The 144,179-nt window shown below is 39.9% G+C and overlaps 7 protein-coding genes and 1 long non-coding RNA gene across 9 annotated transcripts in view; 4 read left to right on the top strand and 4 right to left on the bottom strand.

The window, feature by feature from the left end:
• Positions 1-16,922, top strand: part of LOC140225415 (uncharacterized) — an 18,616-nt gene extending 1,694 nt beyond the window's left edge. Inside the window, exons 1-2 of the long non-coding RNA XR_011900524.1 lie at positions 1-13,054; positions 15,715-16,922. The exon at positions 1-13,054 is cut by the window's left edge and continues 1,694 nt beyond it. This is a non-coding gene — a long non-coding RNA (uncharacterized lncRNA). The remainder of the gene's footprint in view (positions 13,055-15,714) is intronic.
• Positions 1-23,194, bottom strand: part of LOC109040337 (uncharacterized) — a 183,794-nt gene extending 160,600 nt beyond the window's left edge. Inside the window, exon 1 of one of the 2 annotated variants that reach the window (XM_072304271.1) lies at positions 21,561-23,194. In XM_072304271.1, coding sequence (XP_072160372.1) covers positions 21,561-21,749 — 189 coding nt within the window. In that variant the 5' untranslated portion in view covers positions 21,750-23,194. The remainder of the gene's footprint in view (positions 1-21,560) is intronic. The other variant, XM_072304270.1, reaches the window with a different exon arrangement.
• Positions 23,195-53,749: 30,555 nt separating this feature from the next.
• On the bottom strand, positions 53,750-57,424 carry LOC109041032 (probable RNA-directed DNA polymerase from transposon BS). Its single transcript, XM_019057189.2, has one exon. It carries the CDS (start codon positions 57,422-57,424, stop codon positions 53,750-53,752), a length of 3,675 nt encoding a protein of 1,224 aa, XP_018912734.2.
• LOC140225386 (uncharacterized) lies at positions 57,336-61,326 on the bottom strand. The gene has a single exon (XM_072304111.1). It carries the CDS (start codon positions 58,998-59,000, stop codon positions 57,465-57,467), a length of 1,536 nt encoding a protein of 511 aa, XP_072160212.1. The 5' UTR covers positions 59,001-61,326; the 3' UTR covers positions 57,336-57,464.
• A 6,460-nt stretch (positions 61,327-67,786) lies between these two features.
• LOC109038207 (uncharacterized) lies at positions 67,787-95,075 on the bottom strand. Its single transcript, XM_019053194.2, has 8 exons — positions 95,009-95,075; positions 79,460-79,625; positions 78,190-78,238; positions 77,175-77,389; positions 75,099-75,298; positions 71,510-71,734; positions 70,023-70,138; positions 67,787-68,326 (listed from the first exon to the last, which is right to left on the bottom strand). The coding sequence occupies exons 1-8, from the start codon at positions 95,073-95,075 to the stop codon at positions 68,048-68,050; spliced, it is 1,317 nt and encodes a 438-aa protein (XP_018908739.2). The 3' UTR covers positions 67,787-68,047.
• LOC109038192 (uncharacterized) lies at positions 87,575-103,599 on the top strand. Its single transcript, XM_072304325.1, is given in 2 exon segments — positions 87,575-87,849; positions 96,680-103,599. A coding segment is annotated over 1 exon segment (3,291 nt). The 5' UTR covers positions 87,575-87,849; positions 96,680-96,835; the 3' UTR covers positions 100,127-103,599.
• A 1,180-nt stretch (positions 103,600-104,779) lies between these two features.
• On the top strand, positions 104,780-131,115 carry LOC109038167 (uncharacterized). The gene is made up of 2 exons (XM_072304321.1): positions 104,780-104,907; positions 122,153-131,115. The coding sequence occupies exon 2, from the start codon at positions 122,309-122,311 to the stop codon at positions 124,466-124,468; it is 2,160 nt and encodes a 719-aa protein (XP_072160422.1). The 5' UTR covers positions 104,780-104,907; positions 122,153-122,308; the 3' UTR covers positions 124,469-131,115.
• On the top strand, positions 124,283-140,155 carry LOC140225422 (uncharacterized). The gene is made up of 2 exons (XM_072304320.1): positions 124,283-124,418; positions 133,651-140,155. Exon 2 carries the CDS (start codon positions 133,659-133,661, stop codon positions 136,038-136,040), a length of 2,382 nt encoding a protein of 793 aa, XP_072160421.1. The 5' UTR covers positions 124,283-124,418; positions 133,651-133,658; the 3' UTR covers positions 136,041-140,155.
• The last annotated feature ends 4,024 nt before the right edge of the window (positions 140,156-144,179 follow it).

The raw sequence follows: 144,179 nt of genomic DNA, 5'->3' as shown, positions 1-144,179 counted from the left end.
TCTGGCTGTCAGAGCGTATCTGCACAATGAGTTTCCTGGCAGGTGGATCGGCAGAAGAGGTCCCATCGAATGGCCACCAAGATCTCCTGACCTCTCACCTCTGGACTTTTTCTTATGGGGACACCTTATAAGCGTCATCTACCAGACCACACCGGCTAATCTTGCAGAACTTAGGCAGAGGAAACTAGACGAGTGTGGATAAGTAACGCCAGAAATGTCACAAAATGTAAGGCAAGCCTTTGAAATGCGGCTCTAACACTGTCGGACAGCGATGGGCTATCAGTTTGAACACTTGATCAACAATTACAAAGGTAAGATTACTCATTAATATCCGTTGCTGACAATTTTCAGGTGGAGGAAACCCTTATTCGATTTTTTATTTGTTCTCTTTTTAGGTTTTTGTTTTTTTTAATTAGGTCTCGAACGTAGACTCTGGAAGATGGGCGTTCGGGGTGAAGCAAATTGAACAAACGAACAGCCTCGTGTAAATTTGTGTTCGCTTGGGCGTAACAGTATACCATGTCCACTTTTTCTTCGTTGGGTCGAGGAGCCATGGTAAGCGCTGTTATCGAGAGAGGAGGAAAGCACAAGTCGTAGAAACAGTCACTTAAAACCACGTAATTACGTGATACGTAAAGAAATTAACGAAAACTCTCGAATATCGCACACGTGAGAAAAAACAATCGCCAAAAATTGATTTTAAAACACTGAATTTTCAATAATGAACTGCTCTAATAAGCTATTTGGTAACTCGCGGATGTCACAACGAAACTAATGAAATCAGGAGGAAAAACTTTGTCTGATCGGTAACTTACCTTTTCGGCAGACAAACTCATTCAATGTAATCTGATCAGGAATCATGGTGGATAGTTGATAAGATGTCCCCTAATCGGGACACACTGTGATAAGGATCTTCTTCGCACAATAATCCATCTGATTCACATCCCTGCAGTCGATGACATCGATAAATCTGTTTTTTTTTTTGCATTAAAAAGGAAAAAAGTTGAAATAGTTGAGCTTTTTCAAAATTTTCAGAAAACAATATTCGAATGCTTAATGCTTGGCTAGAAAATTTGGAGGAAAGTTAATGTCCGCCTCCTCCTTAAAAGGCTGCCCGTCAACTTAACTAAACTTGAAAAATGTTTGTTCGTTTGTCTAAAAACTGTTACGGATTTGTTGTAACTTTGTCATTAAAAACCGGGTAGGTACCAGGGGGGTTAAAATGTTTCAGTCGTCCAGAGATCAAGCATTTGAGGTATCTGCAATTTTGTTAATTCAGGCATGTTATGATTTTAAAAGGTCCCTTTTATTGGTATTTGTGGATGTTCCTGATCCAAAAATGAAGGGGAATTTTGCTAATAAAGAGCGATCTTTTCAAGACGTCGATTATTTTATCGCGAGCACTGGTATTGAAAAAGTGTCCCTGTCAGATTTCAAGTCTCAGCTTCAGAATTCTCCATCTTAACGGGAGCGATAAAAATGTGTCTTCTAACTTTAAAAAGGGTGTTATTTTAATCCGCCATTTTGGAAAAACGTGGTTGTTTTTTAAAAAACAAAAAAATGAAAGTCGAATTCGTTTTTTTCCTGCCACGGTACTCCCAGATACCGAGTTTCTGGCGAATCCGTCGGCAAAAAATCGATTTTGTCCATTTTCGGCCATTTTGAACCTTAACCGGCCGCCGTTTTGAAAATTTGAATTTTTTTTTAAAAAATCGAACGTCGAATTCGTTTTTCTCGTGCCAAAATACCCCCAAATACCGAGTTTCAAGCACATCCATGAGCAAATAGCCGGGGTGCCAATTTTAGGCCATTTTTAACTTTTACCGGCCGCCATGTTGAAACGGTTTGAGATATTGACTTCGAGTTTGCGCGAAAATTTTTCTTTTTTTATGCTCTTTCGAACGAGGTATCACACAGGGGGTCTTTCCATTTGAAAAAAAAGTTGTGGTCCGCTACCCCCCAAAGGAGGGAGCTCCCCAAAATGTTTTGTTTTGGGGGGGGGGGTCAAAAAGTAGCTCCCTTTGACCTAGGAACGTCCACCAATTTTCAAATCTCTATCTCAATTTGGGGAAAAGTTAGAGGGGGAGGGGATTTTTCTAACACCCTGTACAGAATGTGTCAATAGTACAAAGTTAAGGAGCACGGTCCAACTTCGGGTTGCACGACGGCAGGGTCCTGCTAGTTGCCTTGGCCGATTTGTGCGCTGCAATAAGTATTTCATGCAAATATACAAGCAAGAACATTAAGATCTTGTGGCAGTACTTGAAAAGGGTGTTACGATACCTATAAGGCTCAAGGAATTTGAAATTGACCTATACAAAGAAACTAATATTTACTGATATCTTGAGTGGTCACTGTGATTCTGATTGGGCAACAGATGAAAACGATAGAAAGAGCACGACAGGCTTCTTATTTCAATTATTTGAAAACTGTACCATTTGTTGGAATACCAAAAGCAAAACTCTGTGGCTACCTCATCCACTGAATCAGAGTATATGGCGCTTTTTGAAGCTGTCAGGGAAGCTCTTTGGTTGAAATCGTTTCTGAGTAGTATTAATATGACTGCAATAACTCCCATTTTCATTTATGAAGACAACACCGGTTACATAAGTATTGCAAAGAATCCAAGTAGTCACGAAAGATCAAAACACATGCATGTAAAGTATCATTTTTCTAGAGAACAGGTAGAAAAAGGGCTAAAAAATGTGAAATATGTTCCAACAGGTGATCAGCTAGCCGATTTACTGACCAAACCGTTATCCACAATAAAATTCAAGAAATTAAGACCAGGGCTGGATCTTCAAAATTAGCAAAATTAGAAATTAGCAAGTCAAAATGCAAGTGTTGTCGTCAAAAAATCCAAGTGGACTCGTCAAAATAAGTCTCCTTTGAATATATCCTTCAGCGCTCTCTAAGTGTTTTCTTTGCTCTCCTCTATCGAGTTGAAATGTAAGCTAAGGAAACAGACAAAAGTTGCAGGGAAGATCAAAACACATAGATGTAAAGTATCATTTTCTAGAGAACAGGTAAAAAAAGTGCTAATAAATGTGAAATATGTTCTAACAAGTGATCAGCTAGCCGATTTACTGACCAAACCGTTTTCACCACAAAATTCAAGAAATTAAGACCAGAGCTGGGTCTTCAAAATTAGCAAAATTAGAAATTAACAAGTCAAAATTCAAGTGGACTCGTCAAAATAACTCTCCTTTGAATATATCCTTCAGCGCTCTCTAAGTGTATACTTTGATCTCCTCTATCGAGTTGAAACGTAAGCTAAGGAAACAGACAAAAGTCGCAGGGAGCTAAATCTGGACTTTAGGAGGATGCGGTATGTAGGATGCTGTGCTTCCCGAAAACTGTGGCCGGCGAGCATTATCATGATGGAACATCCAGTCACCGCTTGCCCGCAATTATTCAGGACGTATTCACCTGATAGAGCGTTATAAAGTTTCCCTGGTCAGTTTCTTCTATAATCGTTGTACCTCGAGGAATATATTCATGATATCCAGGGTGCAATCCATTTGAGGACTGTGCTTTTGTCTCAGGATCGTAGCCGTAGACTCATTTGAAGTAAAATTTAATGAATCTTCACCCTCGGTTATTTTACGAAGAAATAAAAGGAAACGCGAGCATGACACTTGGCACGCATATTTTGATCAGTTATCTTTCTAATATCCGATTGAAAGCTATCGAAGTTCTGTTAAAGAATCCAAGTAGCCACAAAAGATCAAAACATATAGATGTAAAGTATCATTTTTTCTAGAGAACAGGTAGAAAATGGGCTAATAAATGTGAAATATGTTCCAACCGGTGATCAGCTAGCCGATTAAGTAACCAAACCGTTAGCCACCGCAAAATTCAAGAATTTAAGACCATGGTTGGGTCTTCAAAATTAGCAAAATTAGAAATTATCAAGTCAAAATTCAAGGAGCTGAGTTTGAGATGGAGTAACAACGTGTCTGGAAAAGGAAGCGGACAAACCTATTCACCAACTCTGTTCGCATTCCTGGAATCTTAGTGGACGTTTTTACAATGCGTTTTCGAAACGCGTTTGCGTTTTCGAAACGTGTTTGCGTTTTCGAAACGTGTTTGCGTTTTCGAAACGTGTTTGCGTTTTCGAAACGTGTTTGCGTTTAACGGAACTATGTGCATAATTTATGAGCCTTGGGTATGTATCCAGAACCTTGTGGACAGGGTTCATGAGTTAAGCGCGTTCCGTTAAACGCAAACACGTTTCGAAAACGCAAACACGTTTCGAAAACGCAAACACGTTTCGAAAACGCAAACACGTTTCGAAAACGCAAACACGTTTCGAAAACGCAAACACGTTTCGAAAACGCAAACGCGTTTCGAAAACGCATTGTAAAAACGTCCACTAAGATTCCAGGAATGCGAACAGAGTTGGTGAATAGGTTTGTCCGCTTCCTTTTCCAGACACGTTGTTACTCCATCTCAAACTCAGCTCCTTGAATTTTGACTTGATAATTTCTAATTTTGCTAATTTTGAAGACCCAACCATGGTCTTAAATTCTTGAATTTTGCGGTGGCTAACGGTTTGGTTACTTAATCGGCTAGCTGATCACCGGTTGGAACATATTTCACATTTATTAGCCCATTTTCTACCTGTTCTCTAGAAAAATGATACTTTACATCTATATGTTTTGATCTTTTGTGGCTACTTGGATTCTTTAACAGAACTTCGATAGCTTTCAATCGGATATTAGAAAGATAACTGATCAAAATATGCGTGTCAAGTGTCATGCTCGCGTTTCCTTTTATTTTTTCGTAAAATGACCGAGGGTGAAGAGTCATTAAATTTTACTTCAAATGAGTCTACGGCTACGACCCTGAGACAAAAGCACAGTCCTCAAATGGATTGCACCCTGGATATCATGAATATATTCCTCGCGGTACAACGATTATAGAAGAAACTGACCAGGGAAACTTTACAACGCTCTATCAGGTGAATACGTCCTGAATAATTGCGGGTAAGCGGTGACTGGATGTTCCATCATGATAATGCTCGCCGGCCACAGTTTTAGCGAAGCACAGCATCCTACATACCGCATCCTCCTAAAGTCCAGATTTAGCTCCCTGCGACTTTTGTCTGTTTCCTTAGCTTACGTTTCAACTCGATAGAGGAGATCAAAGTAAACACTTAGAGAGCGCTGAAGGATATATTCAAAGGAGAGTTATTTTGATGAGTCCACTTGAATTTTGACTTGTTAATTTCTAATTTTGCTAATTTTGAAGACCCAGCTCTGGTCTTAATTTCTTGAATTTTGTGGTGAAAACGGTTTGGTCAGTAAATCGGCTAGCTGATCACCTGTTCGAACATGTTTCACATTTATTAGCACTTTTTCTACCTGTTCTCTAGAAAATGATACTTTACATCTATGTGTTTTGATCTGCCCTGCGACTTTTGTCTGTTTCCTTAGCTTACGTTTCAACTCGATAGAGGAGAGCAAAGAAAACACTTAGAGAGCGATGAAGGATATATTCAAAGGAGACTTATTTTGACGAGTCCACTTGGATTTTTTGACGAGTCCACTTGCATTTTGACTTGCTAATTTCTAATTTTGCTAATTTTGAAGATCCGGCCCTGGTCTTAATTTCTTGAATTTTATGGTGGATAACGGTTTGGTCAGTAAATCGGCTAGCTGATCACCTGTTGGAACATATTTCACATTTTTTAGCCCTTTTTCTACCTGTTCTCTAGAAAAATGATACTTTACATGCATGTGTTTTGATCTTTCGTGACTACTTGGATTCTTTGCAATACTTATGTAACCGGTGTTGTCTTCATAAATTAAAATGGGAGTTATTGCAGTCATATTAATACTACTCAGAAACGATTTCAACCAAAGAGCTTCCCTGACAGCTTCAAAAAGCGCCATATACTCTGATTCGGTGGATGAGGTAGCCACAGAGTTTTGCTTTTGGTATTCCAACAAATGGTACAGTTTTCGAATAATTGAAATAAGACGCCTGTCGTGCTCTTTCTATCGTTTTCATCTGTTGCCCAATCAGAATCACAGTGACCACTCAAGATATCAGTAAATATTAGTTTCTTTGTATAGGTCAATTTCAAATTCCTTGAGCCTTATAGGTATCGTAACACCCTTTTCAAGTACTGCCACAAGATCTTAATGTTCTTGCTTGGATATTTACATAAAATACTTATTGCAGCGCACAAATCAGCTGTCTTGTGCATATCATTATGTACACCATGCTGTGCAAGTAGTCAGGACCTTTTATGACTCTTTTTTGAACTCACCAAGCTACCACATAACTTAATTTTCATATGAGGAACCATGAGGTTGCTTCCATCAGGTGACAGTACTATGAGAATTCAAAAAAAAAGTTAATTTTCGACTCCAGCCTACGTGAACAACCGATATTTTCCGGACAGACCTCGTACAGTTCCCAATTCTCATATAAATCTCCTCTCTCTCAAATTTCCATTTAGAAAAGCTGTTTTACATCCATTTGGTGAATTAGCAAATCAAATTGGTTGGTAAAAGCCACCAGAATTCTATTCGAGCGAGAGGAGCAAAAGTTTCATCATAGTCTTCAGCATATTTTTGACTGAAGCCACGAGCAACTAACCGCGCTTTATGTTTTTTTAGGTTTCCCAAATTCATCCTTCTTAATTGTAAAAATCCATTTACAATCAACAATATTTTTATCCTCAGGCTTTGGTATAAGACTCCAAGTATTGCTGAATGTGAGAAAGTCAAGCTCCTCTTTAATGACCTGCTGCCATTGAATTTTATCAGCTCTATTCTCAACTTCATTAAAAGTTTTGGGTACATCACAGTCAATGAATTGTACATTTAAAATAAACTCATCAAGTTCATTTACATCACTCCTTGACCCCCAAAAAAAATCATTCTCACGATTTTGGGGCTTCAAAACATGGTTTTTTACCCATCTCTATATGGATCTTCGCATCACCCTTTTTGTCTTTACTAGAGTTATGATCCTCTTCTGCGGTCACCTTTATCTCAAGTTCTTTATGAAGTTCTGATTTTGACTCACAATCAAATGCATCAGTTCCCTCTTGAGTTCTCAGTTCTGATTTTGACGGGGACCGTAAAGCAATGTACCTACTGGAGCTTTTTCAATACCGTTCTTCGCAGCTGGGGGGTTCCCGCAATGAAATTCAACATCTTTTAGGTTTGATAAATTTTTTGGAGGCTTCCGGTGGTCTCATTGCATTCATATTTGAAAAGTAGCGGATGTGTTGCCGTTAAAATTCGTCTAAGACGCACCATCTCCGAGATACCGAGCAAAAACCATCGATTATTGATATTTTACCTTTATTTCTATCGAAATCATCGACCATTAACATTCTCATGTGAAGTTGTGGTAAGTAATCGAAATCATCGAGTATTGTTACATTCCCATTTAAAATGAACCACCAGACAAGGTGCGAATTTAACCCTTTGTTGTATGGGCTAATCGTTGATTTTGGACAGAAAATCTACTTTGTACAGTATTTTTTCGACAATAGAGTCAGTTGGAATCGATCTTTGTAGTTTCTTTTAAAGTTAGGAGATCAGACTGATAATGCTCCCAAAAAATCATTTCTTGCTTTAATTCAATTTAATACTCCAGCATAGAAATAAAGCTGAAAACCATTTGTTGCTTTCATGCAACGCTATGCAATAAAGGGTTAAGCATTCTGATACGTGTTTCTTAACCAGAACTTCATGGAGAACACGATTCACGCAACTAAATTACTGAAACCAACTCCTAACAAAGATATTAACGTTTTCATTTCACATTGGTTACGGGGAATTCGAACTAATCGATTGAGAAGCTCTACGACAGTCAAATCTAGCAATACAACGCTTTCAGCAAGCTTCTCAATCGAGCAATAAGTATTCATTTCCCATCATGTGTTGTTCAAACTGTAAACAATTTGCTTTAGCTGATCCAAAGTGTCAAGATTTTTATATCGCAGAAACTATATCGTGATAACGTTTAGCGTGTGATGTGAATCACGCGGAGCATTGCGAGCTTACATGAGCGGGTAGTTTGAATTTACATCTCAAGAATCATATTTCGGTAATTTTCGGTGTGCGCATCATGGTTTACGTGAAATTTTGGTTAAGAAACTCGTCTAGTGGTCCATTATGGTAAATATTCGCAATCATCAACTGACTAGATTTTTCCATTTGATGTTACGGTGAAAAATCGAAATAATTGCCCATCGATGTATTCCTATTAAAAAAAAAAACTATGGTAATGAATCAAAATAATTGAATATTGTATTCCTATTTAAAACTAGAGTACCTTTATAGCGAGAGTATGGACAGATCGCTTCATGGAGGGTTTTGGACCCAAAAGTGCAGCCGCACCCTTCTAACCAACTTCTAACGCCCAAAATTTCACTGCCAGTCTGTAGATTCCAATTCTAACCAATATGGCTCCGAATGTACATAAATGAGCGTTCTTCCGCAGTAAATTAGTAAATTTATGCAAAAACTAAGTCAAGTACGTGCTTGATAAACGATGATTCGTAACAAATGTATTAGTAAATTGTTCTGTGTAATTGAAATTCATAGGTTGGTTGCATTTTTGGGCCCTAACTTCATTCGCGGAGGCATTGGTGAAGGCCTGATGGATTTTCGGAGTTCCACATTTATCTATACTCTCACTAAATAGGTACTATATTTAAAACGATGGTAAATTATGGAGTGTGAAGTAATTTGGACCTGAATATCGATCTTTTACCCTACCTTAAATGTTAGATCGCGGGTTACGAGACGTCCCTGAAAGCAATACGGTGGATTCCAATAAGATATAATTATTGATTGATTGATTTTGGGCTTCCTAACTGTTTTAGAGGCTTCCTAGTGCTCTCACTGAATTTATAATCGAAATGTAGCGGATTGATCTCGTCAAAAATCGTCTAGGACGTACCGTTTTCGACATATTAAGCAAATACCATCGATTATTGATATGTTACGTTTCTATCTGTGGTATAGTATCGAAATCATCAACCATGGACATTCTCATATAAAGTTGTGGTAAATAATCGAAGTCATCGAGTATACCGCTTACTCCATACAACTGAATAAGATTCAAAAGATTATCCTGCGATCCACGAACCAACAGATATTTCACGTTGAATATTGATCATCTCGTGACGCATCCATCGAGGACCGCAGCAGGGAAACGGAGTTAAAGCACTTCGTTGCTCACTCACGACCGCTGGGTGAGAACCCGCAATGAAATTTTAAGTTTTTCTGACACCCTTGATCCATACAAGTGAATTAGAGTCCTCAGATGATTCTGCGACCCATGAACCAACGGATATTTCACGTTGAACATTGATTTCGGGATGTATAGAGTGAGGACCCGTAGGCTTGTGCTGAAGTTTCCTAAACAATCCGGTTCGCGAGGGGGGCTGCCCGCAATTTTTAAGTTTTTCTGATACCCTTGATCCGTAGAAACTAAGAGCCAGTCGTCACATCGTTGTGCGATCCATGAACACACAACTATTTCACGATGATTTTTGAACTCTGGACGGAGCGAGGACCGCAGTCTACGAAGGCCACGAAGAAAACCGCGTATACACATAAGATAGGTATGTGTCATAGACGTGTTTATGACATCAGACATACAAACGGTGAATAGTAAAACTCAAGAATCCATTTATTCAAACAAGCATAAAAAACTCGTATATACATATAAGATACGCATGCGACTTAGGTGAAAGTTGGATTTTCTTGAAAACTGAAAGTCGTATCAAAATTCGGTCTGTACAGTTTTCCGATCTTCCATAGTGTAAAAGAATCGCATCGGAGGAGGGTAATTTTCCGAAAATTTTTTAATTTCCCGAATCAGACCCTACTCTCCAGTATCCGATACCAGACCCATACTGTAGGATATGGTGTATTGATCCCGAAAATTTTACAAGTCCGAAAATCCGAATATTTTACACAATCTGAAAACAATGCAAGGAACAGAACCGCGCATACACATAAGATAGGTATATATCATAGATGTGTTTTTACAATCGGACATACAACCTGTCAAGAGTGAACTACCAACCCATTTATTCGAGCAAGCGTAAAAACTCGTACATACATATAAGATACGCATGCGACTTAGGTGAAAGTTGGATTTTCTCAATAACTAAAAGTCGTCTCAAAATTCGGGTCGTACGGTTTTCCGATCTTCGATAGTGTAAAAGAATCGTGTCGGGTTGGGATGGATCGGAGGAGGGTAATTTTCCAAAAATATTTTCCAGCGTAGGACTTAGATAATGTTTTAATATCCCGAATCAGACCCTTCTCTCCAGTCACCTATACCAGTCCCATACTGTAGGATATGGTCTTTCGAAATCGAAAATTTTTACAAGTCCGAAAATCCAATTTCCGGAATCAGACCCTACTCTCCAGTATCCGATACCAGGTCCATACTGTAGGATATGGTCTTTCGAAATCGAAAATTTTTACAAGTCCGAAAATCCAATTTCCGGAATCAGACCCTACTCTCCAGTTTCCGATACCAGGTCCATACTGTAAGATACGGTCTATCGTGGATGCCGTCAAAATTTTACAAGTCCGAAATCTCGGAAACTAAAAGTCGTATCAAAATTCGGTCAGTACAGTTTTCCGATCTTCGATAGTGTAAAAGAATCGCATCGGTCCGCTACGGATCGGAGGAGGGTAATTTTCCGAAAATTTTTTAATGGCCCGAATCAGACCCTAATCTCCAGTATCCGATACCAGACCCATACTGTAAGATACGGTCTTTCGAAATCGAAAATTTTTACAAGTCCGAAAATCCAATTCCCGAATCAGACCCTAATCTACAGTATCCGATACCAGGCCCATACTGTAAGATACGGTCTTTCGAAGCCGAAAATTTTACAAGTCCGAAATCTCGAAAACCAAAACTCGTATCGAAATTCGGTCCGTACAGTTTTCCGATCTTCGATAGCGTAAAAGAATCGCATCGGTCCGCGCCGGATCGGACGAGGGTGATTTTCCGAAAATTTTCCAATTTCCCGAATCAGACCCTAATCTACAGTATCTGATACCGACCCATACTGCAAGATACGGTCTCTCGAAATCGAAAATTTTTACAAGTCCGAAAATCCGAATTTTTTGCACAATCTGGCAACACTGTACGGAAAAATCAACTAATTTCTCACCCCATCTGGCAACACTGTAAAAATGCAATGTTGCAAAATTTCACCAATAAATAAATCATTTATTTACATGCACCACGCGGCAACGCTGCTGCGCCATCTTGAAAAATACACCATTGCATAACCCGCAATATGAAGGGGCATTATTACACGATTGCATAACCCGCATATTGAAGGGGCAACATGCAATACTTTTAATTTACAGCGTTGCCGTATTAAACAATAATCCCTATACAACGCTGTAATTTAATTCATATTTTTCTGCACCATCATGCAACACTGTTGGATAATTTACTGTTCTCAAGTCGGCATTTTCACCCTACTCCTAGCTCTGAGCTTTCTAAGCTCAGCTCCCAGCATGTAATTACTCCAGTGAAACAGTAAACGTAAAATATCAGGTGTTCGGAGTTCAGTATGTACCTATCTAGTTTCTGCACCGCTAATCGTCCAAAGCCGAATGTTATTAGATCAATTGGTATTATTTATAAGAAGAAATGGAAAGCTCGCACATCATTATCAACTTCCATGTATTAACTAAATGCTCTTATCAAGAGATTGCCGTTTCGGTTTATGTCTGTCGGTGGACCTTAAAAACGAGGAAATTACGAGGTAAATTTTGCAATATTTTATCCTAAAAACGCCTGTATTACGACCAAATACTTACTCCGTGGCTATTGCATTTTTTAAAATAACCTAAGGCACTGTGTGGGCAAGTATATGATTTGACAAATTTTAAGGTGAAGCGATATTATTCGAAATTAATCCAAGAGAAAGGCAAGCTATTTCATTGCATACGCAGATATTTTTTTGCAATCGCCGATACTTAATAAGGTCAGTGAGAAATTCTCTTAATAGGTATTGATTGTCAGAACCTGCAGCCTGATTGTCGAAATTGTGTGTTTCTCGGGTAGACATAGGTAGATGACATAGGTCAAAAGCCAGGACGGGATTGGTCGGCGCTATGTCTTGTCGCTGTTTTATTGTGCCTCTGTTGGGTGGAACCCTAGACAAGCTAAAGGCATCTCTTAAGTTTCTGACAGTATGTTGTCCATTCCACCAGACAAAGGAACGATAAGGCATCGATAAGACATAGTTGATCAATCAGGCTGCTGGCACCCTCAAGTTAGGAAGATTATCTCATGCGATAAGTAAGCCTGTTGCCCAATTATCAATGAGAAATTAAGTATTCAGGGGAGATGAAAATATTTCTCATTTAATTGCAATCATCGACAATTTTTCTTTCACAAGGCTCTTTAGAGTATGGTGTAGGGTCTGTAGGAAAAAAGTTTGGATGTTTGGATGCTCTAATGAATAATAATCCCAAAAGTCATGAAAGTAGCTAGTTTAAAGTCATGCCACACCAAATTGACTAATTTTGGTAAAATTTGTGCTCCACTACTTCATTCACTGGTTGTTCCGTGAATAATGCATCATTCCATACAGAGTAGCTATGACTTATAAGGCAACGCTCTCATGAATTTCCATTATCATATGATAGGTTGCTGAGTGATGAAATTCAGTATCGAAAAACTTGCCGCTAGCATTAAGGTGCGTTTAAGAGGGATGATGTATGTAGTTGAAACAAATGAGCAAATTTATTTTATCACTTGGAATAAATTTACAGTGTAATGCCTATGGCAATAAGTTAAACTCTTTTTCAATTAATTTTCTCACACAGGTAAATGTACTTAAAGGTTGAAGTTTAGTTGAATTTTAGGTACCTGAATCACTCAAGTTTTACGTAGGACTTACTATTATCATAGATATTCCAAGATTTATAAAAAATCTTGGAATTTGAATAGTACATAAATGTGCCAGGGTAACACTCGGTAACCTTGATTCACTCCCCTTTACCCTTGTAAATATTCAGCCCCTTGGGAGTAGGTGGGTGAGTTCAAATAAGCGTCTAATATGGTGTCCCCAGCTGTTTTAATCGTCATAATCTGAGAAACATGGGCAGATAAAATTTTTTCCTCATTTTCCACACTATTGTTGACTATTACATGCTATTTTCCACTTTATTTGGACTGAAATAAAAATTTAGGAGAACTTTGAATGTGCAAATTGCCTACATTTGTCCCAAATTTGCGTGTCCCCCGTGCCTGGTTCTTGACTTTAAATCGATGTTGCAGCATAACTAGAGTGATTATTTAAGAAAACTTTATCGGAGATGATAAGTAATGCTTTTGAATTTGAGAAAAAAATATGTCAATTTATTTTTTGCTCCATCAATAACTCTTTCACGCGCTAGAATCATTGTCCCGAGCAACAGTCAGCAACAGTCAGGAGAGACATGGCAACGATGTAATAAGCTCTAAATGATTGCCGTAACGTTGAGGTTTTTCCAAAAACGACTTTTTTTGGTTTGATTGAATAGTTCACACGTCGTAGATGGCAAAAATTCTGAAATTCGCAAATTTTTATGCAAGATTAACGCCATTAATGATGCCAAACAGAATGCTATACACGATAACTAACAGGGCGTCAAGCATACACACACACACTAATATCAGCTCGTAAAATACTTTCGAAGTGTGCGTTAGGGAAAATTTTCTCTTATTCCGATCCTCTAGGACGTGACACTAAATATTCCGTGAAAAAAAACACCAAAAGTATCTTTACTGTTAGAGATAAGCTTAAAAAACAGCTTATTCCATCCTGTCCCGTTCCATCTTGTCACGTTCCATCCTGTCCCATATGTTTCCATCCTGTCCCATGTCCCAGTTTAGTGGGACAGAGTGGAAAACTGTTACAACTGAGACTTGCTTATTTAAGCCCTGTAGGCGCTCTTTCCTACCGATTTAAGTGAAACTCAGTCACCGGAGGTATTTTTCAATGGGGAACTCGAATTTTTAGTCGAATTTTGAAAATTCGAAAATCCAAGATGGCGGACATTGCCTAAAATGCTATCGCAGCGCCTAATCAACTGAGGCTTGTTTGTTTAAGCCCTGTAGGCGCTCTTTTCGACCGATTTAAGTGAAACTTGGTAACCGGGGGTATTTTTCAATGGGAAACTTGAATTTTTAGTCGAATTTTCGAAATTCAAAAATCCAAGATGGCGGACATGACCTAAAATGCTATCTCAGCGCCTAATCAATCGATTTAAGTGAAACTTGGTAACCGAAGTATTTTTCAATGGGAAACTTGAATTTTTAGTCGAATTTTCGAAATTCGAAAATCCAAGATGGCGAACATGACCTATAATGCTATCTCAGCGCCTAATCAATCGATTTATGCGAAACTTGGTACTCTGAGGTATTTTTGAATGGGAAACTCGAATTTTTAGTCAAATTTTCAAAATTCGAAAATCCAAGATGGCGGACGTTGACTAAAATGCTATCTCAGCACCTAATCAGCCGATTAAAGTGAATCTTGCTACCCGGGGGTGTCTTTCAATGGGAAACTTGAAATTTTAGTCGAATTTTCGAAATTCAAAAATCCAAGATGGCGGACATGACCTAAATGCTATCTCAGCGCCTAATTAATCGATTTACGCGAAACTTGGTACTCGGGGGTATTTTTGAATGGGAAACTCGAATTTTTAGTCAAATTTTCAAAATTCGAAAATCCAAGACAACGGACGTTGACTAAAATGCTATCTCAGTAACTAATTAATTGATTTTAATGAAACTGGACCGGAAAACCTTGGCATTAGGAAAAGAAAGGAAACTTTAATAGGGGTGTAATACATGGTTTCTTATGTATCTTAGGCTACGAAATCGAAAAATTCCTAGGTTTTTTCCATCGTGCACAGATTCTCCCGGAAGATTGACTCTGCTGGAAAAGCTAGATTTTAAAGGAAAATTCCAATTTCTCCGGAAAAATTCCGAACTTTCCCGGGATAAGTCGCACTGATACATGTAAATGGAGGTATTCTTCGGAATCAGCGCCAAAAATCTACTCCGAAACCGTTGGCAAATCTTCGGAAAATCAAAAAAAAAAAAAAAAACACGTTGACCAAAGTGATTGATATATTAATGCAATCCCTCAAATATTCCTGGCTTAGGTACTTCAGCGGGTACACGCCCACTTGAAGTTTTAAAATTCGATGTTTTTGATCAATTTTGTATTGCAATATTCCTAAATAAAAGCTTCTTCTCTTGTTGAAGGAAAACAGCAGGCATTTTGATAAACAGACGGAACTGTCTAAAAGATAAGCAGAATAAGCTCCAGATATCTTTCATGACGGATGAATTTTTTTGGTTCTGTAAGATATGAAAGGGTTTTATGTTTTCAATTATGCTTTAATTTAGTGCTCGACGATGCTTTTATGACAATTGCGTTCAATTTTCAATTAAAAGTATTATATGTCACCTCTGAGATGAAAATTTGGGAAATCAGGCAAAATTAGAGCAAATTTTGGGAAGTGATACACGTAACGGTGGAAATTCGGGTTTAAGCATAACTATTAAGCTCGACGAGCTATATTTCCTAAGTCTACACCTAATGAGAGTCAAAATAAAGTTTGGTTTGCCCAAAAATTCACAAAAAAATTTTGGGAGGAAATTGAACCTGGAATTAGACCCTTATTTGAATTCACTCAGGTATCCTACAGTTAGTTCATCCTTCAATATCAGTAAGTATCTAACGTTCACTTACATAACCCTTAAGGAAACCACAAAAAATCTGAGAAACTGAAGGTCGCCCTAATGTACCTTCTTTTGTTGGAAAATTGGAAATTCATGTTACCTAATTTGTGCAATGTGACAACTCGATAACTTTTCAACTTCTCCCCCTCCCCTGTCGCCCTTATCCTGTGAGCCTTTCCAATGGGTAAAGATGCATTTGACTACCTTAGGTAGCTCCGCCACTTTCAACTACCTACTCGCAGACTGATCACTAGTCAGTGGGTGCTGTTAAAATTTCCGCTGAATGTGTATGTGCAGATGTTGTTTACTTTCCATTCATTCAGGATTTTCAAATAGCTAATAGTACCTACTTAATATTTTATGGCCACACCTTTTTCCATTCAAAAACGAGCGGATATAAACTACCAAAAACCCTCAAAAACATTTTCGGGCAAAAAATCCGGTCGAGGAAATTGACGTGTTACATCTTATTAGCCAAAAACATTCCCTTTCACCCCTCCAAGAAGGTCGATAAAACTAAGTAACTATGAGATGGCAAAAACCTCTCTTACATTCTCAGGGTCCACCAAGGCCACATATGTCCAAAAACTAACTCTATATGGTTTAAATAAAAGAAACAAAAATAATCCCTTAACAATAAGAAAATTAAAAAAAAAAAACCAATAACCGATTTTGTGGCTCACAGGTATGTACGTAAATCCCTCGAACGAACTTGAAAATTGAAATCACAAAATCGGTCGAGAATATCTAAATGAATTCTCCCCTTCAATTATGAGTTCCGCAACAAGCACGACTCGCTTGAAGCTTTCCATACACGAGTGCAAGAATCTGATTTCTTCTTTCTTACCTACTGATCGTGAGGAGAGCGGGAGCATTTACTTTTTCCTTCATTTATACAGGATGCAACAGGCATGACTCTTGCGTTTGCAGAAACCCTTTCATTAAGGAGATCGCTAGAGCCTTTACCGCGTTCATTTCAAGAAGGGATTACTCCAGAGTTTCACGCATTCTAATAATTTAAACGATTCATCTGTTCTTCTCTTCTCTCCTTCCGTCCATTGCCAGAGATACAAAATTTTTCGGACTCACTGACGCGACCGGCTTGATGCGTGAACAAGAGTGGATTACCTGTAAGTTAAAAAAAAAAAAAAAAAAATAGAGAATAACACCTACATCACAGCATGGGTGTGAGTTTTTTTATAACGAAACTTTGTTCAAATTGTTTAAATAACCCCTCGTGCCAAATGGGACCCATTCCGTGAAAATGAAAAATAAACGAAAACTTTTAGACTACTCACCATCCAAATCATATGGTAAGCTTACAGTAAAAGCAACCATGATTTAGATTCAGCGAAGTTAATCGAAAGAGTCTGACATGTACCTATGTGGTAAAATGGGTTCACTGGTAAAACTGAAGCTGCCGTCAGGGATAAAAAGGCACCGTTTCATTGAGAGCATCGAGCCGGTCGCGTCAGTGAGTCCGAAAAATTTTGTATCTCTGGCAATGGACGGAAGGAGAGAAGAGAAGAACAGATGAATCGTTTAAATTATTAGAATGCGTGAAACTCTGGAGTAATCCCTTCTGGAAATGAACGCGGTAAAGGCTCTAGCGATCTCCTTAATGAAAGGGTTTCTGCAAACGCAAGAGTCATGCCTGTTGCATCCTGTATAAATGAAGGAAAAAGTAAATGCTCCCGCTCTCCTCACGATCAGTAGGTAAGAAAGAAGAAATCAGATTCTTGCGCTCGTGTATGGAAAGCTTCAAGTGAGTCGTGCTTGTTGCGGAACTCATAATTGAAGGGGAGAATTCATTTAGATATTCTCGACCGATTTTGTGATTTCAATTTTCAAGTTCATTCGAGGGATTTACGTACATACCTGTGAGCCACAAAATCGGTTATTGGTTTTTTTTTTTAATTTTCTTATTGTTAAGGGATTATTTTTGTTTCTTTTATTTAAACCATATAGAGTTAGTTTTTGGACATATGTGGCCTTGGTGGACCCTGAGAATGTAAGAGAGGTTTTTGCCATCTCATAGTTACTTAGTTTTATCGACCTTCTTGGAGGGGTGAAAGGGAATGTTTTTGGCTAATAAGATGTAACACGTCAATTTCCTCGACCGGATTTTTTGCCCGAAAATGTTTTTGAGGGTTTTATAGATGACACCGATTGTACAGTTAAACTATTATTTGATTTGAGTTAAAAAAAACTGAAGCGTATCTCGCTCAGAGGTTGATTCCCGAACCTCTCGTCGTGTAAATAATTTTAAACGTTAAATTTTAAAGAGAATACAAGTGACGTTTATTTCTAATTGAGACCATGTATGTTCAGTGGTCCCTTACTGTCTAGAGTGAAACAACCAGATTTTCTAGTGCACATGAAATATAAATGATCTGACCCCGATTAATTTTAGCTCAATAATGTGCGCTTCTCTCAAAACCGTTAGAACAAAAATTGGGGAGGAAAATCTAACCTAACGTAACCCAATCCTAAGCAGCGTAGGAACACAATATATCTCTTGCCCATCGAAACGGTCGGAGAGGTTGAAGGGCTGCGGCAACATGGTACGCAGGCGAGAAAGATCCAGGCGAGAGATCCGGTGATCTTTGCGCGGGATATTTGAACGGCACAATTGCCCCTGACAAAGACATAAAGACGGAGGGCTAAAAGCAAAAAATGAAGCTTCTTTTCAACCACCTCTACTATTGGCTAGAGGATTGGCGGCGAAATCGGGACAAGTTTGAATTCAAATATAGGGCGGGAACTGAATAAAATAATTGCGGAAACAAAGTATTCTAGGTTGATTTTTGCCCAAATTCACTTACCCACTCATATTTCTTTAACTTTAGGTTAGCTTTGGTCCGTCGTCGACCGATTAATTTCATTTGAGAGTGACGGTCATCTAGAACTGTAACGACCTGTTTGAACCTGCAGAACCACCATGAGCAGAAGAAAAACTAACTTAACTGAGATTACTGCCTGTTACTGAGCAAAAGTAGGTGTATTATATTAGGACGCAGACCGAACTTTCTTGATATAATCGTTTTAGGCATTTAAAACACGTTTAGAAGAAGAAATAAGGAAAAATCAAGAGGACAAGTTCAAATCAAATTTCCGTTTGCCGCCATGGATTCCCGCGCTCATTTACACACTCACACAAGCACCCAGCGCCAAACCAGGCTTCACTTTTTTCCCGTGCTTTTAGATACGAGCACTCCGTCTTTATGTCTTTGGCCCCTGATCATTTTGGAATGCTGTTTGCCCCCTAAAATTTGAATCACAAAATTTTCTCTTGGACTTACAGAACGTTACAAAACACGGCGAACGTCGGCGGGGGGAATATCATTCCTCCGGTACCCCAAAAATAATGTTATCCATATGAACTGTTTGGAGTGACTTACAAAGAATTGTTGCGGACTTGCAAAACGTTACAAACCACTTACAAAACGATGACATATTTTTCATATTTATTTGTGGAAGTGGGGGGGCTGGTGAAATGGACCTATATTTACGATGTTTTTATTTTTGTTCCTCTACAGCCTACCGAGCAACTTTAGCCAAAAATCGCTTGTATGGGAATTTTTCCCTCTAAGTTTCCTCATTTGACTGGACTAACTACCTATTAAACAGAAGAAACTTCATATTTTGGTACCGGGTTCCTTAAGTATCTTCCCATAGCAGGCCGATTATTGAGATTCATAGAAAAAGCTTTAGACAAAGTAGACAAAAGGGATGTGGAAGGGTTCTATTGATGGAAACGGGTGATTGCAATGGACAATGACGAAAGGTAATAAATTAACTAACGGCAACCCATGGAAGACCCTACAAATAGTCCACCATCATCTCCCCTAGTCTATAGGACCACGCATGTCAACCAACAGGATCCCTCCATATCTCTTTTGTCTACGTTGTCTATTAATTTCAATAATCAGCCCGCAGATCAAGACACCATGAAAGAAAAAATGTCTTTTATTTCCAGGTACACAGATTTTCCGGTCCTCTAAGAGATCTTTCATTTTCTGACAAATCCAGTTTTCCCCGATTATTTCTGACTTGGACACCATGAACTGAAGAAATCTTCGCTATTACCGCCCGAGTTTCCGTGAGAAAAATCGAATCCAGAGACAAGACGTGAATGATCAATTATCGATATTTCCCCCATTTGGAGCTATGGTAAAGAATAGATTATTAAGATGTTCTTTGAGAACGCCTTGTCTTTCGATCCTTTTTCATAGGTTTAAATAGCGGATCAATCAATCAAAAACAACAGAGGGTATACCAACGTTGAAAAATTGGGAACGAAAAGGGAAAATTCAATCCAAAGACATAAGTGCCGAACCACGTATCTCCATAGCGGTGTTTCAAAATTGTCGCTCGTATTATTTCATTTCGAAAAAAAACCAGCTTGCTCGAGCTTATAAAGAATATGTTCATAACAGGGAAGAAAAACCAAGGAAGTATTTATGAAATTACGTCGACTAGTTTTTATGAAATTACGTTGACTAGTTTTCCTAAGAAAAAATAAAGTATGACCAGAAGTCTGCAACTTCAAAAACGGAGATACGTTGTGTCGCACTTAGGCCATGGAATCATTTTCCCCGATCTAGGCACTATATTAAAGCACAAAAATACCCAGATTTAACATCAATTCCTCGAAGCTTCCCTCGATAAGCGCGGTATTTTCAGACCTGCGGGCTGATTGTTGAAATTGACAGACAAAGCTATAGCCAAAGAAGACATGAGGAGCCTAGAGCGATCCTAATGGTTGAAATGGATGGTTCTCATAGACTATAAGGGGGTAAAAGTTGGACTATAACCATAGGGTCTCTCGTGGGTTGTCGTCAGTAAGTCTATTACCTACGTTCTTTGTCCATTGCAACCACCCGCTTCCACCAGTAGGATCCCTCCGTATCCCTATTGTCTTCTTTGTCTATAGCTCTGTCTATCAACTTGTAAAGAGAAGTAAAAGAGTATGAGTAAAAGTATGCGTAAAGTAAGAGTCTGTATTGTAAAAAGGAAAGTTTTTCCCTGTTCGGATATTTATTCCCCGATTTTTCTAATTTTTCGGAGGACTTCATCGTCCCCTGATAAATACATGTTTTTTTCGATATCGACACCACGAAAATGAAAAAAAAATCCCTGGTTTCACCAACTAACCCTCTCGAAAGCGATTCGATTCTTAAAGTGCAAAACCACGTATTTCCCTAACGGCGTTTCAGAACGTCCGCTTCTATTTTATTTTTTAGAGGAGAAACAAGCCTACTTCGATGCTTGAATTTCTTACAGAATATTCTGCTGAGGGGGTGGCAAAATCAAGCAATTTTTCGATGAGTTACGTTGTCTAGTTTTTCAAGGAAACCATGAAGTATGACAGGAAGTCTGCAACGTCGCAAACGGAGTTACGTGATTTTGCACTTTCTAGCTACTAAGTGGCTTTAGTGTTTTAATACATCATAAATACCCAGATTTGGACCGGGTTCATCAAAGAGGAACCAACCCACATTAGGTTGAAACTGAAAAAAAGAGGTTTGAAGTTTTATTTCTGCATAAGGTTCAATGTAGAAAATAAACCATAACCTCTCTTTTCACAAACTAGAATTTCTGATTTCGACTTCTAGTTTTTGGCATGAGAAAATATTCGGCTAGTGAAACTCTAAAACATTATCAACTCAATTTTTTCGAAAATGTGGGTTGGTTCCTTTCTGATAAACTTGCGGCCATTTAGTCTCGTTACTTTTCAACATTTTTTTTTTTTTAAATTTCCTTCACGCACTTTGACCATCTAGAAATCGGATCCTTACCTGATTGGTGGCTGCGGAGGCAAATGCAAGAACGAATCCGAGGAGGAAGAAATATACAGCTGCGGCGTGCATCTTAAGGTTGAAATCCTTGGAGAAAATCCACTTAAGAAATTGGGAGAATATAGTGACAGGGAGTGCACTGCAGTTATTGTCGAAGAGTTGAGGACAGATCTTGCAGGTACTATGCATACGAACACCAGCTGAAATCTGCAGAGAAAACAAATGTACGAGAGAATGGTAATTCCTGGCAGACTTCCATTGACCAGGTTTCTGCCCCGACGGTTGCGCTCCAGCGGGTGCTCACGCGAACTAAACCCTTCCTCCCCGCTCTAGCCCCTCACAGGCCCCACCGCTCTTCCTACCCGCAGTGGTGGGAGAGCGCTGCTTGATTCACAATGACGGCTGCGGGAAGGCTGATGAAAGAAAAGACGGATCTAAGAAAATAAATGAACACTTTCTGTTCCGGACAATTCGAGAAAGAGCACTGAGAACATTCTTTACTGGAAAAAAAAAAAAAAAAAAACATCCTGAGTACTTTCTAATGGTTTAGAACTGAATTGTTAATTCATTTTTTAACCTGTCTATTTTTCATCAGTCATCTCTCCTAATATTTAGGATATTACAGCATTAAGCGTAGCATTTGTAAGCATGAAATTTCATAATCTTACTATAGTAAAAAAAATAAGGCCTTTTTTGTGTGCACGTCCGTGTCATTTCGCATGCTCATTGGTCTTTCATTAACCAATCATAAAACTTCATTGAAAATCCCCGGGAAATTTAAATGTATTCTTCCGTAAAGGAATTAATGATAGGTAGACACGTATAAAAATGAGATGTATTGCTTCTAATTAACCAGGATAAAAGGGAGGAATATTACCTATACAGGATAGTCCTGGAAAAACGGGATGTACCTATATTAATAAACCTGGATAACAGGAAGGATATCGATCTTTGTGTATCGATCTTCGATACATCGTTTGTTCTAAAGCAGTATTGACTGTGATAAAACGGGATTTCTTCATAATAACCGGGATAAAAGGGAGGGATTTTACCTATACAGGATAGTCATGGATAAAGCGGGATGTAACTATATTAAGAAACCGGGATAACAGGAAGGATTTCGATCTTTATACGTCCACACTCGATATATCGTTAACCGTTTTCGTTATCGTTAAAGGAATTAATGATAGGTAGACACGTATAAAAATGGGATGTATTTCTTCTAATTAACCAGGATAAAAGGGAGGAATATTACCTATACAGGATAGTCATGGATAAAACGGGATGTAACTATATTAAGAAACCGGAATAACAGGAAGGATATCGATCTTTATACATCGATATTCGATATATCGTTTGATTTAAAGGAGTATTGACTGGGATAAAAGGTGATTTACGGGATTTCTTCATAGTGACCGGCATAATATGCAGTAATTTTACCTATACAGTATAGTCATGGATAAAACGGGATGTAACTATATTAAGAAACCGGGATAACAGGAAGGATGTCGATCTTTATACATCGATATTCGATATATCGTTTGATTTAAAGGAGTATTGACTGGGATAAAAGGTGATTTACGGGATTTCTTCATAGTGACCGGCATAATATGCAGTAATTTTACCTATACAGTATAGTCATGGATAAAACGGGATGTAACTATATTAAGAAACCGGGATAACAGGAAGGATGTCGATCTTTATACATCGATATTCGATATATCGTTTGGTTTAAAGGAGTATTGACTGGGATAAAAGGTGATTTACGGGATTTCTTCATAGTGACCGGGATAATATGCAGTAATTTTACCTATACAGTATACGAGGATAAAACGGGATGTAACTATATTAAGAAACCGGGATAACAGGAAGGATGTCGATCTTTATACATCGATATTCGATATATCGTTTGATTTAAAGGAGTATTGACTGGGATAAAAGGTGATTTACGGGATTTCTTCATAGTGACCGGGATAATATGCAGTAATTTTACCTATACAGTATACGAGGATAAAACGGGATGTAACTATATTAAGAAACCGGGATAACAGGAAGGATGTCGATCTTTATACATCGATATTCGATATATCGTTTGATTTAAAGGAGTATTGACTGGGATAAAAGGTGATTTACGGGATTTCTTCATAGTGACCGGGATAATATGCAGTAATTTTACCTATACAGTATACGAGGATAAAACGGGATGTAACTATATTAAGAAACCGGGATAACAGGAAGGATATCGATCTTTATACATCGATATTCGATACTAGGGGGCTAGTCCAGGAATTATACGTCAAATTCAGGCAGTTAAGGGAAAAAATTAATAACAAGCTGATTTTTGGCATAGTGAGTCCTTATGACCCCCTGAGTGCCCAAAAAAAAGTCCTCATCGATAGGGTGACGGCTTTGGGTTTTATGGGGGGGTAAGTGCCCCAAAATCGGTTTCATAGTCATAACTCGAGAACGGTTGCTTGTATCACTACGTATAGCACCATTTTCTGAATCCTCGTAAAATTTCGGATCGATATAAGCTTTTATTGGTTTTCCCCGGCCCCCCGGTGCCCCCCAATATAGCAAAAATGTAATTTAGAGGAACATTTTTGACAGTTTTTCTGCAGGAAAAAATTGATTAAGACTTCTCGACAGCAAATGCTGCTTTATATGTCACTCTGAACTGTTGGTACAATTCATAGTGAGTTCATTGGCTCACAATGTCCTACGTGCTGAATTCTGGACGGGGGGGGGGGGGGGGAGAGCCACTTAGTGAGCCACTTAGAATAGCACTTTTAAAGTGCACGATGATGATGTTACTTGTGACCCACTTCGTCTCTTCCAACGAATTTCGGTGTTTTTAGGGTCACAGGATGATCTTCAAAATTATTTTCAATATGAGCTTCTTCCGTACCCAATGGCACTCTTTGATAATGGCAACATGCGGAAAACCCAGAAATCAACATTGTACTCAATTTTTAAGCGATAGGTAATGACACGCCGCCGCCAGATAGTTACTTTGTCATAGACGGTGGTCATTTATTACATAAAGTTGTGTGGCCTCGCTTCGGAACTTACGGTGGTGTATTAGATCTTTACGTGTCCTTTATTCGGAGAAAATTTGGGCCAAAGTGCTCCATCGTGTTTGATGGATATTCAGAATAATTCGACACAACAAAAACGAGTGAAAGATGTCGACGATATGGAAGTAAAGTCATCCCTCGAATTAATTTTCACAAGGATCAGAACCTCGCTTGCAACCAAGAATTATTTTTGTCCAGCGATCAGAATAAGACGCAACTGATTAAGCATCTTGTTGAAAAATTCAGAGAGTCTGGACACGAATGTCAAGTAGCCGATGGTGACGCCGATCGTCTCATCGTTGAAACAGCTATGAGCATGTCTAAGACTTACAAGAATTGCGTCATTATCGGGGAAGATATAGATCTTCTTGTAATACTGATTGCGTTATCACCAAGTGATAAAGAAATTTTTTTCTTGAAACCTGGCCGAAACAAAGTACTCCCTAAAATGTATTCGTCACGAAGTCTTGATAAGAAACCTGTTTTGAAGGCAAACATTTTGCTCTTGCATGCCTTTTCAGGATGCGATACGACCTTTCAATTTTTGGGAAGGGCAAGTTAACTCTTTGCAAGTTAATGGAGAAAAAGAGTTGTTTAGCTGCAGCCGCTGAGTGTTTCAAAGAAACAGGAGTGCAACCGGAAGTAATTGCCTCGTCAGGAGAAAAGCTTTTACTAGGGTTGTATGGTGCCCCTGAGAAAACCTAGTCCTTAAATGAATTTAGGTTCATTTGCTTTAAGAAAAAAATCGTGGGCAGCGAGAAAAATCAACTTGCATCTCTGCCACCTACAGAAGACGCCGCAAAAATGCACTCTTTGCGGGTGTACCACCAGGTACAGTCGTGGCTTGGTAATACTCCGCCAGCGGATAAATGGGGTTGGCACAGAAACCCCAAACTTTCTCCAATTCGATCAACCCTTGGTCCAGCGCCTTCAAAAGTTTTGAATTCAATTTTTTGCTGTTGTGCAAAGTCGTGCGGGTGCCGAAAAATAGGACTTCAATGTTCTGAGGTCTGCATCAACTGCAATGGTAATTCCTGCGAAAACTCTAGAATTCTAGACTTAGAAGACGAGGAACATGATGTCGATGGTGATCTTCTTGAAACGGAGGACTTGCCAGAAATTAATGAAGAGGGTCAATTGGATCCAACGAGTGAGCTATCGCAGATGACGTCAACGTCCGACAGCCAACCAAGACAAACAGTCGTTGGAAGCTCATCCACTGACGAACCGGCTCCGAAGAGAAAGCGAAAATCGTCCCGACTGACAATTAACATCCTGTAAATTTACGTCCGTAAGTCGAAGTCAAAATTTATGTTCATTACCAAAATTATACTCTATTTTTATTTCCTTCATTCAAAATTGGCTCGCATTAATTTCCTCATCTTTCTCCATACTTTTGGCGGGGACCGTTCATGTGGGGGGGGGGACTTCTTCGGCTCCAGCCCCCCGCCTCCCCCCCCCCTTCGCTTTAATTTTAATCTCAGCTAGTACTTTAAATTCTAAATTATTTTCATAGAATTTCAACTCTCCTGCATGATCGATCAGTTTTGAGAAACAAGGTTGGAACCCCTCTTCATGTGTATTTTTTCTACCAATGTTTGGGGGCTCCCTCCCCCCCGTCCAAAATTCAGCACGTAGGCCATTGTGAGCCAATGAACTCACTATGAATTGTACCAACAGTTCAGAGTGACATATAAAGCAGCATTTGCTGTCGAGAAGTCTTAATCAATTTTTTCCTGCAGAAAAATTGTCAAAAATGTTCCTCTAAATTACATTTTTGCTATATTGGGGGGCACCGGGGGGCCGGGGAAAACCAATAAGAGCTTATATCGATCCGAAATTTTACGAGGATTCAGAAAATGGTGCTATACGTAGTGATACAAGCAACCGTTCTCGAGTTATGACTATGAAACCGATTTTGGGGCACTTACCCCCCCATAAAACCCAAAGCCGTCACCCTATCGATGAGGACTTTTTTTTGGGCATTCAGGGGGTCATAAGGACTCACTATGCCAAAATCAGCTTGTTATTAATTTTTTCCCTTAACTTTCGTATAATTCCTGGACTAGGCTACGCCCCCTGGCCGCTACGCGGCCCAACCCCCCGAAGGCGCTCCGCGCCATCAATGGGCCGCTTCGCGGCCCTATTTTTACCCTCCTATTAGTATTAGTTTTATTTTTCCCCTAAAAAAATTCGATATGAGGTACTTAATAGAATGAAATAATTTTTGGTTTTGATGAATAAAGAAAAAAAAAATTTTTGAAGTCAAAAGGACGCGTTTTGGAATGACTGCTTGATGAAATATTACAGTAAAACAACGAACAGTTTAAATCAGGTAATTGTGAAGTATCTCTGGAGTCGGGGATCGAACCCACACCTTGATCAATGTGGACACTTCCGACGTCGTAGACGACTCGGCCACCGCTCATGTTGAGGTGATCGGCGGAAATCTTGTTGTGTAGATAAGTGTAGAGCTGATGCGCAGGCTACACACCTACTGCGCAACCTCCTCGACCACTGCGCATCCTCCCGCGCATAGCGGTAGCAGTCCCGGAGCACTCTGTAAATTCACTCACTTTTATAACGTGATTTAAAAAAAACCTGGGTCCTTTTTCCAAAATCTGATTGGAGCGGGTTCATCTAAAGCCTATTACCTGTCGATTTACGCAAAAATCATGGAAATCGGCTCAGTAGAATGCTCAAACGAACTATGACAAAACACATAAATTTACATTGTTTATATGGGAGAATTCGCAACTTTACCACGTAATATAAAAAAACCTCGGCCATATTTTGAAAATCTGAAAAAAGTTGGCTTATCTAGAGACACTTGCCCGTCGATAGCCGCAAAACTCATGAAAATCGTCCCGGTAGAACGCTGGAACTAAGCGTCACCAGTTTCGCAAAATTAGGAGGTCTTGGAGCTTATAGTAGGTATAGATATCGTTAACCGTTTTCGTTATCGTTAAAGGACTTAATGATAGGTAGACACGTATAAAAATGGGCTGTACTTCCTCTAATTAACCAGGATAAAAGGGAGGAACATTACCTATACAGGATAGTCCTGGAAAAACGGGATGTACCTATAATAAACCGGAATAACAGGAATGATATCGATCTTTGTGTATCGATCTTCGATACATCGTTTCTTCTAAAGCAGTATTGACCGGGATAAACCGGGTTTTCTTCATAATAACCGGGATAAAAGGGAGGGATTTTACCTATACAGGATAGTCATGGATAAAACGGGATGTAACTATATTAAGAAACCGGGATAACAGGAAGGATATCGATCTTTATACATCGATATTCGATATACCGTTTGATTTAAAGGAGTATTGACTGGGATAAAAGGTGATTTACGGTATTTCCTCATAGTGACCGGGATAATATGCAGTAATTTTACCTATACAGTATAGTCATGGATAAAACTGGATTTAACTATGTTAAGAAACCGGGATAAACTACATCAAATGCATCATAAAACACAGCAAACACATCAAACACATCTTGAAACACTTAAAACACAACAAACACATCATGAAACACAGCAAACACATCATGAAACACAATCAAACACATCAAACACAACAAACACATCATGAAACACAATCAAACAAATCAAAAACATCAAACTGATAATCGCATGTATCGATAATCGCATGTTTCGATAACCGCATGTATCGATTCCAAATTCCCCCTTTCCCCATTTTCACAAGTAATAATGAATCTTCTTTTTTCTCTACTGTTCAAAATTATATTGATTTAATTTTCGATTATTAATAATTGTATGTATTTCATTACAATTCCCCTCTCCTATCTTTGCGACTTATTTTTCATTATCAGTTGCATTACTTCATTATCATGTGATGAAAAACAGCTGAGTATTTTTTCACGTCTCGGTTCACCTCAAGAAAGGAAGCAGAAATCAAATAGTCAAATCAGCTTTAATAAGCTCTCCTTTATGGAAACATTTCAAAATCTTCCACTTGAAAAAAAATATGAGAGCAAACAACGAAGAATTCAGTGAATGGCTGCTAGCAATCGGAAATGGAAAGAAAGAAATAGTTGAATTTACATCAGAAATGATATGTAATGAAAACATTGTTGATAGCATTTTTAAAGAATATAACAAAGAAACATTAAAAACATCAATACTTCTTGCATCCAGAAATAATTGTGAAGTTGACAGATTGAATGAAGAAATACTTTCAAAAATGGAAGGAGAAACAATTGTGAGTGAAGGATTCAGTTGGGCAACTGCAGTGGACGGAGACCTAACAGACCAAGACGAGTTATAACTCTAAGATATCAACCAGGAATACTTAGCTTCATTGAACCCTTTAGGAATGCCAAGTCAAAAGTTGAAGTTAAAAGAAGGAGCAGTGGTTATGTTACTACGCAAAATTTGTATCGAGGATGGATTGTGCAATGGGACATATAAAGGAAAAATAAAGGAAATAAAGGAAAAATAGTTGCACTACCAAAAATTACACTTAACACAAAAGAAGAAACAAACCTACCTTTTGTTTTGAATAGGAAACAATTCCCCGTTAGATTAGAAATTGCTATGACTACCTATTAGTAAAAGCCAAGGGCAATCATTTGACAGAGTGGGAATTTTTATAGATAAAGAAAGACCAATGTTCGCTCACGGGGCAACTGTATGTAGCATTGTCTAGATGCAGGACTAAAGAAGGTTTAAAAATAAAAATCATTAATTTTGATGACAACAAGAATAAAAACACAGCAATGAACATTGTGTATCAAGAACTTCTGCAATAACTTTGTTTATTTTCTACTGTTAAAATTGAGGAATGCAATATGTACTTATTATCTTCAAAACAATTAATTTTGTCACTATGAACAGAACATTTTTTACTATGAATATAACTTAAAACAAGCAGTGAACTCCAACACAATGTGTTGATAAGGCGCGTCATTAAATCGCACATATCAACCCCTACAAACGATAATGTATAAAAAAAAATTATGTGATATTTTCATCATAAATTAACAGAATCTAAGAGGGGGTTGGGCCGCGGAGCGGCCAGGGGGCGTAGCCCTCTAGTTTCTACAAAAAAAAGCAATGGTATCTAATACTTTCAATTATCTGAACTTTTTCTGTGATTGGTTTAACTGTTCAAAAACAATGTATAAGTATTCTGAAAAAAACATAATTTTTCGATTTGAAAGTTTCGGCACCAATTTTCAAAATGAATGGTTCTGCTTTTTTTGGAAGGAAACCTAAAATAAAGGAGCTAATGCCTATCAAAAAAAAAAGAAAATCGTAAAGGTCGATGTGTTAATGTTTCAAAAAAAATAATATCAATAATATGTTTTAAAATGTTCATTAATTTATCATAATATATGAAAGAGGTAGTTTTTTGAATATGGAACAGAATGGAAAAAATACCCGTACTAAAAACTATAACTAAACCATTAATAATGATATTGCTGAAAAAATGATTGCTGCAGGAGTGCAGGAAGATACAAAAAATATAATATTACATATAAATATTATATTAAAATGACTATTTAATAAAACATATTGTCTTTTTAATTTCAATCTATATAAATAAAATCGTTGGGGGTTTCACTGTAACGCTTATTTCTGGAGTTCCACCGGACGGATTTCGACGATGCTTAATTCTGGTGAAAGCCCTTGACGTCCCGATGTCCGCAAACTTTCAGACTTCCAAATTTTTCAGCCTGTCTCGCCTGAGACGCGATTAAAGCCAAATTCACCCCCCTCCGACCTTAAGTTTCCGAGAGTTGCTGTATGTTCCCGTTGTAACGCCTAATTTGAGAGATCTACCGGGGCGATTTTTACGATTTTTGGATCGACTGAAAGCTCCTAGCTTCCAGATGCTCGCAAAACTACGATAATTTCCAATTTTTCAGCCACATCTGTGTAAATCGCTAAGAAATGTAAATAAATCCCTCCCCATATCACTACTACACAACCTTCACCCAGGGCCCAGCCAAGGTCAAACCGGGACTCTGTCTCAGCACTGCTCTGTCAGAGGAAGGAAGCCGCCGCAGATCCCCGTATCTGCGGCGGCTTCCTTCCTCTGGCATAAAACTGTCGAAGCGGCATGACATGGGTTTTCCTTTCCTTTTGTCTAACAACCCTCGAGACCGAGCCTGCCCGCTACAGGATCGCAGCCCTATTGTCTCATGCCAAACAAAATCTGACCCTCAAAATTTAAAGACAGTAAAAATACACATTTTTTTTATCATTCGGAAATTGTTTTTACAGTATACATAGTTCGATTCGCGGTGAAATTTTAAGCAGAGCGGTGGTCAAACTAATGAAAATACATGATTCTACGGTACACTAAGATTGATGCCACACTGCTGCATTTACAACTTGCTGAACGCTATTTCCGTTTCATATCAACATATCACGACGGAATTTAGTTAATTGTATATACTTTTTAAGCAGAATGTAAATTTACTTTGAAAACTGCAAAATTGAACGCGAACTGAGAAATTTCATCGATTTTTTTGGAGCTCCAGTTGGCCGAGCAGGAAGGGAGGAAAGAGTGACGAATTGAGAATGAGATCTTTTGGGACAGCCTGCATGGTCTCCTCACCTCACTTATGCCGTGCTAAGGAAAAATGCCGTTTGAGCGTACAGGCGTTGCCATATTTTCTTTAATAACCAACGATTTTTCTGGAAAATTCTGAATATTTTTATTCCAATTATTCAGACAATTTTGTAAATTTAAACAATTAATCAATTTTTGCCGAAGAATATTTTTGCTTACAAAAAGCGTTTTCGGTCGAGTTTTCGAATTTTTACAAAATACTTGCACGTTTTTCACGGCAAAACGTGCAAGCAACAGCAATTTATGTCAAAAGTAGTGTATTAGGAGGCTATTATCTCAAATTTTCGGGGCTCCAGCGTGACTGCTTCGTCCCTAAAAAAAATCATCAAATCGTCAAAAATCTCGATTATCGCGAGATCGCAAATTTTACAAATGTACGATGCGGCAGCACTGAAACATTTTACAATTCACGTATTTCTGGCGACATGGCAATGGTCATAAGTGAACTTGGCGTATCGAAATCATGAGAATAAGTCAGTTGTAAGACGTAAAGTTGAAAACAAACGGCGCTAGCCCGTCTTTTAGGTGAAAAAATGTGATTGTTTCGTAAAATTCGAAACTTTAATTACTGAGGGCACGATGTGCCTGAAACGAAAAGATGCTCCTTACTTTGTTTACTATGTAAACCCTATGCAGACAACATATAAAATCATCTTGGTACTAACGTTAAATCTTCCCGTGCTTAAGGAAATGGTATACAATAAGAGAGCTTGATGCAAAAACGGCTTTTTTCGCCCCCCTCTGGAAGTTCTTCAGACTTTGTCTATTGATTACTCATACTTGAGCGCTTCTTTTTCCAAATTTTCAGACCCCCAAAAAATTGTGGGGGGGAGCTAGGGGGGGGGGGTGGAAGTCAAAACCTGTGAACCTCGATATCTCTTGAACAAAGAAAGATATCGAGGTCTGGTTTGGACGAACAATCGTCTAAAATTGCATACTTTAAGATTCTAAAGGTCAAAATCCCGATATCACATTTTTAAGTCAACATATGTGATTTTTTCCAGTTTTTAAATCACATATGTTGACTTAAAAATTCTCAACTACACGCCGATTATTGAAACTATGTCAGTACGACAAGGAAAGACAGCCCTATCCTAACCGTGCATTATATCGCATTTGGATGTCTTATCAGACTTTAAACTTTCAATATTCGGCCTGCTGCAATGAAACTTTATGATAACTTTCATCATTATGATTCTCCTTTTGCCCATTCCGGTCAACGGAATCCACATAGACCGATTGATTTTAAACACGCAACAGGGTGAAAGGGAGAGTGCCAGTTTAGCTCATAATGGGTTTACTTACAATGATAGAAGTGGGTGAATGTGTCAGGCAAGAACCCTGATAATCAACAACTTCAGAGCTGCTTTTAATATAATACTTTTATGTAATGTTTCATCTCCTGTGTACATTAGGCACAAAACCAGGATTTACAGTAGAAACATCACCTGTGTTTAGGGATAATTTTTGTATCTGCCGAAGCTGGTCATACAGAGTCGACAGCGATTGAGTTTCAATGCGTTATCAGGGTACGACGGAGAATACCATTTTAATTCTTGGTTTTACTTTCAATAACATTTCATTTTTATGATTCTGTACCTGCCAATTCTGGTCATGCAGAGTTGGCAGCGATTGAGTTTCAACACGCTATCAGGGTAAAACAGAGAATACAATTTTGATTCTTGATTTTACTTTCAAGGATGGAAAAAAAACAGTCCATTTTCTGTCACTCCTTTAGGCATGAACTTTTCAGCTAAGGACTCAAGTAAAGGACAACTTAGAAGCCATAGGGACACCGTGCACTTTCTCAAAATTATGGTTGCTGTGCGTGATGTTGGTGCCACGTTACGAAGTTTTTGGCGACGTTTTGGCAACGTTGCTGTGACGTCCTGTTGTCGGTCGGGATACTGCCTCGGATTTCTTGGAAACTTATCGCGTTTTGTGTCGACCTCGCTTTTATGAGGGGCACACCAAAAACGAGATATCGTTGGTCGATTGTTGAATCGGTTATCAAATGATCCTGATCGGTATATCCCATCTTAGCAATGCTTTTTTCCGACCATGGTCGCTTGATGTCAATTCAACAATCGAGCTGCTACTTGGACTGACTCCAGCCTTTTACGACTTTAGATATTAATAGAATTAGATAGGAATGACCACGCTTCTCGTGCTTACAATGTAATACTGCGAACGTGTGTGTGCAAAATTTGCGCTACCACATTCAATGTAAACATGTTCGTTATTTTCGTCTCATTTATCTTCGCCGCCGACGCAGCGTTGGCGTGGCTGGACCAGTTCGACGGGGGGGGGGACCTGTTGGGAGGGGGGGGGAGGGAGGAAGAGAGAGAGAGGAAGGGAAAAAGTGTGAGAGAAATTAAAAACTGCGAAGTCATAGGACCTCAGATAATGTTAATTATTTTTTTTTTCCATTGATTGAAAATTAGCGATACTCTCTAGCTTATATCCGACAGCCCTCTCTTAAGTAAGTGAAAGGTTTCATTTCCATTTCTTTTTAATTAGAAGCCAGCAGTTGTTCATTTTGGAACACCTAACCATGTCTCTTCAGTCGTAGCCCATCCAAGCTCCAGTTCAGTCTCATCACTCAAGAACCTTTCACAATCAAGCAGAGACGCCTCAGTGGTAACTCCTCCAAGCTCCAGCTCAGCATCATCACTCGAGTATCTTTCACAGACAAACTATCCTAAGCGTACAATAATTGAAGGTGACGAATCTGAAGTAAGCACTAGAGAGGAATCTCAATTCTAAAAAAATAATAAGATAAACTTATACATAAGTGAAGAAAAAAAACACTAAGAAGTGGCCCGAAACCTGCATGTAACAAGGTGGAGAAATGGTACTGGGTCCACACTATTTCGAGGGGAAAACAAAGCCAAGAAGTTCCAAAAATTAAAATTATTCCATTAAAAATAATTAAAATAATAATAAAAATAATAACCTAACAAAAAGGAAGCTGAGAAGAAACTAAAGTATAAAGACCTAGAGATCGAAATCAGCAGGATGTGGAAGACCAAAACCCGTGTCATACCCTTTGCGATAGGAGCTACCGGAGCAGTCTCTAAAGACTGGACTAAACTGAAGAACGAAATCCCTGGGAAACATTCGCTAGTATTGGCCCAGAAGTCTGCTGTGTTAGGCACTGCCAGAATCCTCCGGAAGGTCTTAAGCTAGGTGGAGCAGCGCGAATACACCTAGAACGTTCCCACAAACCAAAAACACCCCTACCGCCTACCACCTCAGGAAAGAAACCTTTAGGCAGGCGTCCTCCAGACACCTACCCTGCCTCGGTTCCTAAAACAGGTATCCTAGTCCGTGACGAGCCACCCCCCAAGGGGGAGTGAAATAACCACCACCCGGCCACCCAAACCACAAACAGCCCTCATACCTAGGAGCATTGTTTGCCCCTGTGTGAGGGCTTAAAGCAACCCAGCAAAGCTGGTGACAGCAGTGAATATGAAAAATAATAATAAATAATAAAGATAATTAAAAATATTCCAATGCAAACTGCGTGAGGTGAACACTCTCCCTCCTCAGTTTCGTACTGGTGCGCATTAGAGTTCAAAAAATTATTTTTGACTCTAATTTTAATTTTTGGAACTTCTTGGCTTTGTTTTCCCCACGAAATAGTGTGGACCCAGCACCATTTTTCCACCTTATACACAAGCAGAAATTGCTTTCGTCGATAGATAACAACACAGAACCGTTCTAAAGCAAACACAGAAAAATTGGCTGCTATTGAATTATACACTAGTAAATCTTGGAAAAAAACCATCCTACACCCTGGTAAAAATGATCGGTCGAGATCAGTTAAAATCAGTAGAAAAAATGAACTGATATGAACTGATTTTAAGTGATATCGACTGTTACCAACTGATACCAGTTGAAAGTCTACAGATATTTGATGAGTAACAGTTGGCACCAGTAGAGGTTACACTGATACCAACTGAAACCAGTTGAAAGTCTACAGATATTTGATGAGTGTCAATTGGTATCAGTAGAGGTTGTACTGATACCAGACTATACTCAATAGATATACAGGGTGTCCCAAAAGTCCCTTCCACCCCCTCTAAAATTTTACCTGATCAATATTCTGAAACGAAACTTTGGGTATGTTCATCGATCAATGTTAGCTACTTTTGGGGCCCCCCAAATTTTTCGGGCCCCCCCGTGGGGAGGGGCTGCGGACCCCAACTTTTTTTTATCAAAAAGCAACCCCTATCTTGCGATACCTCATTCGAAAGAACATAAAAAACCAAGCATTTTGGCGCAAAACGCAGACCAATATCTTATTTTTTGACCGAGTTATGATAGGTCAAAGGTCAAATTTGACCTATTTTCAAAAAATCATAACTCCGGTTCAAATTATCGTAATGAAAAAAATAAAACGGGAAACTTTACCAAATTGTAAGCACTTTTAAGTAAAAATCACAGAAATTACTTCAAACTAATTTAAAGGGGGGTTTCGGACCCCCAAATACGTCAATTCAAAGGTCATTCAATTTTCCCGCGAAATAAGCCTATTTCCCCCAGATTTGCCCCCACATTAGTTCAGCAAGGTCTAAATCAGTTCAACATTACGTTGGCAAGTCCCCAAATTTCTGGAAAAGTTAAAAAAACGAAATTTACGGTGATTAAATTTGACCATTTAAATTTTTTTTTTAACTTTTCCCGAAATTTGGGGACTTGCCGACGTAATAATGAACTGATTTAGACCTTGCTGAACTAATGTGGGGGCAAATCTGGGGGATTTAGGCTTGTTTCGCGGGAAAATAGAATGACCTTTGAATTGACGTATTTGGGGGTCCGAAATCCCCCTTTAAATTAGTTTGAAGTAATTTCGTTGAAGTAATTTCGTTTGAAGGGAAAGTCGCCAGAAATGATGCCCCGGTTCTTACCAGCCCCGCAACGAAGAAAGAGGGGGGCAGCGGGGGTTTTATGGATGTTTCCGTCCTTAAAGTGGGCGGCAGTTCCTGTGTTGCAGTTCTCCGACTGGGCGCAACGTTTCAAGGGTCCGCGTCATGTTGGACAGTAGTTTCGAGCAACATTTCTGTCGAATTTCCCGGTTCTTACCAGCTACGTAATGAAAAATGAGGGGGGCAGCGGGGGTGCTTTGGATGTTTCCATACTTTAAGGGGGTGGCAGTCCCTGTATTTCAATGCTCCGACTGATCGCAACGTTTCAAGGGTCCTCCTCAAGTTGGACATTAGTTTCGGTCATTATTTGTAGTGAATTTCCCGGTTTTTACCCGCTCTGCAATCAAAAATGAGGGGGCAGGGGGCTAAGAGTTTTGAAAACTCACTGTAAAGTCGCAGGCTGCGTTTACGTTAACATTGGCAAGAAGTTCCACTCGGATTTGATGCTAAGTTTGAAGCTCTCCTGTGACTTTTCGCATTTTAATGCAATGTTTCATTGTAACAGGCCCACCCCCCCCTCCCTACGGGGAGGCTGTGGTGGCCCGGGGGCAATATGAAGACTTCGGTATCAGACTTGGAGTATTCGAAGACTCTTTGAAAAGAGAAACGGTATGTCCAAGAGCCGCCGAAGCTACTCTAAAAAATGAAGATACGGACCCCCTAAATAACCTTTGGACCCCCCTAACTTTTGATAGCGGGGTCAGATCGGCTTCCGGTTTGCGCCGAAAATTTTCTTTTTTCATGCTCTTTCTAACGATGTATCACATGATGGGGGTTGCCATTTGAAATTTTTGAGTTGCCCCCCTCCCCCGGGGGGGGGGGGGTGAAGAACTGGAAAGTACCTCAAAAAGTTTCCCCCTCGATATGAGGAAGGACGCCACAAACCGCAAATCGATATCATAATTAGAACTCAAGTTATGGCCAGTGGTGCGTAACTTTTGAATAACCCTGTAGAACATAAGGGATTCAGTTGCGCGCTCGGCCGCTGCGGCTGGGCTGAAAATTTCAGCCGTACTTCCTCTGCGCTTGTAATTCTAATTGCGAATATTTTTGACTCAAAAAATCAAGCAAAAAATAATCTATATCTTGTGGATCTGCTTTTTGTAATTTGAACAATATTATTTCAGTAATCGTTGAAGGAAAGTGAAATTCTCAGTGGTGACTGGTGGTGCTATCTCTTATCTTGAATTATCCCTAATCGAACCCTGGACTCACCTAAACTTAGTCCAATGAGGCTACGTATGCATTTTAACGGGACGATCTGGTTGGCATGGTTAACAAGGCCCACTAGGCCACTTCATCAAGGCATCTAGACTTCAGGGCCACTACATCAACAGAGATATTTATATTATTTTAATTCCTTTTCCATTCAATTTTTTTTCTACAGTAGGTGAATGCATTATTTTATGGTTTTAAAATCTCGAATAATGCTAATAATTTGAAATTCTACGGCCGTCCAAAGATTACGTCACTTACTAAAGAAAGGAGGAGTTTTAGGACAGTGAAATACGTAGGTGGGTACCCAACGCTGCTTGCTATTACACAAAAATCGGTCCTTCACACCAGTTTCATGGGTTTGTCGGCACGGGAGCATGGATTTTATACCAAAAATTCTATGCGATGCCTTCCTACTTTAATTTGTTGTGATTTTGATTGAGAGAATCCCACATTTGGAAGGGGGTATATAATGTGTAATTTTTGAGCGGCTCCCATCGTAACTGATCTCATATTACTAGATACCATATTTAGTTGATACCATCCCTAGTTAGAATTTTCTTCCCAACAAAGAAAGGATAAATTTTAACCTTCTTTTTACTTAAAAAGTCGTAAATATTAATACAAAACATGTAATATCTGTCCCATGGTTGACGTCTCTTAGAATAGAACGCTTTCACGTTTAAAAAAACGTAATTTTGTATACTTACATTTCTGCCTTTTTCACGTAAAAATGTCATTAGGGCGTTAACCATGGGATCAATTTTACATCTCTTTTTATCAATTTTTTTCTCACGCCTGGTAAAATTACGTAAAAAATATTGGAAATTACAAAAATATTTACTTACGTAAAAAATAACGTAAAACTGAAGAAAAATAATCTTGGTAAATCAAGTGTTTACATGATTTCCACTTCAAATTCATGCAACAAAAAAAAGAAAAAATACGTGATTTCGCGATGTTCCGTATTGGCTATATTTTCGATTAGCATTGCAGCTGAAATTGAGAGCAAGTAGTTTAGCCTTCAGCCGATAGATCGCGTTGAGATCACCGACCTGAGAGCTAATAATTTTGTACCTTTTTCCTCATTGATTTTGCTCAAATGGAGTCCTCTTTCCTGGACCTTGCTACTTGCCAGATAGATTGTTAGCATTTTTGACTAAGTAGCCCTTGATTTATTGTGTATTGTATTGTTAGCACTAAGATGTTCATTTTATTCGCGAGAATTGGCGAGCTTTAGTTTTTGGTTGCCCGGCCACTGATTCCTCCTAATCAGTGTCTCTGGGACGAGTTACATAGAGCGAGATTCCCAACCCGGTGATAGCTGGATTACATACAAGTTGCGTCTATCTAGCTATTGTCACCTCTTTTGAAGAGAGGCCCGGACCGGACACTGTTGCCTGAGCACGTGCTCCGCGTTTCGTCAGATTTTTTGTGATCAACCTTGGAGTCCTCAAGCCAAAGCTAAAAAGGCATGTTGAGCCTATGGTTTTGAATCTATGAGCCAACTCCTCGGTGTGATCTTTTGATGATTCATGAATCTTCGAGAGACCCTTAAGACAAGGCTAAAAAGGCTTGTTGCGCCTAAGGTCTTGAACCTATAAGGGATCACCTCAAGTGCGACTAAAACCCCCCTTTTTTGAATGCTCGCGAATTCTCTTGAGTGTTAACAGGTGAACCACTTTGCGGTCACCTATAGCCGATTTTTTGTATTGAGCTGCTAAGAAGAGAGCTAAAGTCCAGATAGCCTTGTTGCGGTTTCTGGCACTTATTTTGAGTTCTTATTCGTCTTAGTCTGGGGGAGGAAAATTCGCGTCTCTTTTTTTGAAGTTTAGTCAGACTGCCATGTTGCGGCATCTGACCCCAATGTCCTTAGTTTTTTCGGGTCGAGTGTTGCAACTATGATGATATACAATTTGATTAGTTTCGCTCTTCTATCCCTGCTAAAAATGTTCCGTGTGGATGATTTCCATGAAGTTGATTTCCATGAAAAAATGACACGGAAAAATGGAACAGGAAATATTTCCATGTGGCTGATTTCCGTGTGACTGATTTCCATGTGGCTTATTTCCATGAAAATTTTTCATGGAAACGAAATCATTTCCGTGAAAATTTTTCATGGAAACGAAATCATTTCCGTGACAATTTTTCATGGAAAGAAAACCATTTGCATAAAAATGATCACAAGAAGGTTTCAGTACCATCCAAATTGCTCACGGAAATTAAATAAATCTTAGAATCAAGAAAAAGGAGACAAGCGTCCCAATGGGAGCACATGATATTTGGACCATGCAGACATGCTCAGTAAAATAGAAAATGAACAAACAACACTCACCAACTCGCTCAAATCTGTAATCCACTGGGTCAGAAAAATCCACTTGAAGACAATGAATCCAAACTTCCGATTAGAACTGGTGCAGGTACGAAGGAACTTTTGAAAACACGATGAGTGCATTGTAAAAATATCTAAAGCACTCTTTAACGTAAGAGAAAAATTAGCACCATGATTTACTAGCTGATCAATACAGAACACCACTCTCAGAAAAGCACTAACACAACACGATTTTTCAGTTTAGTTTTAGAGGAGAAAGCATTTTTCAAAAGCGACATCATAGATCCACAGCTTAAATAATTTCACGATTTACTACGATCATTGATGATATTAAGGTAGCCATCGATTCTCTACCCGACGTTCCTTCCACACATGACAGGAAACATCTACAGGCATAGAGCAAATGGCACTGAGCAGCAATGTACATCTGATAAGGCAAGCTCTTGGAAGTGTCGATCTGCAAAAATACAAAGCGGGAGACAGATCATCAAATTGATCTACCTATGGTTAATGGCCGTCCTTGGAGACGGACAATAAACTACGTAACAATATATCAACCACCTTTTGATAACAGAACGAATTTAAAATGAGAGCAAGACCCTTCCTTATGGAGGGAGGGCCAAGAAACATTTAAAAACGGAACATTTTACTACTGACAGGTCTGAGCCACTGAATAAAATACATTCCACCAGTCTATAAAATTTTAAATTTTGAATGTTGATGGATAACCTGATTGCCAGTATACATTGAGTTGAAACATCTGATACGTAGAGCGGTTCATTCTCATAGAAGCTTTCGTAAGTAGTTCCAGATAGGTACTTTAAAATTAGACACCGGTCAAATGTAGTACAAGAGAGGAAATGGGTGCAACAAAACTTTAATTGTCCTTGATTCTTTTGAAGACACAAGGAAAATGCAGGCAGTATGAGGATGTTCCAACAGACTACCTATAGCACTCGCCTGCAAGAGTTGGGAAGTTTCTACTTGTGATGAAGTCCGCGGATAATAAGATTTGCACTTAGAGAGTGCAACAGAAGATCCACCATCTTGATTCTGGTCTTTCCCTTCAATGCTAAATAGATGAATGATTATCTCCCTTCCCACGGAAGGAGTGGATAGATTTATTAGACGTAGACTCTTCGATCAACTTCGTAACCACGGTTAGGAATAGCACATGGTAGTAAATGCATTCGCAAACCAAGAGAATAGAATTCACAATTACCTCGCTCGTTAGAACATATCGACTGAATCGTAAATCGGCAAAGAAAATTAAACTCGAGTTACTTGATCAGTATAGCTTGACATGACAAATGTGTAATGTAAGTACAAGGTGACAGGCTCATACTTAGGTGTGTCCGTCGTAAAGAAGTGAAAGAGAGATAATTTACCTGTGTTCGATGAAACTGAGTATAGTCAAGTAGACGCCGATAATACAATCGATTCTTCGTTAAGAATCATGAAAAGTAGATCAAATTAAGTTTTCATTTTGAAATTCACGGCATGGCATAGCTTGGGCTGGGTGGATTGAATTGAACAATGGTCCGGTCCGGAGTTCCGAGTGCGAGTTGGACATCGAACAGTTGGACGAGGGACCATTCCGCGGTTCCGCCTTTTGCCTTTTTATCGAGGTTGCGTATGAAAATGAGTGAAAATCAGCCGCTATAATGATTATAGAAAGCCAGTTTTTGTATTTTAATCCTTTTGAAAACATTTGCCTGATAATTATTTAGATAATAAATACAACCCTGGAAGTATCGGCAAGGAACGATTATTCCAGGAACTAGGAACATCTTCACAAAAGTTAGGTTATATTTGTTATATTTATCTCATATCTCTCACATCACCACATCACCTCAAGTAAGTAATTTAATGAATAATTTTTCACTTTCACACCTTTCACAAAAGAATCAAGGACAATTAAAGTTTTGTTGCACCCATTTCCTCTCTTGTACTACATTTGACCGGTGTCTAATTTTAAAGTACCTATCTGGAACTACTTCGGAAGCTTCTATAAGAATGAACCGCTCTACGTATCAGATGTTTCAACTGGTTTCAACTCAATGTATACTGGCAATCAGGTTATCCATCAACATTCAAAATTTAAAATTTTATTGACTGGTGGAATGTATTATATTCAGTGGCTCAGACCTGTAAGTAGTAAAATGTTCCGTTTTTAAATGTTTCTTGGCCCTCCCTCCATAAGGAAGGGTCTTGCTCTCATTTTAAATTCGTTCTGTTATCAAAAGGTGGTTGATATATTGTTACGTAGTTTATTGTCCGTCTCCAAGGACGGCCATTAACCATAGGTAGATCAATTTGATGATCTGTCTCCCGCTTTGTATTTTTGCAGATCGACACTTCCAAGAGCTTGCCTTATCAGATGTACATTGCTGCTCAGTGCCATTTGCTCTATGCCTGTAGATGTTTCCTGTCATGTGTGGAAGGAACGTCGGGTAGAGAATCGATGGCTACCTTAATATCATCAATGATCGTAGTAAATCGTGAAATTATTTAAGCTGTGGATCTATGATGTCGCATCTTTTGAAAAATGCTTTCTCCTCTAAAACTAAACTGAAAAATCGTGTTGTGTCAGTGCTTTTCTGAGAGTGGTGTTCTGTATTGATCAGCTAGTAAATCATGGTGCTAATTTTTCTCTTACGTTAAAGAGTGCTTTAGATATTTTTACAATGCACTCATCGTGTTTTCAAAAGTTCCTTCGTACCTGCACCAGTTCTAATCGGAAATTTGGATTCATTGTCTTCAAGTGGATTTTTCTGACCCAGTGGATTACAGACTTGAGCGAGTTGGTGAGTGTTGTTTGTTCATTTTCTATTTTATTGAGTATGTCTGCATGACAGATGTCATCCATTATTACTTTTCATGTTGCATATTTAGCTGAAAGATTCTCTTTACACATGCCTAGTGGAAGATACATGTGGGTTTGGAACTGCTAACATGCGAACTTTGAAAAACTACGCTGCTATGATATAGAAAATCCTACAAGTCCAAGAAGGTCTATGCGCTGATATCAATTACATACTGACATATACCCGTCAAACAAGTTCCCATGGCTGTCATAGATGGCCTGCCCACAAAGTATGTCTGAAAGGGTGGCCCTAATTTTCATCAGGGAGCTTTGAGTACACCATGTACTTTTTAAGATTATTGTGCTTATTATTGCTTTCACTTGAGTGTAGATGTAAGTACATACTAAGCTTTTATCCATCATACATTTTGGCACATTTCTTTAATTATTGAGCTTCATAAAATTTCAGGTACTTGATTTTCAGGGGCTGAGATCGAAATCATATCATTAAAAAAAATTGGTTCCAGCAATTCTTTTCAAATTCTTTACAAAAAAATTTAGAGGATTTAATAACTGAAGAAAAAAACATAACATGCTAAACACTACCTTTTGATGAAAAAGTACTTGAGTGATGACCAAAATTGAGACTTTTTTCGATCACCCTGATATGGGGATCTTCTTCACCTCCTTTCTAAACATACGCCTGAGAAGAAAAAATTTGACTGCTAATGCAACCCGCAACAATGATCGTATAGCTCTTCTTTCGGTTTTTTCCTTTTTCCCTTCATTTCCCCCCCCCCCTTCCAAAACTTAAGATTTTTCCTTTTCATGTCATAATGAGCCCATAGCACAGAAGTTTTCAAAAATGATTGGAATTCACGAAATTTCATTTTATGAAGTTACATATAAAATCTTGCATCTCTGGTTTGAACCGTATACCGAGTATAATTCCTTGGCGCGCACCTTGCGGAGCGCCTTCAACATCGTAGTTATGCTTCAAACGCGACACTCACGCTCCGATGTGTAATTTTCGCATGTTGCGCATGTCGGAGCGTATGTCCAGTTTAGAATTGCCCAAAAATTGAGAGATTTTAAAGCCGCGAAATTCATGTTTAAATCCGCAATTTTTATTTCCACGCCGAACTGAGAAGGGGATTTTCAATTCCATGAAGGCTTGATGGAAATGACTTGGTTTCCGTGTGAGTTGCATGGAAGTGTTATGAGTTCCATGTCGAGCTCACAAGGAAATATTTTCATTTCCATGAAGACTTGATGGAAATGACTTGGTTTCCGTGTGAGTTGCATGGAAACGTTATGATTTCCATGTCGAGCTCACAAGGAAATGTTTTCATTTCCATGACGGCTTGATGGAAATGACTTGGTTTCCATGTGAGTTTCATGGAAACGTTATGATTTCCATGTCGAAGGACATGGAAGTCAGACGATTTCCATGAAATCACATGGAAATCGGGTCATTTCCACGTGAATCCACATGGAACATTTTTAGCAGGGATGCTACTGCAGCTAGAAGTAGCTTTTTTTCGTTGTTTTATTCTGAGTTGCAACCTCACCCATCTTATTGATTTTTGATCAATTTTGATTTAGGTTCTTATCGAACACGCGAGACTAAACATTTTTCATATAAAATTTACATGAATTTAAGTAAATGATTTTTTTACCGGCGACAACTTGAGACTTTTTTTTAAAACATAATTTTTATCATTACGCGAAAAGAACGTGGAAAAACACATAAAAATTATCTCGATCATTTTTTTTCTTTACTGAAAATTTATATGAAGACATATTAATTTCTTCAACGCCATCACCATTCGAAAATATTTTTTTCCATAATTTACACTTAAAAATTACATGAAAAGAATGTAACGAAAACACATAAAATTGAACGTCATCAATAAGTTTTTTCACAATAAATTCATATAAATTTTAAATGAAAATGTTTTAACCCTCCCGCAATAGAGATTTAATTATTTGTTTTCAAATTTTACATGATTCTTTTCAATTTCTTATGAGTTGATTATTGATTTTTCATCATTTTATCTTTTTTTTTTATACATCTTCAATTATAATTTTTGGTTTTGCATTTTGTTTTTCTTAGTCTCATTTTTAAGGAAACATAACATGTGAAACTTCATTTAAATTTTAAGTGATTAAAAAATAAAATGAAAAAATTAATAAATTTTCAGCTCCAAAGGTATTGAGTTTTACAAACATTGCGAAAGATAAGTGTAACGGCATAATACTAAGCTTTTTTAAGTGCAATTACAATCAACTGAACAAGGTTAACATGGCGTCCTTACAGGTGGCTCACTTAGCCCCGGGGGTGGCCAATATAGCCCCGAGCAGGGGCTATGTTGACCAAAATGGATTTTCTTTTAAAAACGCATGAAACTCACAAAATTAAAGTATTTTGTACAATGTTTTCAGTTGATTTTAATTTTACACTGTATGCTCAAGGATTAGAGCATTAAAGAAATGGCATTCTATTCTTCTGTTTCTTCAGACACAAGTTTTCAAAAAATCTGGTCAACATAGCCCCGGTCTCCCCCTAATAAAACCTAATTCTGCCCAAGGGTTGGTCATTGGCGATTGCCGAGTGGCTTTGGAGGCAATATCTTCGATTGAAATCTTCGTTTCCGGCTATTACAATTATTATAGTTTTTGTGTCACGTACGATGGCGCAGCATGATTCAGTTCGTCCAGTACTCAACTCATTTCTCCGTTTTCCGGGCAGAATATATCTATTTGCGCGTGTTGTTCCAGGGCTTTTCTGAGTTCCACCCTTGCCTGGTTCAGGTGGTGGATAAAAATGATAGAGCATCATCCGAGATTTATGAGACATTGCCGAATTCTTTTCGATCCATCAATACTGTTCCAGATTGCATGTAACAGTGATGTATTATTTGGTGGCTTATACCTACAGTTTTAGGCAAATGACGAGATGTTGCAACACTCACGGCAGTTTTTTTCCCCTGTTGATGTTTACGCTCCAGATTAATCACCCAATAGAGGAATGGGGGTCCCAATTCTTCAATTAACCTAGGATAGTGGAGAATGTGATGCTGCTTGTTTTTTAAACGTTTTTCTTGGCTCAAAGTTAAAAAAAATTATATGGTGCTCGTCTATGAGAAACATTAATAATTTAAGACGTGTTGGGTCAACGTAGGGGGAAAATGTTACATCCATAATTTGTCTAAGTAGCGCGTATACAGTCTCCAAAGGGGATCATCTTTGCGGGAAAATTTCCCGAATAAAAATTAGAAAAAAAACACAACAAAATTCATAATCTCTGCAGCAGACATTTTGGCATGGACCACCTACCCAGTTATTATGACAGGAACTGGTTTATTTTTTTTTTGCAACAAGGCCGTAATTGGTATTGAGAATCAGATTGTTGATTTCATGGATGCTTACGTATTTATAGGAGATAGCAATATTTAATATTAAATTTACATCAAACACAGCAGCTCCTTGAAGAATATCGTGATGCAAATCAAAAGAGGTGTTATGAACAACGTGGACATATGGCAATTCATTCCATAGAGAAGCTGTATTTATACCCGTTTCTGAAGGATTGTTTTTAAGAAGGTGTGAATCAGAGTTTTCAATTGTGCGCAACAGGTTTGGCTCTTCCTTGCTTTGTTTTCTCATTATGTCCCTATGAACTTGACAAAATCTGCATGGGTGATTGCAGTATAACATCCTATGAAGTCTGTGATCTCATGGAGGCCAAGGTTGTCACCCAAATGTAGCCCTAGGTGAAATTTAATTGTTCCCTCAAAAGAAGGGGTCTAGATAAGAATGCCAGTGCTGCTTAAATACATTAGTTCTTCAAAGAATGGTTTGTAAGGTGAGGTTGGGTAACTGGGCAGGAGTTCGGAGAAAAATGTCAAAATTTCAACTTCATGATTTTTTTCCCATCATTATATTGACAGTGGAGGCTACTTTTAAATTTTTTTTAGTAAGTACAACACCTTGTCTAAATGTAGGAAGAGTCAAAAGTCGAATTGCATCTTTCAATTTTTTCCCACAAATTTTCACAAATTTCCCGTTTTTTTCACCCAGTTACCCAACGTCGCGGGGTAACTGGACTACCCCCCCTTAATTTTTGAGGGGGGCATTATTTTTAATTCTCATTGGCCAGAAGGTGATGTCCTGCTCATGAAGGTTTAAGAAAATGTCATTTGAATGTATATAAACATGTTTAAGTGGTTAAGAATGATGTCGTAACAGTTAGCGGCAAAGAAACCCTCAAATCTGAGAATTGAATAACGGTAAAAAAAAATTGTTTCCTTGTAGATAAATGCTTAGAACTTTCTGTATTACTACTTATAAAGTAGTATTGTATACCAGGACACTGTTTGGCCACTTTTAGTGAGATTAAGCATGATACATTTTTAAAAAATGAAAAAAAATTAAGCCGCAAGGCTGATGTGGGATAGAGTCAGGCGCCAAAAAGTTCCCTTAATTTTTAAGGGGGGCATTATTTGTAATTCTCATTGGCCAGAAAAGAATGTCCTTCTCATGAGGGTTTCAGAGAGTTTCATTTGAATTTATATAACCATGTTTAAGTCATTAAAAGTGATGTCGTAACAGTTAGCGGCAAAAATGTAATTAAGTAATGCTTAAGTTATGCTATAATTGACTTAAGTTAGAAGTTTAGTGTGCTGGGAACCCTGATTATTGGTCTTTGGCACTTAAAAGTCCACAATAGTCAATTAGTTTTGAAATTTTCAGAAGTAAACAAACACCGAAGCACAGCAACCTTGCAATGGGTAACTGGGCAGGTGCCACCACTGCCACCTGCCCAGTTACCTTGGGGTGGGTGCCCAGTTACCCCACAAAGGGAAAATTTTCAAGGTAACTGGGCATCAACCCTTTGCAGCCAGTATTTTCATCCAATTACGTTGTAATTGCTCACGCATTACACAAATACATCATACGTGAAGAAGAATTGTCAAAGTTGAATAAAATACTTGCTGGGAGTGAGATATGAGGCTCTTTTCGGGACCACCTCTGGCGTTGTTTTGAAAAAAAAGCTGTACAATTTTCGGCACTTCACCATTCACCATAAATTTTTTTTTGAAGTTATGTTTACATGTTCTAGATGGTTTACGTCATAATGAAGGTATGCCAACAGTGAAAACAATTATTGCACTAATCTGGTAGAAATACAGAGGGTACTGCCCAGTTACCCCACCGCCCAGTTACCCAACCCATTAGTAATAGTGATAGTACATCTACCTATTTAATAGTCAAGAATGTCTAATATTTTTCACTGAATAAATTTTCGCATGTCGTCGGATAAATTATTTTTTTGGCAGTGTGTCTGTTAGTAGTAATTTCTTGCCTAGCCACTGCTGTTCATTGTCGGAACGGTGGGAAATTAATCGAAGCTGTTCAATCCGGAAGTGTTTTTGTATCAGTTTAAATTAATTAATTAATTTATTTTTCAGTCTGAGCCCTAATTGAGTGGACATTCTACGACTTTCGTGTAGGTAGGTGGAAAAATCCACTTTTTGAGGAAAAAGTAGTCTTTCAGCAGTTCATAGATTATCTCCACTCGCTACCACGCCAAAGGAGCATATCATTGCGTCTGATCATTGAAGGTTTCTTGAGAACCAAGTTGATGAAAAATGCAGATGAAACTGTAGCTTTTCTTGTTCTTGAAAAACTTTAATGGCAGATTTTCTCATACAGCGAGGGAAACGTCTCTGCTCCATGGTCATAGTCGCCATGACTGCAGATTTCTTCGATGGTAAAGTTCCTTATGACCTTTAATACGCTTTAATATCACAGGTCTTTACATCTACTTCATTGTAAGTTGCTTTCAAGCCTCTACTTTGACAACTTTATTCTTGATGTGGAAGCCAACGTTTTGTTACCCACAGGAGTTACTTGGAAATAAATACATTCATGTAGGATACCTAGAATTTACTACCGACACAGTTTCCTTTGCTTCAATCTGCTTTTGCGCAGTTCCTCATACTGTAACGTGACAAGACTGAGTCATAGAAGGGTGCCTCGGCTCCCTACTAAAGAGAGACAGGGTGCTGAAAACACGAACACAAAAAGATAAGAGGATGAAACACTAAGTATACTTGACTGCAAAAGTGAAAGAGCCGGCTGAGGCCCAGCCTCAAAGGAGTACAACTGGAACCTCTCACACTAGTCCTAATCGGAACATTTTAATTCAAACATGGAAAAAGCTATGACATAGGTACCTATCGAGCATTCTTTTTGCACATCGCGGTAGGACATGATACTTTCAAAGACGAGAAAAATCAAGTTTATTTTCCATGAAATTAAAAAAAAAATTAGGCATTGTCACCGCGACTTGTTTCTGAAAACACAGAAATGAGACATTGATTTTTACACGCAACTTCATAAGAGTTTTTCACTTTCATTGAAGAAATTTGAAGTTCATTTTATAAATCCTTCCATTTTAAGGGGATGCATAATGAAGGTGACATCACTTAACCACAATCCTATCTGCAGTTGCATCATTTCAGATGTTCTTAAATTTTTTACTATTTTGAAGCATAACGGATCAGTACATGAAGAAAAATTGCATGTAATGCACCGATTCTGAGATGCTATCAATCCATATTCCTTGCACAATGGAAATTTTTCTAGGTTCACCATTGATGTGTATGTCTAATCACATTAAAAGATAAAAATAAATAAAAAAAAAGCCACTTAGCGCCCTAGCTGGGTCTTATTAGAAAAGATATTAAAAAAACTTAAATTCCCTCCCCTGGTAAAAATAAGCCATACAAATTACCTATAGCCCGGCCATAGGAAAAATCCTATGGTAAATTGAAACATGGCCTTTTGGCGATAGGAATTTTCTATAGCCGGCGATTGAGAATTCCTATGGCTGGCTGTAGGAATTCTCAATCGCCGGCTATAGAAAATTTAGGGGTTCGCAGCTAGGGGATGGTGGAAAAGGGTTAATTGTGGAAATAAATTTTGAAACCATGAAAAATAATAATAATGAAACTACTGGGACGTAATTTACCCGTTTTTTAAGATTAGACATTTCTACCTACCTTAGGGATTGAACCCGGGACCTGCCTAACACAAACCGAAGACCCTAACCATTAAGCTATACCAGATGCTGCCTTCATGTGACGCAAAACCGATATTTAACGTCGATTTGAACGGGAAACTAGGATATTTTCAATCTGCCTGGATTTGTCCGTGTATTTATTTTACTTTTTACTTTACTATATTTATTTTTAAATTTATTTTATCGTTTTACTTGATTTATTTCCTTGCTGACTCTATTTTTTTCTTCACTCTATTTTATTTTTTCGAGTACTTCATTTTTTTTCTTAAATTATTTACTTCTTATTCCCTTATTTTGTTTTATTTTTTACTGTAATTTATTTTAATACTTCATCATGTTTACTTTTTAAATTCATTCTATTCTTTAACCTCATTTAGTTTCTTCCCTTATACTTTATTTTTTCTTCACCTGATTTTTTTACTTCATCTCCTTGCTCCCTCTAATTTTTTACTTCAATTTAGTCTTTGACTTCATTTTATCATATATTTAATTTACTTTATTTGATTTCTCTTCTGTTGTCTCTGTAATTCTATTATTTCTGCTACTCTATTATTTCCACTATTCTATTCTATTATTTTACTTATTTAAACTTTAAATTTTTCATTTTCATCATTGGATTGGTAGGCCTAAAGGGAAGAAGAGACAGTATATAGCGCTAGTGCGAGAGAGAGATAGCCTAGGTGCGCGTGACTTAGGGCCCAACTGAAGCTCCGGTGCGGAGTGCTTTGCGCACTCATGCGACACATCTCAGCACCTATGCGCTGAATCTCACTCCCCTGTTCATTCTCAATCCGGATTTTCCGTTGGACGGAATCAACGATTTTTAACAGTGTATATGGCCGATTCAAATAAAAAAAAATCAAAATCAAATCAAATTTTGGAAAAGTAAGAATTATTGAGAAAAAATGGAAGAAAAATATTTTTAGAAAAGAAACCAGGATAGATTCACTGGCGCTTATGATGATTTTCGAAAAAAATTACTTTTTTAATTGCCCCTCGTGCACACGCGTATTTCCAATCGCCGGATACTGAACATTCTGTTGCCGGCTACAGATGGCTGTTTTGGCAGCGGATGGTTATTGCCGTTATCCACAAGTGGCAAGCTATTGAATGTCCTATCGCTGACTATTCACGGCTAACGCCGGCTGCAGAACGTTCTATCGCGGCCATTCGTGGCTATCGCTGGCTGTAGAACTTTCTATCGCCGGCTGTAGAACTTTCTCTCGCCAGCCATACGTGGCTATAGCCGGCGATTGAACGTTCTATCGCTGGCCATTCGTGGCTATAACCGGCGATTGAACGTTCTATCGCCGGCCATTCGTGGCTATAGCCGGCGGTTGAACGTTCCATCGCCGGCCATTCGTGGCTATAGCCGGCGATTGAGCCTTCTATCGCCGGCCATTCGTGGCGATAGAGCTTTTTATCGCCGGCCATAAGGGCGATAAGAAAATCCTATCGCCAGCTATAAAAGCTATAGAAAATCCAACAGACGGCCATAAGATTTCTCTATCGCCTTTATGGCTTATTTTTACCAGGGTCCAAATATCAGAATGGAAAAATCCTGAAGACCTTTCTCTTCAAATCATGGTGCAAAATTAAGAGGAGAACGTTTCTCCAAAGTTCATTTTCAATTAAGTCTATTATTGGACATAGCCTTTCTCTGATGAAGAAAAGGAAGACATTAATGGTGACGCTAGGCTTTTATTGCTCATCAGTCGAGGTCAAATTAAAAATCGAGACCTGTTTACTTAGGTATCTACTTTAAGGGTCAGAAACAAAGCATAAATTTAGTTTAATTTACAACCATTGATGGAATTTCCTGATCCATTATGGCTCTCGTTCTGCTAAGAGAGCTACTTAAACTTAGAGGTCTTTAGTGTCGTCCACGTCAAAGACAAGCAGCCTATACATAATGCTCCATTTGCAACAAACGATAAAATGAAAAGTAAAATAAAATGAAAATGCACAATGGTGAACTAGGTTCGATTGGTTCGGTGCGTTCGGGCATCGACGTATGACCGTTCGCGAATCGACCTCTGACCGTTCGCCACGAATCGACCATTGCCGATGTCGACCTTTGCTACTCGTTCCGCGGGCACCACTGTTGTGCGCGAGGGTGACTGATCCGGGGGAGGGGGCCATTGTTTCGATTCATCGAAGAATCGATACACTACAGTGTTGCCAAGCCTATACACCAAATTTTCATGTCTATGGTTTTGAAATGGACATTACAAGTTCGAGTTTGTTCTGAAGATGGAAGAAGAAGAAGTTACTGTTGTTTGTTTACATAGTTCACAAGGAATATGGGGTTAGGTTTTATGCTTCAAATTTATGCTGACTTTAATTTCGTGAATTACTGAATATCTTAATACGTAATTTGGTGAAATTAAACGCCTATTGATTTGGAGATGGCTGCTAATGAGGGAATAGGTAAGTACGTAGAACTAATTTTATTTTATCGCTGACAGTCTTCCGGAACTGTAATTTGGGCAGCCCAAAACATTGCCACAGCAGATAACGTAAACAATCTTACACATCGCTATATTGAAACATTATAATTTTATGGAAGATAATGTCTGAAAGTTCTTCCAATACCTATATAAAAATATTGGTGCAATGATGTATGGTTGTGGAAAAACAGATTAAGTCGTTTCATGTCCAAAGTCCAAGAAATGGCCTCCTTGGTGTTTCGTAGGTTTAGGGAAAAAAATGAGTCGACAAAATTCATATCAGTTTACAACGCCATTCAACAGAAAATCATGTTCTAACTGTTTGATTACGTTGATTACAGATTGTTTACGTTATCTGCTGTGGCAATGTTTTGGGCTGCCCAAATTACAGTTCCGGAAGACTGTCAGCGATAAAATAAAATTAGTTCTACGTACTTACCTATTCCCTCATTAGCAGCCATCTCCAAATCAATAGGCGTTTAATTTCACCAAATTACGTATTAAGATATTCAGTAATTCACGAAATTAAAGTCAGCATAAATTTGAAGCATAAAACCTAACCCCATATTCCTCGTGAACTATGTAAACAAACAACAGTAACTTCTTCTTCTTCCATCTTCAGAACAAACTCGAACTTGTAATGTCCATTTCAAAACCATAGACATGAAAATTTGGTGTATAGGCTTGGCAACACTGTAGTGTATCGATTCTTCGATGAATCGAAACAATGGCCCCCTCCCCCGGATCAGTCACCCGTGCGCACAACAGTGGTGCCCGCGCGCGATTCACATACGCCCCCCCGCCAGAATGTCTCCCCCCCGCGAATCAGTCACCCGCCCGCGACTGCAGCGCTCCCCCGCGCAAGGGTTACGGAAATCATTCCATAGCACTCTCCCTTTCACCCTGTTGCACGTTTAAAGTCAATGTGTCTTTGTGGACTCTAGTTGACCAGAATGGCCAAATGGAGAATCATAATGATGAAAGCTATAAAAGGATTTCATTGCAGCAGGCCGATTATTGAAAGTTTGAAGCAGTCTGATAAGAGATCGAAATGCGATATATTGCACGGTTAAGATAGGGCTGTCTTGCCTTGTCGTACTGACATAGTTTCAATAATCAGCATGCAGTTGAGAAAATTTATGTCATCACAACTAAAGTTTATTGTATACCATCTCCTTATGAACGGAAAGATTTAACGCAAGTACCAAGATGATTTCGTATGATGTCTGGATAGGAATGCACATAGTAAACAAGTAAGTAGCAACTTTTCGTTTCAGGCACATTGTGCCCAAGCATTGTGCCCTCAGTAATCAGAGAATCATAAAAGAAAACTCACTCACAACGAAAAAGGTACCTAGAGAGAGAAGGAATCATGGAAAATCAAGAATGGTCACATTTGGAAGTATTATTCCTCGGGGCAGCATAAAATTGAAAATGTTTCGTGCGTACAATGAGAAAACCATTCAAGAAGTTATATTGTTATTAATTTCAGAAATAATATGACATAGAAAAAGAGACAGGAGCCAGGAGAAATTGAAATTGCAATGCTATTTTGCTCAAACCAAACCCGATTTTTTTTTTTTTTTTTTTTTTTTTTGAGAGCTTGCGCGCTCTAGGTTTAGTTATTGGCCTTAGTCGTGTAGACAAACAGCCACCGCTAAATGATGGAAAATTTTAACATGAGATTTGATTACTGATTATGTGGGATTCTAGTTCCTGGTATAGTTCGATTTCAGTTCTTGCTAAGATGGTTTTGGAGTCAATTATCACTTGAGGATCCGGAGTTCTCATGAGGTTGTAGATATTTGTAGGTTGTTTGATTTTTGTGCAGTGAAGGAGGATGTGGTCGATAGTTCCTATCTGGCCACAAGTGCATTTATCGTTATCTTTCAATCTGATTCGGTTGAGATGTTCTGGGAATAACCCATGGCCGATTCTCATTCTGGATATTATGTTGGTAGCTTTCTTACTTAATATTATACGGCTGAACCAGGCTTCCATTGAGATGACCGGTTGGATTGATCCTAGTCTGGCTCCCTTGGTTTGTGTGCTCTCAGTCCAGTCTCTTTGCCACTGTTCCAATGCTGAACTTTTGGTTAGTCGTTGGTAGTTAGAGTAGTGAATTAATTCTTTAGAGAAGTCTGTGGCGTTATGGAGGTCTTTGGTTTGTATGTCAGCCATCTCATTGCCTGCGATGTTCTCATGACCTGGGGTCCATGTCAATATTAAGTCTTTATTTTGGGCGAGGAAATGGTGAACTTCTTCTAATTCCAGGTTGTCCGTGATTGTATCCTTTTGTGAAAGAAGTGTGATTGAGCTTAGTGAATCTGTACATATTACTGCTTTTCTTACGTTGTATAGGGAGATTAGGTTGAGGCTTTCTCTGATCGCTTTCAGTTCCGCACTCATAATTGTTCTGTCTTTATTCAGGATGTATGTTCTCTTGACTGCAATGTCCTGGCTGATTACTGCTCCTGTAGTATGATCTTTAGTTTTGCTACCATCTGTGTAGAAGAAAAGGCTATCAGAATGTTCCTCTCTGAATTGTGCAAATAATAATTGGTTTGTCAGGTCTCCTTTTTTTGTAATAGGGAGTTTTATTGTTATTTCTGGAACTGGGAGGATGAATTTATCGAATTTTGTTTCTTCAGTTGCCAAGATTTGCTTTCTGATTATTGATAGAGCTTCTAGTCGTCTGGTTAGTAGCGACGGGAATTTATTGTTCCAGGTTCCTGGGTTATCGTTAAGGCTCTCTATCTTGGCGAGTGATTGGGTCTTAGAGGTATCGTTGAAATTGCTTGTTTTGAGAATATATTTATCTGTTACAGTTTGGGCTCTTAGTAATGGTGGTAGGATACCGGTTTCAGTGTATATTGTATTGTTCGGAGAAGAGTTGAGTAGTCCAAATGTTGTCCTAACTGCTTTGTTTGATACTACCTTCAGTACTCTTTCTGTTCTTGAATTTAGCCAGAACTGTACACCGAAGTCTAGCAGAGGTAGGATAAGGGCGTTGAATAGATGTTTGTTGGAGCTTTGGTGGCTTCCCCATTTAGTACCTGAGACCATTTTAATGATGTTGAGGTTTGTGTTGACTTTATCCTTAATGTACTTTACATGAGGCGTCCAAGTCCATTTTCTGTCGTATATGAGGCCCAGATATTTGAAGGATGTAACTAAATCTACCGGGTTGTTATATATTAGGACCGGATTGTAGTCTATTTTTCGTCGTCTCGTAAATATTAGAATCTTAGATTTAGTCTCAGAGACTACAAGTGAGAGATCTTCCAGTAGGTGCACTAAGTTTGTGATATCCGCTTGTAGTAGTCTAAGGGCTTCTTGGAGGTTTTTACTTCTCTTCATTAGCACTATGTCGTCTGCGAATTCCAGGATTTTACTGTGAGTTATTCCTTTGTGTAGTTGGCTAGTGTAGATTAGGAAGAGGAGAGGACTTAGTACTGATCCTTGGGTTAGTCCTGTATGAGATACTCTAGGGCCGAATGTTTCACCCCCGAAGCTAACATACATGTTCTTGGATTTGTACAAGTTGTATATTAGTTTGATTAAGTGATGGTTGACTTTCTGCTCCTTTAGTATGTTACAGAGTTTGTCTATATTGACTGTATCGTATGCGCCTTGGATATCCATGAATAATGTGACCATATATTCGTTCTTCGCGAAGGTTTTTGCAATTTGTTTGTTCAAGATTAGGTGATTATCGTGTAAAGTTTTGAACTTTCTGAATCCAAACTGTACTGGTGATAGGATACCTAGTCTTTTAATTTCATTTTCAAGGATAGGTTTCAGAATTTTTTCGAAGATTTTCCTTATGACCGATAGTAGGCTTATAGGCCGGTAGGAGTTGGGGTCTCCTTCACTCTTATTTGGTTTAAGAATAGGTTTTACTATAACTTCATTCCATGAATCAGGGGTTTTACCACTTTTTAATATATTCTGGAAGGCGTAGAATAGGTGTCTTTTGGCTTCTTCGGGGAGGTTGTTTATGATTTGTTTGTTTATCCCGTCTTTTCCTGGACTTCTTTTTTTAACGTTGTGCAGTAGGGCTTTGAAGGTCTTGTATTTGACTTTAGGTTCCCATTGGGTAGGTTCCAAGTTTGGGGGATGATGCGATGCAGAGTCTGGGGTTAATTTGTGTAGAAAATTAGTACACCATTCTGTGTTCTTTGATCTTACTGGAGCTTTTGAACCTTTCATTAGTTTTATGCGATCCCAGATTTTCTTTGACGGGACTTTGTAGTCTAATTCGTTGCAGAATTTTCTCCAGTGTTCTCGTTTTTGTTGTTTTACTGTTCTTTTGAATATTGCTGCTTGCTTGTTGTAGTTTATTAGGTTCGGAATGGTACCGTCCTTTTTGAATTCTTTTAAGGCTGCCACTCTTTTGTTGGCAGCTTTCTGACATTCCGTGTTCCACCAAACTTCATGTTTACGTGTATGATGATAAGGTGCTGGTTTATTGGCTTGAACGGTGAAACTGGAGTATTCGATGACTTTTATGATCTTACTCTCCCATTCCTCTATTGTTACAGATGATGGGTCAGTGTCTGTTTCATATTCTCTTAATGCTGCCTCGCTGAATTTTCTCCAATTAATTTTAGTTCGTTGGATACTGGCTGTGGTTTGGGGAGGGCAATTGTTGTAATTTAGTTCGATTTTTAGTGGGTGGTGGTCACTTCCTGCAGGAAATGAGTCGAGAACTTCGAAGTTGCAATTCTGGGCCCATCTATTGCTTATAAAGGCCAAGTCGGTTATACTCGGTTCGTGATCCTTTGTCACCCTTCTCGTAGATACCAAATGTTGAGTGTTCAGTAAGACTAAATCGTTGTTTGTTATTACTTCTAATAGATCTTTGCCTTTTGTGTTGGATGTTGAATATCCCCAGGCTATGTTCTGAGAGTTAAAGTCCCCAGTAAGGATGATGTTTTTGTCTGTGAGGTGGTTTAGTATATTGTCCAGTATTTCGAATTTCCCTTTGTATTGGGGAGGAGCGTAACAGTTCACTGAGTAGAATATTTCCTTTCTTCCATTTATTTCTAGTGTAATTTCAGAGGTTAGGATCTGTATATCAGAAAGTACGTTACTAGAATGTGAAAGGTCGTTTTGGGTGATGGATTTTACGTTCTGTAGGACGGATGTAGCTATACCACCGTATCCATCTATTCTATCGCTTCTTTGCGTAACAAAATTTTTGATTTTAAAAGTATAAGTAGGGTGCAGCCAGGTTTCGTTAAGTAAGATTATATTAGGATTGTATTGTCGAAGAAGGTTTCTGAGGTCTGTATTATTTGCGTTGGCGCTGCGAATATTCCAATGTATTAGTGCTATGGAATTCATGCTTAATTGTAGGTTTGTTGTTTTATTGGCTGTTGTGGGATTATAACTTTGGGGTAAGATTGTTTACCTGAAGATTGGGTAGTTTAGGGTATTCTTTGTTATATAATGTTTTCTCGCTAGAAGGATTACCTTGTTGAGTTGTATTGGTAGGATGGAATGTTGTTTTTGGTTCGTAGATTACCGTTGCTGGTATTGTTACGTTCGTTGTAAACTGGGAATTAGGATTCTCATTTGTTTCCATTGGAGTTTCCTTATTAGTTTGTTCAGGAGGGGTAGGTTCAGTCACTGGTGAAGTATGCACCTCCTGGAAAGCTGAAACATGCATAAGTGTCTCGGCAGAATTATCGGATTCTGCTGTTGTGGTGTTATTTAATGCTGCTTGTTTGAGTCGCTCGTTTAAGGAGTCTTTTTGTTTTAGTTTATTGACAAAGGCAGTTGGGAAGTCTTCTTGTTTCCTTTTGGTAGGTTTATTCGATTTCCTTTTAGAAGGATGTTGTATTTTATTGCTCTCCTGCTGGGTATTCCTTGGTTTTTTGGGAGGGTCAGGTTCTGAGTTAGTAGTTGAGAATCTGGGAGGAAGGTGGTTTATCTCTAGGAGAGAGAATTTGTTACTGATGTTAGTGAGACCTAGGTTCGGGAAAGACTTAGCAGTTTTAGCGAGAGTTTTTTTCATTCCGAATTTGTATTCGTCACTGTATGAGCCAACTATAGATTTAGCTTCAGAGTAGCTTATATTATTTTCAGCAATGATGCCGTTAATTTTAGCCTGCTTTATTCTTTCAGGGCATTTCACATCCGTTGGAGCGTGCGCTTCCTTGCAGTTAGGGCACTCTATATTTTCTTTTGCTGCGCATTCATTTTCATGGGATGGTAGCCCGCATAGACGACAAGTTTTCTTGCCTCTGCAGAACTTACTAATGTGTCCGAACTTCATGCAATTATTGCATTGGGTTACCGGCTTAATATGAAGTTTAACCTCAGCTTTGAAGTAATCGAACATGACATGGTTCGGGATAGAGTTGGCTATGAAGGTAACCGATATCATAGGGATAGGGTATTTTTCCTTCTTTGTTTTGTCGTATTTGTACATCCTATTAATAGCGTAGATTTCGTGGGAGGAGATTATCATTTCGGCAAGTTCTGTTTCGGTAAATTCTATTGGGATGTCCCTGATAACTCCTTTGGTTAGAAGACGATACTTGGGGATGAAGCAGTTATAATTCGGATCCTTAGCACGGAAATTAGCTACAAAGCTATTTGCATCTCTTGCTGTTTTCAAGGTAACTTTCACTATATTTCTTCCTTGTTTAGCAACTTGGGTGACTCCTTGTACTTGGTTACTTTTGAGGAGTCTGCTTATCTGTAAGGGATGAAGGTTAGGTACTGAGTTTGAGTAGGAGTCGTTTTTGGAGATATGAACTATGAATGGTTCATGACAGTCATGGTTGTAATATAAAGTTTCATTGTGTTTAGTATTAGTTGGTACTTGCTGCTCTGTAGTTTGCCTTTCTGGAATTAGTACTTTGGATTGAACTGGTTGGGTAGGCCCTTTGTCTGGAGGGTGGGAAGGCTCCATGTTGGTAATGTCCGCGTCGAATTGTAGAATGCAACAACAGAAAAGAACACACCAGGAACTGAATCGCACTTCTCAAATGTTCAAGAAGGGAATGGCACGGAATGATTAAACACAGGTCACTAGAGAAAGGAACTGTGAGGAAATTCACTTAGAAAATTCACACACGATGCTTAGCCTATGGCGTCGATACGATCACTGCAAACCCGATTCAAAATTTCCAAACGAAACTATAACATAATTATCATAACCTCTCTAAGCACTATCTATGGCTTAGACTGCGCATTAGGAAATTTCGGCGAGACTGGAGTCCCTTCAGGCGGGACGATAGGCAACTCAGCAACACCCAGCAAGTCCGAGACCGAGACAATGGAAATGCCTGTCATGCCAGTGCCGTTGCCTGATACGGGTACTTTTCGTTCGTATATCCGGATGTATCCACTAAGCGGAAGGCGCGTCTTTACCCTGATTTACCCCGCTAGCTGTCTTACCTACCGCGCGACTTAGATTGCGTTATAAGTCAATGCGCTTTACTGTAGTTTCTATCGTTCGTAGCCAATGAGAATTAGGCATTACGTCAAGTGACCCAACTTTGTCACGATTTCAATACTGACCTGCGGTTTTTTTTCTGTGACGTACAGGGTGTGCCAAAAATATGGATCCTTCCTTACTGATGTCTCGAGAACGATTACAGATTATTGACATGCGGTTTGAACGAAATTCCTTAAAAAAAGGTGGGCCGCTTTCGAGGGGGGGGGGGGGGGGGGGTCGTTTCCTCTCTGCCTCGCGCCCGCGGGAACAACTTTTAAATTTAAAATGGGAACTCTCTTTGCCTGATACTTCGTAGAAGTCATACCAAAAATACGTGATATCCTTCCAAAAAAACAAAAATATGATTTTTGTACAAAATTTCGGCCCAATCCAAAAAATGTCACTAATTACCAAAAACAAAAAAAAAACCAGGCACCCAAAAAATATGATGGCAGTACCGTTTGGATTCATCATATAAAAGGAAATGATATCAAAACGGCCCAATTTTCTCTTTCATGCCCATGCAATATACCAAACACCCCAACTTTTTTCACAAAAAAAAAATAAATAAATAAATAAATACCTATAAGGCATGATGACCTGAACACGTTTATTGGATCCATCGCTTTAAAGGAGTATGATATCAAATCGGCCCAACTTCTCTGAAATATGCCCATCTCGGATCAATAATTTTTTTGAGACCTTCCGACTCATCGCTGAGGAGACACTGATCATTACTTGACCCTTAGTATATGTCCTTGTTTAGATGTCAAAGAGTTCCTTATGAGAACTGTAATGAATTTTTTTTCTTTGAAGAGATAAAATCAAAAAATCGTCATAAAATTGAAAAAAAAATTCGAAGAAAAAAAAAGGAATGGGCCGGCCGGCACGTACAAAAAAAAAGGGGGAAATGTAGATACATTGGTATGCCCCAACATTTTGGCATGGGTGACCGACCCGGTCTTGCCAACATCCATGAAGTTGCTAAGAAAGAAGCATTGTAAGTAGGAGGCACATAATATTCGCAATAATACGCCAAGGTTCAGTAGTTTGTAAGGCCTTCTATCAGAAACAAACAAAGAATATGGCATTGCTTGAAAGTTGTTAAGTTGTTCACCCATGTGTGAATATCTTTCAGTCTATCTTTCAATGACGATTTCAAGAAGGACTGATCCTCCTTTTGACGATGATACTTGTTAATGTATATGTGAAAGAGAGACGATAATCACCCTATATTATCTACCACTTGTATGTACGGCCGGCCGGCCCATTCCTTTTTTTTTCTTCGAATTTTTTTTTCAATTTTATGACGATTTTTTGATTTTATCTCTTCAAAGAAAAAAAATTCATTACAGTTCTCATAAGGAACTCTTTGACATCTAAACAAGGACATATACTAAGGGTCAAGTAATGATCAGTGTCTCCTCAGCGATGAGTCGGAAGGTCTCAAAAAAATTATTGATCCGAGATGGGCATATTTCAGAGAAGTTGGGCCGATTTGATATCATACTCCTTTAAAGCGATGGATCCAATAAACGTGTTCAGGTCATCATGCCTTATAGGTATTTATTTATTTATTTATTTTTTTTTTGTGAAAAAAGTTGGGGTGTTTGGTATATTGCATGGGCATGAAAGAGAAAATTGGGCCGTTTTGATATCATTTCCTTTTATATGATGAATCCAAACGGTACTGCCATCATATTTTTTGGGTGCCTGGTTTTTTTTTTTGTTTTTGGTAATTAGTGACATTTTTTGGATTGGGCCGAAATTTTGTACAAAAATCATATTTTTGTTTTTTTGGAAGTACGTTCATCGCATATGAATTTCTCTGATGTTTTTGTTTTATTCTCTCTGATTGCACATAAGTAATCATATCCTCATTTCATTTCCTTTCCCTTTCCTTTTTCCCTTTCTGTAGCATCTGTGTTCATTTACAATTATTATTTTAAAATTGTTTTTTCCCCAGTATACAATTGATGCTTCAAACGGAATCAGTTGTTTTAATGACATTTCCGGCTAAATCATGGGTTTTTCCAGGAAGGCAGCCTCTAGTCCCTCCCGGACTCTATTGTTGCCAAATAAGTTGCTTTTTTAGCACTTTTCCCAATTCAAATCGATGTAAAATATTCAAATTTATCGCACAATCTGGCAACCTCTCTAGTGAAATAGAAAAAGGTGGAATCGCTGAGAGTCTGAATCCTTCGAAGTTTATATTAATGATGATGGTTGGCACACCTACATCAAAAATTCCCATTGAGCCAAGTCCCGAAGAACAACATACGGATTAAGAGCATCTATCAAGAGTGAGGTGAAATTTTGTATAATGAAATTTACAGCCGGACGTATTGCATGGGGTGTGCTCGTTAGTGCTCGGGCCTCAAGAATGAATGGGGATTTTAAAGCGCCAGTGACGTCAGCGGCAACGAAGCCGTCCCCGTCGTCGTTCTCACTCGTCTTTAACTCATGAGCCCTGTCCACAAGGCTCTTGTCATATGTCCACGGCTCATGAGTTAGCTCTCAGTTCCTTTCGATTTGATTGAAAATCCCGCTCCTCCGTTTTCCCAAAATGAACTATATCCACTTATACACTATTTCTTAAGTAGCCTCCACGAGCACACCCCATCTTTCCACTTGCACATGGTTCCTTTTAGCATAAATACGTCCACTATCCTGGCTCTTCCTCCCTCTTCCGTTTTAGAGAACATTTTTTATCATGGCCGGATTAAGGGGATGGTCACATGGGTCGCGGCCCATGACGGCAAAATGTAGGGGGCAGCAAAATTTGAAATCTTTCTGAATGTAGGTAAGTATCAAAAAAAAGGAGAAAAAATCGGATTTAGAAAATAAAGTATAAACGAGAAAATGCGACAAGATCTCTCATTTCCTGATTAAACATCTAATGTTGTCGTCTTTCGGTGGTACAAGAGACAACACCTTTAATTAGTCGAGTTAAGAGAAAAACCAAACACGCAATTTGACCTTGAGTGGAGCGGCGCAGAGAGCAATGATGACGAGGACTGAGATGAAAAGAAGATGCCTTCGGCGCGGCGCGTCAGTCAGCGTGAAACTCATAGCGCCTACAACACTCCATGAATACTTCACGCATTGCGCCAAACACCCTGGTCGGCGCAACGGCAGAAGTTAAAATTATTAAACCACATTTATGTTTGTTCTTTCATAATTTTTTCGTTCGTTTGTTATGAATGGAAGGCCAATCAAATGGACTGCATTTTGCAATTTGGAACTATAAATCGTCACCTTCCCGGCAAAGTATCACAAAGCGCCATTTTTACCGAAATTGAGTTATGAGTAGTTTCGAAAAAACGAGATGCATTTACATACGAAAATAATAATTTTTTTTAGAACAAAAATCTAGAAATATTAATAAAACTTGATTAAAGTTGATGTACTTTCGTATCACAAGCGCCATCTGGGCGCAAAGTATCACAAGCGCCATTTTACTCGCCGGCAACGTTGCACTCGCGACGTCAGCAATGTTTTTGTAGGTCCGCGAGTATTTACATTCTCGATCATTTTTCTCAATTCTCATCTAAAAGTCATTCTCATTCCTGAAAGTGTTCGTGTAGTGTTTTCTCTATTTATCAGTAACTTTAATGAAACATCGGTTTACGGTAATGATGCCACAAATATCGGTGATAGTTTTGTTTATTTTGTGTGAGCTGTTTTTCATGGATGCTCAGATCTACGTGCAGGCTTCTCATTCACAATAAGTTTGTTCAAAAATATTGTCACTTCAATCCACTATAGCGATTCTCTGGAAGCCGAAAATAAGTTAGGCTTGGGAAAAGTTAAGTGTCTACTCTTCTATAACTGCATTTGTAAGCACAGACAGTAGGAATGGAGCAGGTCTACATCGATGGTAAAACCGCACGAATGCGTATCTGGGCTCGCAGTGTTGCAAACTTCTTGGTTGCCGTACTTTATTTTCTATGTGGATAACGACTGGACGTCATTTCTTGAAAACTTCAGTTACTTGTCTTTTCTTTGTGAAGAACATACTGTGAAAATTTCAAGCCATGATGTTGGTTTAATTTCCTTTTAGAGAACAAAATAGAAGCAGAGATTTTGAAGCACTGTGACCAAAATATACATTTCTGCAGTTCTACCGCTGATATAGCATAGAACAATTTCTATGGATCTGAATCTCTGTGGCAGGAAAGAAAACTACAAAAGTTGTCTATTTATGTAGTTGTTTACTATCTGGCCCTATGTCATCAACAGTTAAGTAGGTCCTTCTCACAAGACAAGGACTTCGGATCCTGATTATCAGACACATCCAAATCTATAGATGGTTAAATTGAGGAGGTTGCTTCTAAACCCAGCAAAGTGTTGCCAACATTGTGAAGCTTCTCTCATCACAAAAAAGTGAATGGATAGAGTTGAAATGAACTGTTATCCAGATGGTTTTACAGTGAATAATCAAAGACAAGGAGAACATGGCAAACATATTGAAACTTGAGTTTTGATGACAGTGCATGACAATAAGCACAATCTTCACAATGTCGTTAGTGACTTTGCTGGGCTTTAAAATCCCCCTTCTCAGTTGAAACACATAGGTTCCTTTAGATAATCAATCACCTAAAGCCACTAAAATGGATTCGTTACAGAATTGTTGAAATTTCAGCATTCAAGCAGAGACGATTGTTGTTATTGAGTTATTGGTCTTGGTCAACTCATATTTTATTATCATTTTCAAAAGTAAGGTGATTTTTCTTCTCCCATGAAACCTAACATAAGTATAAGAATTTCAAGCCACAATGTTCCGTCAGTGTGCTTTTACCTTAAAAAATAAAGAAGGGACAGAGACTTTGAAAATACGCAACCGATATACACATTTTTATGGGCGGCACCCGATTCCCTCCCGGATCCGATTCCCTCCCGCTAATGACCGCTGCCCAAGTCCGTTTCCGATTCCCTCCCGCTAATGACCTTTAATAAAATGAAGCGGCAACGTCGCTTTAATCATTCAACTTACCATTTCCAGAGAGATGCGCTGTTTCCCGTGAGTGTTTCAGGAAAATTAGTGTATATTCACAAAATTATGATGATTTGATGAAGAAAGTGGGCTAGGTTGATAGAAAGTTCCCAAAGTCTGTTTCATATGTATGTGTTCATATGCATGTTGTATGTAGTTTTTCTGTGAACATCCGGCAGCCATGAACATGACTTACTACTGTGATTTTATTTTTTGTGTGACGCATCGGGCTCTCTACACCCCTTTTAGTTTTTCTGTGAACATCCGGCAGCCATGAAGAGGGTCATAGAAGGGAGAGAGGGTTCTCAAATTTTGTTTTATGCATGCATATGAAATAGACTTTGGGAACTTTCTATCAACCTAGCCCACTTTCTTCATCAAATCATCATAATTTTGTGAATATACCCTAATTTTCCTGAAACACTCACGGGAAACAGCGCATCTCTCTGGAAATGGTAAGTTGAATGATTAAAGCGACGTTGCCGCTTCATTTTATTAAAGGTCATTAGCGGGAGGGAATCGGAAACGGACTTGGGCAGCGGTCATTAGCGGGAGGGAATCGGATCCGGGAGGGAATCTCGGGAGGGAATCGGGTGCCGCCCATTTTTATAGCTCCATCGTTGATTTGTATTGAAAACACTGGCAGGCAATGTTTTTTACATTAATATGGAATTTACTACTGTAGATACCAAGTTTGAAATGTTTCTTGTTTTATTTTTCAGTATTATCACAGAAGGTTCGCTCTGTCACTAGACAGTAGAAGACAGTTGTCGCAAGTAGAATACAGGCAATTCTCGGTCAAGGTGCTAATCCCTCTCCATATATTCTACACGTGTCTGCATTTGTACTGTGCCTAAGTTTTTTTTCTATGTCGTCCACTTTTTGGAGGAGCTTCCGAGCTGAACTTAGCTAGTCATCAAATCGGCATGATGATTTTGTTGGAGTTTTTATTTGTCTGAGAATTGTTATTATTTTTCTGAGAGTTTTTATTATTTGTCTGAGAATTTTTATTATTTTTCTGAGAGTTTTTATTATTTCTCTGAGAGTTTTGCTGCATAAAATGCAATCTGCCTTGTGATACTGTTTCTGGCTGTTAATTAAATCATAAGCTCTTCTTTATACTCCTATTAATAAATGCAGAATACGATATAGAATGTGAAGTTTTTAGTTTTACTGCAAGCCCTCTTTTGCCTTCTGTAAGCTTCTAACTTTCAAAGGTCTTAACTATTTGATTGAAAAAAGAAAAGGAGAAGCAGAGAACAATTTTCAATCTGTTTTCTTTGAAATGTGAGATATTTGGAGTGCTAGGTGCAAGTTCAGATTATGAAGAAAAAAAAAAAAGAAACCAAAAGAAAAAAAAAGGTTTAAAGGATGCTCTAATGAAGCTAGTCGCAGTGTGACACTTTTTACAGTTAAACCATGTGGTGCCATGAAATTTAGAAATTCAGACTCATTTTTCTGAAACGAATAAAAACTGCTTCTTTGTACTCTGACCTCCAAGAATCAATAACTAGAATCCAAGGATCCTTAAAAAACTTGAGTCCCTTTATTTCAGAGGAAAAAACACTTTGCGAATACGAATACGCTAGAATATACGTCGAAAATTAGCATTAAGTGCGTTTCTCCATAAAATATTGAAAATGTTTAAAGATGCCTCCCCCCAAATCCCCCGATTTTGAAAGACGGTCAGCTGGTCTCAAATTTTTTGGCAGCACATACAAAGTGCATATCATTTTCTATGCTGCCCTTCTCAAGTGATTTTGATTGCCAAAATAAAGAAAAAAAATACGAGGGGGGTAATTATTTTCTGCAACCATCAGCCTATCGGTCAACTGCAACTTTTGACTCTTTAGCCCCGAAAGTATCGAGTCAGTCCTTTAGCGACGTCCATAGAATTAAACAGCCTGCAAATTTCGTTGATGCCACCCGCCATGCGTCCCGTGACTATGTTTTCACCCTTTCCGCGTTCGTCACGCAAATATACGTGTCAAAACATTCAGAACTGTGTGGAAACATTTTTGAACATGCAAGTCTGATCGCTTTCTCTCTCGATTTTATTCTCTCTAAACTGGCGGATGCGATACTTCCATCGTTACCACAGAAAAGGAACTCGTATCACAAGCGCCATGTTCGTATCACAAGCGCCAAGGGGTTCGCCGAATGGCCCGAGAACGCGATATCACAAGCGCCAATTTTCGAATAAAAAAACTTTTTTTACAGAAATTTCATTAAAAATCGAAGCAGGGAGGTGTGCTGGACCTACATTCCAAGTTTCAAGCCTAAAACCCGTCTTTTGTGACCGCAGCTCAGTTTTTTGTGTCTCCTGAAAAGTTGGCAAAGTGGCGCTTGTGATACTTTGCCTGGAAGGTGACGAAATTATGGCTCTTCTGGAAAAACACTTGTGTGCATAGGGAAACTACTGGCACATACGTTGTTTTAAAACCAAGCTAGAATTTATAGTTCCAAATTGCAAAACGTAGTCCAAATCAGGACAGAATCGTCAAGCGCAACTACCGGTATCAAGAATTTAAATATGAAGACAATATTCCTCGATATCCTAGGGGAATACGTAGGTTAGCAACAAACCGCGAAACGAAAGTGATGAGAAAGTATGAAGAATTTCTACCGACAGGTACTTAAATCGTAAGGAAATTTAATTATGACTCACAGTAACCGGACATTTGGGTTTTTTTAATATTGACGGTGGTACCATTACTGGACATTCCAGATACTTGGATATTTTTCACTCATGGACTTTTCTTATATTGGACATTTTTTTGCTCTGGACATTTGTTTTTGGACATGTTAACCAATTTCTCTGTTTGGTAAAAATACGCGTCCAATTATGTTTTGAGCGGAGCTTCTTTAAGCAGAAACGCCCTTCGTGCATGAAATTTTACAATGGACAAATTTCAATCTGGGGGCTTTATTAGATTGAACAGTAGGAGTGATAAAGCACAAAAACATAGCCCGAATATACGAATAAAGAAGGAGATTTAATTAAAATATGGGTAAACAAAGCTAAAAATTATTGAAACACTAAAAGGCAGGACGTTTCGAGCTGCTACCAGCTCATTTTCAGCTTCAAAAATAAATAAAAACAAGTAAAAAATTGAGTGGCGACCTGACCCCAGCCGTGGCATGTGGTTACGTGATAACGGCCTTTTAGTGTTTCAATAATTTTTAGCCTTGTTTACCCATATTTTAATTAAATCTTCTTCTTTATTCAATAGGATTGATGTAGTTAATAACAACAATAGGATTGATGCACTCGAATGCGATATTTTCTCTCTAAAAAAAACCACACCTTTATTACGTTGAATTTACATGCAACATCTCTATTGGCCGCGCCACTGCGCCGCGGCCCCTAGGGAAACCGTTTTTGGCAGAAACGGTATACCACGATAACGTCTTTTTTTGACCCAAAGAATCGACTCCGTCAATATTCGTACTTAATCCTGAGACGCCCTGTAAAATTCCGTTCGGCAGAAATACGTCCTGATGCTCCATCGGTGAGGTAGACTTAACTTGGGGCGCTACAGATATCTGCGTCGTCCGATCGTCCCGGGAGACAGATGACTGCCTCGTGGGAGATGCACCCGGTGGCGTTGAGTCCAGTCATAGCGATCACACGACCTGCCCACGGCTGCTCCTCCAATTCTGTCTCGTTGAGCCCCATCCTGGATGACGTCACGAAGAGAATGTCCAGGTCCCAACCGCCCCACCTCATGTCCGTCACAAGCGCAATAGGCAGTTCCATGGTCAGCAGCACAACCCCTCGCGTGGGGTCTATTTTTATGATCTGGACGAATGGAGAATTTGCATGCAATTTATTACTATATCTGAAAGTGCTTAAGGGGAGCCAGACACCCTATCTTCCCAATGTTAACGTTTGTACCTTTTTCTCAGGATCTACTGAACAAAAATTACTTCTTTTTTTTTGTTTTGAACTTTGAACCCTCCTGAACATTTTAACACGGGCTTTTTTTAAAATTTAAAAATTTGAAATTTTTCTGAATTTTGAAATTTTTTTGTTAGAATTCAAAGAATTTGGACATTTGAAATCAAATTAAAAAAATCCAGCTCGAAATTTTGAAAAAGCTGGTGTTAAAATGTGCAGGAGAGTGCAAGGATTAGAACAAAACAAAGTTTTTGAAAATCGGTTCAGTAGATCCTGAGAAAAAGGTACATGAGTGCTGAAAAATGTAGTTTTCGGGGAATGAGGAATTAAAAAAAACAGCAAAATCAGTTTTAGTGTAATTAGTAGTGTATTTAGTGAACCTTCCCTCACTAAACCGCGCATAACTTCAAAACTACTCATCAGATCAAGTAAAACTTGGTCTGAAATTAAACTAAAGGAGTAGGAGATTAAGATTAGCCAGAAAATAAAAAAACATTTTTTGTTCAATTTTCAAGTGTCTGGCTCCCCTTAAAGAGCTGATTTCACAGTATTTTTTATGATTTTTCTCTGGTATGGAAAATTGTATAAAAATAGATTCAAACGTGAGAAAATGCACCACCTAGTGACGTCATCTGGTGGCATTCCCCATTTAAACACGCGTATTTTAGCAGATTAGATCATTTCGTCAAATCTTCTCCAATAATTGTTCAATTCGTGAACCAAGGGTATCCTCGTGTTCAGATCAATCAGTAGTTTCCGTTTAAACACGAAATTCATCAAATTTCAGACACCTGTAAACTCTCTATTCGGAAAGGGGTCCTATTCATATTCGTTTCTCATACAGCATACTTGAATACTCAAATCATCTGAATATTAGAGAACCTTTGATTGACCAGATAATATTTGTATAAACACCAGGAACACTTTTCTACTTGAATATTGAGATGTACGCTGAAATCTCCGCAGGAAGATGAAAAAAATCGATTTTAAAACATCCGTCACCCGGAGAGTTGCATATTTTTTGCGTTTAGTAAATTTTGATCCCTCGTCAGAGGAATCTCCTGAAAATCAGGGAAAATCAGAAAAAAATCGGAGGATAAGCTTGGTCAAGAATTCTAGAGACCGTGAATTGAACTCAAGTAGATTAGGTATTGTTTTGTCTATGAGCGAGAAGTTTGAATATATGCATAAACAACAAATTTTTAGGAGCAGCCCAAGACAATGATAACAGTGGAAAAACAAAGATGAAAAAACGGGAAACAAGGCTGAGAGCTCTCAGATCCCGGCCACCACCATGTAGGGCTCAGGTTTTTTATCGTTTTTCTTTTAAATGTTTATTGTCTCGACTGAAAATGACTCAGTTTTGAGTCGAAACGTCTCGGGTTTCATAAATTGTGTTTTTTTAGCCTTGTTTCCCGTTTTTTTATCCTTGTTTTTCCACTGCATAAACAACTTCACTGTCTTGATTAAGAGTTAATTTCAGTATTTCTCGTGTCCCGAATCGTGTTCTACCTAAAATTTTGGCAAAGGAACTTGTATGAAACTGCAGCTTAAATTCGTACTTTGTCTACTGGCCCATTGGTGCCCATTTACTCACTTGATATCCACCGTACATTGCGACGTACAGGTTGTCTTCGGTGTCAATTGTCATGCCATGAGGGAGGAGTCCGGGAATGTTGTTCGCTTTAAAGTCAAAAACCGTCTCGGGATTGCCTGCAAAAATAATAACGATTTGGAACAATTAATTTCAACATAAAAGTGTTGAGGAGCGCGCCTATATCAGCAAGGTATCATATAACTGAGGGTAAATTAAGTTTGAAAATAAGCAGAAAAAGAATATAGATCCTGATTGCAAGATTAGACACTTTTGAAAAACCAATATAACACTTAAGGCCGCATCCGCCATTTTGAATTTTCAAATTGTGAAAACTTTTCTTACAATTCGAGTTTCCGGTCAAAAAAAAGGCTTTCTGATACCATTACAAAGTCTCACAAATTCGATTGGAAACAGCTAGGAACCGAAGAGCGTCGTAGGCCACGTCCACCATCTTGGATTTTTGAATTTTAAAAATTCAAAATGAATAAGATGATGTTGGAAGTTTTAAATATTCCACGTCTTCTGCTCCAAATTTTGTTGAGCTAACATGTCTCTGAAAGTTTAATTTTTACCCTGCCTACTCGCCCATTCAAAATATAGATTAATATCATGTAGGTGATCCAGTCGGACATATTTTGAAGAGGTGTAACATGAGCATGACATATACTTAACCAAACTTATTAATTACGTGATGTGTGTTGAATACTCAAGAAATAAATTTAAACAAAATATACACCGCGTGTAACATGGCAAGAAAAAAACATTTGAAACCAAGACGTTTCGACTGGAAACACCGGAGCCCTCTTCGTCAAATAGAATACATTTTTTTATTTTAAAACTTAATATACTCGGTTGTAATTTTTAAAATGAGATGAATGATGTTGTTACTCTGCTGTGTTTCCAGCCGAAACGTCTTGGTTTCAAATGTATTTTTCTAGACCTGTTACCCACGGCCCGGCGTGTATTTTTGTCAAGAGTGTCGGTAGCCAGCCACCTCCGGTGAGGAAAATGACGTCCTACTTAAGTCCACTTAAGTTCCTGAAAGTCCCCAATTTTGGTTTTTCATGACTGGTAAACACCCTAACAATTAAATTTCAATTATTTGCTTCTTTTTCTTGCCAATTTTCATCAAAATACTTTTACAAAAGCCTTAAATTTATTTCAGCAGCTATTTTACCAGGCTTTCTTCATTTTTTTCTGAAAAAACGGGGGGGGGGGGTCCCGGCCAATCTTACGTAATTCAAAAGGGGAGGTCAGAGACTTCTTAAAGGTTCCTTACAGGAGGGGAGGGGCGGGGGTCAAAAAGTTTGCAAAAATACCTTACGTAATACTTGAACGATTAAGTTTTCAAAAAGTTATCTGCACTCAAAAGCCCAAAACGGCGAAAATTTAACTTCACACGGGGCCGTTTACGGAAAGTGAGAATTTCACAGTTTCCGAGGAAGTTGCTTCAATTCCAAGATAAGATAACGATAATTTAAACGTACTAATAACTCCGGTCCTTCTGTCATACTTGAGTTTGGTCACTTTAAAGGTGCCACTATCGATGTAGTAGAGTATCGTGTTGTTCTTGTTCCACGCCAATCCGTTCGAAAGGGTAACGTTGCTAATTTCTCTCTTCAAACCGCAAATTTCCGTGGAGTAGCTATAAAAGTTCCCTCGATTGGGCACTCGTCCTGCCGGACCGGACTCCAAGGCTGGACCCTCCGTGCCTGTAAACACACACACACACACACACGCAAATGAAATGAACATAAATCCATACACATTTTTACTAGTTTTTAGAATGGCTGAAATCCTTCGGCGCACAATCGAATCAGTCAAATGGGAGCGAATAATCATGATGTACGTACTTTCAAAGCATGAATCATCGACAAGGAAAAGAAACACTAAAAATGCGGCCCGAACTGTAAGTAAGAAGATGGTTAAAGAGTGCTGGGTTCACACTATTTTGCGGAAAAAGCAAGGCCAAGAATCTCCAACAAATTTCATTAAGGTGATTCGATGGAAGCCAAATTTTGTGTCAGAACGGCATGCGATATATCGACGGTGAAACTACCAAACCACGTATCTCGTTTGCGGTATTTAAAAATCTGCGCTCGCATTTTATTTTTTTGAAGTCGACCAAATCAATATCATTCTTTGAAATTTTCACAGAATTTTCTCCGCACAAAGAGGAAAAATCACAGAAATTTTCAAGACTAGACGTTAAGTAGTTTTTCATTTAAAAAATAAAGTATGACAGGAAGTCTGCGACGTCGCAAACCGAGAAACGTGGTTTGGTAGTTTCACCGTCGATATCGCATCAACTGGTTCCATTTTTGCAGCTACTCGACATTTTTCTCCAATTTTGAGATCGCAATTCTGTTGTCAGGAGACTAAAGCACTCACTTACCAATTTTAACAAAGAAATTCAACGTACTCAAGGCGTGGTTTTTTTAGAGAGAAAATATCGCATTCGAGTGCAGTTTCGATATCAGTATTGAATGCGATGTTTTCTCTCTAAAAAAAACCACGCCTTTATTACGTTGAATTTCTTTGTTAAAATTGGTAAGTGAGTGCTTTAGTCTCCTGACAACAGAATTGCGATCTCAAAATGGGAGAAAAATGACGAGTAGCTGAAAAAATGGAACCAATTGATGCGATATATCGCTGCCGTTCTGACACAAAATGGCGTGTCCATCGAATCACCTTGAAGTCAAAAATTTTGAGCATTGACTAATTTTCCCCCCAGTTTTGCACTGATACTCACATGACAGTGGTGTGGCGTGCTTTGTGAAAAATGGATTGATTTGCTATTTAATCCTACGAGAGAGGATCGATAAACACGCTGTTTGCAATCGCAACGAGCACCTCAGTAATCAATCCTTTACCATAGCTTCCGATGGTGGAATATCAATAATCGATCATTCCCGCCTTGCCACTAATCGAGCGGGAGGTTTGGATTTGCGTGTTGGAACATGCAACATCTTAGTCGGACGTATTTCTGCTAAACGGAACCGGGGACAGGTGGGAAAAAAGGGGTGTACTCGTTGGTCGAGAGGCGTAAGAATGAATGGGAATTATAAAGCGCCGATAACGTCAGCAGCGACGGCGCCCGGCAACGCGCACTTTAACTTATGCGCCCATTCGCCATGCCCACGGCTCATGAGTGCCGGATAAAGTTGGCGGATAGCTCCGTGTGGAAAAATATGGAATCCTGCTTCTCTATTTCTCCAAAGGGAATCACGCCTTTTTTACATTTTGTAGAACACAACCCATTTATCTCACTCGCCTACAGCTCCCTTCAGCAGAAATACTTCCAGTTGGGCGTTAATAATCTCTGTTGTGCAAATCAAGTGTTGCGTGTGATTTTGGTTACATGTGAAATGCATCCTGCAAAAAAGAACCAAGAGCATTTCAACGTCACTAAAATTGTGCAACTTTTTTAACCGTGCAATATAAACCAATCATCTAAACAAGTTTTATCTTTACTCCAAATGAACTTTAAAGTCAAGAGAAAATTCACCCAGGGCCGGATTAAGGGGGTGGCCACATTGGCCGCGGCCCATGGCGGCAAATCTAAGAGGCGGCAACTCTCGCAATTTTTTTAAATGTAGGTATAAAAAAAATCGGATTTAGAAAAAAATTACAAACAAAATCTCTCATTTCCTGAGAGTACAGTAATTTCTCATTTTGTCGTCTTTCGGTGATACAAGAGACAGCACCTTTAATTAGTCGAGTTGAAAGAGAAACCGAACACGCAATTTGGCCTGGAACGGCGCGGTGCAGAGAGCAATGATGACGAGGACTTGAGATGAAAAGGAGAAGCCATCGGCGCGGCGATCGGCATGTAACACATATCAGCGCATACAAGACTACTAGCGGTCACTGCGGTCAGCGTGAAACGCATAGCGCCTACAAGACTGCGTGAATACTTCACGCATTGCGTCAAACACAGTGCGTACAGCAGCGGTCGTCGGCGTGAAACTAATAGCGCCTACAAAAGTGTCGGAATACTTCACGCATTGCTCCAAACACGGTGCGGTCTGTGCGGCGCGGCGGCGGAAGTTAAAATCATCGAACCACATTTATCGACGGTGTAAGTCGGCAATCACATAACTCGTTTGCGGTGTCTGAAAATTTCCGCCTCTATGTTATTTTTTTAAAGGAGAACAAATTGACATCATTCCTTGAATTTTTTGCAGAATTTTCTTCTCACTGAGAAGAAGAATCGCGGCAGTTTTAAAGAGTTGCCGTTGAGTAGTTTCCCGTTGAAAAAATAAATTATGACAGGAAGTCTGCGACGTCGCAAACCGAGTTATGTGATTGCCGACTTACACCGTCGTTATGTTTGTTTTTTCATATTTTTTCGTTCATTTCTTATGAATGGAAGGTCTTGTCCACGCAGAAATAGGTTTACAAAACTAAACGCTCGCGCAAAGTTCGGTGAATTTTTGCTAGTAGTGTTGACAGGGCTTTCCCGAAAAATGTTTCCAACACGAGTAAACGCGTCTTATGCACCCCACCCACGCTGGTACGTTCACTTGATGGTTTTTATTGATGTTCCAAAACGAATGAGAAGGGGGCGGCAAAATACAGGCGGCCCATGGGTGGCAAGTAGGTAAATCCGGCCCTGAATTCACCTCTGTGAATTAAATTTTTGGCATGATCTCAGTACTTTTATTACAAAGGATGAAGTTCCGCTATCTTAGCAACATTCCAATGCTTTGGTTCCTTTTTGCAAAATGCAATCCGCGTAGCAGATATCTTGAATTCGTATATATGGACCGCGTTAAACAGAAAGGAACCAAGCCACATCAGCTATTGCCAATTTTAATCGGGCAATTTAATTTTTTACGTGAAAACGGTTGTGCGGATTTTCGTGCAAATTTCAGTGGATTTTCTCCATGGTGCAAGGCAAATTCCTTACAATTTTCAAAAGAATCCACCCAAACGTTTTCGCGTAAAAAATTAAATAGCCCACATAAGTTTGGCAATAGCTGATGTGGCTTGGTTCCTTTCTGTTAAACGCGGTCCATATTGTCTACCGGTCCATTTTAAAAGGCTAATTCGCGGAAGAATGGTGAAACTCACCGACCCAGAGCCGACCCTCAACATCGGTCTTGCCATCGTTGAAGAAGTTGCCAGGATACTTGGACTCTGACTCGGGTCTGGCCAAAATGACGTAAGTCGACTGGGTCGAGACTCCGTCCCAAAAGAGGAGAACTAAGTAGGGACGGCTAGAAATTGGTCCCTCGCATTCTTCACCGGAGCAAAAGCTCCAACCGTCTGATCTGCGTAAAAAATAAAATAAAAATATAAAATAAAAAAACAAAAAATATAACTGTCTATTGCATGGATTAATTTTGGATCACGGATTTAGAAATCAAAACATTTTTCTGAAAGATCTTTGAAAAAAGTAGAGTCCCAAAGTTCTTGTTTTGTGCGGGAGGGGGCTCTTTCTCCCCAAATGGCCACCCAAAGTGGTGGTTACATATCGACGGAGAAAATACCAAACCACGTATCTCGGTTTGAGACGTCGCAGACTTCCTGTCATACTTTATTTTTTAAATAGGAAACTACTCAACGTCAGTTCGTGAAAACTTCCGTGATTAGTCCTCTTTGTGCGAAAAAAAAATCTGTGAAAATTGTAAGGAATGATATTGATTTGATCTCCTTCAAAAAAATGAAATGTGAGTGGAGATTTTTAAACACCGCAAACGAGATACGTGGTCTGGTAGTTTCACCGTCGATATATATGTACGTCCATGCAAACTTTGATGAAAAAATAAACAGAGAAATTATATATATGTGATGGTATGCAACTTTAGTAAAAACCCTAAAAAAGAAAAAAAAAATAGTAAAAGCAAATCTGCAAACTTAAAAAATTCCAATGGCCTAAGTACGAAACCACGTATCTCCGTTTGTGACGCTGTAGACTTCCTGCCATACTTTAAACATTCTTAAGTAAACTAGTCAACGATATTCCTTAAGAACTTTCTTCCTGCCAGTAGAATATTCCATTCAAATTCCAAGCGATTAAGTTGGCTCGTTTATCTCCGAGGAAATTAGACCACTAGATAAGGTACGAATTTAAGCATTTTAATACACATGTTTCTAAACCAAAATTTTACGTAGAACACGATTCTTCCGTTGAAAATTACTGAAATTAACTCCTATCTAAGATATTAACGTTTTAATTATACATTTGTTACGGGGAAATTTGAATTGCCCGGTGACAAGATACACAATACTCTACGTGAGTCAAATTGCGCACCACAACGATTTTGGCAGGCTTCTCGATCAAACATTGTTCATTTCCCATCCTTAAATGTTCAAAATATAAACAATGTCCTATAACAAAGCTACAGCGTCAATATTGAGATTGCCTTATTTTCGTATCGCAAAGACTGTCACGGTAACGTTTAGTTCAGTGGCGTGGCGTGCTTTGCGATATATCGATTGATTCGGCACTCAAACCTATGATAAAAGATCGATTATCAGGGTGTTCGCAGCGAACACCTTAGTAATCGATTCTTTACTATAGCTTCAAATGGCGAGATATCGATAATCAGTCCTTCACGCCACGCCACTGGTTTAGTTTGCGATCTGACGTACGTAGACCACAGATCGTATTCGATACATCAAACGGGTGAGATTGTATCGATATCGATTGGTTCAAAACATTAACTTGGCCTCAAAAGTAAATTCAGAAATCTGAGCGAACGGGAACCAATCAGAAATGGATTCGCGTTGTCTTTACTCTCAGCATAAAGGGACTCTAGGTCAGGAGTCATCGTGTTCTATGTACAATTTTGGTTAAGAAACATGCCCTCACCTTCCAGGCAAAGTATCACAAGCGCCATGCGACGTTTAAAAATTTCCGCCGCCATTTTATTTTTTTACAGAGAAATTGTTCAACGAAGCTGTCCGAAAATTTCACTGAATTTTCTTTGTGCTGCCGATAAAATTTAGCGAAATTTCCAAACAGATTCAACCAACAATTTCTCAGTAAAGAAATAAAATGGCGGCGGAAATTTTTAAACGTCGCATGGCGCTTGTGATACTTTGCCTGGAAGGTGACGATGTATGAGAACGCTTAACTTGGTGCCTTGTCTAGTGGTCCATTGAGATACGTGGTTTCGGACTTCAGCCATCGTTGTGACCTACCTAACGATGTACAGGCCGTGACACCTGACAGGAGATCGTAGGAGCAGGCTCTCTTGCCGTACTGATCGGCGAAATAGAGTCTCTGTTTTCCGTAGTCGAAATGGGGCTCCTCCAGGTGACAAAGCCGCGGGGTGACGGGCCAAGCCTGTATCGTCGATGCTGCTGTCTTCAACACTCGAACTTGGAAATAAAGCAGCGCAACTGGCAGTAGAAAGCTGTGAAATAAAGGGATGCTTGGGTAAAGTTCGGGCAAACCCAGAGACAAGAGACCCTCCACCAGTGTTCGAAACTCACAGGCGCCAAATGCGCCTCAGAAATCGGTCATGGCGCCTAAAAAATGGAAGTTCGGCGCCAATGTTACCCCTTAGAATGCCCCTCCCCCCCCCCGCTTCAAAAAAAAATCCTGATTTTTCTGCCCAGTAATTTTCGAAGTTTTCCCCCAAGTTACAGCTACTAGTTCTGTGACTAAAACATCTTGCGTCTAACTTGTCACTAAATGCGCCGTGGTATAAAGGCAAAAAGTCAATTTGCCCTCTAAAAAGTCTGCTATGGTCCCTAAAAATCGAGCTTGATGCGCCGCATGGCTCCTGAAACTCAAAGGTGATTTACTTTTCTTAAAGAGGAACTAAATTAAAACCCAAAAATTTTCTGTGAATATTTGTCAGTGAAAAAAGAAATCTCATGGAAAACTTGGTGGGAAAAAGTGGTCTGGCTCCTCTTTTACTAAAATAGCACAGAAGAAGAGATTCACACGTGCATTATTCAACTTTCATCGTTGGTGTATATGCCCAATTTTACCGTTTATTCAGTTTTTATTGATTTTTGTCTCGTTTCTTTATTCGAAAATTTTAAATTTTCTCTCTGCTACGCTGTTATTTTCCCATATTTTATTAGGACACAGTTCGACTTCCTATCAGTTTATCACAATAAATGAACACTTGAAAAATTTAGATTATTCTGTAAGATTGGGTAGTAGGCACTTAACATACTGAAATGAAAAATCCATTCCTCTTACCTCAGACCTTGAGCAGGAAGCATTGCCTTTCACGCACAAATGAGCAAACCTTGAAATACAAAATTCAGCAAGTAATTCCGGCAGGGAATTTTTTCAAGGTGATTTTACTGTGAGTTCGAGAAAACCATGCATACAGTAACCTCTTAGACAGCGAGAAATACATCACTGGTTAAAGTCGAACAATTTTCATCTCCATTTGCGACGTTGAAAATCTCCAATACTGTTTTTCCTTAAAAGAAAAGTAACCGACAATTTTTCTTGAAATTCACTTTGAATTCTCTTCTCTTCTCGCGTTCTAAAATATGCGCCAAAAACGTCAAGGCAAAATTTAGGTTAGTTCCTTTGTAGAAAAAATAAACAAATAAATATATGTATTTATTATAATCGGACCTTTCCAAGCGTCGCACAGTGGATCGAGTCAATCAGATAGGTCGGACATGAAATTTTTAATTGAAACTGCAAATTTTGATGTTTAATTCGTCAAATTTTAAACTGTACGGGGCGCCTCTAAAAGAAATACTTTTACGAGGAGACCATCGAACCACGTTTAGAAGCTCAAAGTTCTGCATGAATGGAGTTATAAACTTTTACTTAAAGTTTCCACATTTTATCCGACCTCTTCCATTGACTCGAACCACTGTGTGTCGTAACGAGAATGCATATTTCATCACACATCAATGGCTTAGGGGCAGATGTAATCATTCAGACAATGCCTTTATTTAAAAGAGCCAACTTTTAAATTAAGATGATTCGATGGACGTCATATTTTGTGTCAGAACGGCATGCGATGTATCGCATCAATTGGTTCCATTTTTTCGGCTCCTCGTCATTTTTCTCGAATTTTGAGATCGCAATTCTGTTGTTAGGAGACTAAAGCACTCACTTACCAATTTTAACAAAGAAATTCAACGTATTATAGGCGTGGCTTTTTTAGAGAGAAAATATCGCATTCGGGTGCAGTTTCGATATCAGTATCGAATGCGATGTTTTCTCTCTAAAAAAAACCGCGCCTTTATTACGTTGAATTTCTTTGTTAAAATTGGTAAGTGAGTGCTTTAGCCTCCTGACAATAGAATTGCGATCTCAAAATGGGAGAAAAATGACGAGTAGCTGAAAAAATGGAACCAGTTGATGCGATAAATCGCATGCCGTTCTGACACAAAATCTGGCGTCCATCGATCCAATAAACTGATCTTAATTTTTTAAAAATGAATTCACATCCATAAAATTAATGATTAAATAAACGTTAAACTGTGAATGTTGTGTGTACCTTTGGTTTTGGTGGAAAGTAAGAAGTACGAGGACTAAAGAAGGAAATGATAACGAACGAACAACTATGAGCAACTCGTGAACAAATGCACGTAAGTAGATGGAAAAATTAAGACAATGATTCTCGGCAGAAAACCCTGGTCGTAATGTTTCTTTTTCTCTTCCCCCTCCGTCCCCACCAAAAAGAGGTAATTACACGGAGTGGGTACACAGAAAATTCTTATCTCCTGTGTTATGGTATGATGCCAAATTTCTTGCAAAAAATCTCATTCAAACACTTAAGATTCTTGAGTTCAACCTCGCGTTTAACCATTATGCATATGGACAATGTTTAGCAGGAAGATACCAAATGACACTTCCACGGGACGTTTTCATAGGATTTGTCCCAAGTTCGAATCGCAGGAAGGAAACTTCTGGGATTTTTCCCAGTTACCGTCTCCACGGGACGGGGCTCATACGGTCCTGCGACTAGTTTGCGCGGGAAGATAAATTAGTTAAAGTCGATTATTTAACCTGGATTAAAATAATAAATGCACTCAATTGACAATTAGACACATTATTTTAACTAAAAAAACATTAACAATGGAGTAATGAATAAAATATCGCACAATTCGTTTTCACTTCTTCTTCCTCTCTCCGTGAGTCCTAGGGGTAAAGGACCATACTTGGTACCGGGAAAAATATTGATTAACTCAATGTTTTTCCCAACTTCGTAAGTGGGATTTTTCCCTGGGACAAACCCCGTGAAACGGCCCGTGGAGACAAGGCCACAGGAAAAGCAAGAATGGGACAGTTTTGAACCAGCTTGGAAGCACAGAAGAAGGAGTAGGGAAAAATGCTTTGAAGTGAGGAAAGTAAAAATAAAATAACTACTTTTTCAAAGTTGAGGACAAGAAACATAGGGTTCGAGGAAATCGCGGTTGAAGCTTGCCGACGCTGTCCCGGTTGTAAGTAGGAGACGGAAAGCGTGCTCCCCCCCCCCCCCCCCAAAAAAAAAAAAAAAAATTACTCGGTACTCCCAAGAACTTTGAGGGAATTTGCTAAGTATTAGCGTAACCCCTTTTCCCACCAAGCTTCCAAGCTTCCACCTGTCACCAAGAGACCGGTGGAGGGTCTCTAGTCTCTGAAAATTATATTTCGATTGATTTTTCGGTTGGAGCAGCGGAAAATTGCTCCTGAGACGACTGAATTTTGCAAAATGTTCCCGGATAGGCCCCTAGGAATCTCTTTGGAGATAGGGAAACTCTTGATCCTTAATTTGGAGCATGGGGGGAATTGCATAGATCCACCATGTTGTATAGTGTCATGCTGCCTCCCAGACACCTCTTGATGGGATGCCCTTCTGCCCTCCCCCCCCCCCCCCCCCGATCACAAAGTCCATCGCTCCGTGCATTGGCACTGTTGCTAGTTCTTAGGATGATTGACTTCAAACGCTCATGATATCATGACCTAATAATGTAAGTTATGGTTTGGAACTTCACCTGATGTTCTTTGGAGTAAGAGAAAGTGTCTAGAATGAAAAACTGAAAAAACCCAATATTTCTGAAAGCAGTCTCACTCTGAAAGTAATTTCTTCACTTGATGGTCTTTTCATTGGGAAAATATCTTTAAATTTTACCATATTTTCATGATAAAATTCTCATTATTAGGCAATTGGGTTCTCGTGAAAACGAGAGAAATATTTGCACGATCTTGGCAACTCTTCATTTTATCGACATCGAACCTTGAAGGTGATCTTGTACTGAATTTGTTTGAGAATTAACCAAAAAATTGAGCACACTACATTGTACTACTCCGTTAAAATTAAAATTATATGCGCGTTAATGAGATCTCGGTATACAGGTAGGCACGTTCACTTTTATCATCTTTTTTCATCATCTTCTTATGATCACTCACACTTTGACGTCGAACCTTCCAAACCACATATCGACGGTGTAAGTCGGCAATCACATAACTCGTTTGCGGTGTCTGAAAATCTCCGCCTCTATGTTATTTTTTAAAGGAGAACAAATTGACATCATCCCTTGAAGTCTTTGCAAAATTTTCTTCGCACAGAGAAGGAAAATCACGGCAAATTTAAAGAATTGCTGTTGAGTAGTTTTCCGTTTAAAAAATAAAGTATGACAGGAAGTCTGCGACGCGACGTCGCAAACCGAGTTATGTGATTGCCGACTTACACCGTCGATATCTCATTTCCGTGTTTTAAATCTCTGCTCTTATTTGATTTTTTTAAATGAGACCAAGACAACATCATTACTCAAAGTTTTAATAGAGTTTTCTTCGCATAGAGGAGAAAGAGCAAAGCAGTTTTTAAGAATTGACTTTAAATGGTTTACCATTTGGATTGCATTTCGCAGAAAGGAACCAAGATCATTCCAATGTTGCTAAGATTGTGCAACTTTTTTGCCTGATATACATACTGATCATCTAAACGGGTTTTATCTTTACTCCCAATGAACTACGAATGCGAGACGGAAATTACCTTTGTAAATTCAAGTTTTCGCATGATTTCAGGAATTTTTTGGAAAGATTATAAGTTAGCACGATCCTAGCAACAATTTTAAGATGAAGTACGAGAGGAAGTCTGCAACGTCGCCGACCTTTATACGTGGTTTGGGAGTTTCGTAGTCGACTTAATCAGTGGCGTGGCGTACTTTGCGATGTATCGAACGATCTGCCATTTAAACCTATGAAAAGGATCGATAGACGGGGGTGTTCGCAGCGAACACCTTAATAATCGATTCTTTACCATAGGTTTAAATTACATATCAATCGATTTATCGCAATTCACGCCACGCCACTGGACTTAATTGCTTCACTTAATGAGTCACCTCTCAGTCCTCTCACTCGATGCACTTGTTGCGATGACTAATCGAGGAAAAACTGGTCGCGCCGTCATTGCGAAGAACGTCGTATGAATATTCGTGCGTTGCCAAATTTCTTATGACCAAGTATTTATTCAGAGGAAAGTTATTGATATCTTTCAAGGAAAATTTCAGGTATTTAAATTACTTGTTCATTAAATTAAATGGGGAAAACAAAGGATTCATATTCAACAATTTGCAAGTTAGCTCGATTTTTATTAGGGAAGGTATGCAGCTGCTATTTGGTAAGTTCATACAGATGTTTCTCCGTAGCATGACCGTTTTCGCGTTTCCATGCACGGCCAATTAATGATCATCTCCTCCGCAAAATGTGTCGTTCTCCTAGACGATGGATACGTGACTGCAAAAATTGACGGCAACAATTGCATTTTTCACAAAAATTTGACCGTGCGATTTCTGTCCGAAATTTTGCTGATTATAACGTATAATCAGTAGAAAAATACAGAAATTTGCATTATAAAATTCCCATCCTGGTATGGTGATAACTTTTAAAAATCAATTTTCAAAGACTCTGAAAAACTAATAAAGATCTCGTTCTAGGAAACTCTTTTTGGCTGTTTTTCTCATGGCATAATGTAACTCTTCATGCATGAACGTACAAAAAAGTCTTTAAAAAAAATAACTCCTTTTTTAAATGATCTTTTTAAATAAAAATTCCGAACATCTGCAGGGTTGATAAACTACAGTTGATATTTTCTGAGTTTTTATTCAAATTTCATTCAGAGTTTTTACTTCAATTTTACCTCTGGAAGTTTATTTTTTTTAGAAGTTTTAAAAAATACCCAAAAAAGATTTTTAAAAACAAATATATTAACAGTTTCTCGAATCTGAGCGGGTTTTGGGGTTTTTTTTTCAAAATGGACGAGTTTTTATATAGGTTTTTTTTTTTTTTTTTTTTTTTTTTTTTTTTTTTTTTTAAGGCGTTGCAAATAGGGAACGTTCTGCCAGTAAAAATGCAATTTACGAGGGAAATTTTACTACGTCGAAATGCACTTCGGTTCTCCCGTTTGGGTAACGACGCGACGAACACCGACAGGAACCAATGACCTCGTCCGTCACATCGTCGTTTCTCTAACGTAAGGACGTATCTCCGTTTCAACATGAGCCGCCAAATACATGGAGTTATACGGAGGACAGGGCTCATACGGAATTAGAGGTACGTCTTTTCGCCAGAAAATCGACGAAATGGCATCCTGACGGATTTTACCCGGGCCATAATTTTGGGGAAACGATGCATTGCGGATTTGGAGGAGACTGAGATACTTTGGATCATTCATGAATTCGTGATCCAACCGCTGTGAGGTCAGTCACTGAGAGGTATGAAAAGGAAACTAATTTGGACGTATTTAAATGAAATGATGCTTATTATGCTCGCATCGTTGAATGCTGAAATCAAGCGCACGACTATGCGGACTCCGTAGTCGGAATATGGTGTGGTATCACGCAAGATTGAAGGAAAATAATGGCTTTTTACCTGTCTAAAACGACTGACGTTTATGAATGCTTGTATGAAGCTCGCACCGTTGAATAAGGAAGCCAAGCGCAGGACTATTCGAACTCCGGAGTCAGAACAGGTGTGCCTTCAATTTGTGAACATGTAACACGCACATGCGTGGATTGCGACTGCTGCAACTGACGAGTTCCGTGCGTTTCTGAAGAAGTCAGAAACATGGGAGTGCCTTCGATTTTTGAATGGGCAACACGCACACTCGTGGAGTACGTATAGTTGCATCAAGGCGACGCTATTATTGGCGTGCTAAGCAAGACCAAGAACGTCGTAAATCCATCAAGATTTTCCCACGTTTTTGGAACTTGACATTTTATGAAATAAAAACTGTTTTACCCATGCACTTCAAATTTTCAGGTTGTTAGTATTTGCAAAAGAATTCTGTAAAAACATTGTCCGCAGGTACACAAGTTTTTCTGCTATTATACATTGATTCCAAAAACAGGCTCGGACTGGCCATAAGGCCAATCTGCCATTGGCAGATTCGCCCCCTTGGCGCGCAAAAATCGCGCCCCTCTGACAGATAGCAAAATAAGGAGAGAGAAAAAAATTACGACCGAGAATATATGCGGAAAATTTCTTGAATGAACGGAAGAAGAGAGAGTTAGGAGTGAGGAGAGGTGCTTTTACGTATAGTGGCGAACAGAGGTCCAAGAACTACGTTCTGAAGCGCAAACACTTTTCTGTGAAATAGTCACCTTTTTGTTGACATACAGGCGCTTTATCATCTCCCTCCTTCATTCTCTATGTGTAACTCCCGTAGAAGCGATAGCCAGTTCGATTTTTAGACATACGCACACTTTATAGACCTTTTGAGAGACCTTTAAACATATTTCTTCCTTTTCAAAATGACTTTTGATTTGGACATATCATAGCATATCTCGGGCAAACTTAACCTTGATTTATTTCGAAATTCAACAGTGAGAGACATCCAAAGTGTAAATGCGATACAACCATTCTCGCAAGATGGATGTCCACATTGGATATGAAAAATGTAAGAAGCGATGGCTTGAGTCGTGAACTCGCAATGCTCTGCTCTAGTTTAAAGCAACATTACAAATAAGACAAACGGAAACAAACACAACAGGGAAAAAGAGGGAGGGAAAGGATGCGCGTTAACGACGGCGCAGAGATACAACTATTCGTACTTGCTGGACGTCCGTGCTGCATCTGAAAAATTGAAGGCGCGATAAAGCGAAGCGTGAGCTCTCAATGCCCTGCTAATTCTGCCAATGAGGTGTCCGTGCTGCATCTGAAAAATTGAAGGCGCGATGAAGCGAAGAGTGAGATCTCAATGCCCTGCCATATTCTGCCAATGAGGTGTCGCTCTGATTCATGTCCGTGAAGTTAGCACCGCGACTTTTTAAAATTTTAAATTTCCTCTTTTGCTCATCATTGCTCATCATTTGCTCACCTCGAAAATCGCTTTCATTTTTTTTGCTCAGGCATGTACCCCCCAAAAATCGAAATTGAACTTTCAGAGAGGTCATTGACCTTAGTACCCCCATTTTGTCCGATTGACGATAATGGTGTCAAACGACCTCTGCAAACGATCCAGAATCATTTGCTCACCTTTGCGCAGCCCTTAGTTTTCGTTGCTCACCTCCCCCTTCCCCCCCCCTCCAAAATGAAAGGCGGCATTTTGGGGGCTATCAAAGGCAGCACCCCCACTTTGTGCTATTGAGCTGAAATTGGTGTCCAACGACGCAGGATCATTTGCTCACCTTTGCTCAGCCCATAGTTTTCGTCGCTCACCTCCCCTTCGCCCCAAAAATGAAAGGCGGCATTTTGGCACACATCGAAGGGAGCGCACCGACTATGTTCGCAACCGCCATTCGGGAGGAGGTAAGATTCGGGCAACGGAAACGAAGGGCTGAGCAAAGGTAAGCAAATGATTAAGCGTCTTTTGAGACCATTTTCAGGTCAATCGGACAAAGTGGGGTGCTAAGGTCAATAACCTCTCTGAAAGTTCAAGTTCGATTTTTGGGGGATACATGCCTGAGCAAAAAATAATGAAAGCGGTTTTCGAGGTGAGTAAATGATGAGCAATGATGAGTAAAAGAGAAAATTTTAAATTTTAAAAGTCGGGGTGCGAACTTCACAGACATTGGTTTCGCACATCAGTCGGTGCGGTCATCCATCAAGTTTAAATAGTTGCATCAAGTCCCCGTCACCGCCTACCAACGCGTCTGTCAATCGAATCAACTATAGGTAGTATGAGCAGGGAGTCAAAACGCCTTCAATTTTTTGAACGCAATACGGACATCCGTCGAGGTTGTATAGTTGTATCACGGCGCCGTAGCAAGCGCGTCCCATTGTTTATCGATACAGACGAATTTAAGTTGAGAGAGGAATGTCATTATGCCTTCAATTTTTTGCATACATCTTTTTGGGCAAAATGAGAGACGATGTTTATCCATTTGCGACGTTGCAGAGTTCCTTCGAAACTTTATTTTTCTTTCGAGAAGCTGGTCAACGTAGAACCTAAATTCTCCATGATTTTTCATATTCGCTAGCAGAAGATTTGGTTCAAAATTTAAAGTCGTAAATTCGGATTGTTTCTCATGGAAGAATTGAGATAAGAACGGAAATTTTGAAACACCGTAACGGAGATACGTGGTTTCACACTTCAGTCGGTGCGATACGGACATCCATCAAGTTTAAATAGTTGCATCAAGCCCCCGTCACCGCCGACCAACGCGTCTGTCGATCGAATCAACCACAGGTAGTATGAGCAGGGAGTCAAAACTTTACGAGGGATCAGCCAATATTCTTTTCTTAAAAATAAAAAAAATAAAAAAAAAAATCTGGTATTGCAAAAAATTGACAGGGCTTAAAGCAAAAATTGAAATTTTTGGGTGGAATCGAAAATTACTCCGATTGAACTCAAATAATGGTAGTTCCCTGTGAAATGATACGAAAAATTCGATTTTCTGGTCTGCAATTCAGGACCGGAAATCCGTCAAAAACATTATTTTTGTGTCGCGCAAGTTTTTGGAACCCGCTGTTTTCAAGAACTTTTGCGGTGAGTATTTTCAAGTCGCTGTTGTCTAGTGCAATTCACTCCCCAAATCCCCAGAATCGATTGGGTCTTTCCTTTTTTCTGAAGTCGGAGATCTCATATCTTTCTCCTTTTTCTTCTTCTTCTTATCTTTTGTGAAAAATATGTAGGTACATTTACTTTTTAGCATGACAGTAATTAAATCCTCAAATCCGAGCCTTGCGTGAGGGAGTTTCAAGCCTCCCGCGCCCTTCCTTGAATTACAAAATAAGAGAAAAAAAAGAGAAAAAGAGTTAAATACACACCAAAAGAAGAAAAAATCAGAATTTTGATTAGGATTAAAAATAAATCACAGGTTTGCAAATAAATTGCAACTACACGGTAAAATTATTAGTATCGTATCGGAGTCTTAAGCATGTTGTCCGTTCACCAATATTGAAAGGGCTCTCATGCGTATTGAATTCGCAAGCCGGTCGCAATTCCGGTTTAATTAATTACTCTCATCATCCCTACTTCTGGCCTGTACTTAATCTGGTGTGACAGTGCTCGCTCTAGGTATGTCCAGAAAATTCGGCGCTTAAACTACAAATATTATTAAAATGTGAAAGATGCTGCTAGCATCCTACCAGCTGCGCGCCTTCAATTCTGCAGATGCGACACGGACATCCATCAAGTACGAATAGTTGTATCTCTGCGCCGGCGGTGGTTATTGCTGTTTTCTCCGGTGCGTCGGTAGGTACATAACCTCAAAACCAAGTTGCTCGTTGATGGCTCGTTGCTCAAAGCTCTCGTGAGGTTTTTTATTTGAGCCATGTTTCTGTGTTATGGTTAATATCGACAATGACTTCCAAGTGTTCCTCATCGTCAGTTGAAACGCCTCAGTTTTTCATCCTTTAATTGTACGTTTTAGATCGTGAAATTCGGTGTCGAACCATTCTTGTTACCTACCTCACCAACTGAGGTAACCTGCACCCTTCCGAAGAAAACTTCTAAAGTCTGTAAGTAGCATATCAGTTAATAGATTTTTACATCATATATCACTGCAGAACATTTCTCTTTGAACCCTAAGGAGCTTGCCTCAAATATTTCTTGCAACAGAATTCCATAACAACCAACTGGAGTCTCTTCGGACGTCAGTGTCTTCGCGACTGCGTCTCATTCAATTCCCCCATTGGAACACGATTATAAGCACTTTCCAGATAAATAATACACCAAATGAAATGCTCCTAAATTTTGCTTGTAATTTGCAAAAATAAGCATCTTTCCCAAAAATAATATGCTGAATGGAACTTGCCGAAATTCTGCATACAAGACACCAGATGGAACGTGTCTTAATTTTGCATGTAATGTGCTTAAAACGCCTTTTGGTTGAAAGAATACGAGAAATTCTCAAAATTTCGGTAGAATGGGCAGGAGTGGCAGGTCAATCATAGAATACGCTAAACGCACAGTGGATCGCAGGGCGTCATACAAGGAATATGCGCTACGTCTCAAAAGACGTTCAATTGAGACACTGTCGGAGGTGATTCATCCCTAGTTCTTGGCAAGTGATGTATTGCTTTGGTCATATTCACAAATTTCGGCAGGTTTTGACTTCTTAACCTTAACAAAGCCGTTTGCCCCAGTGCGTAAGTCTTAAGAATTACTCTCATCAGAGATTATTGCAAGAAATCATATTAATAAGATTTGCCCAAGAGAAAAACATTGCATATGACTTGTAATCATATTCGAGGTATTAGACATAATGTTTTATTGTTGCCAAATCTTCCTTTCATTTCACTACGCTTTGCATTTTTTTTTGTTGAGAATGATACTATAGTCTAATCAATCGTCACCTTCCGGCCAAAGTATCACAAGCACCATGCAATGTTTAAAAATTTCCGCCACCATTTTATTTTTTTACAGAGAAATTGTTGGTTGAATCTGTTTGAAAATTTCACTAAATTTCATTTGCAGCACAAAGAAAATTCGGTGAAATTTTCGTTGAAAAGTCACATGGTGCTTGTGATACTTTGGTCGGAAGCAATACCATCTACCCATACCTGATTATTGGTTTGAGGGAAACTGGTCGTAACTGCGGAAAAAACTCAGGATCCTACAAGGAGGACTTTAAAAAATTGATTTTTTTACTTGAGAAAGTGAATTTGTTCTGGGCATTGAATTTGCAGCTGAATATCTAGGCAAGTTTCATCGAAAGGAACAACTTTTTTCAACAGAATCATATTTTAAATGAAGGAAAAAATATCAAATGTACATCAATGTATGGAATAAGGACAGTAAGGGTGACAACGGATGCAACGCGCCAAACATATACATTGGCAAGGGGGTTAGTGGGATCGGAAGCCTGGCGGCTTTCCTCCGTTCCCTCAACGGTTATTACTAACTTTTGATTTCTCGAATGGCCAAGAATGATAAGTAGGAATTGTCGGAAGATAACATAATGTGCAAGAGCAATTGACCTGTTTTATGCTTAAAAATATAAATCTGCCAAGATTTTTGACTCCGCCAATGTGATACAACGGACGTCAGTTTTTTACTTTACAGAAAAGCTGGAAAGAATCGCCTCGAAAGAACTGGACCCACCTGTTTTCATTAATTTTTTATTGAAAAGCAACCAGAATGCTTCTGCTACCAGAAATCATCAATTTATTTTCCCTTTGATTCAAAAAGAATTTTTTTAGTGTAACCGTGTATTCTGCCTATTTGTTGATGTTTAACAAAATCTAAGTGATAGAGTCCTGATATAAGTGAACTTTATTTCAAGGTTTAGAGCTGCTATTGGCTCACAGACCTGTGAGGTTTGCAACTGCTGCTTTGGTTATGAAGAATCACTTAAATCCAAGCTCTTGACGGATTATTTTAGAACCCATCTCGCCAGGTGATACTTCCTAGCATGGCTGGGGAGGTCAAATAAATTCATGTTTTGAAACCCAATCAACAGAGTAGCAGCACGTCGAATAACTAGTAATGTGGTTGCTTGAGTTAATTCTGTTATAGAAAGTGACGACGCATAAGTAACGCCTTCGGGTCATTCCATGTCAACTCAACGAGGTTTTGAACCTTGACCTTTTGGATCATGTTTAAACTTGGTGTGCTATAAGTTCCTATTGAGAATAAAATATTCCCCAAATTTTAGGTCATTTCGTCGCTCCGTTAATTTTATATGGAAAATTTGCAAAAAATTGAGTTTTTTTTTGACCAGTAAAACTTTGAACGGCTGTTGCTACTCAACGGTTCATCTGAAAAACTTGAACTAGGTCTTGTTTTGAAGCTTGGAGCTTTTTTTTTTAAAAGAAAAAAAAATGAAAAAGAGTTCTGGAAATTTTTTGGAAAGTTTTGAATTTTCATATTTGAATTTTCCAAAAAGGGCATTTTTTAAAATTTTGATTTTCTTTGTAGGTGACCATGACATAATCTTTAAGCATATCCGAAAGTCTCATTGTGGGCTGCGAAGCGGTCTCTGAGTTATAGCAATAAACGTACCGTAATCCCACTTAAAAAGCATCATACCTACACACAGGGTGTCCCAGAGCGCCCGTACCATAGCCCGAGAGCCAGACGATATTCAGTGACAAAATTGTGATACAAGTTTTGACTGCTTAAACATGCACTGACACGGAAAATTCTTGTCTGCCTCGTAATGGCACACGCTACAACTTGGCAGACGACCATTTTCTATGTTACTCCAAGTAAGGCTTTCAATTTAAGTGGTCAAAACTTGTGTCACCAATTTGTCACCGAATATCATCTGGCTCTCGGACTACCAGGCCTTTTTCTCGGTTGATTTAGGTCGGACGAAGTCGGGGGCCGCGGGGTGGAGAAGAGAATCGACCCCAAGGAATCCGAATTTCATGGCCTCGATACCCCTCCAGCTCCGGCGGGTACGGGTGCTCTGGGACACCCTGTATGTAGGTATGATGCTTCTTAAGTGGGATTACGGTACGTTTATTGCTGTAACTTAGGATCCGCTTCGCGACCCACAATGAAATTTTAGGAAATGCTTAAAGGTTATGTAATGGTCATCTTCAAAGAAAATCAAAATTTAAAAAAAAAAATGCCCTTTTTTGAAAAATTCAACATTTTCCAAAAAATTTCCAAAACTTTTTTTTCAATTTTTTTTTATAAAAAAGAAGAAGCTCTAAGCTTTAAAACGAGACCTAGTTCAAGTTTTTCATATGATTCGTTGAACAGTAACAGCCGTTCAAAGTTTTATTGGTCACAAAAAACTCAAATTTTTTGCAAACTTTGAAATTCCATATAAAATTAACGAAGCTACCAAATGACCTCAAATTTGGGGAATATTTTTTTCTCAGTAGGAACTTACAGCATACCAAGTTTGGACATGATCCGAGAGGTCAAGGTTCAAAACCTCGTTGAGTTGACATGGAATGACCCCTTCATCATGAAAAGATGCTTCCCAGGGTAGCCTCAGAGTCGGAATAGTTGTATCGCCTAGGAACCTAATCTGAGTGTGAGGCTCCAAAATTTTTAATGAAATCGCGTTTTCGGGCCATTAGGTAGGTCTTGACAGGTATAATCACTTTCGGAGAAAAGTCTAAACATGTCTCTAAGTGCACCACTCCTAGCATAATTTCACGTGGTTAGCACAGTTTTCCTCAAGAAATTTCCCGTATTCTCTTTTTATTACGTCAATGTGGCCACATTCGCAACTATAATCAGTCGTCCTCATTGTAAATCGCGTTTTCGCCGATCGAAGTGGCACATGAAGCTCATGCGTGCCATTACATACATACATAAAGCCGCTTTTATAGCGCCGCCTCGCAAGATGGCTATTTCCATTTAAATCTTCCGTCACATTCATACGGCGCAATGATACAACTATCTGAACTCTCCAGAATGCGTGAGGTATCACGCCGCATTTGAAGGCGTTTTCAAATCAGCCAAGTTCCGATACCCGGATTATCGTTTTTTATAGTTCATATTCTTTTGTTATGTTCCGTGCCGCTTGTTAATTTTTAATCCTCGTATAAAAACCACCCATTTGTAAATACAATTCTAGCTGAAGCGCACTTCAGCTATGCATTCACCACTGCAAAAATTTCAGAGGAAATCGACAAGCCCAGCGTGCATGAAGGCAGGCCCGCCACAAGGGGGGATACTGGGTCCCTGGTACCGGGGCCCGTGTTACCCGTGAAAAACCACTACGAATTCACATGCAACCCTTGTTTCGTAAGAAAAAGTGAAAAATTAACCCTAAAAATTTCGCAAAAGATCAATGGAGTTTCAGAAACACGCTGGGGCATTGTGGAATTCTTCTTAAATTTTCAATGAAGTATACTTCTTGGAAAATTTCTATCTATTTTCAAGATTTTCAGTACAGAGGGATATTTTTAGTAACTGCGTTTCATTTTCTTCCGTCGTCAGATGCTAAGAGTCTCCAGTCTGGGCATCCTTGACTTCAATGGCTCATTGCTCAACTCCCTTGCCATACACAAACGAGGGGAGAGTCCAGGGGGGCTTGGCCCTCTTAGAACTGAAAATAGTATCATGTGCCCTCCCCCCCCCCCCCAAAAAAAAATTAATAAAAAATTTCCGGATGTTTTGAATGCAACAATTCGCAAGTATTTTGTGCTGAAAGTATAAAAAAAAAAAAAAAAAAAAAAAAAAAAAAAAAAAAAAACATAATTATTCCGCAGAATTTGATGGAAAAAATCTTTATGGAAGCTTCAAAATGCGTTTGATTAGTCGTATAAATTTTAAAATTTCTCGGGGGATGCCCCTCGGACCCCCCCCCCTCCGTGCTTGGGGCCCGGACCTTAATAAACTGGTACCAGGGCCCGAGATGGGATGTGGCGGGCCTGGCCTCGCGCTCTGCGACGCCCAATCGCCATTGCCCCCTATCCTCCCAGAGATCATCAGGCAATTGGCACCTTCTGATCTCCTCCTCCACCCCTTATTGCCAACCTTTCACAGGGCGTCCACGCCGTCGCCTTCCGGGAGGAACCCAATCGAAGACCTGCTTGGGCAACCGATCATCTGCCATCCTTCGCACATGTCCATACCAGACCAACTGCTTGGACCTGATATCGTCCGCGATGTCCTTCTCCACACCCATTATCTCGCGTGCCTTTTCATTGCGAATACGCTCTCTTCTCGATATCCCAGCAGACCTTCGCAAAAAGTCCATCTCAGTTGCCCTAAGCATGTCTTCAGTTATTTTCTTGAGTTGCCAGACCTCACTCCCGTAAGTTACGATACTCTTCACGATGACGTTGTAAATTTTTCTTTTGGTCTCCTTGGAGATACTCTGGTCCCAGAGAACCCCATTTAGCATCGCGATAGCTTTCCTGCCTTGCAGATTCCGCACTTTAATGGCCCGATCCTTTCCGTCCTTAGTTAACCAAACTCCTAGATGTTTATACTCTTCACAGTCCTGAATTTTCCGACCATCCTCCAGTTCAATGCTTTGCGTGCCATTATATCCCTAAAAATGTGTCCACGGACACATTTTCTGCGTGATTCTACGTGACTAGCACAGGTTGCCTCTCAATTTTTTTTACAATCCCTTGTCCCTAAGCAACATCGTCGCGCTCGCAGCTGTGATGAGACGTATTCATTGCAAATTGCGTTTTTCGCCGATTGAAGTTACGGGCGAAGAAGAAATGTGTGCCACTAACGCTCCGAAAATCTCTTGCATGGTTCAGCATGAGCAAAGTTTTAAATAACAAGGTCTTAAGGTGATTCGATGGACGTCATATTTTGTGTCAGAACGGCATGCGATGTATCGCATCAATTGGTTCAATTTTTTCAGCTACTCGTCATTTTTCTCCAATTTTGAGATCGCAATTCTGTTGTCAGGAGACTTAAGCACTCACTCACCAATTTTAACAAAGAAATTCAACGTAATAAAGGCGTGGTTTTTTTAGAGAGAATATATCGCATTCGAGTGCAGTTTCGATGTCAGTATTTTGGCAACGTAGCACAGTGAAATTGTAGTAGTTTTTCGAAATTGAAGGGGCTGAGGATTTTTTATTCGGATTTAAAGGTTCTTGATTTAGTGATATTCGAATTATAGTGAGGGTCGCGACGTTGCCATTATTTAAAGTGAAAATCTTTGAAAATGCATAACTCTACTGCATTTTACCCGAATTCGATGAACTTTTCTTAACTTTTTACTCTTAAATAAAGCTTTTCAATGGTGTTTAGATCAATGGGTCGACTAAGTCCTGGGCGGCCTTTACGCGGTTTTGACAGTTCAATAGAAAATTCCTGCTAAGAACCGTTAAAACCACGTAAGTATCGCCCAGTACTTATGTAAGACCCATTGATCTACACACCTATGGAAAGCTCTATTTAAGAGTAAAATTTTATTAAAAAGTTTATCGAATTCGGGTAATATGCAGCGGAGTCATGAATTTTCAAAGAGTTTCACTTTAAATAATGGCAACGTCGCAACCCGGGAGCCTGAGCTGAAAATCTGTCTTATTCAGATGTCCGACGATTCCTTGTAATAAATGGATCATAAAAGAGCCCTTTTTTACGATTAATTGATAGGCGTGCAATCCTGTGAGTGGTTTCCGATTGCGTAAAACTGACTTTGACCAACTTTGAGCGGTCGTATCTCGGAAACCAGATGTTTCCCCGGAACAGAGACTAGAGACCCTCCACTGTCCTCTTGGCGACAAGTGGAAGATTTTACTTTCGGGGTTTCAACAATTCCTTATGGACAATTACTAGGGAGCAACAGTCATCACCCTAGTTTCGGCTGTTGACCTACCTACATGGTCGATGATGAGCTTCGGATGACGTCATGAGCCAAACAAGTTTCTCAAACGTCGGCCATTTTCGACTTGTTTGCACAACGGAACTGCAAACACGTTGTTGAACATCGACCATGTAAGTCAACAGTAGAATGCTGAAGTCCCGAAAGTAAAAGCTTCCACGATGGCCAAGATACTTGTGGAGGGTCTCTTGTCTCTGCCCCGGAATGATCTTGGTTAGAAAGGCGAAGGGCTGAACTTTCACTTCGACTGGTTTTTGTTCAGATTCCCTCGTTTCGAAGACCATAGTAGTAGTGTCATTTCTACTCCCAGCATCATTTCTGCACCTTGTTACATACAGTATTCGGGCCACTTCTTGGTGTTTTAAGCTTTTTGAAATCACTCGGATGTACCGTAGTACAGCAAACCGATCAACCAATGCTATTCAAAGGGCCGTCCAAATATTCCGGCGAGGTGAGGGTCGCCTCGCCGCCGTCGAACATTATCGTTCACGCCCGATTAGCCATTCGCCGTGACGCCAGGATCCACCAAATTTTCACAAAAATTGTTTTCCCTCTATTTAGCGAGTGTCCCCTTAACCTCCGTCTAGATACAAATAAAAAGAGACCTCAGTTGTAAAAATCGGCCGAATAGGAGGGAAGTTCCAGTTCGAAATCCTAAGAGATTAACTTGACGCGATTTCGATGCACGGCAGTTCGCCCGAACCGCGGTCGTGCGTAAATGCCGCATATCAGCTTATAATCAAGATAATTGGACGGAATCCATAAAATTGATTTACATTCAACGTTCATGAATCAATATTTTCTCGCAAATTTAGCGGAAAGTACCAATTGATACAAATAGCAAAGACGTGAAAATAGTAGGTATGTTTCCAACATTTCAGCTATTCGGCACGCTTTTCCAACATATTCATGTCGGATTTTTCTTCTTGTTTTTTCGTCATTTGTACGCACAATCTGGAGATGTGTGTTTTCCCGTTCGGGATCGGGAGCAGGCGGTTGACAATGAGTCTGGAAGCGTTCGCATCTCCAACCAGCCAGCACTGAAAAAAAAATCTCGGTGTATTACCAAGAAAAGGGTAAAATTACCAAGAATGCAGGGTTCTATTTGATCCCAGTTTTTTCTTGGTAAAATTACCATTCATGGAATGGGTAATTTTACCGAGAAATCTCGGTAAAATTATTGAACTTTCTCGGTAATTTTACTGGACCTTGGTAAAAACGCCAAGATTTTTTTATCGACTGTGGTAGACTTACCGAGATAAAATGGCAAAGTTACCGGGAATCGATTACCAATGAAAGCGGTATTCTTACCTGAAAAAAAAAACAGTAAAAATACCGGTTTTTAGGTAAGCTTACCAGTCTGTCATGGTAAAATTACCAATAATTGGTGAAAAAAGTGAGATGGTAAAGGTACCAACGGACCTTGGTAAAAACGCCGAGAATTCTTTTTCCGTGAGATATTAATTTTTTCGGGCCTCCCTTGTTATGTATTGAGAGTTGTTCAGCAGCGACGGTAGATGGCGAGAGGATCACACTTTTAAGTCATGCCTCGGATCATGACGGCGTTTTAATGCCGTCTTGGATTTTGCGGCATGTTAAGTTGGGTTCACTGACGAGTGTGATCTGCTGATGAGGTCTAATAAGACCCAAACCGGTATAGATCTCTCACCGTGACTCTAACTTAATATTCCAATGCAAACTGCCTGAGCTGAACCCCCCCCCCCCCTTCCTCCACCTCAGTTTTGAACTGGTACTCATTAGAGTAAAAAAGATTTAATTTTGACTATAATTATAATTTTTGGAACTTCTTGGCTTTAATTTTCCCGCGAAATGGTGTGGACCCAGCATTATTTCTCCACCTTGTTACAAATCTTGAAATTTATTCTGTTCAGGATTTTGAATGGAGAATGCCGAAGCTAAAATCTGTTTATCTATATTATCAGTTGTCCATTGGCTCAAGTGGTAGATCCATCGATATATCGCAAAAAGTCTCTCTCCGTCTTTCAATCCCTGTATCGAATACCTACTACTATAATCGGTCGTCCAAAGCGTTGCTTACAGATCTTGAAATTTATTCTGTTCAGGATTTTGAATGGAGAACGCCGAAGCTAAAAATCTAACGGGAAGAACACTCAGCACTCAGCACATTTGAAGACTGCAATCCAGTGAATCCACCAATCGATAAAAAGGTGAAGGATCCCCAGGGAGACGTGTCCAGGATTTATTGCACGAGCCTTTCAATGCAGGCCGTGCCTGAAGCAAGCACCAGCTCGGAGTCTAGCGGTATGTCTGACAACCCATCTTCCCACTCCGTAGAAAGTCACCTTCAAGGTCCCAACAATACCAGACTTGCATCCGCAGGAGAGATCCAAGAAACCTTCCTCTCGTCCATCTTCGATCGTCCCTCCGCTCTTCCCCCCAAAATTGAATGCGAGGATGAAAAAGTTGATGCAAGTTGGACCAACCAGCTACACACAAGTATTGACATTAAGAGTGAACCCACTCCCCAGATGGATGAGTCAGAACTCAGGTTGGGACGAGGAGGAGCAGAACACGATTTGGAGAATGATATTCGCGATTTTGTCCTAATAACAGCGCGAGTGAAGAGAGAGAACATGAGCACTCCACTTCCCGACGAATGTAGTGAAAATTTGCTTGACCTATCACTCACGAACATCGAAATTAAGAGGGAACCCCCTACCCAAACAATCGAATCGGAATCAAAGTTAGTCGAACATATTAGAACGCACGCTCGTGAGAAAACATTCAGTTGCAATCATTGCTCGGCCTCATTTGGTAAGAAAAGTCATTTGACAACGCACATGCGAACGCACACTGGCGAGGAGCCATTCAGTTGCAGTCATTGCTCCTCCCAATTCCGTACAAAAGCCAATTTGAAGAGACACATGCGAACGCACACTGGCGAGAAACCATATAGTTGCAGTTATTGCACGGCATGCTATTCTCAGAAAATTAATTTGATAATTCACATCCGGACGCATACTGGAGAGAAACCATTCAGTTGCAGTCACTGCACGGCATGCTTTGCTCAGAAACGGTGTTTAACGGCACATGTTCGCAAGCACACTGGTGAGAAACCATTCAGTTGCAGTCATTGCTCCTCCTCGTTCAACAGTAAACAAAATTTCAAGGTACACATGCGAACGCACACTGGCGAGAAACCATTCAGTTGCAGTCATTGCACGGCAAGCTTTTCTCAGAAACAGTCTTTGACGGAACATGTTCGCACGCATACTGGTGAGAAACCATTCAGTTGCAGTCATTGCGCGGCATGCTTTGCGCGCAAAAATTCTCTAACGGCACATGTTCGCACGCATACTGGTGAGAAACCATTCAGTTGCAGTCATTGCACGTCATGCTTTGCTCGCAAACAGTCTTTAATAGATCATGTTAGCACGCATACTGGTGAGAAACAATTCAGTTGCAGTCATTGCTCCTCCTCGTTCAACAGTAAACAAAATTTCAAGGTACACATGCGAACGCACACTGGCGAGAAACCATTCAGTTGCAGTCATTGCTCCTCCTCTTTCAGTACTAAAAACAATTTCAAGGTACACATGCGAACGCATACTGGTGAGAAACTATTCAGTTGCAGTCATTGCGCAGCATGCTTTTCTCGCAAAAATTCTTTAACGGCACATATTCGAACGCATACTGGGGAGAAACCATTCAGTTGCTGTCATTGCACAGCATACTTTGCTCACGAATCTTCTTTAACGGCACATGTTCGAACGCATACTGGTGAGAAACCATATAGTTGCAGTTATTGCACGGCAAGCTTTGCTCTCAAAAATTCTCTAACGGCACATGTTCGCACGCACACTGGTGAGAAACCATTCAGTTGCAGTCATTGCACGGCAAGCTATTCTCAGAAACAGTCCTTGACGGAACATGTTCGCACGCATACTGGTGAGAAACCATTCAGTTGCAGGCATTGCGCGGCATGCTTTGCTCGCAAAAATTCTCTAACGGCACATGTTCGCACGCACACTGGTGAGAAACCATTCAGTTGCAGTTATTGCACGGCAAGCTTTTCTCAGAAACAGTCCTTGACGGAACATGTTCGCACGCATACTGGTGAGAAACCATTCAGTTGTAGTCATTGCGCGGCATGCTTTGCTCGCAAAAATTGTCTAACGGCACATGTTCGCACGCATACTGGTGAGAAACCACATAGTTGCAGTTATTGCACGGCCTCGTTTGCTGAGAAAAGTAATTTGAGAATTCACATCCGGACACATACTGGTGAGAAACCATTCAGTTGCGGTCATTGCTCGACCTCATTTGTTAAGAAAAGTCATTTGACAACACACATGCGAACGCATACTGTTGAGAAACCATTCAGTTGCAGTCATTGCGCAGCATGCTTTGCTCGCAAAAGTTCTTTAACGGCACATGTTCGCACGCATACTGGTGAGAAACCATTCAGATGCAGTCATTGTTCCTCCCAATTCAGTGAAGAAGCCAACTTGAAGAGACACATGCGGACGCACTATGGCGAGAAACCATTCAGTTGCAGTCATTGCACGGCATGCTTTGCTCAGAAACAGACTTTAACGGAACATGTGCGGACGCATACTGGTTAGAAACCGTTCAGTTACAGTCATTGCACGGCATGCTCTGCTCAGAAACGGTGGTTAACGGCACATGTTCGCACGCACACTGGTGAGAAATCATTCAGTTGCAGTCATTGCACGGCAAGCTTTTCTCAGAAACAGTCCTTGACGGAACATGTTCGCACGCATACTGGTGAGAAACCATTCAGTTGCAGTCATTGCGCGGCATGCTTTGCTCGCAAAAACTCTCTAACGGCACATGTTCGCACGCACACTGGTGAGAAACCATTCAGTTGCAGTTATTGCACGGCAAGCTTTTCTGAGAAACAGTCCTTGACGGAACATGTTCGCACGCATACTGGCGAGAAACCATTCAGTTGCAGTCATTGCGCGGCAAGTTTTGCTCGCAAAAATTCTCTAACGGCACATGTTCGCACGCATACTGGTGAGAAACCATATAGTTGCAGTTATTGCACGGCCTCGTTTGCTGAGAAAAGTAATTTTATAATTCACATCCGGACGCATAATGGTGAGAAACCATTCAGTTGCAGTCATTGCTCGACCTCATTTGTTAAGAAAAGGCATTTGACAACACACATGCGAACGCACACTGGCGAGAAACCATTCAGTTGCAGTCATTGCTACTCCTCTTTCAGTAGTAAAAACAAATTCAAGGTACACATGCGAACGCATACTGTTGAGAAACCATTCAGTTGCAGTCATTGCGCAGCATGCTTTGCTCGCAAAAGTTCTTTAACGGCACATGTTCGCACGCATATTGGTGAGAAACCATTCAGTTGCAGTCTTTGTTCCTCCCAATTCAGTGAAGAAGCCAACTTGAAGAGACACATGCGGACGCACTTTGGCGAGAAACCATTCAGTTGCAGTCATTGCACGGCATGCTTTGCTCAGAAACAGTCTTTAACGGAACACGTTCGGACGCATACTGGTTAAAAACCGTTCAGTTGCAGTCATTGCACGGCATGCTGTGCTTGCAAAAATTCTCTAACGGCCCATGTTTGCACGCATACTAAAGAGAAACCATTCAGTTGGAGTCATTGCACGGCATACTTTGCTCACCAATCTTCTTTAACGGCACATGTTAGAACGCATGCTCGTGAGAAACCATATAGTTGCAGTTATTGCACGGCCTCGTTTGGTGAGAAAAGTATTTTGATAATTCACATCCGGACGCATACTGGTGAGAAATCATTCAGTTGTAGTCATTGCTCCTCCTCTTTCAGTAGTAAACAAATCTTCAAGTTACACACGCGAGCACTCAGGAGCTTTCAAAACAGAGAGAGGCGCAGATCTAAGAAATTAAAAAGCTCTCTCCAGAAAAGACCTTTTTATTCCTTTAAAGAATTCCGTAGTAACCCAGTTTAAGTTTTTGTAATCTTTATGTATGTATATGTACATAAACCATTAATAGTTCCATTGACACTGTATCATAGCCTTCTGGCTTTATGTAGAAATAAATATTATTTTTATTATGTACATTTCTCACAAAAATAAATCGTTTGTGGAAATAAATTCATTGAAAGACGGACCGTAGCCAATTTTTTCAAAGGTAGAGCCTTTTAAAATTGCTAAAATTTGATGGTTCATAAACATCTTAAAAAGAGGTGTTAAAATCATAAAAAGTTGTTAAAAATTGAAAAAGATTGTTTGGCAACGTTGTTGATCGCAACGTTTGCAAGTCCCCAAATTTTGTGCAAAAAAAAAACGAAATTTAAATGGTTGAATTGAATCACCTTAAATTTCGCTTTTTGAACTTTGCCCGTTTGGGGACTTGATAACGCAACGTTGAACTCATAAGTGAGTGTTTTAAGTAGTATAATATTTTACGATGGCACAATTTCTCACGTGAAATCATCCTTGTGAAAAGCGAACTGTGGTTAATCGAGTACTTTCCTAACAACCTGAATTTTTCAAAATAAAAAATCAACAAATTGAGATCTTCTTGCTCATCAGGTACCTAAAATAGTAGGTACTAAAATGTCCAAACTGAGAATTTTCAAGTAGGAACTATGCAAAATTCTGCCATCAACCTTCAAGCACGGAGCCTTTCACTTGTCATCGCAATAGGATTTTTTCTGCCCAAGTCTCTTGGATTGCAAAAACTGAAGTCAAGATTTTTTAAAAGTTATTTGAGAAAATAGGTCTGTATAAATGCATCTTTTCAAGTTTGAAAGGGAGGTTTTCATGTGATCGCACGAAAATTGTTTTATTTTTTATTTATATATTTTTGATTAGACAAGTTTTATTGTGTATCATCAATCTATTTTTACAATTCATTTGATGTACTTACGATTTTATTTTATGGTAAATTAGTTATCAATGATTTTTTTCTCTTTTACTGGGGCAGGGTGGGGGGTGGTGTCATTTACTTTTCCAGTTTTCAGTAAGAATGTTTGCAATCTTCTTTGGCTTTCATTTATAAAAAATAATTGGAGGCATTGCAACGTTGCTGGGATTTTGCAACTCTCCCCACTAAAAAGCTAAAATAAGACAAGAAAATGAAATTTTCTAGGGTAATTTTGAAATTGTATTGCAGCTTTCTGGGATGTGCAGATGTCAGGTGTCCGAATTTCGTTTTAGGAAAAAAATGGTCAAATTTCCTTGTTGGTCAAAAACTTCTTATATCATAGCAATGATTTTTATCCGCAATGAGGATGTGGAATGAGGAATACCATGGACAAAAATTGAAAATGGTCTTCCAAATTCTCCAAATATTGTTAAAAATTGTTAGTATTGACTGTTATCGAAAATAATTAATTTTAAAAATTGGTTCAAATAAGATGAAACTTAGCATATTCAGTCGCAATATTGAGCTCTATTACTCCTAATGGACCACTAGACAAGGTACGAATTTCAGCATTCTGATACATGATTCGTAACCAAAATTTCACGTAGAATACGACGCGCACAACGAAAATTACCGAATTCAACTCCTTCCAAAGATATTTAACGATTCTTGATACGTGAATTCAAACCACCCGCTCATGAAAACTCAATTCTCTACGTGATTCTAATCGCGCGCTGAATGTTATTATGACAGTCTCTGCTGTATAAAAATCTGGCAACCTCAATCTTGACGCTTTGGCTCAGTTAGGTATAGCAAGTTGTTTTTAGTTTGAACAACACATGGTGGAAAATGTACATTGCTCGATTGAGAAACTTTCTGAAACCGTTGTAGTGAGCGATTTGACTCACGTAGAGCTTTGAGTTTCTTGAGGCGGGCAGTTCAAATTCCTCGTAACCAATGTGAAATAAAAACGATACTATCCTCGTTAGGAGTTAGTTTCAGTAATTTTCGTTGCGCGAATCGTGTTTTACGTGAAATTCTGGTTAAGAAACATGTATCAGATTGCTTAAATTCGTACCTTGTCGAGTGGTCCATTACGTATATACAGTGTATAGCCACGTTTGACCTATTGAGCTCTCAGATGCTGGAAAAGTCAAAACCCGTTATCAAAGGTCTAAGGAGGCTAAATTGATAATTTCATGCCGTTTATGGTTCCATATGTCCATTTTGACGGTGCCCTTGATTTTTGTCCACGCCGCTTATGGGAGTGCCGCTCTGTGCGGCGTCCAGACGCCGTGGAAAGACGCGCCTTAGGTTTCGTAACCTAACCAGGGACCAGTTCTATAGGACCCTGGACTCCCGTAAGAGCCAATGTAAAAATTCGTGAGCAGGTACTAGTGCTGCTATCTCGCGTAGGACCCTCGCAACTCACTGCTGTTATCAGTTGTTGGACTTCATTAAAATCCGTAGGATCGCGTATAACTGCCAAAAATCGAATTTTTCACTCTACGTATGTGTGTGTCGGGCCCTTCCTTGTCGAAAGGGGTCGAAAAACGCCAAAAATATACTTATTTTTCAAGAATTCAGCCGCCTTATGTGTTATTTTTCAATCTTCGGCTTAACCTCACTTTTGGAGCGGGCGATGGATGAGTCGAGGTTCGGGGGGAAGGATCCTCTGAGTTGACTAGGGTCCTACGCGAGAATGCGCTGCAATCACCCGCTCACAACAGAACGGCGTCCTATAGAACCCGTCCCTGCCCTAACGAAATGACGAACGTGGCCTTGAATCTACCTCGGCTGCTATTAGATCGTCGTGAAATTTAAATTTTCGTATGAATCCGTGCAGTCGTTTGGGCTGCAGTCGAGTTCAAACCGAATCAATGTTCAGATCAAGGGGACGCCATTTTCCTCGAGTGGGGGTAGCCACATACCGTCACTCTCGATAATCACAGAAACAAGAATCATATCCGTGGGATTGGTAAAAGAAGATAGGTCCAGAAATCAGGATCAGTCCGATACATGCCTCAGAGGTCCGGGCTTAGAGTTTGAAGTCGTCGCATATATCGAAGGCTCATCCGATCGAATTTTTTAAAGATTAGCGGGACGTGTGCTTTTTGTCGGGAAAATTTGCGGTAATTCATTCATTTCTCATGCAGGGTGGCAATTTTTCATGAAATTGTAGAAATTTACGATCGATTTTGAAAAGGATCATCTGATGGTAGGTTACCGACTCCAACATTGAAGAAATTATAAAATGCAGTTCATATCATTCAGATGCATACGTATTGCTGTTGCGTGTACGTCCTCATCTCGAGGAGGGATCACGTAAGGAACGAAAGAGTGCGTGAGATCATCATAGAGTACATATGTAGAGTCGTAATGTAAGCGTAAGTAGGCATTTTCCAGGTCCCGAATTCCGAGACTCCTGTGTGACGCCGGGTCACTTTTTCGATACATAATCGATTGTTTGCGATACACGGGTACCCGGCCATCCGATGTAAACAAAGAAGATAGGAACCACCACGTATTCCATACCGCCATTTTGGATCGAACATGTATCGAAAAAGTGATCTGAACTCGGCGCGCACCGGGCTCGGAACTCGTCGAGCAGAACATGGCGCCAGCTCTCCTATTTACATTACGGCTCTATGTACTCTATGCAGAACTTGAGCGCCGATCAGAACATCGTGCATGATATTATAACTAAACAGCCTGTCCGGTGTGGCCATGCTCAACGAATGGCGGATGACAGATTGCCTAAAAAGGGTCTAGATTGGGTCCCTCCGAAAAGAAGACGTAAGGGACATCCAGCAAAATCGTGGATCGGTGGCATTGAAGATGAAATTATAAATATCGCAAAGCACGCCACGTCGGCGCCGCTGAATTTCGGGGTTCTTGTCTTCTCGGATGATGATGTTTCCTGTCTTAACTACCTATGTCATTCGAAGCATCGCATACTTCGATCCCGCGGGTACCCGTATCCAGTGGCGTGGCGTGAATGATCGATTATCGATATTTTCCCATCTGAAGCTATGTTAAAGAATCTATGATTAAGGTTTTCGTTGCGAACACCCTGTGCAGTGTACATAGATCCTCGTCCATAGGTTTACATGACAGATCAATCGATTTATCGCAACAAATATCTCTCCGTCTTTCAATCCCTCTATCGAATACCTACTACTATAATCGGTCGTCCAAAGCGTTGCTTACAAATCTTGAAATTTATTCTGTTCAGGATTTTGAATGGAGAACGCCGAAGCTAAAAATCTAACGGGAAGAGCACTCAGCACATTTGAAGACGACAATCCAGTGAATCCACCAATCGATAAAAGTGTGAAGGATCCCCCGGGAAACGTGTCCAGGATTTATTGCACGAGCCCTTCAATGCTGGCCGTGCCTGAAGCAAGCACCAGCTCGGAGTCTAGCGGTATGTCTGGCAACCCATCTTCCCACTCCGTAGAAAGTCGCCTTGAAGATTCCAACAATCCCCAACTTGCATCAATAGAAGAGACCAAAGAAACCTTCCTCTCGTCCATCTTCGATTGTCCCTCCGCTCTTCCCCCCAAAGTCGAATGCGAGGATGAAAAAGTTGATGCAAGTTGGACTAACCAGCTACATGCAAGTATTGACATTAAGAGTGAACCCACTCTCCAGCCAGACGAGTCAGAACTCAGGTTGGGAATATGGGGAGGAGAACACGATTTGGAGAATGATATTCGCGATTTTGTCCCCATAACTGCGCGAGTGAAGGAAGAGAACATGAGCACTCCCCTGCCCGACCAGTGTAATGAAAGTTGGATTGACCTGTTACATACGAATATTGAAATTAAGAGCGGACCCCCTGCCCAAACAAACGAATCGGAATCCAAGTTGGGAGAAGCAAAAAGAGAACTCGATTTGGACGTTAATTATCGAGATAGTGTCTCGATGACAGAGAGAGTAAAGATAGAAAACATCGAGACTCCCCATCCCGACGAATGTGATGAAAGTTTGGCTGACCAGTTACATACGGAAATCGAAATTGAGAGTGAGCCACCTCTCCAAATGGGTAAGTCTGAAGTTAGGTTGTGTAATGAAGACGGAGCGCTCGATTCGGAGGTTAATTTGTGTGCTTTCGTCCCGAAGATAACGTCAGTGAAAAGAGAGAGCATCGGCACTACCTATCTCGGACAGGCCGAAGAGAACGTAGGCAAGAGAACGAGAACCCTTGCAAACGATGAAAAAAGGAACGCTCGACACATACATGTAAATATGAGTACAGTATCCATGAGAGATTCGAAAAAAATGAATGCCAAACCATCCATATGCAATGTTTGCGCTGCATCTTTTACTACGAAAACCTCAATGGCGAGACATATTCAAATAAATACTGGCGAGAAACCATTCAATTGCAGTCATTGCTCCTCCTCTTCCAGTAGTAAAGACAATTTAAAGAAACACATGCGAACGCGCACTGGCGAGAAACCATTCAATTGCAGTCATTGCTCGGCCTCTTTTGCTATGAAATATAACTTGACAACACACATCCGGACGCATACTGGAGAGAAGCCATTCAGTTGCAGTTATTGCACGGCATGCTTTGCTCGCAAACAGTCTCTAACGGCACATGTTCGCACGCACACTGGTGAGAAACCATTCAGTTGCAGTCATTGCTCCTCCTCGTTCACCAGTAAAGATAATTTAAAGGAACACATGCGAACGCACACTGCCGAGAAACCATTCAGTTGCAGTCATTGCAAGGTATGCTTTGCTCAAAAGTCTGCTTTAACGAAACATGTTCGAACGCATACTGGTGAGAAACCATTCAGTTGCAGCCATTGCTCCTCCTCTTTCAGTACGAAACAAAATCTCAAGGTACATATGCGAACGCACACTGGCGAGAAACCATTCAGTTGCAGTCATTGCTCGGCCTCTTTTGCTATGAAAAGTAACTTGACAGCACACATCCGAACGCATACTGGCGAGAAACCATTCAGTTGCAGTCATTGCACGGCATGCTTTGCTCAGAAACGGTGTTTAACGGCTCATTTTCGCACGCATACTGGAGAGAAACCATTCAGTTGCAGTCAGTGCACGGCATGCTTTGCTCAGAAACAGGTTTTAACGGCACATGTTCGCACGCACACTGGTGAGAAACCATTCAGTTGCAGTCATTGCACGGCCTCTTTTGCTGAGAAAAGTAATTTGACAAAACACATCCGGACGCATACTGGAGAGAAACCATTCAGTTGCAGTCATTGCACGGCATGCTTTGCTCACAAACAGTCTCTAACGGCACATGTCTCCACGCATACTGGTGAGAAACTTTTCAGTTGTAGTCATTGTTCGGCGTCCTTCCGCGAGAATGTCACTTTAAAGAGACATTTGCGAATGCATACTGACGGAAAACTATAGTGATGCAGTCACTGCTCATCCTCTTTTCGGCAGAAAAGGCATTTGAAGGAGCATACTCCGATAAACCATGCATTTTCACTCAGTGCTCTGCCTTTTTGTCCAGAAAAAGCCGTTTAAATCAACGCATACGACACACGCCGGTGTGGGACCTTTTAATTGCAGGCTTCTCTCAGCTTGGTTCCCATAAATAGTTTCTCCAAGGGTACATATTCGATCGCACACCGGAGAAAAACGACACTCTGATCATTGACAATTTCAAGTTGAGACAATACAGATGACGTCATTTGTATTTGTGTCATTCAAGCAATGTTAATCTTAATTTGTTTCGGAGTTCATTTCCACACTCCCCATCCGTCCCATGACTTCGATTTCCTCGTAAAATTTTATAGAGGAAACACGTCGCGCAGTGCTCTAATTCCTCTCGTGGCTAGAGAACCAAGACTTATTGATTATGAAAGCTTGTTTCTAGTTTTGCTTTTTTCCGAAGTGACTTTCTCTTCATCATATTTTGTAAGAGAATATATTGGAGATATTTCCATTTGAATTTTCGAATATTTCTTTATGGGCGCTGTGTCATCCCCCGTTATTTTTTCAACTTAAATCTTCGTTCTTAAGCTCCGGAATATTACAGAAAGTCCGAAACTCGTATTATTCCTGTTTAACTGCTTTTGTAATCAGGATGAGATTTCTGCATCGTAATTTCAATATTTAGTCCTAATGTGCTGCCGAGCTAAGGAAAAATGGCGTAATCAAAAGAAATTACATCCAGTGGCGTGACGTGCCTAGCGATATATCGATTGATCTGCCACTTAAACCCTTGGAAAAGGATCGATAAACAGGGTGTTCGCAACGAACACCTTAATGACCGATTCTTTACCACAGTTTAAAACGGGGAGATACCGGTAATCGATCATTCACGCCTCGCCACTGAATACAGCCTTCGTGAAATGAGTCCTACCATGCATGTATTCTTGTCGATTTCAGGTCTTATATGAGAACTAACATAATTCACTTTGATCTAAATAGCCCAATGGGTCAGTTGTGTTGGTCACAGCATTGCGTTTTGATGCTTTATTCTAGCAGATCGATCAGCTAAAAATATTACGATCGGTCAAAACAGCAACTTTCTACGTTCAGTATCAACCGAGATATCGCCCTTTGAAATTCCGGGTTATTGGCGTCATCCACCGTGGTAGTGACACCCTCGGTTTCCCCCGTCTTGCTTTCATCGGTCAGGGAGACAAAAATCTGCACTGGTTATACTTAGAGTACCTGTATAGCGAGAGTATATGGAGATCGCTTCATGGAGGGCTTAGGGCCCAAAAGTGCAGCCACCCTTCTAACCAACTTCCAACGCACAAAATTTCACTGCCAGTCTGTAGACTCCAATTCTAACGGAGATGGCTAAGAAAGTACATAAATGAGCGTTCTTCCACAAAAATAAGTAAATTTATGCAAAAACTAAGTCAAATACGTGCTTTATAAACGATGGCTCGTAACAATTGTATTAATAAATCGATCTGGATAATTGAAATTCATAGGTTGGCTGCATTTCTGGGCCTTAACTTTATTCGCGGAGGCATCGGTGAAGGCCTGATGGATTTTCGGAGTTTCACATCCGTCTATACTCTCGCTATACGGGTACTCTAGTTACACTCAACATGAAACTAGAATGAAAGCAAGGTGGGAGAAACCAAGGGCGCCACTACCGGGGTGGATGGCGCCAGAAACCCGACTTTTCAATGGGCGATATTAGAGTACTTATATTAAGAGAGTATGGCCACTGGGTCCCATGGAGAGGCTTAGGACCCAAAAATGGCGGTGTTTTGTTTTGGTTTTTGAGGATGGGAGGGGGGTCATTGCCAACTTGTGACTGTTATCACCAACCGCACTTGCTGCCAACCTTACTACATCTAAGATCATTTTTCTCAAAAATTGCACACGATTAGCCTTAAAAATATGTAAAAAAGTCGCAATAGTGTATTTGGGTAAAGTCCTCGTTACGATAAGCAAAGACAACTACATTTTGAATCATTTTGCATTACATTAACTTTATGGCGTCCGCCATTTTTGGGTCCTAAGGGCTCCATTCAGCCTAAGATGGCTGAGCCAATCAGAGGTGGTAACTCCAGTGGCCATACTCTCTCAATATAGGTACTCTAGGCGATATCTCGGCTAGTATGAAACGTAGAAAGTTGCTGTTTGGGCAGATATTATTAAACTAATCCGCAAAAATCAAGCATGAAAACACGATTCTGTGACCAGCGCAACTGACTCATTTGAGAGGACTCCCTTAGAAATAGCCAGAAGCCTCCACTCCTATCTATTGCCCAGCCAAAAGAGGTGCATTGGATCGCATGTAGCGAAAAGGAACCAGCGCGATCACAGTGGGCGATATCTCGGCTAGTATTAAACGTAGAGAGTTGCTGTTTGGGCAGATATTATTAAACTAATCCGCAAAAATCAAGCATGAAAATACGATTCTGTGACCAGCGCAACTGACTCATTTGAGAGGACTCCCTTAGAAATAGCCAGAAGCCTCCACTCCTATCTATTGCCCAGCCAAAAGAGGTGCATTGGATCGCATTTAGCGAAAAGGAACCCGCGCGATCACAGTGTTGTAAGAATTTTGCTGCTTCATATTTATCTAAAAAAATCTCCCAGAGAAGCAAATAGTGTTGGCCTCTCACCGAAAAATTGTTATTTTTAAGGAAATTAAATATGTGTAAATTTCAATACTGAACATGTAATAGATGTTTTTAAAAGAAAAATAAGAGCTGCACGGTTTTGAAAACACTGTAATCGCGCTGGATCCTTCTTGCTAATTGCGATCCAATTCTCGAAAGGGACTAAATCTTACATATAAAATGAATGCCACTAAGGCCAGTTTTGTCAAAATGGACCACTAGACAAGGTACGAATTTAAGCAATCTGATACAGGTTTCTTAACCAGAATTTCACGTAAAACACGATTCACGCAACGAAAATTACTGAAACTAACTCCTAACGAGGATATTATCGTTTTTATTTCACATTGGTTACGAGGAAATTGAACTGCCCGCTCTCAAGAAACTCAAAGCTCTACGTGAGTCAAATCGCTCACTACAACAGTTTCAGAAAGCTTCTCAATCGAGCAATGTTCATTTTCCACCATGTGTTGTTCAAACTATAGGTAAGCAATTTGCTATAGCTGAGCCAAAGCGTCAAGATTAAGGTTGCCAGATTTTTATATCGCAGAGACTGTCATGATAACGTTTAGCGCGCGATGTGAATCACGTAGAGCATTGAGTTTTCATGAGCGGGTGGTTCGAATTCACGCATCAAGAACCATGAAATATCTTCGTAAGGAGTTGATTTCGGTAATTTTCGTTGTGCACATCGTGTTTCACGTGAAATTTTGGTCAAGAAACATTTATCAGTATGCTGAATTTTGTACATTGTCTAGTGGTCCATATTGTATCTTTGCCCTGCATTTGGGCGCTTCTGGGTACCAGATGCGCCCTTTCCAGCCGTTCGACTCCCCCGATGTAACATGTACTATACTACATACCGTTTTGCCTTATGGGTAATGACGCCATTCTGGTACACCCGGGAAAATTTGATTTTTTTCTGCATCTGGTATTCGTAAAAGTTTTCGGGAAATGTTTTGCTTTTAAGCATAACAATCTCGCACGGACGTATTACCTGGTTAAACTATTTTGGGGCTTCGTTATGCTTAAATGCCTCATATTCGAGGTTGTAGTTTCAGATTGATTCGAAAAAATCACGAACAGTCACGTGATCTCTTCATTTTAGTGACGTATTACTGTGCTATTTTGTGATTGGTTCATTTTCTCGGCGCAGCATCGTCAAGCGTCAGCTGTTTGCGGCTCTGGGTTGAAAGTTTAAGGTTATGTCAGAGAGAATAGAAAGTTAGAGGCCCGACTCGATGCTAGGTAATTGAAACAGATGCGCTCGCAGCGCGCTCGCTGGCAACGTACGCAACTACTATTTTCTATTGTTTTCCAGAGACTAGCGGCGGGTATGTTGCTGCCGGACCACCTTCACGTAGGCAATTTGTTATACATCGTCCGTCCGCAATACTCTCGCTTGGCCGTATGAAAACGTTCCTCGCATGCGCAGTGTTAAAGAAGCGCCCTCCAACGCTTTGGCGTTGGAACTGCTTGTTTTAGACTCCGTTCATTGAATAAATCACTCAGTTTTCTGGGTCTTTTAAGAAGTAGCTTTGTAACTGATACTTTGTTTCGAATGCGAAAAGATTAATGTAAATATACCCATTATTCGCCAGATCTCTAGTGAAAACCCATCTTTTCCCCGTCGTTTCTGTATTTTCACATCTTTCTGTACGAATGTGTGTTAATTTTGTACCTCTAATAAAGTTGTGGATAAAAAAGTTCGTTACAATTTATGACATGTCTCCGGCAATACAGCAATTTAGATTTTCCACTTATTCATCCGAGTCGAGAGGGAGCGGGAGCCTCTATGGTCCCGTATCCTGATACCAGGTTGAAGCCTTCCACAAATAGGATTGCTTTTAGCGTTGTTGATTTTTTCCCGAATCAATTAACTCGAAAGCGTCTATTGTGTTAAAAATATCGATTATTAGCAGAAAAATTAAGGCCAACAAACCCGTTTTGAAGAGAAGGGCTCTGAATAAAAAATCGATTTTTAGGATGAGTATTGTGCCGCTCATTTTCCTTCAATACTCGCCTTACTTAGAGTCCCTTTATACTGAGAGTCAAGACAACACCCCCTCATGGAGTCACGAACGGGAATAAAGATTACAGAAATTGAACTTTTTTCGTGATCTTCGATCGGTCCATTCTCAAATTCCTTTCTCCGTTCCCTCTCTCATTCCGTTTGTTCCTTTCCGAACTCGTAATTCCCTGGTCCATTCCAGATAATAATCTTTGCAATCTGTGAAAATGTAATCTTTATTCCCGTTTGTGACACTGTGAAGGCCTAAAATACGGGAACCAATCAGAAATGGATTCACATCGTCTTGACTCTCAGTATAAAGGGACTCTAGCCTTACTGAGCGTTGAGTTTCATTGTCCCTTAAATTCAGTGTTAGAAACTCACCTTGGAGTTTCAGGAGCCATATGGCGTATCAAGCTCAATTTTTAGGGGCCAAATTGACTTTTTGCCCCATGTACCACGGCGCATTTAGTGACAAGTTAGGCGCAAGATATTTTAGATACAGAACTAAGTAGTAGCTGCTACTTGGGGGAAATTTCGGAAAATCACCAAACAGGAAAACTATGATTTCTTTTTTTTTTAGGGGGAGGGGGGTCAATTTTTAGGGGCCACGCTGGCGTAGAGCCTTCATTTCTTAGGCGGCATGGCCGATTTCTTAGGCGCATTTGGCAAGTTGGCGCCTGTGAGTTTCGAACACTGCTTAAATCGGAGCAATTCTGATGACCTCCTTTAGTTTTGAAGAATATTGTAGGCTTGTGTTGCCTCCTTAATTATTCAGGAGTAAAATTTTCGTTCGTAAAAAACGAAAAATTTCGATTTGTAAGTAAAAAATCGATTCAGCTGCAGAATGGCGTGCAAAAAATCGATTCAATCAATTGATTATTTTGTGCAAAAAATCGATATCTTCAGAAAATCGAAGAAAAAATCAACAGCACTAATTGCACTAGGTACCAAAATCTCCCTTTTAATTATGAAACATAGTGTCTGACTTTCTTGGTTTAATAGTTCAAATGTTGCACTTAGCAAGTAACGTGCTCCCAAGTTGGGAGTCCCAACTCACGGCATTAAAAGGGGGAAAATTGAGGAATTTCGAGAAAATTGCATTAAATTGGGCCTGGTGATGAAATTGACTTTCATCAGCAAACTGTATTGACAAGCAGGCCCGCCACAAGGGGGGGGGGGGGATACTAGGTCCCTGGTACCGGGGCCCGTGTTACCCGTCAAAAACCACTACAAATTCACATGCAATCCTTGTTTCGTAAGAAAAAATGAAAAATTTACCCTAAAAATTTCGCCAAAGGTGAATAGATTTTCAGAAACATGCTGAGACACTCTAGAATTCTTCTTAAATTTTCAAAGAAGTATACTTCTTGGAAAATTTCTATCTATTTTCAAGATTTTCAGTACACAGGGATATTTTTAGTAACTGCGTTTCATTTTCTTCCGTTGTCAGATGCTAAAGAGTCTCCAGTCTGGGCAACCTCGACTTCAATGGCTCATAACTCAACTCCCTTGCCATAGACAAACGAAGGGGGAGTCCAGGGGGGCCTGGCCCTCTTAGAACTGAAAATAGTATCATATGCCCCCCCCCAAAAAAAAAGAAAAAAATTAAAAATTTTCCAGATGTCTTGAATGCTACAATTCGCAAGTATTTTGTGCTGAAAGTAGAAAAAAAACATAATTATTCCGCAGAAATTGATGGAAAAATTCTTTATGGAAGTTTAAAAATGCGTCCGATTAGTCGTATAAATTCTAAAATTTCTCGGGAGATGCCCCTCGGATCCCCCCTCCTCCGTGCTTGGGGCCCGGACCTTAAAACTGTTACCAGGGCCCTGGATGGGATGTGGCGGGCCTGCTGACAAAGCGCGTAATAGTTCATATGTCACCTCACCACTGCGAGATCACAAGATGTCATTTAAAGTTTAGGCGACATCGCCAAAATAGGTAATCATTTTGGCGCGTATACGTAGTATACCGCCTTTGCGATCGTTTCGACCCCCCACTCGATACAATAACCGAGTCCCTTAGTTCCTTACCGAAAAGTGACTACCGCGAACTTCTGAGATTTTCCAAAGCCTGTAAAAAGTTTATTTATCCGTCAATAATTATGATTTAAAGTTGTTTCTCATTCTGGGGCTCTCTAGTTTATGTGCAGTGAATACCAAGAGTCTACGTTACTTGGTTTTTTTAAAAAAAAGCCGAAGAGTACGACGCGCTGATTTAAAATATGCATATATAAGCAGAAACAAGCGAACTGATTCGAGGATGGCTGATCAGGTCGGCACTCGTTGAATGAGAATTTCACTTCTTCGTTTTGTTTAAAACGTTGCTTTGACAGATCTCCACAACCCTGTTAAGATTTTCAAAATTTGGTACCCCTTGCTCTGATAGCCGGGGCCAGCAGGATAGTGGTAAGTGCAATCTGTGATGAGCCTCGAGACTCATTAGACCATGTGCTAACCGTGGCCCATACAGAAATTCACTCCCCTATCAGGCCAAAACAGTGCACAGGCAGGCACAAAACCCAGGTAGTGTCCCGGTCCTGGCTCGGTTCGCCGCGTCGCTTCCCAGCTGAAGAACAAAAGGCGACCCTCGCGGTCCTCGTCACAGTCAGACCTAATTACTTTCACTCGATTACCCATTTCACCGTCACGCTGGGATCCATCAAATTTTCGAAAAAATTGTTTCGCGAGTACTTAGCAATTTTTTCCTTACTCTCCGGTCAAAGACGAATTGAAAGAGGTCTCATTCATAAAAATCGGCCGAATAGAAGAGAAGTTGCAGTATTCGAAATTCGAAGAAATCAACGAAACTTCTCCAAACAAAAAATAAAATGAAGGGGAAAAAAGAAATGTATAAATTACAATTAAATATAATTGACCTCAGAATTTGGCAAGCAATTCAACTATATAACGGAGAAAAAGTTGGGAGAAATTACAAAAAATTCGCCTCTTGCAAGAGGCTTCCTTGTAAGAATTTTGATCTGAAGGCAAGGATTGAATACCAGCGCAATACACCATACAATACATGGTGTGCCTGAACGAACATTTTTCTGTGTGCTAAAATCGAAAATTCTTTATATTTTTTAACTACAGTGTCTCTTGAGTCGTTTAAGCCAAAAAAAAATTCCGTCAAGATTCTGGAAAGTAAAGGCGCTTTAAAAGTGTTCTGGGGCTATGTATCCTAACTGTGTCCACACATGGTTTCTGTTCAGCATATCCACGTGTAAATATTTTTACACGTAGAATCTAATTTTCACGTCAGGGAGTCGACACATCTCGATTTATTCGATTTTATACGGAAAATTGTTGGTTTTTCGGGATTGAAATTATTATTTTTTCATGAAAAATAAATGCACCCAAAATGACTATAGCATATTGATTTTTATATATTTGCACTCACGAAATTGGTTGGTAAATTCAACGAGTGGGTGCATCGACTTGGTATATCGAGTTTCTGCAATTTTTTACGGCAAATCGGTAGATTTTCGGGATGTAGATTGCTCACTTTCAATTCATGAATGAATAAAGCATGGACATGGTTGAACTTCTTTGCATGGAAATACGCTTAAATTAACAAAATCAAGACATATCTAATGCAATTGCATCTATACCGAGTCAATTTCTTTTCAATAATATATCGGGATTTATAATAGGTACTGGTGATTTGGATATTTCAGCCCCAAAAATACCTTTAAATCGACTGTATCTTTCAGGAGTTCGACAGAATTTTTCCTTTCTTCGCTTAAATTATTCCGTAGCACTTTTCTTTAAGAATCTGATGAGATATTGCTGGGGGCAGATCAAAAAACTTAAACTCGTTCGAATGACTTTCTACATTCACAATACACGGTCTCGTCAAAGTGCGTCGTCGAAGAGTTGGATCGTATGAATTCTCTTGTTGTGCTACTTGCCTATTTTGAAATCTCTGTAAATGAAAACTAAAGGGTTTGATACGTGTGAGTTAATGACGCGCCTTATCAACACATTGTGTTGGAGTTCACTGCTTGTTTACCCTGGATTAGCTCAATATTGACCGAAAAAATCGAAAAATTCTCGCGAATGATGATTTGATATCAGTTACGAATGCTACCTCATCAATGGGATTGATGTATGATCCTGGAGTTGTAGACCATCCATCCTGTAACCTAGAGTACGTTCATAGACAGAGTCAATCTGGCCATTTCTGTGCCGGTTTTTCATTGGTCTCGTGAAAATTGGCTGACACGATGTTCTTACGGCCGTAATTAAACGAACAAGATTGATGTTATCAGCAAGCAAGTTTGAAATGATGCATCCTCCTGTGATAAAGGCGATTTAACAGTGATTTAACATTTTATGTGTTTTTTATGTGTTATTCGTATAGATATTGTAATTTAAATTGTTACTGCCGTGTAATTTAAATTTTTGTCAAATTTTAGCTCCTTATCTATGTTACGGTGAGCCGCCACCTTGTTTATTTATTTACGACCGTAAGAGCATCATGAAACCTAAAAACTCGTTGACCAATCAAAAAGCGGCACAGTTTTCCTGTAGTAAAAAGATACGAATGGCCATACTCTGTCTATAAAGGTACTCTACTGTAACCCATGTAATTTTTAGCGAGGGAAATGTTTCCGAGCTTAAGTAAGCTCGAAATAGCTTTTTTGACTGACAAAAAATATCTAAAAAGTTGTGGTGATGAGATTAACGTTTCTCATTGGCTTTCTCCTTATGACGTCATAAAACGTTGCAACATGGTTTCGACCATCGTTAATCTAATGTATCATGGCCGCTGTACGACCGGAATGTATACATATAAGCAATTGCAAGTGAATGGCAGAGGCGGATCCAGTAATTTGGCAACACCGGATTTCCTCCATTTAAACCTATGCTGAATGATCGATTCTTGCCGGGGCACCTGGCCTCTCCAAGAATCGATACATTTCCATAGGTTTAAATGGAGAAAAGGCAATGTCGCCAATTTGCAGGATCCGCCAATGAGTGAAAGGATCTTGGCGTCAATGATCCTTGTAACGTCACGAAATCTGTTAGCGCGATATTTTTCCGTCTGGAATGGAGTTTGAACTTTCGGCAGCTTTGGAAATCGTTTTCCCTCCCGAAATTTTATTTGCAAAAATTTAATTTTAATAAAATGCGCAACAGCCCCATTAAAAATAAACAATGTGATGATAGTATTTCAAACTACATATTTTAGATGAGAAACATACAACCTACGAAACAAGTTTACGAAGTTTAGGTATAGGCCAGGCACCAAGGGAATGAATATTGAATTAAATGCTGGAAAGCTGGAAATTTTTTTAAAAGACGTATTATGAGGTCCTTAAATAAGGGTTAATTTTGCACCATTCCTGAAGTGGAGCTTTAGCCGCCATCTTGGATTTTTAGGCCTAAAATCGCTATTTTTTCGGTTTTTGGCCTGTAAGTCAGTGAAAAAGTCATTTTTCCGTCAAAATACCTCAGTGCTAAAATCAAGCCTATAAAATTTTCTATTAAAAAGGTGGTATACGTTTTTTCCATACGACCCACCGTTTTCGAGTTATGATCGTCGCAAAGTTGGGCTTTTAAACTCAAAATCGACCAAAACCCGACTTCCAAGTTTCCAGTGCGCTACAACTTAACAAAAACCGAGGAAAGAGAGGAAAACTCATTCCGAAACTAAAATCTGTGATTTCTCAAAAATTAATCCCAAAATCCAAATGCGTGGGGGGGGGGGGGGGGGCGGCGGCACGGTGACCGAATCTGTGGGCCGCGCGCGCACTGTTTTTACACACCGTGTCGTATCGCGCTGTATTATCAGCTACTAAGTGTCGAATGGCAATCATTTTTATTGGTTTAGAGACTCCCGGTCTGATCCAAAGATTAATTGTCATAAAACTCGTGAAGTTGGTATGGCGCAAATGAGAGCGCTAGAGGGCACTTCTGGTGAAATCAAATTTAAAAGGAGCAACCGGGTGTTATGTACCTATTTCTGCAACAGACTGCAGCGTTAAATTAAATAATAAAGTGATACCCATTAATCCTACATTTCTTTTTCAAAGGATTTCTTTCCTTAAAAAATCATAGACAAAAAATTTGAGGATTATTTTCAATTCGAATTGATTCCTTTTCCATTAGCTCTTTTTGACGAATCCGGATTGCGGAAAATGTCCAACCTAGTGATTTATGACTTTCTTTTCAACTTGTGAAACTGCAGTCAAATTGAAAGGTTCTGTCCGTGTGATTGATGGAGGATTTATGGTTCACAAAATTGTCTGGCATCGGCAAGAAATATTCTCCCAAATACTTGATAAACATGTTGAGTATGTACAGAAAAATTATTCCTCTAACACGTCAGTAGTGTTTGTCGGATATCCGGAGGACAGCGCAGCAAAGAGGACCAAAACAGCGGAACGCTGTCGGAGATCAAAATCATTATTATCTCCAGAAATTATTTTTGAAGAGAACATGTCAGTGACTGTCACACTAAGTAAATTCCTCAAGAACGAGAAAAATAAAAGTCGACTGATAGCTTTACTAAGAGAGAGGTTTGAGAGTGCAGGTATTAAAACTAAACAAGCAAAGGAGGATGCTGACGTGCTCATTGTAAATCGAGTGCTCTGAAAATTCCCCATCAGTCATAATTGTAAGTGAAGACTCTGATCTCTTAGTTATCCTTACAGCTTCGAGCAACTCTAAGAAAAACATTTATTTTCTGAAGCCAGGTAAAGGTAAAGTTCCAAATAAAACTTACTCGCTGAACCAGAACCTAACTTTAGCAGATAATGTTTCATTTACACGCATTCACCGGTTGTGATACCACATCTGCAATTTTTAGGCAGGAAAACATAAGCTCTTCAAATTGTTACAAAAAGATGAGAGCTTAAAAGTAGCGGCTCAAATTTTCAAAGAACCAAATGCTTCATCAGAGGCAGTAGCTAGTGCAGGGGAAAAATTGTTTCTTTCCCTCTACGGTGCTCGAGGTGATGTATCATTGAATCAATTTAGGTACCATAGTGCTTCACACAAGCGATAAGCAAAAGTGCACCGAATTTAGCTTCCTTGCCCCCTTCTTCAGATTCAGCATGTTTGCATTCATTTAGAGTCTATTTACAAATGCAGATGTGGTATATGGTCACGAAATATCTCTATTACAGTAAGGGGTGGAGACATTGTAAAACTGGATTATTCCCGATTCCGATGCAGAAAGATCCGGCGCCTCAAGAGCTTTTAAAATTAATTTCATGCAAATGTGTGAAGGGCTGTCAAAATTCTTGTTCCTGCCGAAAAGCAGGCTTACACTGCTCTTTACTTTGCAAAAACTGCGAAGGTAGATCATGCTCAAACGTGGCCGATATCATCGAAGATGAGGATAGCATGGATGAGGAAGAAAAGTAAGGATCTCATGTGTAGATTGTCCGGCAAAGATGAACCTCTGCCAGGTGTTAAACATGATTTTTTTTTTTTGTATTTCAGTGAATTTTTAAATAAATGTTCAACTGTCAATTGGAGAAACTTACTATTCTTTTTTTCTTTGTAAGTGACTCCTTTTTTCTGCTAAATGGGTACGTCGCTTTATTTCTATGGCTTTCACAGCTGAAACTACGAACAATTTTGCAGCAACTAACAGAAAGGAACCAGGTGACTTAAGGGTACTTAAGTTGCAGGTTGAGTTCTGTAACGCTTCACCGAAGAAAAGCAAAGAATCATTTTGCAATTTCATTTCAATCACCAAAAAAGCTAACGAACTGTGCGCGTGAGCAGCGGCGCGCTACGGCACTGGGACATCTTGCCTCCCCCCCCCCCCACGCATTTGGATTTTGGGATTAATTTTTGAGAAATCACAGATTTTAGTTTCGGAATGAGTTTTCCTCTCTTTCCTCGGTTTTTGTTCAGTTGTAGCGCACTGGAAACTTGGAAGTCGGGTTTTGGTCGATTTTGAGTTTAAAAGCCCAACTTTGCGACGATCATAACTTGAAAACAGTGGGTCGTATGGAAAAAACGTACACCACCTTTTTAATAGAAAATTTTATAGGCTTGATTTTAGCACTGAGGTATTTTGACGGAAAAATGACTTTTTCACTGACTTACAGGCCAAAAACCGAAAAAATAGCGATTTTAGGCCTAAAAATCCAAGATGGCGGCTAAAGCTCCACTTCAGGAATGGTGCAAAATTAACCCTTATTTAAGGACCTCATAATACGTCTTTTAAAAAAATTTCCAGCTTTCCAGCATTTAATTCAATATTACCCCCCTATATGGAGCTGTGGTGCCTGGCCTAGTACGAAACACTAACGCGTTTGACCTATTGAGCTCTCAAATGCTGGAAAAGTCAAAACCCGTTATCAAAGGTCTAAGGAGGCTAAATTGATAATTTCATGTCGTTTTTGGTTCCATATGTCCATTTTGACGGTGCCCTTGATTTTCGGGATCGCCCGATTCCGTCCCGAAATTAAAACCAGATTCCGATTCCGTCCCGGAAAAATAATTTCTAAATACAAGCGGCAACATCGCAGCAATTTGAATGGTAGCATATCAGAAAGTAAACCCATCCAGATCTGTAAAGTTTCGTCGGTGTGCTGAAACAAGTTTTTAAAGATTCCAAAATTTTAATCAACTCTACGAATAAATCTGAGGCCACTCTGCAATCTAAAACTTTGAAAAGAATGAAGGCCATACAAGCGAGCATCACCAAACTCTTCGGTGATAGCAGTGAAGATTCTCTATTCAAATTTATTCGCTCTGTTTCCCATAAAAATACGCCTAACATGTTTCTGTAATATTTCCATTTTTATTTATTTATTTATTTTTTTACCGTTTGACGCATCGGGCTCTTTACACCCGATCAGTTTACACTTCTCAACATTTTTGCTCAGAAGCTGGTTCTCAACGTAATCGCATGGTGAGTTTCTTTTATCACTTCCTAATTCTTCTATTGTGCTACCATTTAAATTGCTGCGATGTTGCCGCTTGTATTTAGAAATTATTTTTCCGGGACGGAATCGGAATCTGGTTTTAATTTCGGGACGGAATCGGACTCGGGACGGAATCGGGCTACGCCCTTGATCTTTGGGAGTGCCGCACTGTGCGGCGTCCAGACGCCGTGGAAAGACGCGCCTAACGTTTCGTACCCTAACGAAATGAAAAACATGGCCTTGAATCTACCTCGGCTGCTACTAAATCGTCGTGAAATTTAAATTTTCGTATGAATCCGTGCAGTCGTTTGGGCTGCAGTCGAGTTCAAACCGAATCAATGCTCAGATTAAGGGGATGCCATTTTCCTCGAGTGGGGGTAGCCACATACCGTCACTCTCGATAATCACAGAAACAAGAATCATATCCGTGGGATTGGTAAAAGAAGATAGGTCCAGAAATCAGGATCAGTCCAATACATGCCTCAGAGGTCCGGGCTTAGAGTTTGAAGTCGTCGCATATATCGAAGGCTCATCCGATCGAATTTTTTAAAGATTAGCGGGACGTGTGCTTTTTGTTGGGAAAATTTGCGTTAATTCATTCATTTCTCATGCAGGGTGGCAATTTTTCATGAGATTGCAGACATTTACGATCGATTATGAAAAGGACCATCTGATGGTAGGTTACCGACTCCAACATTGAAGAAATTATAAAATGCAGTTCATATCATTCAGATGCATATGTATTGCTGTTGCGTGTACGTCCTCATCTCGAGGAGGGATCACGTAAGGAACGAAAGAGTGCGTGAGATCATCATAGAGTACCTATGTAGAGTCGTAATGTAAGCGTAAGTAGGCATTTTCCAGGTCCCGAATTCCGAGACTCCTGTGTGACGCCGGGTCGCTTTTTCGATACATAATCGATTGTTTGCGATATGCGGGTACCCGGCCATCCGATGTAAACAAAGAAGACAGGAATCACCACGTATTCCATACCGCCATTTTGGATCGAACATGTATCGAAAAAGTGACCCGAACTCGGCGCACACCGAGCTGGGAACTCGTCGAGCAGAACATGGCGCCAGCTCTCCTATTTACATTACGGCTCTATGTACTCTATGCAGATCTTGAGCGCCGATCAGAACATAGTGCATGATATTATAACTGAACAGCTTGTCCGGTTTTGCCATGCTCAACGAATGGCGGATGACAGTTTGCCTAAAAAGGGTCTAGATTGGGTCCCTCCGAAAAGAAGACGTAAGGGACGTCCAACAAAATCGTGGATCGGTAGCATTAAAGATGAAATTATAAATATCGCAAAGCACGCCACGCCGCTGAATTTCGGGGTTCTTGCCTTCTCGGATTATGATGTTTCCTGTCTTAACTACCTTTGTTATTCGAAACATCGCATACTTCGATCCCGCGGGTACCCGTATCCAGTGGCGTGGCGTGAATGATCGATTACCGATATTTTCCCATCTGAAGCTCTGTTAAAGAATCTATGATTAAGGTTTTCGTTGCGAACACCCTGTGCAGTGTACATAGATCCTCGTCCATAGGTTTACATGACAGATCAATCGATTTATCGCAACAAATATCTCTCCGTCTTTCAATCCCTCTATCGAATACCTACTACTATAATCGGTCGTCCAAAGCGTTGCTTACAAAACTTTATATTTATTCTGTTCAGGATTTTGGATGGAGAACGCCGAAGCTAAAAATCTAACGGAAAGAGCACTCAGCAATCAGCACACCTGAAGACTACAATCCAGTGAATCCACCAATCGATAAAAGTGTGAAGGATCCCCAGGGAGACGTGTCCAGGATTTATTGCACGAGCCCTTCAATGCAGGCCGTGCCTGAAGCAAGCACCAGCTCGGAGTCTAGCGGTATGTCTGACAACCCATCTTCCCACTCCGTAGAAAGTCACCTTCAAGGTCCCAACAATACCAGACTTGCATCCGCAGGAGCGACCCAAGAAACCCTCCTCTCGTCGATCATCGATTATCCCTCCGCTCTTCCCCCCAAAATCGAATGCGAGGATGAAAAAGTTGATGCAAGTTGGACTAACCAGCTACATACAAGTATTGACATTAAGAGTGAACCCACTCCCCAGACGGATGAGTCAGAACTCAGGTTGGGACGAGGAGAAGCAGAACACGATTTGGAGAATGATATTCGCGATTTTGTCCTAATAACAGCACGAGTGAAGAGAGAGAACATGAGCACTCCACTTCCCGACGAATGTAATGAAAACTTGCTTGACCTATCACTCACGAATATCGAAATTAAGAGGGAACCCCCTACCCAAACAATCGAATCGGAATCAAAGTTAGTCGAACATATTAGAACGCACGCTCGTGAGAAAACATTCAGTTGCAATCATTGCTCGGCCTCATTTGGTAAGAAAAGTCATTTGACAACACACATGCGAACGCACACTGGTGAGGAGCCATTCAGTTGCAGTCATTGCTCCTCCCACTTCCGTACAAAAGCCAATTTGAAGAGACACATGCGAACGCACACTGGCGAGAAACCATATAGTTGCAGTTATTGCACGGCATGCTATTCTCAGAAAATTAATTTGATAATTCACATCCGGACGCATACTGGAGAGAAACCATTCAGTTGCAGTCACTGCACGGCATGCTTTGCTCAGAAACGGCTTTTAACGGCACATGTTCGCACGCACACTGGTGAGAAACCATTCAGTTGCAGTCATTGCACGGCAAGCTTTTCTCAGAAACAGCCTTTGACGGAACATGTTCGCACGCATACTGGTGAGAAACCATTCAGTTGCAGCCGCTGCTCCTCCTCTTTCGGTAGAAAAAACAGTTTAGAGAGACACTTGCGGACTCACACTGGCGAGAAATCATTCAGTTGCAGTCATTGCTCGGCCTCTTTTGCTGAGAAAAGTAATTTGACAAAACACATCCGGACGCATACTGGAGAGAAACCATTCAATTGCAGTCATTGCTCGGCCTCTTTTGCTTCGAAATATAACTTGACAACACACATCCGAACTCATACTGGCGAGAAACCATTCAGTTGCAGTCATTGCACGGCATCCTTTACTCAAAAAGATGCTTTAACGGCACATGTTCGAACGCATACTGGTGAGAAACCATTCAGTTGCAGCCATTGCTCCTCCTCTTTCATTACGAAACAAAATCTCAAGGTACATAAGCGAACGCACACTGGCAAGAAACCATTCAGTTGCAGTCATTGCTCGGCCTCTTTTGCTGTGAAAAGTAACTTGACAAGACACATCCGAACGCATACTGGCGAGAAACCATTCAATTGTAGTCAGTGCTCCTCCTCTTTCACTAGTAAAGACAAGCTAAAGAAACACATGCGAGCGCACACTGGCGAGAAACCATTCAGTTGCAGTCATTGCACGGCATGCTTTGCTCAAAAACATTCTTTAACGACACATGTTCGCACGCATACTGATGAGAAACCATACAGTTGCAGTCATTGCACGGCCTCTTTTGCTAAGAAAAGTAATTTGACATCACACATCCGAACTCATACTGGCAAGAAACCATTCAGTTGCAGTCATTGCTCGGCCTCTTTTGCTGTGAAAAATAACTTGACAAGACACATCCGAACGCATACTGGCGAGAAACCATTCAATTGTAGTCATTGCTCCTCCTCTTTCACAAGTAAAGACAAGCTAAAGAAACACATGCGAGCGCACACTGGCGAGAAACCATTCAGTTGCAGTCATTGCACGGTATGCTCTGCTCAAAAAAATTCGTTAACGGCACATGTTCGCACGCATACTGGTGAGAAATCATTCAGTCGCAGTCATTGCTCGGCCTCTTTTGCTGAGAGAAGTAATTTGACAAAACACATCCGGACGCATACTGGAGAGAAACCATTCAGTTGCAGTTATTGCACGGCATGCTCTGCTCGCAAACAGTCTCTAACGGCACATGTTTCCACGCATACTGGTGAGAAACTATTCAGTTGCAGTAATTGCTCCTCCTCTTTCAGGCATTAAAACAATTAAAAGAGACACATGCGGACGCACACTAGTGAGAAACCCTTCAGTTGTAGTCATTATTCGATGTCCTTCCCCGAGGATGTCACTTTAAAGAGACATTTGCGAATGCATACTGACGGAAAACTGTAGTGATGCAGTCACTGCTCATCCTCTTTTCGGCAGAAAAGGCATTTGAAGAAGCATACTCTGATGAACCATGCATTTTCACTCAGTGCTCTGCCTTTTTGTCCAGAAAAAGCCGTTTAAATCAACGCATACGACACACGCCGGTGTGGGACCTTTTAATTGCAGGCTTCTCTCAGCTTGGTTCTCATAAATAGTTTGTCCAAGAGTACATATTCGATCGCACACCGGAGAAAAACGATACTTTGATCATTGACAATTTCAAGTTGAGACTATACAGATGACGTCATTTGTATTTGTGTCATTCAAGCAATGTTAATCTTAATTAGTTTCGGAGTTCATTTCCACACTCCCCATCCGTCTCATGACTTCGATTTCCTCGTAAAATTTTATAGAGGAAGCACGTCGCGCAGTGCTCTAATTCCTCTCGTGGCTAGAGAACCAAGACATATTGATTATGAAAGCTTGTTTCTAGTTTTGCTTTTTTCCGAAGTGACTTTCTCTTCATCATATTTTGTAAGAGAATATATTGCAGATACTTCCATTTGAATTTTCGAATATTTATGGGCGCTGTGACATCCCCCGTTATTCTTTCAACTTAAATCTTCGTTCTTAAGCTCCGGAATATTACAGAAAGTCCGAAACTCGTATTATTCCTGTTTAACTGCTTTTGTAATCAGGATGAGATTTCTGCATCGTAATTTCAATATTTAGTCCAAATGTGCTGCCGAGCTAAGGAAGAATGGCGTAATCAAAAGAAATTACATCCAGTGGCGTGACGTGCCTAGCGATATATCGATTCATCTGCCACTTAAACCCTTGGAAAAGGATCGATAAACAGGGTGTTCGCAAGGAACACCTTAATGACCGATTCTTTACCACAGTTTAAAACGGGGAGATACCGGTAATCGATCATTCACGCCTCGCCACTGAATACAGCCTTCGTGAAATGAGTCCTACCATGCATGTATTCTTGTCGATTTCAGGTCTTATATGAGAACTAACATAATTCACTTTGATCTAAATAGCCCAATGGGTCAGTTGTGTTGGTCACAGCATTGCGTTTTGATGCTTTATTCTAGCAGATCGATCAGCTAAAAATATTACGATCGGTCAAAACAGCAACTTTCTACGTTCAGTATCAACCGAGATATCGCCCTTTGAAAATCTGGGTTATTGGCGTCATCCACCGTGGTAGTGACACCCTCGGTTTCCCCCGTCTTGCTTTCATCGGTCAGGGAGACAAATTTGCACTGGTTATACCTAGAGTACCTGTATAGCGAGAGTATATGGACAGATCGCTTCATGGAGGGCTTAGGGCCCAGAAGTGCAGCCACCCTTCTAACCAACTTCTAACGCACAAAATTTCACTGCCAGTCTGTAGACTCCAATTCTAACGAAGATGGCTAAGAAAGTACATAAATGAGCGTTCTTCCACAAAAATAAGTAAATTTATGCAAAAACTAAGTCAAATACGTGCTTTATAAACGATGGCTCGTAGCAATTGTATTAATAAATCGCTCTGGATAATTGAAATTCATAGGTTGGCTGCATTTCTGGGCCTTAACTTTATTCGCGGAGGCAGCGGTGAAGGCCTGATAGATTTTCGGAGTTTTGTTGGCCTCGCTATACAGGTACTCTAGTTATACTCAACATGAAACTAGGATGAAAGCAAGGTGGGAGAAACCAAGGGCGCCACTACCGGGGTGGATGGCGCCAGAAACCCGACTTTTCAATGGGCGATATCTCGGCTAGTATTAAACGTAGAAAGTTGCTGTTCGGGCAGATATTATTAAACTAATCCACAAAAATCAAGCATGAAAACACGATTCTGTGACCAGCGCAACTGACTCATTTGAAAGGACTCCCTTAGAATCACCAGAAGCTTCCAATCCTATTTACTGCTCAGCCAAAGGGGGTGAATTGGATCGTATGTAGCGGATTCCGTAGGAACCAGCGCGATTACAGTGTTTTAGAAATGTCGCTGCTTCATATTTCTCTAAAAAATCTCCCAGAAAATCAAAAAGTGTTGGCTTCTCACCAAAAAATTGCTTATTTTAAAGGAAATTAAATGCGTAAATTTTAATACTGAATATGTATTAAGTGTTTATGAAAGAAAAAGAAAAGTTGCTCGGCTTCGAAAACACCTTAATCGCGCTGGTTCCTTTTTGCTAAATGCGATCCAATTCCCGAAAGGGCCTAAATCTTATAGATAAAGTGAGGGTCAGTTTCGTCAAAAATTGTCAAAATTTTCTGGATCTTTTTTCTGCCAATTTTTAGACTCCGTCTTTTGAATAAATGACGCAATTTTCTGGGTCGTTTAAGACGTAGCTTTGTAACTGATATTTTGTTTCTAATGCGAAAAGAATGATATGAATATGCCCATTATTCGCTAGATCTCTGGTGAAAACCTATTATTTTCCCGTCGTTTCTGTATTTCCACATGTTTCTGTGCGAATGTGTGTCAATTTTGTATCTCTAATAAAATAAAGTTGTAGATAAAAAAGTCCATTTAAATTTATGACTTGTCTCCGGCAATACAGTAATTTAGATTTTACGCTCATTCATCCTAGTCGAGAGGGAGCGGGAGCCTCCATCGTCCTTCGAGCGAAGGATCAATTTTCGATTTTTCCCCATTTGAAGCTATGGTAAAGAATTGATTTTTGAAGTTATCTTTGCGAACACCCTGTTTGTCGAGCTTTCTCCATAGGTTAAAGTGGCAGATCAATGGATATATCGCAAAGTACGCCACGCCACTACTGGTTGCCGTTAGTGCCTTTTTACTCGTAGTGCCTCTTTTTTCCATCGTAACCACCAGCTTCCGCCAAAAGGATTGCTTTTAGTATTATTGTTGATTTTTCCCTAATCGATCTAATCGATAGCGTCGATTGTGTTAAAAAAAATCGATTATTTGCAGAAAAATTAAGGCCAAAAAATCAGTTTTCAAGAAAATGGCTCCGAATAAAAAATCGATTTTTAGAATGAGTATTGTGCCGTTCGTTTTCATTCAATGCTCGCCTTACTGAGCGTCGAGTTCCATTGCCCCTTAAATTGGGCAACTTTGATGACTGCTCCCAGTTTTGAAGAATAATTAAGGCTTGTTGCTTCCTTCATTACTCAGGAGTAACATTTTTTCCCGTAAAAAATCGAAAACTTTCAATTTGTGAGTACAAAGGCGATTAGCTGCAAAATCGCGTGCTGAAAATCGATTTAATTTAATCGACTATTCCGTGCAAAAAATCGATATCTTCAGAAAATCGAAGAAAAAATCAACAGCACTAGTTACTTTATTTTCGGTTTTTCTCTTTTGCCTGTTTAGATGTCTCTTTGTCTGTATAAATTTCAAAAATCAGTCTCCAGGATGATGAGATTGATAAGGAGATAAAACGCATAGCCCGGATGGTTTCGAAGTCCTGTGCAAAATGACTATTTTTTGCATGGGAGGTGGACGTTTCCGCACACTTTTGCGAAAATCGTCCAAACAAAATTACTACTTCACAACACCGCATTCGCTTTCCCTCCGTAGGTAAAGCGTATGTGAAGGACTAGAGGGGCTCTACCAAATATATGGGTTTGGTCGACAAATAGTTTCATAGTAATCAACTCTGCTATTTAGGAAAAAAGTAAAATTTTGGGACTGATTACCCCCCTTTCCTTATTAAAGCTCCTCCCTGCCCACCCAAAGAAGCTAGTATTACTCAGGGTTCGAAGGGCCCCGCAACAGCTTAGGTAATTCTAAAGAAATCTCCCTAAAAAAATCATTCTTCATCGGAATCGCCGACATCAAAATCTTCTTCTGGTTTCCCATCATCGTTATCACCTTTATCCGAGATCCACACTTCTCAGATAGCTTCCAAAAATACGATAATCTCAATTCATTTCGCGCATACAAAGGCTCCAGGCAAAGTAAATCTGGTTAATTTATCGGACGGCAGTGAGGCAAGTATACAATGTTGCCAAATATTCATTTATTTTAGCAATTTCCAAAAAAAGTGTGCGGAAACGTCCTGCAGCAGCCTTTTTCATAACTTCAAAGCGCCTCGATACTGCGCTCTCCCAACCTAAAGTGAATTTTTTCCTTGGAAATTCATACCCCGTCTCGTCTACGATGTCGTGATAGCGAAGAGAGCCGCACAGTGTGGATTGAGTCAATAAAAGAGGTCGCACATGAAATTTCCGACTAAAACCGCAAATTTTGATGTTTATTTCGTCACAATTTAAACTTTCAGGGGTGCCAGTAGAAGAAAATTTTACGAAAAAACCGTGTGACAACCAATTACTGTGAGCCGTAGCAAAAATGAGGTTTTGAGATAATGCGCTCAGAAGCGTCTGTGCAGGAAAGTTCGTTGAGCCTTCGATCTTTGTCTAATTTCCACCGATCACCTGAAGGGCACTCTCAAATCGTTTGAATGATTAAAAACCGACGAATTTCATTTTCAACTATTTTCAAAAGGCATTTTTCATGTTCACGTAAGACTGGTTGTAGGCAAGACAGCTGTAAGTGCTATCCTTTGTCTAAAACTAAACTAACAGCTAACTCGACTAAAACCACAAACGTTTGTTTATTTCGCCACATTTTAAACTGAAAAGGGTGTGTTTTGAAGAACATTTCACGAGGAAACCCATAGAACCAGTGGCGTGGCGCTAATGATCGATTATCGATTCTTCCCCCATTTAAAGCTGTGGTAATGAATCGATTATCAAGGTGTTCGTTGCGAAAACTCTGTCAAGTCTATCGATCCTTTTCCGTAGCTTCATACTACCTCATTTCAACGCGGAAAGTCATCAGCTCTGCCTAGCACCAATATGAGTGAAAAGTACTCATGAGCCATACGCAGCACTCAAAGTCAACACATCAAGACTCCTCGTCTCCGCAGGTCGCGGTTGGACCAACATAAAACGCCTTCAATTTGGTGCGATACTGTGCAACACACCAATGTCGAAATATTCGTATTCTTGAGTTGGCGTTGGATACGAACTCGCGTAAATTGTGAATTGCTCCACCAACTAAGGCATGTCAACCTGTTAACTGCCTTATCTCAAGTCACCTCGCATATTTTATGTCCCCTCTTGCTCGTGGCCTCAATTGGATTGCATTTTGCAAAAAGGGACCAGAAGCATTGCAATGGTGCTATTGTTGTGCAACTTCATCCTTCGCAATAAAATTACGGAAACCATGAAAAAATATGAAAGAGCCATGCACAAATTCGCCCGTTTTTGGGCCCTCGAAATTGGAGTCGGTGTGAGGTTTTTTTTCATCTATAGGGTGACCCTTTACACATAATAAAATTTCAGATTGAGTATACGCACCGTTTTTGAGATATGGGGGGGCAAAGTCCCCAATTTTTACTCATATTTGCAGGTATTTTATAGTCGAACTTCGGCTGCTACAAGGTACCGGATGTAGATATTGAGGCGCGGTTTGCGGTGATTTGTCAAGCTATTTCTGGATTATTTTTTCACATCTTTTACAAACCCGCAAATGGTTTTTCGGGGGGGGGGGGGGGGAGCTTTATTCATATTATCATGACCGTTCGTATACGTCTTACTGGCATTAATTGCTTCGTTCTCGACTCCTCTCCACGCCGTAATCATGATGGTATTTTCTGTTAGGAATCTTTCTTCTTCTTTATATTTGACCAATTCTAATGTTGTCTCCCCCTTTCTCCCTTTTTAACCTCCCCCCCCCCCCCAATTCTAAACACTCCCTCTCAAGTGTATATTCCTGTGCGGCAGATATGAAGGTGTTATTTGTGGGGAATTATTTTTCTGTCTTTATGGTTGATAAACTTTGACCCCACCTATTTCCTCCTTCCCCCCTTTACCCCTGTTTCACCCCCCCCCCCAATTTCCACCGTACCTTACTCGAAGTTGTCTGCTCCCTCCGCAGCAGAAATGAGGATGTTTCCAGCGAAGAATTTTTTACTTTTTTAAACTCAATACAAGGGAGACACCCCCCACCCTTTTTTCTCTTTCCCATCCCCCCTCACTAGTTCATATTTCCTACCTTATTCCCTCTTTCCACTGCCCCCCCCCCTCTTTTCTCTTTTTTACATGCTTGAATACTTTTTTTTGTGAGAGTATAATAGTTATCGGATAGTGTAATAGTTACCGGAAACATCCTCATTTCTGCTGCAGAGGGAGCAGACAACTTCGAGTAAGGTACGGTGGAAATGGGGGGGGGTGAAACAGGGGTAAAGGGGGGAAGGAGGAAATAGGTGGGGTCAAAGTTTATCAACCATAAAGACAGAAAATAATTCCCCACAAATAACACCTTCATATCTGCCGCACAGGAATATACACTTGAGAGGGAGTGTTTAGAATTGGGGGGGGGGGGAGGTTAAAAAGGGAGAAAGGGGGAGACAACATTAGAATTGGTCAAATATAAAGAAGAAGAAAGATTCCTAACAGAAAATACCATCATGATTACGGCGTGGAGAGGAGTCGAGAACGAAGCAATTAATGCCAGTAAGACGTATACGAACGGTCATGATAATATGAATAAAGCTCCCCCCCCCCCCCCCGAAAAACCATTTGCGGGTTTGTAAAAGATGTGAAAAAATAATCCAGAAATAGCTTGACAAATCACCGCAAACCGCGCTTCAATATCTACATCCGGTACCTTGTAGCAGCCGAAGTTCGACTATAAAATACCTGCAAATATGAGTAAAAATCGGGGACTTTGCCCCCCCATATTTCAAAAACGGTGTGTATACTCAATCTGAAATTTTATTATGTGTAAAGGGTCACCCTATAGATGAAAAAATACCTCACACCGACCCCAATTTCGAGGGCCCGAAAACGGGCGAATTTTAGCCCTTTTTGTGCAAGGCTCTTTACAAGATAATTTTTGTATGTTAGAGTTTTTTGCCAACGTGCGTTAAAAATTCAGAATAAAGCTGAAAATCTCAATACAATCGCTCAATTTCGCTCAATCGGAAAATTTGTGCTCGAACGAGCTTTTTCCCTCTGTATTGAGATTTTCAGCCTTATGCTGAATTTGAAACGCACGTTGGCAAAAAACTCCAACATACTACCGTATGAGTTCGTCTGCCGCAATCAGTTTACAATTTTTGTCTTAAATTTACAGTCTTTAAGGGGTTTCTCTTGAAGAATATTTCACGAGAAAATCAATTGAACCAATAACCGAACTTTTAATTTTGTATAAACAAATTATAAGCGTTTCAAGTATCCAAATTTCGTTCGCCCTCTCTTATTGACTCGATCCACTGTGCGGTAGGACGGGTTCGCACAGGTATCTGCGCTGACATTGTGAGCTCCGTTGAGCGCCCTCATTAACGAGTGGGTTCAATCGATTTTTTCGAAACTCGGTATCAGATGGAACTTTTTGACGGGAACTATATTTAGCATGGGAAAGGGATTTCTCGGTATAAAATAGTCAGACTTTTATCATGCGTCTAAAATAAAACTGAATACTTAATTTCAACCCGAAAAGTCATCAGCTCCTCCTGATACTAATATGAGTGAAAAGTTCTCATCATTTTGCATTCAACTAATGTAGCTAAGCAGCACTCTGTGACAAAACATCAAAACTCCACTTTCCGTAGGTTGTGGTCGGGCCAACGTAAAACGCCTTCAATTGGGTGCGATACTGTGCAACACACCGAAGTCGAAATATTTGTATTCTTGAGTTGGAGTCAGAACCGAACTCGCGTAAATTGTGAATTGCTCTACCAACTAAGGCATGTCAACCTGTTAACTGCCTTATCTCCAGTTACTTCGCATATTTTATCGCCCACTTTTGCTCGTGGCAATCTAATCCTCAATTGGTCCAGAAAGAAAGAATTAACATCATTAATGTTGCTAAGGAAGGAGGCTCACCTGAAAGAAAATCTGTTCTTTCAGCTTTTATAGTCTCTGAGCGCGCCTGTCATGAACCATGGGGCACCTTTGATCGGAAACTCTAATTTTCAGTCTTATTTTTTAAGTTCAAAAGTCTGATGATAGGTTTTGTACCCTAACGAAATGACGAACGTGGCCTTGAATATACCTCGGTTGCTATTAAATCGTCGTGAAATTTAAATTTTCGTATGAATCCGTGCAGTCGTTTGGGCTGCAGTCGAGTTCAAACCGAATCAATGCTCAGATTAAGGGGATGCCATTTTCCTCGAGTGGGGGAGCCACATACCGTCACTCTCGATAATCACAGAAACAAGAATCATATCCGTGGGATTGGTAAAAGAAGATAGGTCCAGAAATCAGGATCAGTCCGATACATGCCTCAGAGGTCCGGGCTTAGAGTTTGAAGTCGTCGCATATATCGAAGGCTCATCCGATCGAATTTTTTAAAGATTATCGGGGCGTGTGCTTTTTGTCGGGAAAATTTGCGGTAATTCATTCATTTTTCGTAGTAGGTGTTCCGAGTCAGACGGCATAAGAAAGAGAGTGATACGGACAAAGGACCCATGCCAGAGCAGAAGGGTGACACGTACTAACGGCAGGTAGGGATGGGTTTACGTGGAGAGGGAAATGGAAAATTAGAGGGTGGGAGGTCCCCCAACCATATGACTCGTCCAGCGGCATAGACGAAAATATTTCGTTATCAAATCGAGGAAAATTTTGCAATGTCGGTCGTGCAAATTGAAAAACTAAGGAATGTTGGCACGTCTACAGCCTAAGAGCTTTCATTTAAAATAAATCCGAGCAAAATCGGTCCAGTAGTTTCCGAGATCGAATTAGCTCAAACTGTATGAGGCCTAAAAAGGCCTTAGGATATTAAATATATGGATGGATGGATGTCATTCGAAACATCGCATACTTCGATCCCGCGGGTACCCGTATCCAGTGGCGTGGCGTGAATGATCGATTATCGATATTTTCCCATCTGAAGCTATGTTAAAGAATCTATGATTAAGGTTTTCGTTGCGAACACCCTGTGCAGTGTACATAGATCCTCGTCCATAGGTTTACATGACAGATCAATCGATTTATCGCAACAAATATCTCTCCGTCTTTCAATCCCTCTATCGAATACCTACTACTCTAATCGGTCGTCCAAAGCGTTGCTTACAAATCTTGAAATTTATTCTGTTCAGGATTTTGAATGGAGAACGCCGAAGCTAAAAATATAACGGGAAGAGCACTCAGCACATTTGAAGACTACAATCCAGTGAATCCACCAATCGATGAAAGTGTGAAGGATCCCCAGGGAGACGTGTCCAGGATTTATTGCACGAGCCCTTCAATGCTGGCCGTGCCTGAAGCAAGCACCAGCTCGGAGTCTAGCGGTATGTCTGGCAACCCATCTTCCCACTCCGTAGAAAGTCGCCTTGAAGATTCCAACAATCCCCAACTTGCATCAATAGAAGAGACCAAAGAAACCTTCCTCTCGTCCATCTTCGATTGTCCCTCCGCTCTTCCCCCCAAAGTCGAATGCGAGGATGAAAAAGTTGATGCAAGTTGGACTAACCAGCTACATACAAGTATTGACATTAAGAGTGAACCCACTCTCCAGCCAGACGAGTCAGAACTCAGGTTGGACATATGGGGAGGAGAACACGGTTTGGAGAATGATATTCGCGATTTTGTCCCCATAACTGCGCGAGTGAAGGAAGAGAACATGAGCACTCCACTTCCCGACCAGTGTAATGAAAGTTGGATTGACCTGTTACATACGAATATTGAAATTAAGAGCGGACCCCCTGCCCAAACAAACGAATCGGAATCCAAGTTGGGAGAAGCAAAAAGAGTACTCGATTTGGACGTTAATTATCGAGATAGTGTCTCGATGACAGAGAGAGTAAAGATAGAAAACATCGAGACTCCCCATCCCAACGAATGTGATGAAAGTTTGGCTGACCAGTTACATACGGAAATCGAAATTGAGAGTGAGCCACCTCTCCAAATGGGTAAGTCTGAAGTTAGGTTGTGTAATGAAGACGGAGAGCTCGATTCGGAGGTTAATTTTTGTGCTTTCGTCCCGAAGATAACGTCAGTGAAAAGAGAGAGCATCGGCACTACCTATCTCGGACAGGCCGAAGAGAACGTAGGCAAGAGAACGAGAACCCTTGCAAACGATGAAAAAAGGAACGCTCGACACATACATGTAAAAATGAGTACAGTATCCATGAGAGATTCGAAGAAAATGAATGCCAAACCATCCATATGCAATGTTTGCGCTGCATCTTTTACTACGAAAACCTCAATGGCGAGACATATTCAAATAAATACTGGCGAGAAACCATTCAATTGCAGTCAAGACAATTTAAAGAAACACATGCGAACGCGCACTGACGAGAAACCATTCAATTGCAGTCATTGCTCGGCCTCTTTTCCTATGAAATATAACTTGACAACACACATCCGGACGCATACTGGAGAGAAGCCATTCAGTTGCAGTTATTGCACGGCATGCTTTGCTCGCAAACAGTCTCTAACGGCACATGTTCGCACGCACACTGGTGAGAAACCATTCAGTTGCAGTCATTGCTCCTCCTCTTTCACTAGTAAAGATAATTTAAAGGAACACATGCGAACGCACACTGCCGAGAAACCATTCAGTTGCAGTCATTGCACGGTATGCTTTGCTCAAAAGTCTGCTTTAACGAAACATGTTCGAACGCATACTGGTGAGAAACCATTCAGTTGCAGCCATTGCTCCTCCTCTTTCAGTACGAAACAAAATCTCAAGGTACATATGCGAACGCACACTGGCGAGAAACCATTCAGTTGCAGTCATTGCTCGGCCTCTTTTGCTATGAAAAGTAACTTGACAGCACACATCCGAACGCATACTGGCGAGAAACCATTCAATTGCAGTCATTGCTCGGCCTCTTTTGCTATGAAATATAACTTGACAACACACATCCGAACTCATACTGGCGAGAAACCATTCAGTTGCAGTCATTGCACAGCATGCTTTGCTCAGAAAGGGTGTTTAACGGCTCATGTTCGCACGCACACTGGTGAGAAACCATTCAGTTGCAGTCATTGCTCCTCCTCTTTTACTAGTAAAGACAATTTAAAGGAACACATGCGAACGCACACTGGCGAGAAACCATTCAGTTGCAGTCATTGCACGGCATGCTTTGCTCACAAATGTAATTTGATAATTCACATCCGGACGCATACTGGAGAGAAACCATTCAGTTGCAGTCAGTGCACGGCATGCTTTGCTCAGAAACGGCTTTTAACGGCACATGTTCGCACGCACACTGGTGAGAAACCATTCAGTTGCAGTCATTGCACGGCCTCTTTTGCTGATAAAAGTAATTTGACAAAACACATCCGGACGCATACTGGAGAGAAACCATTCAGTTGCAGTCATTGCACGGCATGCTTTGCTCACAAACAGTCTCTAACGGCACATGTCTCCACGCATACTGGTGAGAAACTATTCAGTTGTAGTCATTGTTCGGCGTCCTTCCGCGAGAATGTCACTTTAAAGAGACATTTGCGAATGCATACTGACGGAAAACTGTACTGATGCAGTCACTGCTCATCCTCTTTTCGGCGGAAAAGGCATTTGAAGGAGCATACTCCGATAAACCATGCATTTTCACTCAGTGCTCTGCCTTTTTGTACGATAATTTGATCATTGACAATTTTAAGTTGAGACTATACAGATGACGTCATTTGTATTTGTGTCATTCAAGCAATGTTAATCTTAAGCACCTATATTTGTTTCGGAGTTCATTTCCACACTCCCCATCCGTCTCATGACTTCGATTTCCTCGTAAAATTTTATAGAGAAAACACGTCGCGCAGTGCTCTAATTCCTCTCGTGGCTAGAGAACCAAGACATATTGATTATGAAAGCTTGTTTCTAGTTTTGCTTTTTTCCGAAGTGACTTTCTCTTCATCATATTTTGTAAGAGAATATATTGCAGATATTTCCATTTGAATTTTCGAATATTTCTTTATGGGCGCTGTGTCATCCCCCGTTATTTTTTCAACTTAAATCTTCGTTCTTAAGCTCCGGAATATTACAGAAAGTCCAAAACTCGTATTATTCCTGTTTAACTGCTTTTGTAATCAGGATGAGATTTCTGCATCGTAATTTCAATATTTAGTCCTAATGTGCTGCCGAGCTAAGGAAAAATGGCGTAATCAAAAGAAATTACATCCAGTGGCGTGACGTGCCTAGCGATATATCGATTGATCTGCCACTTAAACCCTTGGAAAAGGATCGATAAACAGGGTGTTCGCAACGAACACCTTAATGACCGATTCTTTACCACAGTTTAAAACGGGGAGATACCGGTAATCGATCATTCACGCCTCGCCACTGAATACAGCCTTCGTGAAATGAGCCCTACCATGCATGTATTCTTGTCGATTTCAGGTCTTATATGAGAACTAACATAATTCTCTTTGATCTAAATAGCCCAATGGGTCAGTTGTGTTGGTCACAGCATTGCGTTTTGATGCTTTATTCTAGCAGATCGATCAGCTAAAAATATTACGATCGGTCAAAACAGCAACTTTCTACGTTCAGTATCAACCGAGATATCGCCCTTTGAAAATCCGGGTTATTGGCGTCATCCACCGTGGTAGTGACACCCTCGGTTTCCCCCGTCTTGCTTTCATCGGTCAGGGAGACAAAAATTTGCACTGGTTATACTCAGAGTACCTGTATAGCGAGAGTATATGGACAGATCGCTTCATGGAGGGCTTAGGGCCCAAAAGTGCAGCCACCCTTCTAACCAACTTCCAACGCACAAAATTTCACTGCCAGTCTGTAGACTCCAATTCTAACGAAGATGGCTAAGAAAGTACGTAAATGAGCGTTCTTCCACAAAAATAAGTAAATTAATGCAAAAACTAAGTCAAATACGTGCTTTATAAACGATGGCTCGTAACAATTGTATTAATAAATCGCTTTGGATAATTGAAATTCATAGGTTGGCTGCATTTCTGGGCCTTAACTTTATTCGCGGAGGCAGCGGTGAAGGCCTGATAGATTTTCGGAGTTTTGTAGGCCTCGCTATACAGGTACTCTAGTTATACTCAACATGAAACTAGGATGAAAGCAAGGTGGGAGAAACCAAGGGCGCCACTACCGGGGTGGATGGCGCCAGAAACCCGACTTTTTAATGGGCGATATCTCGGCTAGTATTAAACGTAGAAAGTTGCTGTTTGGGCAGATATTATTAAACGAAGGCCTTGTCCACACGAACGCGGTTCGCGGAACTCAGTTCGAGGAACTTGTTCCCGGAACAAGTTTTTTGCTGAGCTGAAACTTATTCCTCCAAAACCTGGAATTTTCCCCGTGCTCCGAGCTTCTAAATATGTTTCTTTTGATGTGAATTTGCTTGTTTTTGTTTTTCACGTCCTTTACATATGATCTTGACATTTATTTTTGTTACTTTGGCGGTCATAATAATCTATTATTTTGCAATAATTGTATAGTTTTATTGAAGTTCCGGGTCCAGTTCGGACGAACCCGTGTGGACAGCATGCCTCGTTACAAGAAATAAGTTCCGCGAACTGCGCTCGTGTGGACAAGGCCTAATCCGCAAAAATCAAGCATGAAAACACGATTCTGTGACCAGCGCAACTGACTCATTTGAGAGGACTCCCTTAGAAATAGCCAGAAGCCTCCACTCCTATCTATTGCCCAGCCAAAAGAGGTGCATTGGATTAGAGTCCCTTTATACCCAGAGTTAAGACAACTCGATTATCAGCTGACTGGCAGCCGGCCTTGGCTGGCCATGGAGGCCGAAACGAGTGCACCCAAACGAACGATATTGAGGGATAAGGATCAGGAATCCTGCGATGTCTGTCACACTAAAACAACAACATCAACAAATTGATCAATTAAAAAGAAAATGAGATTGGTTTGTGAATAATTTCTGAATCTATTTTCATTCTGGACCGATGGAAATAACAATTTACTCTTGAAAAACCACAATTAGGTAATATTTTCATTATTCTTGTTGACATTCGAGGTACCGCCATCTTGGTGCACTCGTTTCGGCCTCCATGAGCGAGAACCAATCAGAATTGAATTTTTTTTTAGGCCACTTTCAGCCCAACCGAAAGTGAGTTGTCTTAACTCTGGGTATAAAGGGACTCTACATTGGATCGCATTCAGCGAAAAGGAACCCTCGCGATCACAGTGTTGTAAAAATTTTGCTGCTTCATATGTATCTAAAAAAATCTCCCAGAAAAGCAAATAGTGTTGGCTTCTCACCGAAAAATTGTTATTTTTAAGGAAATTAAATATGTGTAAATTTCAATACTGAACATGTAATGAATGTTTTTAAAAGAAAAATAAGAGCTGCACGGTTTTGAAAACACTGTAATCGCGCTGGATCCTTTTTGCTAAGTGCGATCCAATTCTCGAAAGGGACCAAATCTTACATATAAAATGAAGGCCACTAAGGCCAGTTTTGTCAAAATGGACCACTAGACAAGGTACGAATTTAGGCAATCTGATACACGTGCCCTAACCAGAATTTCACGTAGAACACGATTCGCGCAACGAAAATTACTGAAACCAACTCCTAAGGAAGATATTAACGTTTTTATTTCACATTGGTTACGAGGGATTAGAACTACCCGCTCACATGAAACTCAAAGCTCTACGTGAGTCAAATTGCGCACTACAACGGTCTCAGCAAGCTTCTCAATCGAGCAATGTTCATTTCCCACCATGTGTTGTTCAAACTATTAGCAATTTGCTATAACTGAGCCAAAGCGTCAAGATTAAGGCTGCCAGATTTTTATATCGCAGAGACTGTCATGATAACGTTTAGCGCGCGATGTGAATCACGTAGAGCATTGAGTTTTCATGAGCGGGTGGTTCGAATTCACGCATCAAGAACCATGAAATATCTTCGTAAGGAGTTGATTCCGGTAATTTTCGTTGTGCACATCGTGTTTCACGTGAACTTTTGGTCAAGAAACATTTATTAGAATGCTGAATTTTGTACATTGTCTAGTGGTCCATTGTATCTTTGCCCTGTGCAAATTTTTAGACTCCGTTCATTGAATAAATCACACAGTTTTCTGGGTCTTTTAAGAAGTAGCTTTGTAACTGATACTTTGTTTCGAATGCGAAAAGATTAATGTAAATATACCCATTATTCGCCAGATCTCTAGTGAAAACCCATCTTTTTCCAGTCGTTTCTGTATTTTCACATCTTTCTGTACGAATGTGTGTTAATTTTGTACCTCTAATAAAGTTGTGGATAAAAAAGTTCGTTACAATTTATGACATGTCTCCGGCAATACAGCAATTTAGATTTTACACTCATTCATCCTAGTCGAGAGGGAGCGGAGCCTCTATGGTCCCGTATCCTGATACCCAGTAAGTGGCGAGGAGCGAACGATCGACTGTCGGTTTTTCGCCATTTGAAGCTATGGAAAAGAATCGATTTTTGAAGTGTTCTTTGAGAACATCCTGTTTGTCGAGCCATCTCCATAGGTTTAAATGGCAGATCAATCGATATATCGCAAAGCACGCCACGCCACTGATTGCCGTTAGTAATGTTTTACTCGTAGTGCCTCTTTTGTCCATTACAACCACCAGCTTCCAGGTTGAAGCCTTCCACCAATAGGATTGCTTTTAGTGTTGTTGATTTTTTCCCGAATCAATCAAATCGAAAGCGTCTATTGTGTTAAAAATATCGATTATTAGCAGAAAAATTAAGGCCAACAAACCCGTTTTGAAGAGAAGGGCTCTGGATAAAAAATTGATTTATAGGATGTCGAGTATTGTGCCGTTCATTTTCCCTCAATACTCATCGCCTTACTTGGAGTCCCTTTATAATAAGAGTCAAGACAACACCCCTTCATGGAGTCACGAACGGGAATAAAGATTACAGAAATTGAACTTTTTTCGTGATCTTTGATCGACCCATTCTCAAATTCCTTTCTCCGTCCCTTCTCTCATTCCGTTTGTTCCTTTCCGAACCCGTAATTCCCTGGTCCACTCCAGATTATAATCTTTGCAGTCGGTGAAAATGTAATCTTTATTCCCGTTTGTGACACTGTGAAGGCCTAAAATACGGGAACCAATCAGAAATGGATTCACATTGTCTTGACTCTCAGTATAAAGGGACTCTAGCCTTACTGAGCGTTGAGTTTCATTGTCACTTAAATTCAGTGTTAGAAACTCACCTTGGAGTTTCAGGAGCCATATGGCGTATCAAGCTCGATTTTTAGGGGCCAAATTGACTTTTTGCCCATGTACCACGGCGCATTTAGTGACAAGTTAGACGCAAGATATTTTAGTTACAGAACTAGTAGCTGCTACTTGGGGGAAATTTTGAAAAATCACCAAATAGGAAAACTATGATTTCTTTTTTTTAGGGGGGGGGGGGGCAATTTTTAGGGGCCACGCTGGCGTTGAGCCTTCATTTCTTAGGCGGCATGGCCGATTTCTTAGGCGCATTTGGCAAGTTGGCGCCTGTGAGTTTCGAACACTGCTTACCTAAATAGGAGCAATTCTGATGACCTCCTTTAGTTTTGAAGAATATTGTAGGCTTGTTGCCTCCATAATTATTCAGGAGTAAAATTTTCGTTCGTAAAAAACGAAAAATTTCGATTTGTAAGTAAAAAATCAATTCAGCTGCAAATGGTGTGCAAAAGATCGATTCAGTCAATCGATTATTTTGTGCAAAAAATCGATATCTTCAGAAAATCGAAGAAAAAATCAACAGCACTAATTGCTCTAGGTACCAAAATCTCCCTTTTAATTATGAAACATAGTGATGGATAGTTAGATGGATAGTTAAGCAAAACGGTCTCATCCACCTTGCAGTATTTCAAAATCTCATCGCCAATTTTACTTTGTTGGAAGGAGGCCAACTAACATCCCCACTAGTAAATTTTCTCAACCTTCCTTGCGAGTATGAAGATTATTTCCTCAAATTTTTTAGCGAAAATGATCTGATAACGGTTTCCCTCCACAGGCCCGCCACATCCCATCTCGGGCCCTGGTACCAGTTTTAAGATCCGGGCCCCAAGCACGGAGGGGGGGGGGGTCCGAGGGGCATCCCCCGAGAAATTTTAGAATTTATACAACTAATCGGACGCATTTTGAAGCTTCCTTAAAGAATGTTTCCATCAATTTCTGCGCAATAATTCTGTTTTGGCGCGTATACGTAGTATACCGCCTTTGCGATCGTTTCGACCCCCCACTCGATACAATAACCGAGTCCCTTAGTTCCTTACCGAAAAGTGACTACCGCGAACTTCTGAGATTTTCCAAAGCGTGTAAAAAGTTTATTTTTCCGTCAATAATTATGATTTAAAGTTGTTTCTCATTCTGGGGCTCCCTAGTTTATGTGCAGTGAATACCAAGAGTCTACGTTACTTGGTTTTTTTAAAAAAAGCCTAAGAGTGGGGCGCGCTGATTTAAAATATGCATATATAAGCAGAATCAAGCGAACTGATTCGAGGATGGCTGACCAGGCCGGCACTCTAAGAATGAGAAAATTACTCCTCCGTTTCGTTCATAACGTTGCTTTGACAAATCTCCACACCACTGTTAGGCTTTTCAAAAGTTGGTACCTTTCCTCTGATAGCGAAGGCCAGGCCAGACAACCGTAAGTGCAATCTGTGATGAGCCTCAAAACTCATTAGACCATGTGCTAACCATAACACATACAGAAATCAGTTTGCTTTTACAGAAAACCACTTACCCTTCTCCTCCCCGCACACCGGACCTCTGTCCCGACACAGAGGCATTTTCTTTTGTCCTCCCGAGCGACCCGACCCGGACCCTCACCCTTGATTTTACGCTTGATTAACCATTTCACCGTCACGCTAGGATTCGTCCAATTTTCAAAAAAAATTGTTTCGCGTGTACTTTGCAATTTTTTCCTCACTCTCCGTTAAAACACGAATTAAAAGAGGTCTCATTCATAAAAATCGGCCGAATAGAAGAGAAGTTACAGTATTCGAAATCCGAAGTAATCAACGAAACTTCTCCAGACAAAAAATAAAATGAAGGGAAAAAAAGAAATGTATAAATTACAATTAAATATAATTGACCTCAGAATTTGACAAGCAATTCAATTATGTAACGGAGAAAAAATTGGGAGAAATTCCAAAAAATTCGCCTCTTGCAAGGGGCTTCCTTGTAAGAATTTTGACCTGAAGATAAGGTTTTAATAGCAGCAGTACTCCATACAATACACGGTGTGCCTGAACGAACATTTTTTTTTTTTTTTGTCAAACTCGAAAATTCTTTATATTTTTTAACTACAGTGTCTCTTAAGTCGTTTAAGCTAAAAAATAATTCCGTCAAGATTCTGGAAAGTAAAGGCGCTTTAAAAGTATTCTGGGGCTATAATAGCTAAATCACGGGGAGTAAATCCCGTTATTTTATTAAAAAGAAACTGACTCCATAGTTTAGTGCCTTAGTTTTTTGAATAATACGATTATTTTAGGCACTCAAACATTTATACCACCAATTATAGCCATGGGGTGATTTCCTGAGAGCCGATAATATCACGAATTTCTCATAGAACCTTTCAAAAATGGCTTGCTTTTTGGGCAGCCAATTCGGTCATCGAACCGGGATTTAAATGGAAGCTGATAATAACACAAAGCTCTGAGAAAAATTTTGAGATGAGTATAGGAGCGGTTTGTAAATAACGAGGAGAGGCGGGCAAAGCGGCTAAAATTCTATCTAATTTTTACCATTATTCAGTTGAATGGATGTTGCCGCGGACTGCTAACTGTGTCCACACATGGTTTCCGTTCTGGTTCTGGTTTTCTGATATGCATATCGATACGTGAGTATTTTTACACGTAGAATCCAATGTTCACGTCAGAGAGTCGACACATTTCGATTTTTTCGATTTTATACGGAAAATTGATGGTTTTTCGGGATTGAAATTATTATTGTTTCATGAAAAGTAAATGCACCCAAAATGACTATAGCATATTGATTTTTACATATTTGCACTCACAAAATTGGTTGGTAAATTCAACGAGTGGGTGCATCGACTTGGTATATCAAGTTTCTACAATTTAATACGGCAAATCGGTAGATTTTCGGGATGTAGATTGCTTACTTTCAATTCATGAATGAATAAAGCATGGACATGGTTGAACTTCTTTGCATGGAAATACGTTTAAAATAACAAAATCAAGACATATCTAATGCATTGAATTTATGTCGAGTCAATTTCTTTTTAATAATATAACGGGATTTATAATGCTGGTGATTTGGGTATTTTAGCCCCAAAATACCTTTAAATCGACTTTATCTTTCAGGAGTTCGACAAAATTTTTTCTTTCTTCGCTTAAATTATTGCGTAGCACTTTTCTTTAAGAATCTGATAAGGTTTTGCTTGGGGCAGATCAAAAAACTTAAACTCGTTCGAATGGCTTTTTACATTCACAATACACGGTCTCGTCAAAGTGCATCGTTGATCTTTCAGTTTTGGATCGTATGAATTCTCTTGTTGTGCTACTTACCTATTTTGAAATCTCTATAAATGAAAACTAAAGGGGTTGATTTGTGCGAGTTAATGACGCGCCTTATCAACACATTGTGTTGGAGTTCACTGCTTGTTTTTTTCTACTTTCAGCAGAAAATACTTGCGAATTGTTGCATTCAAAACATCTGGAAAATTTTCATTTTTTTTTTTGGGGGGGGGGGCAT

This window comes from Bemisia tabaci, chromosome 9, assembly GCF_918797505.1.
Source record: "Bemisia tabaci chromosome 9, PGI_BMITA_v3".
NCBI lineage: Eukaryota > Metazoa > Arthropoda > Insecta > Hemiptera > Aleyrodidae > Bemisia > Bemisia tabaci.
This window is presented reverse-complemented; position numbering and strand designations above follow the sequence as displayed.

Bases quoted from the DNA above. Each gene is read 5' to 3' on its own strand.
- LOC140225422 (XM_072304320.1), top strand. From the start codon at position 133,659: ATGGAGAACGCCGAAGCTAAAAATATAACGGGAAGAGCACTCAGCACA.
- LOC140225386 (XM_072304111.1), bottom strand. From the start codon at position 59,000: ATGGAGCCTTCCCACCCTCCAGACAAAGGGCCTACCCAACCAGTTCAA.
- LOC109038207 (XM_019053194.2), bottom strand. From the start codon at position 95,075: ATGTTCGACGGCGGCGAGGCGACCCTCACCTCGCCGGAATATTTGGAC. The intron at 78,239-79,459 runs GTACACACAACA...TTGTATTTCAAG, and splicing joins ACTTTCCACCAAAACCAAAG to GTTTGCTCATTTGTGCGTGA. The intron at 77,390-78,189 runs GTAAGAGGAATG...TTTATTTCACAG, and splicing joins CTTCCTGCTCAAGGTCTGAG to CTTTCTACTGCCAGTTGCGC.
- LOC109038167 (XM_072304321.1), top strand. From the start codon at position 122,309: ATGCAGGCCGTGCCTGAAGCAAGCACCAGCTCGGAGTCTAGCGGTATG.
- LOC109041032 (XM_019057189.2), bottom strand. From the start codon at position 57,424: ATGAATTCCATAGCACTAATACATTGGAATATTCGCAGCGCCAACGCA.